General features: G+C 40.5%; 2 protein-coding genes and 2 long non-coding RNA genes across 5 annotated transcripts; 2 read left to right on the top strand and 2 right to left on the bottom strand.

Moving 5' to 3' along the window:
- The first annotated feature begins 44,389 nt into the window (after positions 1-44,389).
- LOC124277307 (phosphatidylinositol 3,4,5-trisphosphate 5-phosphatase 2A-like) lies at positions 44,390-108,438 on the top strand. The gene is given in 28 exon segments (XM_046712958.1): positions 44,390-45,276; positions 64,365-64,541; positions 66,383-66,446; positions 79,807-79,954; positions 85,158-85,299; positions 85,998-86,138; positions 90,379-90,478; positions 91,893-91,970; positions 94,347-94,484; positions 94,742-94,874; positions 95,882-96,079; positions 96,366-96,562; positions 97,118-97,235; positions 98,039-98,135; positions 98,260-98,290; positions 98,292-98,399; positions 98,732-98,831; positions 100,417-100,508; positions 100,945-101,026; positions 101,588-101,733; positions 102,733-102,790; positions 103,760-103,851; positions 104,278-104,368; positions 105,982-106,078; positions 106,342-106,403; positions 106,768-107,270; positions 107,834-107,977; positions 107,979-108,438. Coding segments are annotated over 28 exon segments (3,441 nt in total). The 5' UTR covers positions 44,390-45,250; the 3' UTR covers positions 108,057-108,438.
- Positions 108,439-110,804: 2,366 nt separating this feature from the next.
- On the top strand, positions 110,805-112,910 carry LOC124277308. Its single transcript, XR_006898792.1, has 2 exons — positions 110,805-111,590; positions 111,633-112,910. It is a non-coding gene; the product is annotated as an uncharacterized LOC124277308 (long non-coding RNA).
- A 9,290-nt stretch (positions 112,911-122,200) lies between these two features.
- Positions 122,201-122,735, bottom strand: LOC124277306. Its single transcript, XR_006898791.1, has 3 exons — positions 122,695-122,735; positions 122,418-122,585; positions 122,201-122,255 (listed from the first exon to the last, which is right to left on the bottom strand). It is a non-coding gene; the product is annotated as an uncharacterized LOC124277306 (long non-coding RNA).
- A 456-nt stretch (positions 122,736-123,191) lies between these two features.
- On the bottom strand, positions 123,192-133,321 carry LOC124277304 (mediator of RNA polymerase II transcription subunit 11-like). 2 transcript variants are annotated; one of them, XM_046712957.1, is made up of 4 exons: positions 133,214-133,321; positions 125,461-125,601; positions 123,951-124,483; positions 123,192-123,313 (listed from the first exon to the last, which is right to left on the bottom strand). In XM_046712957.1, the coding sequence occupies exons 1-3, from the start codon at positions 133,290-133,292 to the stop codon at positions 124,275-124,277; spliced, it is 429 nt and encodes a 142-aa protein (XP_046568913.1). In that variant the 5' UTR covers positions 133,293-133,321; the 3' UTR covers positions 123,192-123,313; positions 123,951-124,274. The 2 variants fall into 2 exon arrangements, with proteins under 2 accessions (XP_046568913.1, XP_046568912.1); XM_046712956.1 differs by having other exon boundaries at positions 123,222-123,280; positions 123,960-124,483.
- Positions 133,322-144,179: the final 10,858 nt, after the last annotated feature.

The raw sequence follows: 144,179 nt of genomic DNA, 5'->3' as shown, positions 1-144,179 counted from the left end.
AGACGACATGGTCCTGAGGTAATCCCCCACAGTTCCCCAGACAGGAAGCACTGTCTGTACTGGGCCTGTACTGGGCAGGTACAGTATTGCGGTGCAGTATTTACGGTAACCACCCGTATGTAGCCCGGGCATTGGTCCAGTACTGGCTCTATACTGTCGTACATTATGCCAGTACCAACGGTACAGGCCAGAACGATACCAGTACTGGCCCAGTTACGTGATGTTAGCTGGGCAGATGACATCCTTACCTTGTCAGTGTAGCAGGACATGGAGTTATCCCACTGATGGCGTCCTTACCTTGTCAGTGTAGCAGGGCATGGAGTTATCCCACTGATGACATCCTTACCTTGTCAGTGTAGCAGGGCGTGGAGTCATCCCACAGATGACGTCCTTACCTTGTCAGTGTAGCAGGACATGGAGTTATCCCACTGATGGCGTCCTTACCTTGTCAGTGTAGCAGGGCGTGGAGTCATCCCACAGATGACGTCCTTACCATGTCAGTGTAGCAGGGCGTGGAGTCATCCCACAGATGACATCCTTACCTTGTCAGTGTAGCAGGGCGTGGAGTCATCCCACAGATGACATCCTTACCTTGTCAGTGTAGCAGGGCATGGAGTCACCTCACAGATGACGTCCTTACCTTGTCAGTGTAGCAGGACATGGAGTTATCCCACAGATGACATCCTTACCTTGTCAGTGTAGCAGGGCGTGGAGTCATCCCACAGATGACGTCCTTACCTTGTCAGTGTAGCAGGACATGGAGTTATCCCACTGATGACATCCTTACCTTGTCAGTGTAGCAGGGCGTGGAGTCATCCCACAGATGACGTCCTTACCTTGTCAGTGTAGCAGGGCGTGGAGTCATCCCACAGATGACATCCTTACCTTGTCAGTGTAGCAGGGCGTGGAGTCATCCCACAGATGACATCCTTACCTTGTCAGTGTAGCAGGGCATGGAGTCACCTCACAGATGACGTCCTTACCTTGTCAGTGTAGCAGGGCATGGAGTTATCCCACAGATGACATCCTTACCTTGTCAGTGTAGCAGGGCGTGGAGTCATCCCACAGATGACATCCTTACCTTGTCAGTGTAGCAGGGCATGGAGTCACCTCACAGATGACGTCCTTACCTTGTCAGTGTAGCAGGGCATGGAGTCACCTCACAGATGACGTCCTTACCTTGTCAGTGTAGCAGGGCGTGGAGTTATCCCACAGATGACGTCCTTACCTTGTCAGCGTAGCAGGGCGTGGAGTCATCCCACAGATGACATCCTACCTTGTCAGTGTAGCAGGGCGTGGAGTCACCCAACAGATGACATCGACCCTTACCTTGTCAATATATCAGGGCATGGAGTCATTCCATAACTTACCTTGTCAGCTGGCTCACTGAATTAACCTCATTGGTGTGGCGTTCGAGTTCGGATGAGAAGGTCCGTGGTTCGAACCCTAGCACGGGAAAATGTATGGCTGCTACAAAAGGTTAAACCTACTTACCCATTTATGTGTGCGTCGGGAATTTGTTATTTCGCGTCTTTACTCGTTAATATGGGCAGAAATGTAAACTTTATAATAGCAGTTAAAAGTCATGTTACAAAGAGAGTACGAACCGCAGCACTGTATTGATTGAAGAGATATATTTAATAGGTTAACCAGTGGCCAGAGTTAATAACTTTATTTAAAGTTTTATCGCACCTTTGATATTTGTTTTTCAGCTTTACATAACTTTTGATAATGTCCCCGGACGATGCGAACACACAACCGTTATGTTTGTGTCCAACTTTGTATAACCAGGGATAATCTACTACAGGAACGTTATATAGTCTCCCTGGTATAACACTACACAACACACAATGCTCATACAAAAGGTCACGTTGACCTGTCATCCTTTCAGTCAAGTGATACCATAAAGCAATAAAGTGGTTATCAAGAAATGTAGACACATAAACCAAACAGTTCCAAAATAGAACATTCGAAATACGTATTTTACAAATAGTTTCTTTCACGCATTGAGAACTGAAATTGGCGCGCATGAGTCGCTGTCAATAATGAGAGTTCAGACAGGGCTCAATGGCAAGGTCACGTGGGCACAGCTATTACTTCCTGTTTGCCAAAGCAGAATAACACTCCAGGTTCAGCGGCAGTTGTAGCGATTTCAAACGTCAAACGAGGTATGTGTTTGTGTGTTTTTATATATTGATGGTTTCAGCAAGTGACATGATGGCACACCTTTGCCAAATGTAATAGTTTCTGTGAATATCTTGAGGAAAAAATGGCATCTGTCACAGGTTTGTGTCGCGAGCATGTTGTTGTGATCGCGAGGTGACACACGCTCTCGGTGGCTCTTAGTGGCGATGTCTTTTCCATGTGAAGGTGGATCCTATTACCTGGGTCAGAGACTCGCTATAAACACCATCTGCTGTGGTGAATTGTTTTCACTGTGGATACTTTTCTTATTCACAGGCATTATATGTACAAGGAAACTATACAATGAATTGTACCAATATATTGGTGCTGCACGCCACTAAAATACATTGACAGCACACACAGGACGAGAAAACTGGTATTCAGTGCTCACAAACTCACACTCGTTGGTGATTTTGTTGGTATAGAATATTAGTTACATGGTTGATTCAGTGTTTCATCATTATTTTTATGTTATTTTGGAATGGTTAAATTGACATTTTATGAATACGTCCATGAATAATTCAATTTTGGATAAGGGAAATGTAGTATTTTATTATTAATGTACACTTAGAGTTTTCCCATTTTGTTAAAATGTTAGACATAGGTTATAGCTTAAACAAATTCTGCAAGTGTATATTTAATAATAAGGTGTTTCAATATTGATGGTAATTCAATACTGGGAATGTAGATTTCATGTCTTTCCCGGGAAAATGTATAACTGGTGTAATGACAGTGGATATGATCCATTAGAGTGAACATTAAAAAAAATATTATTGTTAATGCTGTACTTCCTGGTTTCGATGTTGAAAGGTTGCTTGTTTCTATTCAATGGTTTCCGACCCAGTGCCCAGGAAAATGTCCCCCCTTGTCAACAACAATGAAATATTGAAGCAAATATATCTGAAACTCACCTACAACCTCAGATTTCTTCAGTTTCTTAAAAAGGAAAGATTATGCAGACCCTGACTGTTAAATGTGAAAATAAACATGACAAAGCCATAATCATTATTTAAGTTTTGTTTTTCTTATTTTAGAGACTAAAGTTAGTCTTTCCCCTCCCCTGAGTCTTCCATTACCAGATGTCAGTTTACAAGTGACACACTTTGGTGTGATGGCTGACTGACTGACTGACTTTTGGTTTTACGCCGCTTTTAGCAATATTCCAGCAACATCATGGCGGGGGACACCAGAAATGGGCTTCACACATTGTACCCATGTGGGGATTCGAACCCGGGTCCTCGGCGTGATGAGCCAACGCTTTTAACACTAGGCTACCCCACTGCCCCGTGTGATGGCCATAATTAGCATTGGCGGATCCAGAGGGGGGGGATTCAGGGGGTTCGAGACAACCCCCCCACCTCTGAAATGATTTAAGACCACATTGAAGATTTGTTTTTTTGCTTTGGCGGAGGCAATCGGGGCTTCAGGGGGTTCGAACCCCCTGAACCCCCCCCTTTCAAAATTCCTGGATCCGCCCATGATTAGGCAGTGTAGTGTTATTGATAAGTAGAAGAAAGAATGCCTGTAGCTGATCATAATACCTTGCCTACTTGTGAGGAGGATAACTTAAAGTTACCTGACATTCATTATCCGAGGGTGGGGTGGGTTAGCCTAGTGGTTAAAGCCTTTGCTCGTCACACAGAAGATCTGGGTTCGATCCCGCACATGGGTACAATGTGTGAAGCCCATTTCTAGTGTTTCTCGCTGTGATATTGTTGGAATATCGTTAAAAGCAGCGTAAAACTGAACTCACTCACTTATTCATTCATTACCTTAGATTTAAACTGACAACTTGTTTCTGAAATGAACATATTTTACAGAGAGAAAAAGTTTGTAGTAAAAAAAATAAAATATAATAAAAAGGAGCCCAGAGACTTTCTTCATATTCAGAGCTGTAGAAATCAAGACTTGCCACATTTTCTAGACTTGTGTGGACTTTCTTGGATATATTTGCTTCAGATCTGTATGACAGACTACCTTAGATCAGACTCCTCTTTGTCATGTCAGAACAATCAAACATGAAGTTTCATAAACTAACAATAAATAGGTGAATACATATGAAGAGTATGAGCTGATGTTTGAAGATATTCTATTTGATAATCCTTTTTACCATAGTTTTAAACAACCTTGTTTTATATATTGCACGAGTTTCATGTTATTCTCCAAAACATAATAATCTCTCTTGAAACATTATTTTGGGTAATTTTAGTATGATACATGTAATTCAGTTATTTCAAGGTCAGAATTATCATATTATCGGCGAAAGGAACAAATTTACTCATTTTGGTTTGAATTTCACTGATGCAGTTTTCAAACTTTGTAAGTTTTGTTTCCTATGATATGATATCATGTCCATGATAAACAGATTGTCAAACGTAAATTAGTCTCTTATGTCCTTCTGGCCAACTGAGCATGTTTAACGCTGTGTTTACCAAATGGTTATGTGAAACATGGAAACGATTCATTAATTCATGTTTGTTACTATGATGATCATTATTTTACTGCAATCTGGAAACATTGACTCTTGAGTGAGTGAGTTTGATTTTCCGCCGCTTTTTTGCAATATTCCAGCAATATCACGGCGGGGGACACCACAAATGGGCTTCACACATTGTGCCCATGTGGGGAATCGAACCCGGGTCTTCGGCGTGACGAGCGAACGCTTTTACCACTAGGCTACCCCACCGAGATGGAATTGGTCGAGGCGACTAACGATCTCCGGCTCATTCATTTCTTTGATGCATATTATCGTACCCCAATAGCGCAGATCGATCCTCATGACGTGGATCACTGGATTGCCTGGTCCAGCTTTAACCATTAGGCTACCCCACCGCCCCCACTTGAAACATTGATTTTATGTACATGTATTTATTTATTGACTTAACTCAGCAGGAGAGGATTATACAAGTTTACTTTATAAAGTCTACAGAGCAGAAACTGAAACTCAACACATTCTTGCATTATTTATTCAGATTTTATTTGAATGATAATATTGAGTGATGTATGCATAACAAATGAGGTTGTGTTGAGTTGAACTGGAATAATGTCACATTCAGCAAGATGTGTGCAATGTTACGCTGGGATGCAGGAGAAATGTGCTTATTGTAACTATGCTTGGAATTGAACCCAGATCTTCAGTGTGATGAGCAAACACTTTATCTATCGTGCTTCCTTAGGACCCAAAGCATGTGTTGAGTGAACACAATTATTTGACACAGGTCACATAAGACACATGTCAGGGGTGGAAATAACTTTAAAATTGCTAAATTACTCCGGTACAGTGGCACATGTAAAATCACTTGCCCTGATAATTTTTCCACTATACTGGCCGATTTCCTTGTTGATTTTTAAAATAAACAACATAATTAACATTGGAAAGTCAACTGGACACCGATACAGCGTGACATACAAATTTGCTAGCCCGACAGAAAAAAACACTGGACTCGGACGTCGGGCAATGGGTTATTTCCGCCCCTGCATGTACATCATTAAAGCTTATTCACATCTGGCTTTACACAGTTACCTAACTGTTTTATTGGTGACATTGCCCATGTGCCATTGACTTTACTCAGTTTTGTTTCAAACAAATGTGTCATCTAAAATAAGCTTTGTTATTTAACACCACACTCAGCAATATTCCAGCCTTATGGTCTGTATATAATCGAGTCAGGAGCAGACAATCCAGTGATCAACGGCATGAGCATTGATCTGTGAAACTGGGACATGATGACATCAGTCAACCAAGTCTCAAATACTACAAATGTCATTTATTGGTGTGCAGTAAAAATCCTATGATCCAGTTATCAAGACTCAGATCATGTCATAGTGTCCTGTGGGCTTATATTCATACGTAGTAAGACTAAATACATGTATTATACAACGTGTGGTTATGAACAGAGCTGTATCTATAGGGATTAAGTCAGAGTGATGTATATATTTAATACCCTCTCCCACATGCTTTCCAATTCATATCACATATCTGTGAGGGCAATATGCTACTTAATAACCCATTGTAGATAATAAGCAGTTCAGTGATATCAGTAATAGCCTCCACCTCCTCTGCTGGGACATGTACGACCGTCATCAGGTGTGCTAGACAGAGTGACATACGCACTTCACCCAGAGTCCATCCTGACCTTGCCTCTAGCGAAGAGATTGGACATACACCTAAAGCATTGTCAGGGACTTCTACAACACACACATTACATTTGTTTTGTTTTTCCAATGTTTACTGGCTCTGTTTGACAGAAGAGCTGTACATCATTACCTGAAGGATCTCATTGTCTCACATGCTCACAGTTTCATTATGTAGGCCGTGATTGTTGACATGGTCCACGGAATGTTTGCTCCCCCTTTACATATGACTGTAATACCAGTTTCCAGGAAATGTACAGTTTTTTTTGGAACATGTTAAAAACATACCCAGTCTTATCAGTATCTTCCTGGTTTAATTTCTCCTTCAACCTTCTTGCCATATTTAATATGAAATAAATTCAAACATTGTCAAACCAACACTGGTAGTCATTTAAAAATAAACTGTTTTGACCCCAAAAAATTTATAAGGAAGTAAATGTATAAAACTTGACCAGGCTATCTTAGGAGATGCAGAAATCCCCCCCCCAAACATACAGAACAGACACAGACAATATACTATACTGTGTCCCAAGGCTTGAGGGAAAGGTTGGCCTAGTGGTTAAAGCATTCGCTTGTCACGCTGAAGACCTGGGTTCGTTTCCCTACATCGTGAGTGAAGCAGATTTCTGGTGTTGCCCCACAGTGATGTTGCTGGAATGTTGCTAACAGCAGCTTAATACACAACTCACTCACTCTTAATTGAGGCTTGTTTGGACCCCAAGTGTTGTAGGCCAAGGTAACACCCCGCTATCTGTGATAGAGGAGTGTTGAGAGGAGTGTTGAGATAACCAAGCACAAGAAGTATTGGCTAGTCACTCCAAGTATCTCAGTGGGCTAGCACTATAAAACCAGTGATGATGACCATACACACTTCTGACTTGTTACGATGAGACATATTTCCTTCTTGTGTTCTGTTGTCTGGTGTTTTGTTTGGCAATTATTTTTTTTGTGGCATTTGCAAAAGTTTAACATTTTATTCAAGGCTAATATAATCTTCTTTAAGTTTGTTAGCTGTTAGAAGTCACTGGTGGATCATTTGTTTCTGAAACTAAACTATATTTACAATTTCTTCAACTAAGTTTACATGTAAGAAAGTACCTCTGTTCATCCAGCATTGAGTGGGTACCAGGTAGGCTGAACTGGTGACTGTTATCCTTCTTGTGCCCATGACTGACTGACTGACTGAGTTTGGTTTTAGCCGCTTTTAGCAATATTCCAGTAACATCAGGTATGGGGACACCAGAAATGGGCTTCACACATTGTGCCCATGTGGGGATTCAACCCGGTCTGACGAGCCAACGCTTTAACCATTAGGCTACCCCCAATCTTGTGCCCAAGAGGTACCTTGGGCTGGATATTTCTCAGGAAGTTGAGAAAGAACATTATGATCACAGTGATCCATTGACCAGGTTTACTAATGGTGGCAGTTCCAGCAGCATATCACCATTTAAGTACTGTGAATGATATATCCTAACATTTTTTGAAACAGTCATAAATTTGTTTTAAAAATCAGGTATAAATTCATCTTGCTTGAAAAGTTAACATAAGTGAAAATCGAATTGAAATCATGAAATTTGGAAACTGATTTTTACGATAAAACAGAAACTGTGCATGACCAGCTTCCTGTATGTGGTGTGTCTTTTATGCAGGCACTGAGTCCATAGGAACAGCCCGCAGACTAAGAAATTAACAAAACTATGTAAGGAAACTCTTATGTATGGACTAATTTCAAATCATTTGAGTCATAATTGTTCAGGTCCTGAGCCACTAACAGATGAAAAAATACATGTTACGATACATAATGTGCTCAGAAGTGTTATTGGAGCAAGTTACAAGCCTATCACTATAAACCCATAATCATATCTTACGGCTCCTTGAGCAAGTCACTTGTGTAAACTCTTCACAATGAGTTGTGGTGATTCGGATAACTTGGACCCATGCCATGTGTCAGGGTCATTTATTATGTAAGTTACCGTACACTTCGTAGACCTATATTGCAGGTGACATTCACTTGGCATTTGGCTACAACATAAAATATTATCATATGATTTCACAACTTTATCAAACAAGTGTTTTGTAGTGTTGGGAATTGGTTGAAATCTCACAATCGATGATTGCTTCATTACCAACGAACAATCATCGGAAAAAATTGGTTAGCGTCATTTTTCAGATTTTCCTATCCAGGTTGTTACTGCAGAAAAGTATAACATGTTGCAACTTGCTACATTAAAGCTATCACTAATATATCATGAACATAAACTTCCTGGAGTCTTAGAGAAATATTCAGTCATGACTTTTCAGTTAGTGAAGTGAGTTTTCTAAGAAATAAACATGTTTCCATGCACCGACAACTTCTAAGATATGTTCCATTGTCAAGTTTTTCAAAGACTAAAACAGTAGTTCCAAAATTGTTTATGTTCGATTATGAGAAAATGTGATTCGATTGCTTGGTCGTTTGGTCACTGCGACCAATCTTCGATTATTTCAATTTATCGGAAAACCACTAGTGTTTTGCCAGTTTGAATCTAACACCTGACTTGGCGGTCTAGTCTTACCATCGATGTAAACAGAGGTGGCCATAGTCTCACCCAGAAGTATGCAGCTGATATCTATGTGCTATACAAGTACATTAAAGGTTCAGTGCCGGGTCATGTTGTGCAAAATGAAGTGTTGAGTCGACAAAAACACTGTGCACGCTCAAAAGTACAATGGGGTAATTTGAGTTCTGAAGAGTCTGATGTATCCACTAAAGATATTCTATGTGACATTGTGAGCAAACTTATTGCTATGCATGATGATTTGAAAGAGCAAGTTAAGTGTGTGAATGCAAGACTTGAAAACTTCCAGGACCAATACGACAATGATATGAGAAATCTGATCAATCTTTGGGAAGTAAAAATGAAGAAGTTAAAATTGCGTTATTGAGACAGAACAGATGAAGTCACATATCGCAAAAAAACAGAGAGTGAAATCCACTCATTAAAGCGTGAGTTGAGAGAAAACAATGTGAAAACATGCTACTAAAGGACAATCTGTATGAGACAATGTCATCAATCAACAAGCTGAAGCTAATGCTATTGAAGGTAAACTCGACTGCATGAGTATCAGGAGCAAGCTTCAATACTCGGATGGACTTAAAACTTCACCCCAAGCAGACCATGCAACAACACAAAGGGTGACCACAGCCGATGTTCACGCTCCAGCTTGGGGCCAATCAAGCAGTACTAGCCAGCCAACTAATTCTAACACAGCCCCCAGGACAAGTCATCACGTGATCGCCGCCTTGCACGTGCTGACAAAGACGCCGAGATAACAGTGAACAACGGTGACCAATCCCGACTTCAGACAGCCAATGAACGTATTCGTTACATTCACCAACGAAAGTGGAAACGAAGTTTTTCTGGGGCAACACGGTCACTTAACAAAACGGTTGGTGCTTTCTTACGCCAGTGCAAATGACTCTTTGACGTTGTTAAGGATGCAATTGTTGACTTTGCTAAAGGAAAAGGAGTGGACATAGTAAAGATCTCACTGCTTAAACACTGGCAAGGATATCATCCAACGTATTACGCATCAGCATAAATGTATCAAGACAATGTGCTAAGATAATATTGAATGAAGAGACATTCTGGCCTGAGGATGTACTCTGTCGCGAAAGTGGGTGCCGGGCAATACTGGTACTCACAAGATGTTAACTCACGAAATGATAAAGAAAAGCCATGGTAGAGAGTTACCAAGCAGCATGACTAATGATTCTACTCTTGGTACTTCTATCAATGCATCTCACAACCTTTGGTAATGGAACATACGCGGTCTTGGTAACAGAGTAGATACCTTGAACCAGAAGCTCGATTCATTATGACGCCATGTTCATCTGTGAAACCTGGCTTGATGAGTGTAGTGAGAGTATGCTGTCTCAAATTGATAAACGTTTTTGGTACATCAACAAACATTCTACAAGTGCATCAACAAGTCACAGAGGGTCCGGAGGAGTTCTAATGCTTGTCAGAAAACACATGAACTATAAGATATCTGTCATTGATAAAGGTGGATATGAACGTCTACTTTGCGCTCGACTAAAAATCATGTCACAGTGAAGTATATATAATTGGTGTTCATTTACCTTCATCAAATGTTTTAGACACAACATATCTTGATGCACTTGACTCTACAATGGAACTGTATGATATCTGCTCTCAAACTGGTCAAACTATATTAATGGGAGACTTTAACACTGACTTAAGAACGCATATTGTGCCTGTGAAGAAGCGTGCTGCAAGTCTACACAGAGCCCTGACAGAGAGACAGCTATATTCTATTGTCCCCGCCGATGATGCAACAAAGTACACATTCTCTACAAAGGATGGATTAACGAGGACCCTGATTGACTATGTATTTGTCAGCAAAGATGACCTCCATTGTGTAACAGGATACCTGATCGACACTAGCGTAACCTACTCAGTGTCAGATCACCTTCCTCTCATGATATTCATGGATATACAAGGCAGCTATAAAATGTATGGTGGTCCAAAGCTTAACTGGAGAAAGGCAAGTGATATCGACTTGATGCTGTACCGGTATGAAACCGAAGAACATCTTCGTGAAACTACAGTTGCCGTGTCTTCTTACTCCTCGCCAACAGAATACATCAACGCCTACAACGACATGATAGTGCAGAGCCTCCATGAATCAGCAAACATCAGTATTCCCTGCTCAAAGTTTCGTCCCTATCTCAAGCCATACTGAGAAGAGATAACCTAAAGTCGTATCATAATGAAATGAGGTCTTGCCGGCGACAGTGGTGTGAGACTGGTAAACGCCACAGCAGAGAAGATGCATCCTACATCAGATACAAAGAAGCAAAACGTGAATTTCGGAAGCAGCATCGACGCGCTCGAAACAACGCCTATCTGAAGATAAACTCAAGGAAATAGCACAATCTGCAGAACTGGACATCAATGAATATTATAAAACTACAAAGAAACTCTCTAGAACCACGTCCCTGACGAAACAATTAGTCGTTGGTGACTGTAAATATGATACTCCAGAGGATATGTGTTCTGCCTTCAGCTCTCACTTTAGAACACTTGCAACGCCTGGGACGTCTGGAAACTTCGATGGACAGTTTGCCTCCTCGGTTTGTGATAAAGTGGCTAATATTGAAAAGTCCTACAGTGGAATAACGACAGATACGGAAAAGTCAGCTCTTGAAAAGCCATTCACGCCAGACGAGGTCTGGTCTGTTGTAAGAGCATTTAAACCAGGCAAATCGCCAGGACCAGACTGTCTTACAAATGAGCATGTTAAACGGGCAGGTCGTTCACTGTTCAAACATATTACAATCTTATTTAATGCAATTGTAAAATATGAATGTATACCAACCTCATATTACCTTGGTAAAATCCTTCCAATTCATAAGGGCCATGGCAAAAGCAAATCAGATGTTAACCATTATAGGGGAATCACGTTAACGTCTGTGCTGAGTAAATTGCTGGAGCGACTATTGTTGTGCAGAATTGAAAACTGGCTGAGTGATAAAACGAATTCCCACACCATTTGCAGTTTGATTCCGCAGAAATGCTGGAGCAGAGACAGCCTGTCTCAGTCTTAGTGAGAACATTGCATATTACAATGAACGACATTCACCCGTGTATTGTGCCTTTCTGGATAATGCTAAGGCGTTTGATAGAGTCTGGCTTGATGGCCTCTTCTGTAAACTTTACGATATGGGTATAACCGGTAAGACATGGCGACTACTACGCAATGCCTACTTATCAATGGAATCATATGTAACATTTTCCGGCTGTGAATCGGATAGCTTTCCAGTCAAGCAAGGAGTGGGCCAGGGACGTGTTCTCTCAGCCTGGCTATTTACTGTATATATAAATGACCTCATTTGTCAATTGGATAGCTCTGGGTATGGTCTTAATCTACCATGGGGTCATTATCCAGGTCAACTTTTAGCAGACGACACCACAATTACAAGTAGCTCCCCGCCTGCACTTCAAAAAGCTGTTAGACATTGCTCATCAATACGCTTGTAAATGGAGACTAGTCTACAATGTGAGTAAGAGCTCCATATTAGTGTTCTCTCGTTCGCAAGGTGATATTGTGTGTCCTAAAGTATTGGGTGGTGAAATTAAACTACCTCACAAAACATCAGTTATCTATGCGGGAGTGCTGTTCTCGTGTGGTGGTAAATCCATGGAGCGGACCCAACGTGCTTGTGAGAAGTTGAAAAAAACTCGTCAATGTAAACCATAATCACGGACTTTACTTTGGAGGCTTAAATCCGCTCGCTGCTGTAATGAGTATTTCGACGCTGTAATATTACCCTCTGCATTATATGGTTGTAATACCTGGGGTCAATTATCACCAAAAGAATATGAAATGCTGGAAATACCCCAAAGACATTTCAGCAAAAAGTTCAAGGTCTACCCAAGCAAACCCCAAATGAAGTTGTGCTGGACAGCTTAAAGCTTATCAGTATACAATCCCATATTGACTCTCAATCCCTGCTTTTTATGGGTAAACTTTGTAGAGTAAGTTGCTGCTACTATTTTAAACATGTGTTTATTGGCAGACTCGCGAATTCAAATATGAGCCTATGAGCGCAAAAAGATGTTTTATTCACCATGCTTTAATATGTTCAGACTGGTTGAAAAGTACAATCTTTTCAATGACTTTGCTGAATATGTTGTTAATGGCAATATACTCAATAAATCCAAGTGGACTGGTACTGTGTTGGAGAAAGTGCACTGCATGGATATGTCCCTCCTTACCAGCAGCATGATGAGACGAATGGACCTATCAAGATACGTCTCTATCAGATCTGTTGAACATAATAAACTGTGGATGTTATGTCAACTTTACCCATGTAAATTTAAACAGCTGTCGCGTATTGTCTCACTTGCATCAAGAAGACTTCAATCAAAAGAATGCTGTTGTGGTACAGTCGCTCATGGTATCATTAAACATGTGTTCATATCTTGCCGTATGAATATGAAAGAAAGAAATGAACTGTATGAAAGTGTCATTGACATACTCGATGTAGATTGCTTTGTCAACTTGTGGGCAAACGATGATGACGTTATGATTACATTTCTACTTGGTGGTCTTCCAGAATGTGCTGCTGACGTTGATTTTGATATCTGGTGCAAAATAATGTTCCTGGCTGCTGATTTTATTTATAAATGCCAACATCTATTTGTGTAATATCTTGTCTTTCACCTGTACATTAAACCTGTCATAACCATTTAAACTGTACCTTTGTAATCTTCAATTCTGAGGAAATAAAGACTATCTATCTATCTCCTTGCACTGTGTGTGATGTATGTCGATAATGTTAGGTAATTCAGTAATTTAAGTTCTTGTGTCTGGGTATGCAATGCAGGATTTATCTAGGATTGCCCATTGTCTAACTTTTTTAAAAAATAATTCTATTTCTTTTCACCGGTTCATGTTTTACAGCAAATGGATAGTTCATAGTTCAATACACGTAGTATCTTATCAAAATGGGTATGACAGTTCAGTAGCTGACGGTTATGGCTTTTACAGGAGATGTATTGTTCAGGTAAATAGGCAATGACATATTGACCAGTACTTAGTGAATTTGGTGCAGTCACAAGTTAAGGATGAGGTATATATGTCTATATGATATGCATTGGTTATATCTCTTTTGAGAGGACACCTTTGATATGTTCGAAATGTGGTGGTGCGTTTAGAAAGTTTGCTTTTATAAATGTTGAATTTAGTTGTATTTATGATCAGATTTACAACATCATTTCTCTTTTCATAATAGCCAAACAGGATATGTTGTTTGGTAAAATCTAGTTTTATTCCTGTTTTCTCCTCGATCCAATCTTCTAGTTCTCTCCAGATATGGCTAACTTTTGTACATTCGTAAAGAGGTGTGTTATTGATTCAATGTCAGTTTTGCATAAGTCACATTTGTTATTATTTGTATATTTCATTTTATATAGGAGGTCGTTTGTGGGTAGTATTCTGTAAATGATGTTGTGTTGAAACCGTTGTAGTTTGCTGTTTGCATGTGTGTGGAAGGGTATGTAATGTATGGTTTTCTATTCTTGTTCTGTCAGGGTACATCTGAGATTGTTCTCACATTTCGAATGTGTTTTCTGGTCTTAATGTCGAACATGTTTGTGTTTAATACGTCATAGAATATTCTGCAGCCTTTTTTCGTTTCACATACATCTTTGATAAAATATGGCGGAATTGGTGTCTGAAGGTTTGATTTGAGTTTAACGCATTTACTTTAACATAAGACTCAATTGATTTGATAATGCCATGATATTCAAGGAAGTTTGTTTTTATCTGATATTTCTTCTGAAGGGAAGAAAGGTTGAGATAGTTTCCGTCGTTTTCAATTAAGTCATTAATGTAGTGGATACTATTGTAAGAGAAGTGTTTATAGAAGAAGGTGCTTCCTCCTATTCTAATGTTCTTATTGTGCCATACGATTTGGGGAAGGATATCATGTTCGTTTTGGCATTATAACCTTTTAAAGTTTAGGTATAATAACTCCCAGCATTTCAGGACATCCCTCCAGAAGGGATTTGTTCTGCGATTTGTTAGTTTACATGTGAGGTTATCTTCGTTATTTCTGAGGTGGTCGAGAGATGATCGCGTGGTATTGAAAAGAAATAAAACAACGGTTTTGAATTGGGTCTTGAGTTCAATAGTCGCCTAATCCATAATATTTTTAGAAGATATTATCTCCCTTATGTTTGGAGCTCGTAGTCCTCCTTCATCATATGGTTTTGTAATTATTTTCTACTGATTTTATCGGGTTTGTTTTTCCATATAAAACTGAAGCAGAGTGATTCAATTTCTTTGATTAGTTTATCATTAGGATCTGGAAGCGACGAGAATAGATGGTTGAGTTTTTGGTAAGATTAAGCTTTTAATAAGGTAATTCTTCCTAATGGAGTTAGATCACGTTGTAACCATAAATTCATAATCTACTTAATGCCTTTTAGTTTGTCCTTATAATTTTTTTCGACCATTTTCACCAGGTTATGTGTAAAGGTGAGACCTAAAAGGGTGAAACTTTTCTTTTCCCAGTCTAATTTCCATTGTTTACATATTATTACATCTGAGGAGCGTTGTGAGCCTATCCAAAATAGCTGTGTTTTACTCCTGTTTATTTTAAGGCCTGAGAAAGCAGTGTACGTATCTAGTGTGTTAAGCGCACTCTGTACGCAGGCTTCATTACCATTTAGAATCAGCGTTGTATCGTCAGCGAACTGTGATATGAGGTATTCTGTGTTTCCGTTTTTTATTCCTTTGATTTTTTCATTGTTACGAAGCATTATTGCTAATATTTCTGCGCATAATACGAATAAATATGGGGATAATGGGTTTGTTGTATAATGCGGCACTCAGCAATATTCCAGCTACACGGTGCTGGTCTGTAAATAATTGCGTCAGGACCAGACAACGACATTATGAGCATCAATCTATCTGTGATGTTGCTGGAATATTTCTAAAAGCTGCGTAAAACCCAACTCACTCACTCCAGCTTTGTGATGGCGGACTGTAAATATTCTAGACCAGACGCTCTAGTGATTGACATCATGAGCATTGACTTAATCGGATGGGTTACAATGACATGCTTGTACCAAGTCACGAGTCTGACCACATGATCCTGTTAGTCTACTGTTAGAGAAGCATGGGTTTTGGAAGATCATTTCTAACCTTGATCCTCATGGGTACATGCCAGCTGTGTTTTGTATGTATAGACGATCTACACGTATACGGAGATGTACTAACATCAACCTAAATTTCAAAATGTGTGCATTCCAACATGTCCTGTTTGAAAATTTCTTTGTGACATTTTTTATCAAGACCTTTCGACTGAATATTGCTCGCTGTGAATACCCATACAAATTCCTGTGTGAAATCACACACATTATAATTTGTAATGTAAATGCTGTTTACGATAGGCACGTGAACTTTGATGTGTGTTTGTTGAACCTGAGCTGGAAGGTCTCAGAGGGATGATGAAAAAGTTATGTATGTGTTGCAGTCAAGCGGATGTCCTTGAAATTGTCATCTATGATGGATTGTGGGTGACCTTTACCCTTTGACCTCCAGCCTACAGTTATGTGAGGCCGTATGTTATTATTTTTTGCCCTACTTTCTAGAAATAGTTTTAAGTAAATTAATTGGAGTTTTCACTTCTTTGAACAATATTTTAGTTTATTTCATGGTTACTTTGTTTTAGTAGATTATAAACAATTATATTTTCCCCTTCAGTTGCACAGAACCAATCAGATTTCATCTCACTGCAGATGTTATATGACTACTCTGCTACAGTGCACTTCATGTTGTTAGTTAGTCACTCAAGCATGTATTTGTCAATGTATGGAGTTCAGGAGGCAGATTTATCTGTGTAGTCCATCTGTCCAAATAGTTTAAGGGACCTGGTTCAGTATGTACTGCCTATAGAAGTGTGTCTGTCTGTACCATCCCTATAGCGATACGACAATTATCACACAGGAAGCTATTAGATTACATTCCAAACTTTCATTGGAGCATATTGATACTGGGTTAAAATACTGTGTTGACTGTGGCATCTACACGCATTAAACCCACTCACTCACTCACTCACTTGGGGCTGTGTTATATGCTTTGCTTAATGATTCCACAAAATTCTGAGAAATTAGCCACACCCACTGCTGTTTCCTGATTGTTCCTTGTGTTGCTCTTAACGATGTCACTGATTTGAGGGGCAGTGGGGTATCCTTAAGGCTAAGTGGTTAAAGCTGCTCGTCCTGTCTGGCATTATGAAGACTCGGGTTCGGATTCCACATGGGTACAATGTGTGAAGCTCCATTTCTGGTGTCCCTCACTGGAATATTGCTAAAAGCCACTTAAAACCATACTCACTCACTCACCATATATAACAAAAATATGTCAAAGATAAACCAAATGATATACTGGTCGATGTGAAGGTATCAGATAATTGTTTCGATCAAGTTGTCACAGATGTCCAGATGTCCTGTATGTAGGCCCTGTCGTGACCAATCACCCACCATCCAACCTCATCCTTGTGTACAGTACATCCCTTCATTCATATATTATCCCTCAGAGTCTGAATACCATGTCTGAATCGGGTATCCATGTTAAATGTGACAAAGAGACCCACTGACCTAGCTTCTATAAAACTCTATATAGCTCTAAAACCAAAATGCCCATCCATCCATCCATCCATCAATCTCTTCCATCCACCCACAAACCCATCCACCCATCCATCCTTTCCATCCACCCACAAACCCATCCATCCTTCCATCCACCCACAAGCCCATCCATCCCTTCCATCCACCCACAAACCCATCCATCCTTCCATCCACCTACAAACCTGCCTCATCCTTCCATCCACTCCACAAACCCATCCATCCTTCCAATTCTATCCACTCCACAAACCCATCCATCCTTCCACCCACAAGCTCTATCCATCCTTCCATCCACCCACAAACCTGGGCCTCCATCCTTCCATCCACTCCACAAACCCATCCATCCTTCCACCCCATCCACTCCACAAACCCATCCATCCTTCCACCCTATCCACTCCACAAACCCATCCATCCTTCCAACCCTATCCACTCCACAAACCCATCCATCCTTCCATCCACCCACAAACCTGTCCATCCTTCCATCCACCCACAAACCTATCCATCCTTCCAATTCTATCCACCCATAAACCTATCCATCCTTCTAATTCCTATCCACTTACAAAACCCATCCATCCTTCCATCCACCCACAAACTCCCATCCATCCTTCCACTTCCATCCACCTACATAAACTCATCCATCCTTCCATCCACCCCATAAACCTATCCATCCATCCTTCCACCCCATCCACCCACAAACCCATCCATCCTTTCCACCCCATCCACCCATAAACCCATCCATCTCTTCCATCCACCCACAAACTCCATCCATCCTTCCACCCTATCCACCCACAAGCCTATCCATCCTTCCATCCATCCACCCACAAACCCATCCATCCTTCCATCCACCCACAAGCCCATCCATCCTTCCACCCTATCCACCCACAAACCCATCCATCCTTCCACCCTATCCACCCACAAACCCATTCATCATCCTTCCCACCCCATCCACTCCACAAACCCATCCATCCTTCCACCCCATCCACTCCACAAACCCATCCATCCTTCCATTTCTATCCACCTAGTTAAACCCCATCCATCCTTCCATCCACCCACAAACCCATCCATCCTTCCAATTTCTATCCACTCCATAAACTTCATCCATCCTTCCACTCCATCCACCCACAAACCCATCCATCCTTCCACCCCATCCACTCCACAAACCCATCCATCCTTCCATCCACCCACAAACCCATCCATCCTTCCACCCCATCCACCACAAACCCATCCATCCTTCCACTCCATCCATCCATAAAACCCATCCATCCTTCCATCCACCCACAAACCTATCCATCTCTTCCACCCCATCTTACTCCATAAACCTATCCATCTCTTCCATCCACTCTACAAACCTATCCATCCTTCCATTTCTATCCACTCCACAAAACCTATCTTATCTCTTCCAATTTCCATCCACCCACAAACCTATCCATCTTCCAATTTCTATCCACTCCACAAACCTATCCATCCTTCCAATTTCTATCCACTCCACAAACCCTATCCATCTCTTCTAATTCTATCCACTCCACAAACCCATCCATCCTTTCCATCCACCCACAAACCCATCCATCCTTCCATCCACCTCCATAAAACCTATCCATCCTTCCATCCACCTACAATTAAACCTATCCATCCTTCTCCTACCTACCTACTCTACAAACCTATCCATCCATCTCTTCCACTCCATCCACCCACAAACCTATCCATCCTTCCATCCACCATAAACTAATCTATCCTTCCATCCACCCACAAGCCTATCCATCCTTTTCCAATTCTATCCACCCACAAACCCATCCATCCTTCCATCCACCCACAAACCCATCCATCCTTCCAATTCTATCCACCCACAAACTCATCCATCCTTCCACTCCATCCACCCACAAACCCATCCATCCTTCCACCCCATCCACCCACAAACCCATCCATCCTTCCATCCACCACAAACCCCATCCATCCTTCCATCCACCCACAAACCCATCCATCTCTTCCATCCACTCCACAAGCCATCCATCCTTCCATCCCATCCACCCACAAACCCATCCATCCTTCCATCAACCCACAAGCCCATCCATCCTTCCACCCCATCCACCCACAAACCCATCCATCCTTCCATCCATCCACAAACCCATCCATCCTTCCATCCACCCACAAACCCATCCATCCTTCCACCCCATCCACCCACAAACCCCATCCATCCTTCCACCCCATCCACCCCACAAACCCATCCATCCTTCCACCCCATCCACCCACAAACTTCATCCATCCTTCCACCCCATCCACCCACAAACCCATCCATCCTTCCACCCCATCCACCCACAAACCCATCCATCCTTCCACCCCATCCACCCACAAAACCCATCCATCCTTCCACCCCATCCACCCACAAACCCATCCATCCTTCCACCCCATCCACCCACAAACCCATCCATCCATCCTTCCATCCACCCACTTCAACCCATCAATCCTTCCACCCCATCCACCCACAAACTCATCCATCCTTCCACTCCATCCACCCACAAACCCATCCATCCTTCCACCCCATCCACCCACAAACCCATCCATCCTTCCATCCATCCACAAACCTGTCCATCCTTCCATCCACCCACAAACCCATCCATCCTTCCACCCCATCCACCCACAAACCCATCCATCCTTCCACCCCATCCACACACAAACCCATCCATCCTTCCACCCCATCCCACACACAAACCCATCCATCCTTCCACCCCATCCATCCACAAACTCATCCATCCTTCCACCCCATCCACCCACAAACCCATCCATCCTTCCACCCCATCCACCCACAAACCCATCCATCCTTCCACCCCATCCACCCACAAACCCATCCATCCTTCCACCCCATCCACCCACAAACCCATCCATCCTTCCACTCCATCCATCCACAAACTCATCCATCCTTCCACCCCATCCACCCACAAACCCATCCATCCTTCCACCCCATCCACCCACAAACCCATCCATCCTTCCACCCCATCCACCCACAAACCCATCCATCCTTCCACCCCATCCACCCACAAACCCATCCATCCTTCCACCCCATCCACCCACAAACCCATCCAACCTTCCATACAGCCATTATTCAATGGTTACCCGGTAATACTTATTGATAAGGATTTATTTTAATCAACACCTCAATATTTTCCCCTGCATGCTGTCGAAACGAGCCTGGCTTGATATGTAGTGATTTTATGACTGCTAATATCACTTCACATACACAAGAAACGCTGGACCTGAAACACTGAGGCGTAAGTGACAGCCAAGCTACTTAGATTTGTACATTCTCAGATGGTGAAAAGTGTTGTGAAATCCAAGTAAATCACATTTCTGGGCCATCCTTGACAGTGGTGGAAAGTGTTACAGCACAGCTAACATGGGCATGGTTTCACTAGGTGATGTGTCATATCAGGTACATGTAGTACAATGTTATCACGATAATGTACTCCAGCCATTGTCCCTTTGTTTCAAAGGAGGAAGGAAGAGTGCTTGTTTGATCTGTTCACTATATATGCAGATGTTGTGGTTGAGGAATTTGTCCGTTTAGATGTGCTTAGACAGACAAACATATAAATGACTCCTCGTGAACCATGGTGATAGCACTTTTTCAGGGTAAAACCCAACACTCATCTAAACAATGAATTCTATTATCTCTTACGATACTCTCACACCACCCTGGATTCCATCACATTTCTGGTGTCATGTGACATACAAAATATAACGATCGTTTACCACATGTGCTGCAATACTATACAGTTATCTCTAGGAAACTTGTGATGCTCTACATATAATATGATGTTCTGTAATTTTTAAACGGTGATTATATTTGTACAATGTTCCACTGTTTACTCTATATCCAATGATTAAATTGCACAGAATATTCAGAAAGTTGACAGAAGTGTTGATTCCCTACATTCGATTCGGTAAGTACATGGTACTCGATTCCATTTTTTTTTCCTATCTGTCCCAGCCCTATTATATAATGCATATGTATGTCATTACAGTGTTACCTGTGACGGTCCGGGTTAAAATATTGATCTTCAGGAACCAATGCTTGTCGTAAGAGGCTAATTAACAGGATCGGGTGGTCAGGCTCGCTGACTTGTTTTGACACATGGCATAGATTTCCCCAATTTCGCAGATCTATGCTCATGCTGTTGATCACTGGATTGTCTGGTCCAGATTCGATTATTTACAGACCGCCATATAGCTTGAATATTGCTGAGTGTGGCGTGAAACTAAACTCACTCACTCATTACAGTGTTACAGTGGAACACTACACATCATAAGCCTAATGATTACATGGTTGGATGTATCGTACACTGTATTCTAATCATTACTGCATTGTGCTCTAGTACAGTTATTACAATACAGTTGCACTGATGTTACACTAAATACTTGATAATCATTGCAATACCTCATTATTACTGTGCTGCACAGTTGTACATTATAATCCTAGTGATTACATTTTGCATAATTCATACTCTAGTAATTACAAGTAGCAATAGTATACAGTTGTACAGTATTGCACAGTATTGCACAGTTGTACAGTTTTGCTCAGTTGTACAGTATTGCACAATATTGCACAGTTATACAGTATACCACAGTTGTACAGTATTGTACAGTATTACACAGTTGTACAGTATTGCATAGTATACCACAGTTGTACAGTATTACACAGTTATACAGTATTGTACAGTATACCACAGTTGTACAGTATTGCACAGTATTACACAGTTGTACAGTATTACACAGTTGTACAGTATTACACAGTTGTACAGTATTGCACAGTTGTACAGTATACCACAGTTGTACAGTATTGCACAGTTGTACAGTATACAGTTGTATAGTATTACACAGTTGTACACTATCTCCCTGACACATCAGTTAAATCCACTGTTATTCCTGTGCTATGTGATTGTTGTATGGTGCTGACTCTCTAGTGGGCTTCAGAACGTGATCAGTGCAGAACGAAGGCAATGTTTGTATAAAACTATTGCATTCAGCCTCTGCGTGTTGGTGTTAATCTCTGACATCCCGATTGTTGAGTCACAATGCTGGTGGAGTAAATCATATCAACTACACCAACCTGCAAGGAGGGGATCAGCTGTGGCTATCGAGAGTCATAAAGATGGCTTGTCTGACCCTCCTTCAGGGATTACCTTTAGTTTTACCCTTGCAGAAGCCTTCTCCTCCCGAGGGTATAATTTGTCATTCATCCCTGTAATAATAGTCTCCTCCTCCCTAGAGTATAACTTGTCATTCACTCCTGTAGTAGCCTTCTCCTCCCGAGGGTATAATTTGTCATTCATCCCTGTAGTAGCCTTCTCCTCCCTGAGGGGTATAATTTGTCATTCACCCCTGTAATAATAGTCTCCTCCTCCCTAGAGTATAACTTGTCATTCACTCCTGTAGTAGCCTTCTCCTCCTGAGGGTATAATTTGTCATTCATCCCTGTAGTAGCCTTCTCCTCCCTGAGGGTATAATTTGTCATTCATCCCTGTAATAATAGTCTCCTCCTCCTTAGAGTATAATTTGTCATTCACCCCTGTAGTAGCCTCTCCTCCCCTGAGGGTATAATTTGTCATTCATCCCTGTAATAATAGTCTCTCCTCCTCCTTAGAGTATAAGTTGTCATTCACCCCTGTAGTAGCCTTCTCTCCCCGAGGGTATAATTTGTCATTCATCCCTGTAATAATAGTCTCTTTCCTCCTTAGAGTATAACTTGTCATTCACCCCTGTAGTAGCCTTCTCCTCCCTGAGGGTATAATTTGTCATTCATCCCTGTAATAATAGTCTCCTCCTCCTTAGAGTATAACTTGTCATTCACCCCCTGTAGTAGCCTTCTCCTCCCCGAGGGTATAATTTGTCATTCATCCCTGTAATAATAGTCTCCCTCCTCCTTAGAGTATAACTTGTCATTCACCCCTGTAGTAGCTCCTCCTGAGGGTATAATTTGTCATTCACCCCCTGTAATAATAGTCTCCTCCTCCCTAGAGTATAACATGTCATTCACCCCTGTAGTAGCCTTCTCCTCCCGAGAGGATAATTTGTCATTCACCCCAGTAATAATAGTCTCCTCCTCCCTAGTGTATAACATGTCATTCACCCCTGTAGTAGCCTCCTCCTCCCTAGTGTATAACATGTCATTCACCCCTGTAGTAGCCTCCTCCTCCCTAGGATATAACATGTCATTCACCCCTGTAGTAGCCTTCTCCTCCCTAGTGTATAACATGTCATTCACCCCTGTAGTAGCCTCCTCCTCCCTAGTGTATAACATGTCATTCACCCCTGTAGTAGCCTTCTCCTCCCTTGTGTATAACATGTCATTCACCCCTGTAGTAGCCTCCTCCTCCCTAGTGTATAACATGTCATTCACCCCTGTAGTAGCCTCCTCCTCCCTAGTGTATAACATGTCATTCATCCCTGTAGTAGCCTCCTCCTCCCTAGTGTATAACATGTCATTCACCCTAGTAGTAGCCTCCTCCCTCCCTAGGATATAACATGTCATTCACCCCTGTACTAGCCTTCTCCTCCCTAGTGTGTAACATGTCATTCACCCCTGTAGTAGCCTCCTCCTCCTCCCTAGTGTATAACATGTCATTCACCCCCTGTAGTAGCCTTCTCCTCCCTAGTGTGTAACATGTCATTCACCCCTGTAGTAGCCTTCTCCTCCCTAGTGTGTAACATGTCATTCACCCCTGTAGTAGCCTCTCCTCCTCCCTCGTGTGTAACATGTCATTCACCCAGGTAGTAGCCTTCTCCTCCCTAGTGTGTAACATGTCATTCACCCCTGTAATAGCCTTCACCTCCCTAGTGTGTAACATGTCATTCACCCCTGTAGTAGCCTCCTCCTCCCTCCCTAGTGTGTGACATGTCATTCACCCCTGTAGTAGCCTCCTCCTCCCTAGGATATAACTTGTCATTCACCCCTGTAGTAGCCTCCTCCCTAGTGTATAACATGTCATTCACCCCTGTAGTAGCCTCCTCCTCCCTAGGATATAACTTGTCATTCACCCCTGTAGTAGACTTCTCCTCCCTAGTATATAACATGTCATTCACCCCTGTAGTAGACTTCTCCTCCCTAGTATATAACATGTCATTCACCCCCTGTAGTAGCCTTCTCCTCCCTAGTGTATAACATGTCATTCACTCCTGTAGTAGCCTTCTCCTCCTAGTGTATAACATGTCATTCACCCCTTGTAGTAACCTTCTCTCCTCCCTAGTGTATAACATGTCATTCACCCCTGTAGTAGCCTCCACCTCCCTAGTGTGTAACATGTCATTCACCCCTGTAGTAGCCTCCTCCTCCCTAGTGTATAACATGTCCTTCACCCCTGTAGTAGCCTCCCTCCTCCCTAGTGTATAACATGTCCTTCACCCCTGTAGTAGCCTCCTCCTCCCTAGTGTATAACATGTCATTCACCCCTGTAGTAGCCTTCTCCTAGTGTGTGACATGTCATTCACCCTGTAGTAGCCTCCTCCTCCCTAGTGTATAACATGTCATTCACCCCTGTAGTAGCCTCCTCCTCCCTAGTGTATAACATGTCATTCACCCCTGTAGTAGCCTTCTCCCTAGTGTGTAACTTGTCATTCACCCCCGTAGTAGCCTCCTCCTCCTCCCTAGTGTATAACATGTCATTCACCCCTGTAGTAGCCTCCTCCTCCCTAGTGTATAACATGTCATTCACCCCTGTAGTAGCCTCCTCCTCCCTAGTGTAACATGTCATTCACCCCTGTAGTAGCCTCCTCCTCCCTAGTGTATAACATGTCATTCACCCCTGTAGTAGCCTCCTCCTCCCTAGTGTATAACATGTCATTCACCCCTGTAGTAGCCTTCTCCCTCCTAGTGTGTAACATGTCATTCACCCCCATAGTAGCCTCCTCCTCCTCCCTAGTGTATAACATGTCATTCACCCCTGTAGTAGCCTCCTCCTCCCTAGGATATAACATGTCATTCACCCCTGTAGTAGCCTCCTCCTCCCTAGTGTATAACATGTCATTCACCCCTGTAGTAGCCTCCTCCTCCCTAGTGTGTAACATGTCATTCACCCCTGTAGTAGCCTTCTCCTCCCTTTGTGTATAACATGTCATTCACCCCTGTAGTAGCCTTCTCCTCCCTAGTGTGTAACATGTCATTCACCCTAGTAGTAGCCTCCTCCTCCCTAGTAGTGTGTAACATGTCATTCACCCGTGTAGTAGTAGAATTGATCTACAGTAACCCATGCTTGTCGTGAAGAGGCAACTAACCAGATCGGGTGGTCAGGCTCACTGGCTTGGTTGACACATGTCATCGGCTCCCAATTGCGCAGATCGATGCTCATGCTGTTGATCACTGGATTGTCTGGTCCAGACTCGATTATTTACAGACTGCATGCCATATAGCTGGAATATTGCTGAGTAAAACTAAACATACTCACTCACTCACCAGTAGCCTTCTCCTCCCTAGGATATAACTTGTCATTCACCCTTGTAGTAGACTTCTCCTCCCTAGGATATAACTTGTCATTCACCCTTGTAGTAGACTTCTCCTCCCTAGGGCATAACTTGTCATTCACCCTTGTAGTAGACTTCTCCTCCCTAGGGCATAACTTGTTGTTCATCCCTGCTGAAGCCTTCTCCCTCCTTACTGATTCTCCCGTCATGCCAAAGGGTTTGATTGCCCACAAGGGTACAATGTGTGAAGCCCATTTACTGTGTACCCGGAATATTGCTAAAAGCGACGTAAAACCAAACTCATTCAGTCTACTTCGTTGCAAGGCCATGTGTCATATTGGATTCAGAGTTTGGCATAGTAACAACTACATGCACCTTTTGTAAAACAATCCTGCACTCGGTGTCCTCCAGTGCAGGAAGTTATCCAGTAACTTTCTCCTACTGTATTCATGACATTGTTGTCCTTCAGCCAAACTTCACTGACTCAATCACTACCCTGATAAATGCCAATGTTATTAAGCAGAGATTGTAGTCATGCAAAATCTAAACACGCTGACCTTTATCACTTTATCAACTTGGTACAGATCCAGGTTTTGTTTTTAATGTTCTTTCAAAGTTTACTCTCAGCTATGAAATGGTTTCTGTCGGTAAGAACCACTAACTGTTAAATGCCGCCATCTTATAACTCATGGGTGATGGAGTACCTTGTTGGTTTGTCACACTTTGCTTCCACTCATGGGTTCAAGGTGGGAAGCTCATTTCAGGTGTCTTCTGTTGTGATGTTGCTGAAAATGGCATAAAACAATACTCACTCAAACTGATAGCTAAAATTTCTTCATATGGATTGGCATAGTGTACTGAATCTGCCGTTGATGTTGTAGAGTTTACCTCTGTCAGATCACCACAACAAATCCACATGTATATTTATACCCCTGTGGGGAATATCATCAGAATTAGATCCCAAGTATCCCATGCTTGTCTCCCAGTCGGGATTCTTGGCAGAATAGGTCCCCAGAGAATAGGTCCTCAATACCTCATGCTTGTCTCCTGTGGGGATTCTTGGCAGAATAGGTCCCCAGAGAATAGGTCCTCAATACCTCATGCGTGTCTCCTGTCGGGATTCTTGGCAGAATGGGTCCCCAGAGAATAGGTCCTCAATACCTCATACTTGTCTCCTGTGGGGATTCTTGTCAGAATAAGTCCCCAGAGAATAGGTCCTCAATACCTCATGCTTGTCTCCCTGTGGGGATTCTTGTCAGAATAGGGTCCCCTGTCCCTCAATACCTCATACTTGTCTCCTATGGGGGGATTCAGAATTGTCAGAATAGGTCCCCAGAGAATAGGTCCCTCAATACCTCATACTTGTCTCCTATGGGGATTCTTGTCAGAATAGGTCCCCAGAGAATAGGTCCTCAATACCTCATGCTTGTCTCCTATGGGGATTCTTGTCAGAATAGGTCCCCAGAGAATAGGAGTCCTCAATACCTCATGCTTGTCTCCTATGGGGATTCTTTGTCAGAATAGGTCCCCAGAGAATAGGGTCCTCAATACCTCATACTTGTCTCCTATGGGGATCAGAATGGTCCCCCAGAATGGGTCCTCAGAGAATGGGGATTCTTGTCAGAATAGGTCCCCAGAGAATAGGTCCTCAAATCATGCTTGTCTCCTATATGGGGATTCTTTTCAGAATACGGGTCCCCAGAGAATAGGTCCTCCCTCATGCTTGTCTCCTATGGGGATTCTTGTCAGAATAGGTCCCCAGAGAATAGGTCCTCAATACCTCATGCTTGTCTCCTATGGGGATTCTTAGGTCCCCAGAATAGGTCCCCAGAGAATAGGTCCTCAATACCTCATACTTCTCCCTATGGGGTCCCCAGAGAATAGGTCCTCAATACCTCATGCTTGTCTCCTATGGGGATTCTTGTCAGAATAGGTCCCCAGAGAATAGGTCCTCAATACCTCATGCTTGTCTCCTATGGGGATTCTTGTCAGAATAGGTCCCCAGAGAATAGGTCCTCAATACCTCATACTTGTCTCCTATGGGGATTCTTGTCAGAATAGGTCCCAAGAGAATAGAGAATAGGTCCCTCAATACCTCATGCTTGTCTCCTATGGGGATTCTTGTCAGAATAGGTCCCCAGAGAATAGGTCCTCAATACCTCATGCTTGTCTCCTGTGGGGATTCTTGGCAGAATAGGTCCCCAGAGAATAGGTCCTCAATACCTCATACTTGTCTCCTATGGGGATTCTTGTCAGAATAGGTCCCCAGAGAATAGGTCCTCAATACCTCATGCTTGTCTCCTGTGGGGATTCTTGTCAGAATAGGTCCCCAGAGAATAGGTCCTCAATACCTCATACTTGTCTCCTATGGGGATTCTTGTCAGAATAGGTCCCGAGAGAGAATATGGGATTCTTGTCAGAATAGGTCCCAATGGAGTACAATACCTCGTGCTTGTCTCCTGTGGGGATTCTTGTCAGAATAGGTCCCCAGAGAATAGGTCCTCAATACCTCATACTTGTCTCCTATGGGGATTCTTGGCAGAATAGGTCCCCAGAGAATAGGTCCTCCATACCTCATGCTTGTCTCCCATTGGGATTCTTGGCAGAATAGGTCCCCAGAGAATAGGTCCTCAATACCTCTTGCTTGTCTCCTGTGGGGATTCTTGTCAGAATAGGTCCCCAGAGAATAGGTCCTCAATACCTCATGCTTGTCTCCTATGGGGATTCTTGTCAGAATAGGTCCCAAGAGAATAGGTCCTCAATACCTCATGCTTGTCTCCTATGGGGATTCTTGTCAGAATAGGTCCCAAGAGAATAGGTCCTCAATACCTCATACTTGTCTCCTATGGGGATTCTTGGCAGAATAGGTCCTCAATACCTCATGCTTGTCTCCTATGGGGATTCTTGTCAGAATAGGTCCCCAGAGAATAGGTCCTCAATACCTCATACTTGTCTCCTATGGGGATTCTTGGAAGAATAGGTCCCCAGAGAATAGGTCCTCAATACCTCATGCTTGTCTCCTGTGGGGATTCTTGTCAGAATAGGTCCCAAGAGAATAGGTCCTCAATACCTCATACTTTTCTCCTATGGGGATTCTTGGCAGAATAGTTCCCCTGAGAATAGGTCCTCAATACCTCTTGCTTGTCTCCTATGGGGATTCTTGTCAGAATAGGTCCCCAGAGAATAGGTCCTCAATACCTCATGCTTGTCTCCTGTGGGGATTCTTGTCAGAATAGGTCCCAAGAGAATAGGTCCTCAATACCTCATGCTTGTCTCCTATGGGGATTCTTGTCAGAATAGGTCCCAAGAGAATAGGTCCTCAATACCTCATACTTGTCTCCTATGGGGATTCTTGGCAGAATAGGTCCTCAATACCTCATGCTTGTCTCCTATGGGGGATTCTTGTCAGAATAGGTCCCCAGAGAATAGGTCCTCAATACCTCATACTTGTCTCCTATGGGGATTCTTGTCAGAATAGGTCCCCAGAGAATAGGTCCTCAATACCTCATACTTGTCTCCTATGGGGATTCTTGTCAGAATAGGTCCCCAGAGAATAGGTCCTCAATACCTCATACTTGTCTCCTGTGGGGATTCTTGTCAGAATAGGTCCCCAGAGAATAGGTCCTCAATACCTCATACTTGTCTCCTATGGGGATTCTTGTCAGAATGGGTCCCCAGAGAATAGGAGTCCTCAATACCTCATACTTGTCTCCTGTGGGGATTCTTGGCAGAATAGGTCCCCAGAGAATAGGTCCTCAATACCTCATGCTTGTCTCCTGTGGGGATTCTTGGCAGAATAGGTCCCCAGAGAATAGGTCCTCAATACCTCATGCGTGTCTCCTGTCGGGATTCTTGGCAGAATGGGTCCCCAGAGAATAGGTTCTCAATACCTCATGCTTGTCTCCTGTGGGGATTCTGGGGCAGAATAGGTCACCGATGCTTCTGTTTGTACGAAATAGGGTCCCACTGTGCCATGCTGGGTGTATTTCTCAACAGTTACCTTCAGTAAGATATCAACTTGATGTATGATGACTTGAAGTATTCTGATAAACCCAGAATCTCCCAATACAATATCCCTTTTGTGGAAATGAATTCTTGAAGGCCTATTATGCGTAATCAGTTGGCATTGCTCCACATTCAGAAAATTCCAATCACAAATAAATGAGGACTAAATTGGAAAAAGCACCAGGCTTTGAAAACTCGATATAGAAATCAGTGCCAAGTACTGAAGGGATCATTATTAAATTAGATTATTTTCTCCACGAGCTGAACTCACCAGCTAATGAATACAGAACCTCTATACTGTAAGAAGAGTGGCTGTCGGTCAAACTTTTATCATGTTGTCTGGAAAATAGCATCATATTTGAAGAGATGTTGTCAGGAAACAGGATACATGATGGTGGTAAAAATTTCAGAGTTGTGTTATTCAAGTATGTTAGATTAACCTGGCCAGTTTGTCTAGAGTCAACACAAGTGCCAGATTAGGTTTCAGAGTGAGATTTGTGAAAAAATAATTAAATACATTTAATATTTGTTTTTTAATCCTTTAAAGTATCTGTGGTTGTCAAGTAGGATCATCTTTTGGTGGCAAGCAGTTTGGGGTTTTCAGTCAGTGGGGCACTGGCCAAAAGCATTTGCTAATATCATTCGAAAGACCTGGGTTTGATTCCTCTCAAGCCAAGAGCATGTTGTGTATATTCCACATGTGGTAAAGCACATTGTGATATAATTGGAATATATACTAGGCACATAAAGAAACTGTGCATACAAAAATTTAAAATCTATATTTATCAAACCTGTGTAGACACATAAGGATTTAAACTCAGAGATTAGTGACATGTATCCAATATGCATGCATGTGCCACGTTCCGTGACGTCAGTCGGTTCGTCCTTGAGACGTGCAATACGTTGTTGCACGTGCATTCCGGGAAAGAGAAACAGAGCAAATGAATGCCACACAATACTGTCACTTTGGAAAGCTCAACCTGCCCCCTTGCATCGCTCAAAAATGAAACGGCTATTGAAACGCGATAGCATGCCAAGGCTCACATCTGCACAACGCCATGAGGCCATTGGGATGGTCCGTGGGGAATGTCTCAACGACAAGTGGCTGCACATTTCCTCTGCCACCAAACACCATTTCTGCACTGGTGAGATGCTACCAAAACACAAATGACGCCATTGAACGCCACGCTCTGACGCCCACGTAACAACGCCAAGACAGGACAGATGGATAAGGGTGACCCATCTTCGCCACAGGTTTCAGACTGCAGTGATGACTGCCCGAACCATCCCAGGACTTCGGCCGTATCCACCCCAACACAGTTCGACAACGTTTACGCCATCACAGGATCAGACCACGACGCCCCGCCATATGGCCTATCCTGACACAACGTCATCGACAAGCTCACCGAATGTGGTGCGAAATCATGTCCGCAGACCCTTGTTTTGGTGGAGAAATGTTGTTTTTACAGATGAGCCCAGGTTTAACATTTCCCATAGTGATGGACGTCAACGTGCCCATAGACGCGTGGGAGAACGTTATGCACAGGCCTGTGTCTTGGAGAGGAATCGCTTTGGTGGTGGTTCCGTGATGATTTGGGGTGGAATAACAGCACGCCAAAGAACTCCTTTGGTGATTGTTCAGGGCAACTTAACTGGTGTGGGCTACAGGGATCAGATTCTTCGACCTGTGGCAATTCCTTTCTGCAACGCCATGGCCCTGGGTTAACATTCCAACAGGACAATGCCGCCCTCATACAGCAAGGGTTGCTATGGATTTCTTGCAACACCACAACGTTGACTTACTGCCTTGGCCTGCAAATTCACTGGATCTCTCCCCGACAGAGCATGTTTGGGACGAGATGGATCGACGTCTACGCTGTCTTCCTCATCCGCTAGATAACGTCCTTGACCTTGCAACAGAACTGGAGAGAATCTGGCGTGACATCCCACAAGCCTTCCTTGCACGTTTGATAGGCTCTATGCGTCGTCGATGCACTGCTGTTCTCAATGCCGATGGTGGACATACCCGTTATTGATCTTGTGACATGGTCGTTTGACCCGTGTCCCGCTTGTGGACTCGTGACGTCATTGTGATTGACTCAGTACCAAAACTCAATTATAAATGATTCTATATTTGATATTTTATTCAAGATTCTATATTGAGCAGCAGGTGTAACCAGTTTTTCTCTCGTGCAACAAGGTTTCTACCTCAGGTTGCACCAGGTGCAAGTAGGTTTCATTTCCTTAAATTGAGCCTTATACTTGCCATGAGAAAGGTATAGTATGTTTGATTTCATTTGAGACCGATAAATTGCTCACTAACCCAAAATCTAATAAATGCAACAAAACCAAATTTTACACAGTCACATTAAATCGGCAGACCAACTCTGATGATTTGTCTCATAATTTTGGACACCCGAATAAAGGGGGAACCACTTGCTGGTAGAACAGCTACCAACAAACGTGTGTAGTGAAATTTCAATTTCACATGTGCAACTCGCACAACTGTTCTGCCAGCAAGTGGCCCTCCCTCGTAAAAAATAGCGAAAAGTGACAACAAAATAATGATCGTTCGTTAAATTTATTGGTCTCAAATGAAATCAAACGGACTGTAGTGGTAAGGTAATTGTAACTCCCATATTTTAAATACTTACTAGAATGCCTTTACAACTAGCATAGTTCATGCAGGAAGACACAAATAGCTATGACCTATAAATGAACCCCCCCACCACCCCTCCCTTTTCTAATCAGCTAATGCTGGATTATTCTGGAGTCTATTTCTAGTCGTTCTAGGTCTAGACGTAATTTGTTCCACTGCGACAGTCTCTGTGTATATGGGGGGCATGATTAATGACAAGACTGATCTACAAAAGAATTGAAGATGGAAAGCAAACAAGATGGTGTTTACAGAACCTGAATCAAGTTTGCTGGGACTGTCACTTTGTTGAAACTTAGTCTCCCTTTAAATGTCTGATAATAGCTTCTGTTAGCATCAAAATCCTATTGTACAGATATATACCTCTGAGTGATGCTCTTGACAAATGCCTCCAGTAGCATCACACCATAAATAAACATCCAAGACTTGAATCCTTTGAAGTCTATGCAGGAAGCTCCTTCGGTGCTTTGTAATTGGTTCTGGAAGTAGTTTTGGCTGATGCAGTTTTACATGTCATGGATTCAATGTGAAAATGTACTGGACAGGTGACTTTTGGATTGACCTTGGAAGAAGGATGGCCTACTGGTCTCAGGGGTTATGTCCCTTTGTCGTAACAGGATGCACCATGGTTGGAAGCCCAGTTATGATCCTTGGTTTGCAATGACCCTGCTGTTGCTCATACTCAAGAAGATATGTATTCATTCAGGTATTGTATATTGATCTGCAGAGTTATGTCCCTTAGCCATTCAAGGATGCAGTAGGGTGGTGGGGTTGCCTAGTGGTTTGAGTGTTCGTTCGTCACGCCAAAGGCCTGGGTTCGATTCCCCACAAGGATACAATATGTGAAGTCCAATGTGTGAAGTCCCTCGCCATAATATTGCTGGAATATTGCTAAAAGTTGTGTAAAACCATACTCAATCATTCGCTCGCTCCCACGCTCTCTCACTCACTCACTCACTCACTCACTCACTCACTCACTCACTCACTCACTCACTCACTCACTCACTCACTCACTCACTCACTCACTCACTCACTCACTCACTCACTCACTCACTCACTCACTCACTCACTCACTCACTCACTCCAGGATGCAGTGGTGGTTTGAATGGTTGTGGTTATTGTGCTTTGAAGCCTCTGATTGACCAATTGGCCAAAAGTTCCAAATTCATGGTAGAATGTTGGCAGTCTTCCCATGTCCATCTACAAAACTGATGACACTACAATACTGTTGAAGATTGACATTTGTGAAATTGAAAATATTCGTTCCTGGAGCTTGCTTTCTACTTCATATGCATCTTGAAGCTATATTCTATTCTATGTTGTGAAATTTAGATAACTCATCACTAAACATTACCCAAATTTTTCTGAAACTAAAAAAACCCCATGATTAATTCTTTGTCAGCAATAACAAGTCGTGGTGTTTTCAGGGAAAATAATATGTTTCATTTAAAAGCAGTCTATTTCATTTTGTTTTGTGGTAAAAATTGTTGTGCTGTTTAAGTAAGGTTTGTAGTAAATTATAAACGGTTCAAGAAAACAACCGACTTAGCTTAATGAACAAGTTATGAAGTTATTGTATAAAATCAAGGTAAATTTTAATGTCTTTGGAGAGAGTTGGTAGGTAAAGGCACAGATGGTTTTCCCATTGCACAGCGGTAAGTGAACATACTAATACTGGCTTAGATTGAAGTTTACCTTTGTTACCATGGTTACTCACGCCCATCCTGTGGTTGAAATGTTTCAAGATCCAAATCTCCAGAAAAACGTGCAGATTTTCATGTAGAGTAAATTCGTAATCATCAAAGATGTACCAGATGATGTTTTCTCAGTGCTGTAGTTGCAGGCAGAACCAAAGTACCTGCATAAAGAAATTAACTTCGAAGTGTGTGAATTTTTATTCTGTTTAGTCTTAACAAAATGCTAAAATGGTCTTGCATAAATTGTTCTTTGGATTACCATAACAATGCATTTGGCTTAAATGTTTCTCATTTCAATAAGATATCATTATGTTCTGGTTTGTTCTTTCATGCATCTGTCATCAGTATTCAAGCTTCTTGTTTCTACATATCTGAGTCTGGACAAGAGTGAGTGAGTTTGGTTTTACGTCCCTTTGAACAATATTCCAGCAATATCATGGCATGGGACACTAGAAATGGGCTCACACATTGTACTCATACATGTGGTGAATCGAACCTGAATCTTCAGCGTGTTGAGCGTGTTAGGCTACCCCACCGCCCCGAGTCTGGACCAGACAATCTAATGATTGACATCCTGAGCATTCCAATTATGATATGATCACATGCATCTACCGAGTCAGCGAATCTGATCATCCAATCCATCTGGTTGATATTTACAACACCTACAGGTTGCTTGGGACCTCCATCCTTATCTGGAATTCCCAGAGATGTCCATATGAATCTGTTTAATTTACAAGTATTAAATGTTTGTGTTCATTGTAATTCCTGCATTCCGATTGGCTGAACTGGTGTTGTTGCATTTATTTCCCGATGAATATAAAAAATTAAGCCACACCCATCAAAGCTGACTACGTTCACCTCCAGGTTTTGCAGTGAATCCGTTTCTGTTTACCCGTATCGTGTGTAGGACATTTTGGCGATATTCATACGTATTCCCATTGGCTCAAACCACCTTATGATATCAGAAACCTGCAAGTAATATGACCATACATCTTCAGGGCCTGCAGGCTCACTCACATGTTGTTTTATGCTCGTCTGGTGTACAGAAATTACATGTGTCCGGGTTCTTTTCCTGCGTAGCATTTTTCAGCTGTGTCGACCGTTCTTCGGAAACCAAGATTTGAATTTGGCTGTTGCTGACCATCCTATTTAAAAGAGCTGCCTATTCCTGACATTGTTTGTTACAGGCTGACTGTTGTAGTTCTTCTCGCCTCTTACTGTGATTAACCAATCCTGTGAGAGGGATTTACTTTGAGTCCTGTATTTGAGGGTCCTTGGGACTCATACTCTTCATTTTCAGGGGTCCTGGACTACAAAATGGGGATCCCAGACACTTAAATATTATTATCAATACTATGTTGTAATGTTGTTGTAATTCAGTTAATGTTGTACTGTGTATCATGATCAGCACATTGTTACAGTAATTAAACTGCAAATGACACCATAACCCAGCTAGTAGCAAACTCACTGATAACCTAATGTTACTTGATTGGAATTTTACAAAAAGTATTTGGACTTTTCCTGCGTCCCTGTGGACGTGCTAATAAATTTTGTTGCATCCATTGTCAATTTTTATGGGTATAGGACGCAGGAATTTGCTTTCTGTAAATCCCTGCTGTGGACGCGCTAATAAATTTTGTTGCATCCATTGTCAATTTTTATGGGTATAGGACGCATGAATTCGCGTCCTGTAAATCCCTGCTGTGAAACTTTGTTTGATGCTGCTTCATGTTGATTGGCTATTGAGTGTGTGTGCGTGTCAAGTTATGTGGAACAATTATAAAATGTCCTGATACACGTCACGACACAATATGCAGAGTTTTACATCAGTTTTTAAATCATACCTCAATGAACCCCCCAGAATACACAGGTCATCCTTAAATGAATAATTGAATGCAAATATGGAATACACTAGCTATCTGGCAATTTAGCATGAATTAAGTTCAACCTTGAGTAACCTCTTCATGCTACACAATACACTAACCCCCACAAATGTCGATATTCATATATCAAGCTTAAACCCACTTCATCCAACACCAATTAATTATTTGCTTGAATATAGCATGACATATCACCCTACTCTCATTAAATAAATGTCAACCTTTGTAATTTCAGAAGTTGATTTCATCTCTGATTTGATTAATCTTCAAGGTTCCAATGAACAGTTTCTGTTTGTTCTATTTATAGGCAAACCAATGTCAGTAAGTGCGTCAATATGAGTTGTACTGATTTGCTGGATTTAAATAACTGTGCTGTGTGTTTGAGGAAGTGGGAAACAGTGTTGTATATATGTTTGTATCACCTGACACACCTGAGGCTACCTGCATTAATTTAGCTGATGATTTACCTGTGTTGGGTCATCATTACCTGGCAGCGTGCCACAAGGCCAGGTGTTTTCTTATTACTCATGGTTATGGAAGCTATGACCCGTTTAGTGTGTAATCACATTCTTGGTTGTCTTGGTGGCCCAGCTGGTATGACCTGGGTTTAATTCCTAGACAGGAGCAGTTTGTATTGGTGTGAATGCCCAGAACTGATGGTCTGGGTTGAATTCCCCAGACAGGAGCAGTTTGTATCTGTTGTGAATGCCCAGAACTGATGGTCTAGGTTGAATTCCCCAGGCAGGAGCAGTTTGTATCTGCTGTGAATGCCGGGAACTGATGGGTTGAATTCCTGATTCACCCCCAACATGGTTCACGACTTGGTTTGTTGGCACCAAACCTCTGATATTTGATTTTCGTAAAGAGATAAGCCTCTAAGACGTTCATGTTCCAGGAATTCTCTCTGAGCCATAACGAAATATTATTTAAAATGGCAATAAACCAAACTCATTCTATTGGATTAATCTAGGATTCAAATGTGAAAATATATTTATTGTGAATAAAAATAATAAGTTGGGAAAAACTAATATATCGAGAATAAAAATATTGAGTTGGGAAAAAATAGTATATTGGGAATAAAAATATCAATTTGGGAAAAAAATATTATGTTAATTATGAGCATTTTAAAAGTTCCTGTTTTTTAATATCAGAATTATTTTAACGTATGTTTTAACATTGCATTTATTGCAATAATCTTATGGATTAAATCATCTTGATCTGTAGTGGTTCTCTCGTCAGTACGGTACAGGTCACTTCTACTTAGCCTTCAAGTTACATAGAACTATGTCATTATAATGTAGTAATTTGTTATTCCTATTTGTGACTTTTGAATAGCATTTGCTTCAGATCTGATGATGACCATCAGCTTTAGAGCAGGTCTAGATAAATCTCTGTACTGACAAGGTGAGATGAGGTGAAATGGGTTTTTTCGTCGTATTTAAGAATATTTCGCTCATATACTGAGCATCATTGAAAACACACCACCTGTGTTAGTTTGGATTTCCAAGAGCATAAATGAGCAATCGGTGTAAATTTTACATACTTTTGTAGTCCAGTGATTGGTAAAGAAAAGAAACAAGAACCAATCCAGCCAAACAGTGAAGTTTTGATTCAGCTGACCATGAAAGAAATATGGAGTCAAATTGGAAAGTCAGTAACGTGTATGACCACCGTTAGCAGCAACACAAGCTGTGCAACATCTCCTCATTGAACTGATAAGTCTCTGAATAATGTTTTGAGGCAATGCATTCCACTCTTGTTGCAAGGCATTCTCAAGTTCCCCAAGGTTGTTGATCTGTGGGCGACGTGAGAGGTGTTGGCCGATGTTATCCCACAAGTGTTCAATGGGAGACAAATCTGGTGACAATGCAGGCCATGGAAGTAGAGGAATGTTGTTGTTTGCCAGAAACTGTGTTGCAACACGTGCAGTGTGCGCTCGAGCATTGCCCTGCTGGAATGTGTGCAGATCTTGATGTTGGTTAAAGAAGGGAACGACGTTGTTCTGAAGAATGGTGTCATGGTCGTAAAGGGCATTCACTCTGCCACGACAAACTACCAGGTTTTGTGATGATAACTGATCCCCCCCACCCCACACACCATAACGCTGCCTCCACCCCATCGACCTGTTTGCACAACACAGTCCTGATGGTAACGTTCTCCCTGTCGACGCCATACCCGTAGACGCCGGTCACATTTTCGCAAGTGAAAACGTGACTCGTCGGAGAACACAACACCATGCCAACGTCGAAACAACCACAAACGATGCTGTTCAGCCCATCGTCGGCGTTCACAGCGATGTCTATCAGTCAGGATGGGTCCAACATAAGGGCCTTGACACCGTAATCCTGCCGCACGGTGATGGTGTCGGACGGTCGAAGCACTGATCAAACAACGTCGGCCTTGGACAGCGTTGGCGGTTCTGGCAGCCAGCAACGTACGATCCCGAATATGGAGCCGAACGATGTCTCTTTCTTGGTGAGGGGTGTAACACGTGCCTGGCAATTCGTCTGGCAATAATCCTGCTTGATGTGCCAACCTCCAACCTGCAACATGCCCAACGCCCGTTCTCGTTCCTCTGGTGACAATCTTGGCATTGCAAAATAAATGCCGGGCAGGCAATCCGTTCTTTACTGTACGACATTATTTATTGTCTTTTTGTGTTATTAACAACATTTCCAACGTTCATTTTCACTCTCAAAACAATCCTATTACCATATTTCAAAATTTACAGGTGGTGCGTTTTCAATGATGTTTAGTATATGACGATGTGCATGCGTGTGTATGTCTGGCTGCTTGTACTAGCCCAGACTTAAGTGGGTTTTATAGTACTAGCTCATTGAGATACTATGCCGCATTTAAGCATGAATACCCCACTCAGACACAGTATACTGACTCTGAGCCGACCAGTCCTTGTTGTGCCCATTAATGCCGAGAGCCAGGCAGGGACCAACAAGTACCATATTTTAACGTCTTTTGGTATGACGCAGCCGGGGATTGACCTGCAACCTTCCGCTCCCCAGGCGGACGCTCTAACCACTACACCACGGAGACGGCCTGTACTTACAAACACCCAGCTCTGGTACTTGTGACTTGGTAGCCGGTAGAGGACCCATCGTTCAGTCAAGCTGGTTGCAAATCAGACTTGACGTTAGCTGTCAGTAAAGCACTTCAATCGTTGTTTACCTACTGATCTGTGCTGAGAATGTCTTCTACCCCACTTCTAGTGTCATGTTAGTGTGAAAACACTTCTACACTTGTTGCCATGTTGACATTATGCAAATACATTGCCATTCATTCATTCATCCGCCATGTTTATGTTTCCTTAAACCATAAATAATGTAGGCCACGCCTATTTGCAGTTTTTTGAGTGCTTGATAACAGAGTGGGTGGGTTTATGTTGCAATATTCGGCTGAATAATGACACTGATTTCATAGTGTTCTCTGCAGCTGTTTGTTTTATGGAGATTTTCGTCTATAGATGCAAAATCTTTCAAATCCTAAATTCAATTCTAACATGAATGATAGGTTATGATTCCAGACTTGAATAGTTATAAAAAAATGTAATAGTTTTGTCCCCGAAATATCCTACAAATAGAGAACACATTAAAAACTTATTATATATGGAAATTTGATCATCTTATGCCAATTAAAATAGTCAAATTTCCATGTAACATAACCCAAATTATCTAATTTCAGGTTAACCTGATAACTTTCAGCCTAAACATACTCGTTCATGCACGTTGTTGAACCTCAAAACAAATATGGGCATGAGATATCGGGTGCAATGCAAGTGTACTGATGAGTTGTGGTGTTGTAGCCATGAGAAGAACATCCTTCTTTGTGCAGGGAATTATTTCTCCATTCCAACATGATGAATAATTGCCATCATTTACTGCAACTTTGTTTGGTAATCAGTATCTCCGTCACCTGTACATTCTACCTGCTATGTTAACACTTCTTACACTGGCTAGCCACGGGGCAGGAGGGTCATGTCAGTGCAAGACGGAGTAATGAGATTAGTTGTGAAGTAAACATGACAGCCAGACTCACTCACTAATTGATTGACATTGACCCCATCCCTAACTTGGAGCCGACCATATTTGACCTTTATGAAGGAGGTCAATCAGAGCCAGGCCTCAGCCATTTCCCCAGCCATTTCCCCAGCTATTTCCCCAGTCAGGATCCTTGTTACATTGTTATTGTAAGCTGTTATCATAGTTACAGAAACTTGCATTGTGATGGGATGGAGAGTAGAGTCAAGATGATGATGATGATGATAATGATGATGATGGTGGTGGTGAAAATGATATTTGTGATTATGAGTGAGTGAGTTTGGTTTTACGCCCGCTTTTAGCAATATTCCAGCAATATCACGGCGGGGGACACCAGAAATGGGCTTCACTTATGGTACCCATGTGGGGAATCGAACACGGGTCTTCGGCGAGACGAGCGAACGCTTTAGCCACTAGGCTACCCCACCGCCCCCGTGATTATGATGTTGATGGTAATGATAATGATCGTGATGGTGATAATGATGAAGGTGATGATGATGGTGAAAATGATGTTTTTGATGATGATTTTGGTGATGTTTAAAATGATGTTGATTGTAGTGGTGATGTTGGTGATGTGATGGTGATGTTGAAAATGATGTTGATTGTAATGGTGATGTTGGTGATAAATGGATAATGATCAGTCTATGATGATGATGATGACAAGAATTAAGATAAAAGTGAAAAAAGTTACATCTTACCCCACTGTCCCACCCACAAAGCTGGGTAATGATGAGTCCATGATCAATGATGATGATGAAGATGATGATGATAATGCTTATAGTAAATTATTCAAGTTGATTCTGGCTGAGTGGCCAAATGCTTTCCAGCACAATACAAGCTGCGTGTATTTTACTCTGTATTATAAAGGAAGTGTAATTGTATTATAAAGGAAGTGTAATTACCGGAAATGAGATTAAAACTTAAAACTATCAGCAGCAACCACTTGTGGTTGATAATGGCTTCCAGACGCATACAGAAGTTTAGCAGCTCTGTACATCGGGTTCTTATAAAAACAAGATTGGCACAATGTGTCATAATTAAAGCCCCACCTGTGAAATCGGCACCAGAGTGGTCACTCTGAGTCCTGTATCCATGGCAACATATTTTTGTAGCATCTCTCATTATGTAATATTGTGTTGTAGTCTTCACCCTTAATATGCCAATTTACCCTGTACTCTTGTAAAATGATTTACACTGTGCCAGTAACATAAGGTGAAAATGTTTAAACTGCCATCTATCTTACTGCATGAACAAGCAATGATAAATAACATCTTTACTGAACCAGTGTTTGCTGCCAGAACACCTAGACAATTCTCAGGTGTGGGTGAACTTTCTTCCTCGTGATGCTGAAACGGAAACGTTTCTACTTCAGCTGGAGACTGTCATAAGTCAGACCCATCAATGTCTTCATTCTGTTGTTGCGTCTTGTAAAATGCTGGAGAAATTATCCACCACAACTAGATTATACCTTCCCAACATGAGGTTCACTATTTGGAGCTTTGTAATATATATGTATGTGAAGAAATGATTGATCTCTGTACCGCCTGTTCCAGTTTTGTTGGGGATGCATGCAGCATGTCTATTAGTTTTGCTGTCCCGCGGAAATGGCGGTAAATCATATTCATTCAGGGAGAAAATGACTGCATACATATGAAAGCATTTTGGGGAAAAATAATGGTCTAGACGATATGGCATATGAGTATTGGAGAGAGCGAAGCCTAGAAGGTATTTTAGTCCAGTTTCGATCAAAATCTAGATTACAAAATCATTCCTAATCAGGAAATCCATCCATAATGACACTTAGTTGCATAGTGAGAGATTTACTATTACCAAGCACTTGACTTGAGACGTTTGGTGATGGGGCCAGACTAGATTGAGGACTAAGGAGAACTCTTCACTGATTGGTTGTTCTGCCTTTATGACCACGCCAAGAGTTGGGATGTTTAAAGCTTGGCAACAATATTTTATTGTTGAAATAATTTAATGCTGATAATTTCCCTGTAATTAGTGTGTTATTTAAGTGTATTGTAAGGAATGTATTCTCATATATTCTATTCATAACATACAATATACAATGTGTATTTTCACTAACACTACCCCATACTGACTTAAACACTCCTCACTCCCACCATAACTCCACCCCACCACATCCCTTTACCCACTTTCGCTACTACCAAATCACTCACTCTACCACTAATTCACTCACTCACCCTGCCACCCACTGTAATGTAACTTGTTCATACTACCACCAACACACTCACTCACTCACTCACCCGGACACTCACTTGCTCATTCCTTTGCCAACTCACTCATTTATTCTTCCAAACACTCACCCACACTGCCACCCATTGACCCTGCCATCCATTGTCATACTCATTCACTCACTCACTGAGGCAACCACGCACAACCACCCTGGCACCAACATACTCACTCACTCAACCAACTTCTCACTCACTCTCCATCACTCACTCACTTGAGATAGACATAAGAATCATACCTGTTATAAATGCAATCTGTCAGTTTTTTTCCTGACCAATAGGTCATGGTGACCTTTGATGGGATTCCTGATGAAAGGTCCTTCCCTGTCCAACATTGACTGTATGGATAATATGAATACTTGCCGTGTTTATTCACACCATGTATTCTCTACTGAAATAACATATTTTCATTAACAATGCCTGGCACTATAAAAGCCGTCCACAGAATTACAAGCATATCAATATTTAGTCACACACAAGGCCTCTCCTCTACACCCTCATCCACAAAAGTGCTGACTAGCCAGAAAGAATAGGAATTTGTTTCCTTGTAACCATGGAAACCAGAAATGGCTTTGGCTTCAAAAAGTAAGTTTTTATATGTGATTACAGTTGAAGAAATACACGATAACCCATTCACATTCAGATTTTTTCAGAATTTCAAAAGGTTTCTGATTTAACCTAATGGAAGAACTACACGGAATAGTATGATGATAATCTGTATGGGGGACATGCGTGGCAACGAGGTCAGTGTGACCTCACTAATGGATCCATTATTAGACTCCTCTGTAATTTGGGTTGTCTGAAATGCAACACAGCCTGAAATCATGACCTGTTTCACATATATGCACTCCCTTATACGGTACACTGGCACGTGGGATGTATTTACTTTGTAGCTATAATGTCGGTAGTTATGATGGTTAATACCACATTCAAGTGTCAGGATGATATGAGATATTATGAATTATTAGAAGTATAATTTAGAAATTGTTCTAAAATTGGTTTAAAATCAAAACCATTTTCTAAAGAGGAGCTAAATGCTGACATAGACTGTAAGGTACTGGTTGCACCTTCTTTATTCATATCTGATAATACACATATCCCAGAAATAATGATTCAAGACAATTATATTGTTAATATTAATCAAAATGTCTGAAAAGATATAACTCTACCTACTTTTAACCCTTTCACAGTTGTGCCAATTACAAAATTTATTAAAATAACCTACATGTGTGGCAAAACTTTTTTATTAAATAGAATTACAAAATTACAAATACAAGATATATATTAAGAATCATTTGTAATGAAGAAGTTAAGGATAATCTATATTTGTTTAGGTGATCTTTGTAATTTTACTTGATTAATTTTATTTTTTTAATTTCTGAAGTGTTTATACTCCATTCTTAGTAGCATATATTTCACCCACTGTATGCAGCAAGTGTTAGTACAAGCTGCCAGTTCATGTTAGCACTACAACTAAAGTAACGACACTGAGACTTGTGTTTCACTTGCCACAGGACCAAGAAAGAGATATAGAGAAGACACAGCTCCTATAGTTTTTATTATTACTTATAATTCATTTAAAAAAATATTATTTTAACCAAATTTGAATTAACAAATGAGAACTTATTATAATCAAATTTTGAATGAGGTAAGAGTTGTTTACTAAGAGTGTTTCAAGGCCACGGTGAAAGCCTTGGTCAAGCACTGTCATCCCTGATACTGATGATGTCAACGAGGAAGGATGCCCTGCACAATTTCCGTACCGAAACACCGTTACACTGATGTACATCAGCGATGCTTTGTTGACGCTATGTGTATTTATACCTTTACCTAGCTCCTCATGTCGGCCAATTCTATAATATCCCCCAACTGTACTAACGTCTGCTGATGTGGTGAATACGGAGCTTTCCGGTATGAACTGTCTGTATGCCGTCTGTCTGTGGGATTGACAAAACCAATGGATTTTATGAGAGTGATCGGAAAGATTTAGATTTAATAAGGTATACATGCGTTCTGCTCTGAAATATGAATAGGAACTGATAATGTTTTTGTATCATGGAAACTGTGTGACTGAGAGGGTTGTGTTTGTGGAGGGTCGAGGGGAAGTAGAAACTACTGAATGTGAAACTGTGTGGAATCTGATGATAATTACTGTGATGATAATACAATGCTAATCCAATCCATGTGATAAGGAAAAGGAAAGCAGGAATCTTGAGTCCTGTGTAACATGCTAGAAGAACGTGCAGTTGTAAACAGACAGATGGTGTCTCAAACAAGACTGTTTATTATGGAAGCAAAATATGAATGAATTAACTCAAATAAAAAAACCACTGCCACACATAACACTTTGACACTTGTCAGAGTCTGAATTGGAAATAATTCCTGTTTGAGGCTGAAGTGTAGATGTGTACCAGGAGGTGTATTCCGAACAGACGTCCCATAAGGAAGTAAAATAAAGCAGATAAACAACATGGAAGAAGCACAAGAGTTTGACTAACGTTGAACTGGGAAGCTTTTCCTCATTATGCTCTGAGTATGGTGTGGATGGAAGAGTAAAGCCAACTTGGATGCACCGAGCGATGTGGTCATTCTCGTGGTGATGTAGACAGGCTTAGAGCACAATCAATGTAACTGCTGCACCAAGCTCTACTGTTACGTGAGACCATTGTATGGGTACTATAGATTCCCCGTTTCTCTACAGCCAGATGATAAACTAAACTCACTGGATTCCACCAGACATGTCGGCCATTTCATGGATGCCGAGGTGAGTAGATTCTGGAGTAGTGTGTGGTCAGTTGGATACCTTGTGTTCAAGCACCGATAATTCTCTACTCCAGACAGCTGATAGAGGTGGAGGTTCAAGGTCAGACAGATCCCAGAATCCCTTGGGTCCTGACGATCTTTTTGTACAAAATAATTTGTAGATGATAAATGTATTACGCCATTTGTTTGACTGGATGAGTATTATGGATGTATTTGAAAGTATAAACTGAGTCATTTGAAAGTCATTTGAAATATTGTCAGTTGATAGTATATCCAGGGCTAAGTCAGCTAGGTATTTCAGAGTGACTATATATATATGAACTGTCTCACATACTAGAAAGGCCTTGTGATGTGCAGTGTGGCCTTTTAAGTCCTTACATTTAAAAGGAAAGGTCTTTAAATGTTACAAGAGGCAATGTCTGGGGGTTCAGTGTCGTTAAACATTCACTGTGTGTAAAGATATGACATTACAATATGTTATTTCTGTAATAAAACATAAGATCAAACTGCAAAGATATTATTCATAATTTTGTTGTTTTCTTGCATCAAAAACTATTTTGAACAAAACAACCCCAGAGACATCCAGTAAACAGGAAAATACAAGTCTGACGTTCATTAAAATCCTAGTTTATATTTATATATATATTGGGATAATGTTTTGGATGTACATTCTGACAATGAAGTATAGTAAGAGCGTTCTAATTGCCAATTCAAAACTTATTTGTGTGTTGATTTGTGTCTTTGAAAAACATGTAATGATTGCCGTGAAAAGGTGGCTCACGTTTCCCATCACCTCCCAGTGGTTAACATATACTTCTCAAAACAATTTAAGGAACACCTGTTCTTGGTATTATAATAATAATAATAATAATAGGCCATTTATATAGAGCCTTTCCACGTCACAGGGATATGCTCAAAGCGCTTCCTGAGCTCAAGTTAAAACTATATACAGTTGGCAGGTACGGATGATTGGAAGTCACTTGTAGCGAAGAAATAGATGAGTCTTTAGTCGTGTTTTGAATGTACTTAGGGAAGGAGATGATTTTAACTCGATAGGGAGAGAGTTCCACAGAGAAGCTGCTGCATATGAAAAGGTCCTTGAGCCAAATGATTTGAGACTGTAGCTCGGGACAGCAAGTAACAGTTGTTGTGATGGCGCAGGGTTCTTTCTGGAGAGTAATGTGTCAGAAGGTCTTGAAGGTAGGAAGGTCCTGAGTTGTAGAAAGACTGGTAGGTGAGGCAGAGAATCTTGAAATCAATCCTTTCGCGAATCTGAGCCAGTGTAGAGAGTTTAGGATGGGAGAGATGTGACAGCGAGGACTGGTGAGAGTGATGATGCGTGCAGCTTTGTTCTGGATTTTCTGAAGGCGATGGAGTTGAGAGGAAGAGATGCCAAACAGTAAACTGTTGCAGTAATCCAGGCGGGATAAAATCAGTGTCCGCACAAGGGTGGCAGTGGCTTCTTTTGTTAGGACTTTCTGCGGATGCTGCCGATGTTCTTCAGATGGTAGTGGCAGGTCTTTACTAGATGATTTATTTGCTTGTCCATGCTGAGGTTTGAGTCCAAAAGAACGCCAAGGTTTTTCACAAGAGGAGAAAAAGGAATCGAAGATTGCCCAATGGAGATATCTTTGATGATAAGGTTTCGTTGTCTTGAGATTGTGGAGATGACCATTGTTTCTGTTTTATAGTCGTTAAGTTTCAGCTTGTTAGCAGACATCCAGGATCTTGTGCTCGAGAGGCATGCTTCAAGGTTGGACTTGCACTCTAACTGACTTTGTTCTGACGACTTAAAACTGTCAAACAATTGGCTGTCGTCAACCAGATTTACATATGGTCTGAGCAAGTAGTCATGTTTGTCATGGTGAGGGCTTGCATTTTATTTCGCTTCCTTTTACAGATCTGTTTCTATTTACAGATCCAAAAATAACGAATTTAGATAAATTTACAAAAATCAGAATTGAAAAGTCAGGGAGAGAAAATATGATGAAATGTTTTAATCCTGCGGACCGTAAAGATAGTTTGACAATATGAATAATCTGAGGGATTTATATCACTAAAACAGATTCTCTTTATATTTTTATTTTTATAAGGACACAGTAGGCCCAGATTTTCTTTGTCACCTTCTCATCCAAATCAAATTTCATGATAATTAAAATGTGTGAGTTTAGTTTTACTCCGCTTTTAGCAATATTCCAGCAGCATCACACTGGGGACACCAGAAATGGGCTTTAGACATTGTACCCATGTGGGGAATCGAACCCGGGTCTTTGGTGTGACGATTGAATGCTTTAACCACTAGGCTACCCCAATGCCCCTGATGATTAAAAGAATCATGTATGCAGAGATGCCAACCCCTACGATTTTATCATAGTCGCTACAAACTTTAGCCTCAAACTATGCCAATACGATAGCACCAGACATTTGAAGAATATTCATTAAAATTTGGATATACAAAACATATATTTTCGTCAATTAAATACTTTTTTGCCAAAAAGAGACAAGAGGAAATGTAATGATGATATTGGAAAACTGCTGTTTGAGGTATCTGAAATTAAAGCTTCACTCTTGATTAGTGTCATATTATCTTTCTCATAATACATCATTATTTTAAGTATTTTGTAGACTACTAATTTTATGGTCAAACTACTAATTTTGATCCATGAAACTACTGTTTGCAAATCCCTACACTGGCATTGGCATTCTGGTGTACGATCCATCCTACATAAACAAATCTCTGCTGATGAACAAATGTTTGACAAACAAAATGTATTAACCCCCTCCCCAAAAAAAAAAAAAATTAAAAAAAAAAAAAAAAAAAATAGAATAATTTAAAATAAATAAATAAATAAATATAAAAAATTAAAAAGAAGAAGAAGAAAAAAAAAATCAAAAATAAATAAAAATAAATACAAAATAAATCAATAACAAAAAAATAAAAGAAGACAGCGATGAGAAAGGTCTGGCAATGTAGAATAAATGTTCCGTATGTATATATATTTCAAAACCAGGTCCTTCCAGATTATACAGGTTTTAGACTGACAGGGGTCTGTTGTACGAAGAGTTATGGTTGTAATGATTGTGCTGAGACGATAAAGTGGCCTTGTCTCCAGTGATACACAGATAATTGAGTTCAACAGGATTTCCCTGTAATGTTGTTGAATGCTAGGTCTTGTTACATTGTTCTGCAGTGGATATGTGACATTATTCCAGAAAAAGCTCAGTGTGGAGTGCAAGGGAGACCCCACTTTACATTTTGAATTCAATTTAACGAGGTAGTTTTTGAGCAGGTGTTCATACAGCTGCTGCCATGATCTTCAAATGTGTGAAACTCTCCAGAGTTTCAAGGCATCAACGTTGAAAGGTTGTTAAGTGCAGTGTCTTTTAGTGCTTCACTGTTATCGGTGCCATGTTGGTTTGATGTTGTGATGTGAGAGTTACATGTATAGTTTGCACATGCTGTAGCCTGTAGTTTGCACATGCTGTAGCCTGTAGTAAGAACTCTTTCATAGAGTGGGGCAGTGGGGTAGCCTAGTGGTTAAAGGGTTCACTCATCATGCCGAAGTCCTGGGTTCGATTCTCCACATGGGTACAATGTGTGAAGCCCATTTCTGGTGTCCCTTGCCGTGATATTGCTGGAATATTGCCAAAAGTGGCGTAAAACTAAACTCACTCACTCACTCGTGAAGGTCCGGGTTAGAATGAACCTTCAGTAACCCATGCTTGTCGTAAGAGGCGACTTACGGGATCGGGTAGTCAGGCTCGCTGGCTCGGTTGTGTAGATCGATGCTCATGGTTCAGACTCGATTATTTACAGACTGCCGCCATATAGCTGGAATATTGGTGAGTGCTGCGTAAGACTAAACTCACTCACTCACCTGTGAAGGTCCGGGTTAGAATGAACCTTCAGTAACCCATGCTTGTCGTAAGAGGCGACTAATGGGATCGGGTGGTCAGGCTTGCTGGCTCGGTTGTGTTGATCGATGCTCATGGTCCAGACTCGATTATTTACAGACTGCCGCCATATAGCTGGAATATTGCTGAGTGCGGCGTAAGACTAAACTCACTCACTCACCCGTGAAGGTCCGGGTTAGAATGAACCTTCAGTAACCCATGCTTGTCGTAAGAGGCGACTAACGGGATCGGGTGGTCAGGCTCGCTGGCTCGGTTGTGTAGATCAATGCTCATGGTCCAGACTCGATTATTTACAGACTGCCGCCATATAGCTGGAATATTGCTGAGTGTGGCGTAAGACTAAACTCACTCACTCACTCATGTCAGTATTGATTCAATACTTGGGCACATGATACATGTGATATTTATTTCCTTCATTCAATGGATGAACTTTGTAAGAATCAATATACCTCCCAAGTGGAAGTCAATGCAGAACTTTGTATTTGTCAAACACAATTAATGCAAATCCCTACCTCTACACAAGTCTGATTTCAGTTGGAGCCTGTTCTCTATACAAGGCTGTCTATCAATGAGATGGACATGTTGTAATGATGTAATATTTGGAAACAAATGTCAGCAAGAGGGTTCTGCTTTGGTTAGGGAAGCTTTACCCCATAAAGGGTGGTTGGAATGTTTCAGCAATATTCCAGACACATGGACAGTGGTCAGGCTGAATTTTCAACTAAATATCTTGAATTTTCAACTTAATATCTTGAATTTTCAACTTCATATCTTGAATTTTCAACTTAATATCTTGAATTTTCAACTAAATATCTTGAATTTTCAATTTAATATCTTGAATTTTCAACTTAATATCTTGAATTTTCAACTAAATTTTCAACTTAATATCTTGAATTTTCAACTAAATATCTTGAATTTTCAACTTAATATCTTGAATTTTTCAACTTAATATCTTGAATTTTCAACTTAATATCTTGAATTTTCAACTAAATATCTTGAATTTTCAACTTATTATCTTAAATTTTCAACTTAATATCTTGAATTTTCAACTAAATATCTTGAATTTTCAACTTAATATCTTGAATTTTCAACTTAATATCTTGAATGTTCAACTTAATATCTTGAATTTTTCAACTTAATATCTTGAATTTTCAACTAAATATCTTGATTTTTCAACTTAATATCTTGAATTTTCAACTAAATATCTTGAATTTTCAACTTAATATCTTGAATTTTCAACTAAATATCTTGAATTTTCAACTTAATATCTTGAATTTTTCAACTTAATATCTTGAATTTTCAACTTAATATCTTGAATTTTCAACTAAATATCTTGAATTTTCAACTTATTATCTTAAATTTTCAACTTAATATCTTGAATTTTCAACTTAATATCTTGAATTTTCAACTAAATATCTTGAATTTTCAACTTAATATCTTGAATGTTCAAGATAATAAAAAAATATCAGTGGCCCTAATGGGCTTCCGTAGCTTGTCCTACTTTCATGGTGATCTTTAGCAAAAATCATTTGTAAGCCCGGACTTTCTTTTATAATGGTTGCTACGTCCCTGTCAGTGTAAATAATCCCATCTGAACCAGACAATCCCGTGATTGATATTGTGACAGAGATCCACTATAACATGTTATTCATTTATACCTTGCATCTGAGCCTGACAACGTAGTTGATAAAACAGTCTCCTATAAACAACAACGGTTGTGGGGGACCATTTCTAACCTTGAATCTCAACTTGATGTTTGATTTCTAACATTCGTGTCTTAGCAATATATTTTTGCATCTGTGTTATTGACCAAGTTAACAATATTTCTGACAAGAAAGTAAGATTGTTTATGGATAACAACTTCTTTTATTATATATGATGCGACGTTATCCATAAACAATCTTACCTTCTTATTAGTCACCAACTTCTAAATGCCAATCAAACAGAATATGTCTGACATTCAGATCTTAACAAGGTGTCTGTTATCCATATTTTAACACGATGTTTCGGCATCATAATGAATCAAGTTGACAGACTTGCAATTTACACTCATGGCTGTTCTACTGGGAAACTCTATCGATCCGCCTCCGCTAATGGGCAGATGTGTCTTGTTCATCTAAGGTAGCACAATTGGTTTTACAGAATGGGTCCCTTACTGATGCATGCATGAACTAATGTGTCTGAGTTTGAATCCCATATCCACTTTGATATCAATATAAGGTCCATCGGCACCATACATGTGGTAACTGGTGTCACCATGATGACATTCGTCTCAGAACAGCACCTGTTTGGATCTTCTTCACTTCAAGCTGATTCTGTCATATTACTGAAGCTCTGTTGGTTAAACCAAATCCACTCGTTTGTCAGCTGTCGAGAGCTTCTCCTGACCATAGGCAATGATAGCCTCTTATATACACCACTGTAGCTTGTTATACTCTACAATCATTCACCTGACTGTAGCAGAATTAAGTCTTCGATAAGGACTCATCTTGAAATAATCTGCAATGATCCACCCCCACACAAAGAGAGGACTTTATCACCAACCTGAATCCACAAGAAGACATCCGTGTTGTGCTTCCTGACACAAATGGAATAAGCTAGTGTCAAGTGGAAGCCCACTGAAGCTGGTTTAAGGCCACCCCAGCTGTATATATACCTGCTTATATCACCTACAGTGTAGTGGTGGATATTGGGATTTATTCCCTGCACTGCTATAAATCAAGGAGCATAAGTCTTCATCCATTAGTCTGGGCTGTCTGGAAGGTGGAAGCCAGACACTTCAGGTGGTCTCACTCTATAAAACACAATCAATATTGCCTCACATCCATGGTGACTCGTTGGTGGTGTAGAGGAGGAATCGGTACTGGCTCTGTTGGCAACACTGCACCTGGGCATTGTGAGGTGGGCATTATTACATTGTATTGCCTGTTACATGACATTATTACATTGTATTGCCTGTTACATGACATTATTATCTTGTTACTACCTAATGCCGCTATAACATTAATAGCTCTTGTTATGTGATATTATTATCTTGTTATTGCCTATTACACGACTTTATTACATTAATAGTCAATCTTACATGGCATTATAATGTCATCATTTTTCTCTGTAACATGGCAATATGTCCACTTTCATGACAGTTTGGCTATACATATTATGACATCATAATGGCATTGTTATTCTTTGTTACATGCCATAACAATGTTATTACCTGCTACATGACATTGGTACAACATTATTACCTGCTACATGACATTGGTACAACATTATTACCTGCTACATGACATTGGTACAACATTATTACCTGCTACATGACATTGGTACAATGTTATTACCTGCTACATGACATTGGTACAACATTATTACCTACCACATGACATTGGTACAACATTATTACCTGCTACATGACATTGGTACAACATTATTACCTGCTACATGACATTGGTACAATGTTATTACCTGCTACATGACATTGGTACATTATTACCTGCTACATGACATTGGTACAACGTTATTGTCTGCTACATGGCATTGGTATGTTATTACCTGCTACATGACATTGGTACAATGTTATTACCTGCTACCTGACATTGGTACAATGTTATTACCTGCTACATGACATTGGTACAATGTTATTACCTGCTACATGACATTGGTACAATGTTATTGGTTGTTACATGACATTATTACAACATTATTACCTGCTACATGGGTACAATATGTGAAGCCCATTTCTGGTGTCCTCTGCTGTGATATTGCTGAAATATTGCTAAAAGTGGCGTAAAACCATACTCAGTCAGTATTACCTGCTACATGACATTGTTACAGTGTTATTACCTGCTACATGACATTGTTACAGTGTTATTGCTTGTTACATGACATTATTACCACGTTATTACCTGCTACATGACATTGTTACTGTGTTATTGCTTGTTACATGACATTATTACCACATTATTACCTCCTACATGACATTATTAAAATGTTATTTGCCTACTGTATTGTTTGTGAGTTGTATGACTTAACTTCATAGTTAAATGGCATTGTTATTTGGTTATTTAGATGTTGACCTGGGTTCTTTCTTTTGTTTGGTCCAGGAGACTTACAGCACTTGGCCCAATAGAAATGTCAGTTAGTGATAAAAAATTATCGAAAGAAACAACAATGATGGAGGGGAAAATATCAGCGCCTTGAGCATGCACTAGTTGCCTGGATATGTGCGCTATATAAATATCCTATAATAAATAAATAAAAATATGCCTTGTTGGTGTATATTTTATTTAACTTTTCATATCATGTGCATTTCTTACTCATGATTGCTTGCAATTGAAGACATACTAGAAATGTCTCCACTGTACCTGCTTCACCCCAATCTATTGCATGTAGATGGAAGCGGGAGTCTCTCCCACATGTGTCCTAAAATCATGCTGAGAGGCTGTCAGTTAAAAATAGATATGGAATTTCCCATCTGTAACTGCAAGTGCTACTTCTAGAAGATCGGGAAACTTTTGACTTAACTGCGTGATGAACATTTTCAATGATTGCGTACAGCAATTAATTATTTAAGAGGTAGCAAGTTCTGAAATAGCAGCATTCATTCTTTAACATGCAACACATTTTCTGCATCCCAGCGGACACACACTATTTCTTTAGCGCCCCTTGTTCATTGTTTATTGCTGGCCTTAGAAGTGATATAAGCAACAATATTACATTGTTATTCCCCATTACATGGCAGTATTACATTGTTATTCCCCATTACATGGCAGTATTACATTGTTGTTCCCCATTACATGGCAGTATTACCCATTATTTCCCATTACATGACAATATTACATTGTTATTTCCCATTACATGGCAGTATTACATTGTTATTCCCCATTACATGGCAGTATTACCCATTACATGACATTACCCATTATTTCCCATTACATGACAATATTACATTGTTATTTCCCATTACATGGTAGTATTACATTGTTATTCCCCATTACATGGCAGTATTACATTATTATTTCCCATTACATGACAATATTACATTGTTATTTCCCATTACATGACAATATTACATTATTTCCCATTACATCACAGTATTACATTGTTATTCTTCATTACCACATAGTATTACATTTTGTTCCCCATTACATGACAACACATTGTTATTCCCCATTACATTACAGCATTACGTTGTTATTCCCCATTACATGGCAGTATTACATTGTTATTCCCCATTGCATGGCAATGTTATATTGTTATCCCCATTACTTGATGATATTACATGGTTATTCTCCATTACTTGATGATATTACATTGTTATTCCCCATTACTTGATGGTATTACATTGTTATTCCCCATTATATGACAGTATTTAATTGTTATTCCCAATTACAGGACAATATTACATTGTTATTCCCCATTACTTGTCGATTTTACATTTTTTTTATTCCCATTACATGACAGTATTACATTGTTGTTGCCCAATACATGTCAATATTACATTGTTGATCCACATTACATAACAGTATTACATTGTTATTCCACATTACATGTCAATATTCTTAATTCCCCGTTACATGACAATATTACATTGTTATTCCCCATGACATGACATTATCTTACCTTCATGTGAATTACTTTAATTTCATTGTCAATGACGCTTTAACAAGTTTCCATGTCACCCCTCCCAGGAGGGTGACAACTGGAAATAATATTACCCGCTGCCACGGTAACCGCCAAACTCTCCACCGAGATGCTGTTGCTAACAATCGTTGATGTCATAATATGACGCATTCAGTGTCCGGAGTTTGAAAACCGTTCGATTAGCTGTTTTTGAGTTCACTATGTACACATTTATTTTACCGACTTTCGCTGCTTTATTTAAAATATTTTATACATTAAGTCGTTTGCACACTCAACTTAAACATAATTAACAATATTTATAGCAGTGTTAAGTTTGTCAGAATATGTTTCACTGATTTAAAAGTCCAGCCGAGAGGCAGACGCCATTTAAGTTGTTTACATGTCATATAGTCGGTAGCGATCTTTAAAATAAAATAAAGTGATATTTTGTACATTTAACATGGCAGTAAGATAAATACCTTGTATACCGATTCGTGTGACACTGCTACAAAGAGGCGTACATCAGATCCTATTACCCTCGAGAGAAGCATACAACGTATAATATTACATTGTTGATGTAATTTCCCATTCCATGACAATATTACATTGTTATTCTCCATTCCATGACAATATTACATTGTTATTCCCCATTCCATGACAATATTACATTGTTATTCCCCATTCCATGACAATATTACATTGTTATTACCATTACATGTCAATATTACATTGTTATTCCCCATTCCATGACAATATTAAATTGTTATTACCATTACATGTCAATATTACATTGTTATTCCCCATTCCATGACAATATTACATAGTTATTCCCCATTCCATGACAATATTACATTGTTATTACCATTACATGTCAATATTACATTGTTATTCCCCATTCCATGACAATATTACATTGTTATTCCCCATTACATGACAGCATGCTTATTCACAGGGTACCAGTTCAGAATGATTGTATTGGCTTTATGCTTGTCCATATGGTGCCTATTTGCATCCTCTGCTTCACTGATTGCTTTTCTGAAAATACCAAAAAACATTTTAACATTAAATCTATATAATGCACTTATGCAGATTTGAATTCAGGTTATATTGTGCGGAATATATACCTTTTGTAGCCTAGTCATGAATAATTCAAGCTGAATGCACCATCATGTTGTTATGAAGCATCCTGTGTTGAAGATGATGTGATATTTACGCCGAAGCAGTGTTGTGCCATCCAGGAAGATATGTGTCATATTTACCTACTTCAGATCTATTGATATTAAGTGGGAACATGGCTCAGGCTGCCACTATGCTTGAGTGCTCTGTCAACAATCTGTACACAGCGTCCACTCGGGCTTGAAGAGGCAGCTTGATTTGGTAATCTTTCCTTGGAAATGCTGAAGTTTGAACCAGCATTGACATAATCTTCAACATACTGTGAAATGTTTAAAAATGGCTGCTTGAGTATCAATAATCGATATGTTCTGATTATTTTTGTCTTGGTAATTATGGAAATTGGGTGGGATTCAATATTTATATAGTCTATTTAGATGTATCAATGGTGGTATTCTGACAATGCATTCAGCTAAGAATATGTAAATGCTTTTATGGGTACCGTTAAGTCTTACTGTTACCTTAGAGCGGTGTGGCCATTGTCATGAAAAGTGTGACCATTATCCTAAAAATGTGACCAGTCTTGAAAAATGTTACCACCGCCTTGAAAAGTGTGACCAATTATCTTGAAAAGTGACCTTTGTCATGGGACCATTGTCTTGAAAAAGTGACCTTTGTCATGAGACCATTGTCTTGAAAAGTGTTACCACTGCCTTGAAAAGTGTGACCAATTATCTTGAAAAGTGACCTTTGTCATGGGACCATTGTCTTGAAAAGTGACCTTTGTCATGAGACCATTGTCTTGAAAAGTGTGACCTTTGTCATGGGACCATTGTCTTGAAAAGTGACCTTTGTCATGGGACCATTGTCTTGAAAAGTGTGACCTTTGTCATGGGACCATTGTCTTGAAAAGTGTGACCTTTGTCATGGGACCATTGTCTTGAAAAGTGACCTTTGTCATGGGACCATTGTCTTGAAAAGTGTGACCTTTGTCATGGGACCATTGTCTTGAAAAGTGTGACCTTTGTCATGGGACCATTGTCTTGAAAAGTGACCTTTGTCATGGGACCATTGTCTTGAAAAGTGTGACCTTTGTCATGGGACCATTGTCTTGAAAAGTGTGACCGTACATTTCTTCAACCACAACATACAGGTCATTCAGAAGTGAGTTTTATTTTGTATAGCTCATTTCCAAAATGGGCATAACGCCTGGAATTTTTAGTGGTCAATGTCCTTTCGCTGTGATCTAACAGTCCGAGCCTTAACTGAAAAAGTGGAAGTATAATTTTTTTTCATGTTAATATTGATAAGGTTTTTTCTTTCTGGTTGAGAAAGGCTCTTGAAAGTTTTGTACAAGTCATACCCAAAGATGGTAGAGTGGAAGCCGTGGTGGCTGAGTGGGTTAGATTGTAGTCTATTAGTGTTCAGGGGCATGAGAGTATGGGTTTGAATCCTGGATGGGAATCAACTCCCAAAAGTACTAGAATCTGTACTTTACTGAGAAACTTTCATCCCAAATATAACATTGTTGTCTGAGATGTTCAGTGTTACGCAGCAGTTGCTGAGTCAGTGGAACATTTGGCTGGGATCAGCTAAATTACTAAGAAAACTCTCTGAGAAATGACAGAAACTTGCAAATGGATTCACACATGGTGCTTTGATTACAGACATTTCTTGCTGCTGCTCTCTCCCCTTTCCCTGTCATCATGTTAGCTGATCACAGAACCCAGCGAGGCACATTCAAACTTTTGAAAACATTTCAAGCTGTGAAAAAATATTAAGCTGTACTCTCTCTAGGTGGGAGTCGTGTTTTGCTTCTGTTTTTCTTCGGTCTGCCGTCCGTCAGTGAAGATAAGGAATGTGAGATTTATTGTGTGGGGTCAGTGCAGAAGGCCTGGAATAGCATCAGCAACATCAGGTGACAGAAAGACTGCTGTCGTTTGTGGTGACTGAAATATTTAAAGCACGTATCTAAAGCATTTTCTGTCCACGTGCATATGGTATCCCGTTCGTTATACGTCTGTGTCATCATCATCTTTTCCTGGACTTTGTGTGGGCATTCCTGATCTGTAGACGTCCCTACCCTACAGTGGGATGTTACGGATGACACTTGGCTCCCAGAATTCTACGTTGGTTGTAAGAGCGACTTGCTGGATCAGGTGGTCTGGGTGACCTGGAGGTCGTATGTCATCATACCCCAACATAGGTTGTTGCTCATTATATCGATCACTGGATTGTCAGGTGCAGACTGATTTATTTACAGGCTGTCATTAAATAGAGATATTGCTACAGCTTCAGAAAGCAAACACACTCCGCCATTTCTTAAGGGAGGGACTTTGGATAAGCAAAGGATGCTGGGAACTTGTTCTGACCCAGACTTCCCACAGGGAGACTAACATCTAGTCTCTAAAATAAATATGTTACAGGGAAAATGTTCCTAAATATATTTATAAACTATAATAAACAGGAGCCCTGGGACTTAGTTCCTGATATTGTGGTAATCAAGAATTGCCACATATTCTAGACTTGCATGGTATGTATTGCATATATTTGTTTCGGGGTCTGTATGACAGAGTACCCCAAAGGAGGATCGGGTGGTCAGGCTTGCTGGCTTGGTTCACATATGTCATCGGTTCCCAATTGCGCAGATCTATGCTCATGCTGTTGATCACTGGATTGTCTGGTCCAGACTCGATTATTTACGGACCGCCGCCATATAGCTGGAATATTGCTGTCATATACTCACTCACTCACTCACTCACCCAAAGAGGGAGGAGGAGCATAGGCTTGAGGACACGGACAACTCCTAACCTACTCTTTCCATGGAGGTGGGAAGCACATGAGTGTTAGGTGTAGGGCAAAGGATGGCTTGTTGCACCAGGCCTTGAAAAGTTTGGTCGTATATCTTGTAAAGTGATTATACTGTAATCTACCAGTCACAGCTTCCCTGACAACTACCTTTACAGCTGATGGTTTCATGGCTGAGGACTGAACCAAAATACTTCCCGTCAACCATAATCTTCTGTTACCCATGAAGGTCCGGGTTAGAATGAACCTTCAGTAACCCATGCTTGTCGTAAGAGGCGACTAACAGGATCGGGTGGTCAGGCTCGCGGACTTCGTTGACACATGGCATCGGTTCCCAATTGCGCATATCGATGCTCATGCTGTTGATCACTGGATTGTCTGGCCAGACTTGATTATTTACGAACTGCCGCCATATGGCTGGAATATTGCTGAGTGTGATGTAAAACTAACCTCACTCACTCGCCATTCCTCTGTTCATGTGTTGATGACAGAATTAAACTGATGAACTTAACCCAGTCTCCATTTCATGTCTTAGCTATAGAACTAAAGGAATTCTTATATATTCATGACTGAGAGTTAAACAACAATGAATAGAAATGTGCGTTTTCTGAAGGAAGAAATGAAAATATCTGAAATTCAGATAAATTCAGAGGTAAAAACCCTCCAAATCTGAATGAGATAAAAAATGTAAATTTCTCTGAGATCTTTCACACATGAATAAGAATTACGTTACTTTTACTCTGACTGGCTCTTCCAACTGGGAATGGAAGAACATTTCAAAATCATTGTCTTCAGTTTAATTCAAACCCCCAAACAGGATATCCATGACTCGACTATGAGTTGGTTGTGATCGTTTTTCAGATTTATATCTCCGTCTGTTATACAAGTGTATTATTCACCAGTTATAGGAGAGAGATTGGCCATTATTGCTCCCTCAGTGACTACACAGACCCAAGAAATAATTCATGGCAAGGATCTATTTAATCTGCGCTGGGTCGAGAGCCGTGACAATTTTATTTGTATTCCTGACTAATAAGATCCCCCGAAGGGCTGTTTGCCAGTGAGCAGGAGTTTCCTATTTTGATGTGCATCACGCACTTCCTACCATTTAGGTTAACGATGTGATGTTACTTTCACGATAGACACTTCATTTGGTTTATCTGAAATCTTAGAAGAACTTCCTTATGCTCTTGACTTGATAGCTTGTGTTTTTTGTGTGAGAGAGTGAGTGTGTGTGTGAGAGAGAAAGGAGAGAGAAAGAGAATGGAGAGAGAGAGGGAGAAAAGAGAGAGAGAGGTGAGAGAAAGGGTGAAAGGAGAGAGAGAAAGAGAGAGAGAGGTGAGAGAGAAAGGGAGAAAGAGGGTGTGTGTGTGACGGTTTGTTAGATGGGAGAGAGAGCAATAAGTATATCTATTGGCACACACACTACACAAACTTTCATGTCAAGAGAAGGTGAACGTTTTCACGATAGCTTGTATGTAGCACTACTGTGATTGTTGTATTACCCTCGATAGTCACCCACTCCATTAAATACACACATATACACAAATACAACTCTTACTCACTCACTCACTCAAATAAGTTGTTTCAGTGAGGGATAGTTATTGTAACCAGATTCTTTGATTGATTGAGCAGTGACAATGGAGCGTTTCCCCTAAGATGGCAGATTATATCATTTAAACGTTAGTACACGGATCCCAGCATGAAGTTGTTCTGCTGCACAGGAAAGGTCACCACTAGGGGGAGCTTGTCACGTCACCCTGCCATTTAAACACAGATAATGCTTTACAACTCTCATTATCGCCTCCGATGTGATTTGCCCTTCATCATGTCCAGCACTACCACGGTATTTAACATTTTTGCTTACAGGCATCAGTTTAAGATTAGAAAAAATAAATTTGAGAAAATTGTTTTCAAGCAGATTTATTTCTTCGTTTTAAAATTTTGTAAAATTGTTGGTGGTGATACAAATACTTTGACTGTTTTTCTGTTATATTTCTTTTTCTTTTATGCTGTTTCTTTTGTAAATTTTTATTCTGTAAGGGATTCATAGATGTGTAAATTTATTAAAGAAATATCATGACTCAAAATACTTTTATATTGTTAGTATCATGTCAGTAATGATCAATGTTTGTATCACATTATCCCAAGCTGGGAATCAAACCCAGGCAAGGAAACACCTGAACTACTCGGCCATCCCATCACTGGTCATTCATTGTCACTGTGAGTTGATGCCCTATATATTCCATCAGTATCATGGCAGGGGGCACCAGAAATGGCCTTCACACTTTGTACCCATATGGGAATTGAACCCATGCCTGTGTGATGAAGAAAGGCTTTAACCACGGAACTACCCATGAGCCATTACCAGATAGCTACTTCAAACAACGATGAAAAGTAGCGACATTTCAGTTAGTTATCACCTTCGAAATGAACCCCACTCTCAATCTGTCCCTCGTTTCTTGATCTCTATCCAAAATTTGTCTTCAAAGAAATAAACATCATTAACATGACAAGTTTATACACTTGTCCAAAAACGAATCAACTATTCCCTAGGCTGTAAAACATAATAGCGCCTAATCAGGTCCCCGTGGCGGCGGATAGACGAGATGAAAGCAGGGAGACCATGATGATCCGATTCATCATTGAAGGCGTGAATCGCTACACATCCCTTTTACCTGCATATTTCAGTTCGCTTTCTGAAAGCTGTTAAAACGTCATGAAGGCCTACAGGCGTATCCATTAAAGGGTTGAAAGGATTAGGTATTGATTAGCTGTTGTGGTGGACGGCGATGACTGCATCGCGCTGCAGTGATACGTCTGTAGTTCAGGTTTCATAGTGGTGTGGTGGATAGAGAACATCACTCACTCACTCGTGGAGATCTGGGTTAAAATTGGTCTACAGCTCGGTGGTTTGATTCCCGGCAGATTTAGTGAGTGAGTGAGTGAGTTTAGTTTTACGCCGCACTCAGCAATATTCCAGCTATATGGCGGCGGTCTGTAAATAATTGAATCTGGACCAGACAATCCAGTGACCAACAGCATGAGCATCGATCTGTGCAATTGGGATCCGATGACATGTGTCAACCAAGTCCGCGAGCCTGACCACCCGATCCTGTTAGTCGCCCGGCAGATTTAGACCAACATGTAACGAAAGATGGTACTTATTGTTACCGTGCCTGCCACTGGGCACAGGGGAATAAAACAAGGACTGGTTGGCATGGAGACAGTAATGGAACTCACTTTCCTCAGAGCAAGAGGTACCATTGTGATTCTAAAGCTTGAAATATAACATTTTATAGGATTACTCGTTCTTAGTAAGCACTGATTCTTGTAATTTTAGGCCAATTCTCATTACTTATGACTGTTTTTACATGAAACATAATCTTTTTAATTTCCATCTCGGAAGTTTTACTGACAATTGCGAAAGACCTCTGAACTGGTCAAGGTATGTCATTAAGGCAGACTAAAAGAAGTTATATCAAACATTGGACTGGGACTCAGTACACTGTGTCCATGTTGGGTAGACAGGTAAACACCCGTGAAGGTCCGGGTTAGAAGGAACCTTCAGTAACCCATGCGTGTCGTAAGAGGCAACTAACGGGATCTTGTGGTCAGGCTCGTGGTCAGAACCATGTCATCGGTTCCCAATGGCGCAGATGCTGCTCATGCTGTTGATCACTGAATTGTCTAGTCCAGACTCGATTATTTACAGACCGCCGTCATATAGCTGGAATATTGCTGAGTACGGCGTAAAACTAAACTCACTCACTCTCTCACTGAGACATGCGAACCTTACATTATATCTCCGGCTATAAGATGCAGAGTAGATAAGGCTAGTATAATCAGCCTAACACAAACAAATACACAGTCATGCGTATAGCTACATGATGTAGTGTTCAACTACATTTCATCCAGGTTAAGATGTTTTGTCCCTCAACGCCAACTCCAGGCAGGGTAACAAGAAGTACCATCTTCTAACACCCTTATTATGACGCAGACAGCAGTTGAAGAATATTGACAATTATTATGGATATACAACTTCTTTTATTCTGTGGAGGCGACGTTTCGACATAGATTCTAATGTCGTTGTCAAGCAAGTGATGTCTATGTCCATAATAATTGTCATTATTCTTCATCAACTCAACTTCTAAAATGCCATCAAAGTAGACAGCAGTTCTTTTTCTCTCTGGGAAGATGCTATGTCAACTGGATCACAGAGGTGGTTGTGAATGATTGAAATTAGAACCTTCAAGGCTTAAAGTGTTTCAATGAAACTTTCATAGACCTTAAAAAACCCCAACTCAACAGCCAGTGGCCAATCTGACTGTACCATGTGCAGTTGATCTTCCTCCAAGAGGTGCCATGCTAGTGGATAAAACGATTGATTCATTGGCTTATTTGTTCAACATTCATGTCTGTACATGTTCTTTAGTGTATTTATTTTCAGAATTTTTGTTTTGTCTTTGATTGTGTTATCCGTTGATTGAGGTTGTGAGCAGGACAGATGATAAGGAAAAGGATCAGATCAATACAGATCATTAATAAACATGTTTCTTTGTAGGCTCTAAAGAGTGCTGAATCTGCATTTCTTAGATGTTGAGGGGCGGTGGGGTAGCCTAGTGGTTAAAGCGTCGGCTCGTCACGCCGAAGACCCGGGTTCGAATCCCCACATGGGTACATTGTGTGAAGCCCATTTCTGGTGTCCCCCGCCGTGATGTTGCTGGAATATTGCTAAAAGCGGCGTAAAACCAAACTCAGTCAGTCAGTCTTAGATGTTGAACAACATAATGGGTCTATAAATGTGTGCTTTTGTGCTGTAGATGCTAGGAAGGTGAACACTTTCACCACACTTTTGTAACACTGTTGCAACAATTATACAGCTCCTGTAACCATGTGGAGATGTATGCAACCATTGTTATACTGCTGTGATTATTATAATATATAATCAATAGTCACCCACTTCATAAAATACCCACAAATATATCTCTCTGATGCTGAAAATGGCATTAAACCCCTCATTCACCCTAAACAAGTTAGAGTTGCATTGTTGCTTAAAGTGGTCTCAAACCCAACTCACTCGCTCACTCACCTACGCACTCACTCAGAGAGAGTATAGTAGCAAGCAGAGCTTTGACCTTGATTTTACCTAATTGTACATTATTTCAGAACAACAATGATTTAGGGGGCTGTGGGGTAGCCTAGTGGTTAAAGCATTCGCTTGTCACGCCGAAGACTTGGGTTCGATTCCCCACATGGATACAATGTGTGAAGCCTATTTCTGGTGTCCCCCGCCGTGATGTTGCTGGAATATTGCTAAAAGTGGCGTAAAACCCAACTCACTCACTCACTTTTCTCTATATTTGAACGTCCATGGTAATGTGGTTGTCACATTGGTAGTTTCAGTGACAGATGGTTATTGTAACCAGGGCCCTTATTCTTGAAACGTTCGTAGCCCTAAGAATTCTTGACTCGTAGCCAATGTGCTAAGAATGGGCTTAAGAAGTTCGTAGGGCTACGAACCTTTTCGAGAATAAGGGCCCAGAAACTTTGATAAATGTATGTGTTTGATGCATATGTCCTTGGTGAAGGGGGTAATGTCCAGACAGTTGTATGTGATATCTCTGTCTCCAGGACCTATGGGAAGATAATACAACGTCGGATCCCGAAGAAGATGTCGGCCGCATCATGCTTCCACAAAGGGATTTCCCGCCTCCACGCTGAGGAGCTGTTGATGAGGGCTCGGGACGACGGCTCCTTCTTGCTGCGAGACAGTGAATCTCTAGCTGGGGCCTATGTGCTGTGCTTGCTGTAAGTATACCTGTATTTAGGCTAAATCTCTAGCTGGGGCCTATGTGCTGTGCTTGCTGTAAGTATACCTGTATTTAGGCTAAATCTCTAGCTGGGGCCTATGTGCTGTGCTTGCTGTAAGTATACCTGTATTTAGGCTAAATCTCTAGCTGGGGCCTATGTGCTGTGCTTGCTGTAAGTATACCTGTATTTAGGCTAAATCTCTAGCTGGGGTCTATGTGCTGTGCTTGCTGTAAGTATACCTGTATTTAGGCTAAATCTCTAGCTGGGGCCTATGTGCTGTGCTTGCTGTAAGTATACCTGCATTTAGGCTAAATCTCTAGCTGGGGCCTATGTGCTGTGCTTGCTGTAAGTATACCTGTATTTAGGCTCACCTGACCTTCGTCTAAGATGTATGATGTACAAGAATTTAATTTTTGCATCCAAATGTGCTTCCATAGGTGATATCGCTTGTTTTAGATCAAGCAATATCTGTTATGGAAGATTCATGAAAATTTGTTGTGATCTTTAGCAAAAAGCTGTATCCAAAATCTCTGACTAAACCAATCTTATGTTTGAAATATAATTTCTCTATAATTTTGCGTAAGTAGGTATAGTTGTGTGACTTGTTAAAATGAGAGGTGAGAATTGTTGGCTGAGTATCTGCTGCAACTACAGTAGAATTAAGCCAACATAATGGTTCAGCCTGGGAGATATCGCTACAATGAGATCACAGTGTTATTGTGATGTCATAATCACATGATATCACTAATCCCTTTGTCCCCTCTGTTAAGTTGTACTCTATACATCAAGACACAGGTCATTACCGGTGGCAAACTGAAAATGTCAAGAGACTTGATAAATAAAAACGACAAGCCTTTATTTTCCCTTTCATTGATATTATGATGTATTTGTTATTCTGGTATCCAAGATGCGTGTGTGAGATTTTCTATATTCCATGGCAATCTTGAAAGAAAGAAGTTAATCATGTTCCAAGTTTGTTTTAAGATCCAGTTTTTGTACCGGGCTCAAACTCTGAATGTAACGACTGTAAGAAAACCAAACATGCTGATGGCACCAAGTGATGATGGCCAATCACATGATAAACACTATGATATCATGGTTCTAAACGATATTGCAAAGACTTTTTTCTTTGGCCTAGAAACTTTTTTTGAAAACACTCTGTAGGTGTTTGTGCAAAGTAGATTTAAAGAGTCTCTTTCTTTATAAGACATGTGAGCCACAGAGCCTATTTTTTAAGTAATTTCATATAGGTTTTTGATGGTGAGTGGTTTGGTTTTGTTTAAATGTAAGGAGGTGGGACAACATCCTGGTGTGTTTCCCTGTCTACTTAGAGGGCAGAGTTTCACATGGTCGGACTGTGATATCAGGTTACCTGCTGCTGGGATGTGATTTGTAGTTATGAAAGAGTGAGTGATTAGGTTTACACCACTTTTAGCAATAATCCAGCAATATCACATTCGGGGACTCCAGAAATGGGCAACACATATTATACCCATGTGGGGAATCAAACCCAGGCCTTCGGTGTGACGAGCAAACGCTAGTGATGAAAGATGATACAACAGGATGGAAATGCAGCTTCTGTGTTTTTAGGATAGAATTAGAGTTTCACAGGAAGCAAGTGAAAAGAGGCAGTTGGTTTGATCTTTATATTGTAATATATTCTACCCAGAGAGTATAAGGTACTCACCAACCCCTTTCATACTCGTTCCTTCTGGGAACAAAACCGTGTGTCATAAACAGCAATATCTACATGAAACACTAAAATAAACATCAATGTTGTGTCTCAAATTGACAAGAATGTACAATGACAGTAATTGTGATACTGTATGTCCTTTCAGATACCAGTCTCGAGTACACCAGTACAGGATCTTGCCCGACAAGGATGGACGGCTGTTTGTTCAGGTATATGATCATTACGTACTGGGACTGGGGACTTGAGGGGGAAGAGAGAGGAGAAAGGCTGTATCCAAATTGTGTAGATCGTGCTGTCGATCACTGGATTGTCTGGTCTTATCACTAGATTGTCTGGTCTTGATTATTTAATGCCAGCTGCAATACTGCTGAGTGCGGCGTTAAATAACAAACAAACCTACCAAACTAACTGCGCACGCCATGACACTATTGTTTCCACACAATATGAGCAGTGATCGTGACCTCTGTCGGAAATTCAGGAAGTAGATTGTGTGGCAGACAAGGGCATTGTTGTGACATGCTGTTTTTGTCAGTACAGGGGGCCAGGTTATCATGTCTACAGGTGAAAAATGTCATGTTATTTTCCAGATATGCTCATGTGAATGTTTTCTGCAAACACTGTTCATGCTGGTGTTATGAAAGTTTGGGTTGGTATGTAAAGCTAGTAGGGCTGATGGTCTTATTTACTGTGTGTCCTTCCCCCTTTTATATAGTGGGTGGTGGGGTAGCCTAATGGTTGAAGCGTTTGCTTGTCACTCTAAAGGCCTGGGTTAAAATGTGTGAAGCCCATTTCTGGTGTCCCCTGTTGTGATATTGCCGGAATATTGCTAAAAGCGGCGTAAAACTATACTCACTCACTCACTTTTACATTATTACTGAAGCAGCATTATTGTTAGCTTGACTAATAGAACAACCTGCAGCACTGGCAAGGACATATTGTCACCTTCTTCACTGGAGGGGCACAGAGGGTATTACTTGACCTAGAAATGGTCATCAGTGCTTGGAATGGTGCTTTGAATAATGCTTTCAATCGTCTGTGCTTGGATTAGTGTGTTGGCCAGTGCTTGGATTAGTACATTGGTCAGTGCTTGGGTTATTGTGTTAGTCAGTGCTTGGATTAGTGCATTGGTCAGTGCTTGGATTAGTACATTGGTCAGTGCTTGTATTAGTACATTGGTCAGTGCTTGGATTACTGCTTGGATTAGTGTGTTGGCCAGTGCTTGGATTAGTACATTGGTCAGTGCTTGGGTTATTGTGTTAGTCAGTGCTTGGATTAGTACATTGGCCAGTGCTTGGATTAGTGCAGTGGTCAGTGCTTGGGTTATTGTGTTAGTCAGTGCTTGGATTAGTGCATTGGTCAGTGCTTGGATTAGTACATTGGTCAGTGCTTGGATTAGTGTGTTGGTCAGTGCTTGGATTAGTGTGTTGGTCAGTGCTTGGATTAGTGTGTTGGTCAGTGCTTGGATTAGTACATTGGTCAGTGCTTGGATTAGTGCTTGGATTAGTACATTGGTCAGTGCTTGGATTGATATATATGAGTCACAATGGTAGCATACCGTATTTCCAGTGTTAGACACTGACCCCTGATTATTGCAAGGACATGTGTGCTTTGTCCCATAAAAAAGCCAGGTCTCTGATAGAGGGAAAGTCTGTCATTTCATCAAGGTAATTATCCATTGTTTAGTAACATTAATATGACATGCAGGAATATTTCAAGGTCTATGACAAAATCTTGCTAGTTTCTGCTGTTTGTGATTAATAATGTCTTTCTCCTACAATATTACACATGAAGATCCGGGTTAGAATTGGTCTTCAGGAACCCATGCTTGTAAGAGGCGACTAATGGGATCGGTTGGTCAGGCTTGCTCACTTTGTTGACACGTGTCACCATATCCCATTTGCGTAGATTGATGCTCATGCTGTTTGTTGATCACTGGATTGCCTGGTCCAGACTCGTTTATTTACAGACTGCCGCCATAAAGCTGGAATACTGCTGAGTGCGGCATTAAAAGAAAAACGAACCAATCAAATCGTACAAATATACTGTTGGTATGACTGTAGATTGTGGGATTCGTTGCACATTATCACTGTGCCAGCATTGAACAGACTGCAATCTGAGTCAGTGGGTAGCTGAAATTAATAGACGCCCATGGTCTAATGGAGGAAATAAGGTACCTGATCTTAGAATTTGGAATTTGAGGCATCCTGAAAACAAATGCATCTGCAGCGTGTGGAACTTTGAAGTGTTTGAGATGCTGCTGAGAGAGAGATAGTACTATCTGTGTTGGTTCTGTAGGCTGCAATAACATGTAACTCCCGCTGGGCTGGGCCAGGGTAGGTGTCAGGTGATCATTCTAGGCCCAAGATGAGGAATGATTTTGGTTAAAGTTACACAGTTTTTGAAGGGCAAAGGTTCTTTATTTTAGTTGTAAAAAATCTATTTCTGTTTCAGATGTATCTAAGATTTGAAAGTGGAATTTAGATGATATATATATATATATATATATATATATATATATATATATATATATATACTTGCTGCTCACTCATATGTCCACGTGTTTGCCAGTTCACTCACTCACTCTCACTCACTCACACACTCCACTTAATTGCTAACTCACACATTGACTTGCTCAGTCTTCAAAGACAATGCAATATGCTGTGAAGAGTTTCCTCCCTTGCTGCACCACGATCCTATCATAGTGGGTTTGATTCCTAAATTTGCCATAAAACTATACCCCTGCATGCAGGGTCAGTCAAAATGATAATCACCTAAGACCTGACTCACCTTGCTATGATATGACTGAAATACATGTAGACACACCACAACACTTTGCTGTATGTGTTCAATATTTATTTATTAAGAAACCAACAAAGAGAATCTATCCTACAATCTGCAAATCCTCGTGCTCATAAGCACAGTCCAATACTCTCATGTAAAGAACAGTGAAATAAAACCCCAAACACCTGAGTCTGACTGACATACCTGTATTATGGACAGAGATCAATCACCTGTCAATTGTTGCTATTGACAACAGATTGTACATATTTGGCTGCATGCAACACCTGCTCTCTAATATGTAACCTGGTTCACCTGTTATATCCTACAGACGATGTATTCCATGTAATACAGCCTGTTTGACATGGTGCTACAGGGCATGCGATATGACCCATATCTTCATCAACCCAAATTATGTACGTTTGGTTTTATGTTAGTTCCTTGTAATTAATACACAGTATTTTTAACTGGAATTCAGAAAATCTATTTTCGGAACATTTATTTCTGTGCTGGATTATTCCCTTGAAATATGAATTAAAGTATAACAATATTTTGAAATATGCTTACAGTTTGAAATGTTTATTTTCTGTATTTCTTTGAAATCTGAAGTGGGTAGAGAGGTCTGTAGGACTGGGGAAGGAAACAATGATGTATGTCGAGGTTAGTCACCTACTGCATTAGCAGATACTTTAATCTACTTTCCAAACTGTGTCATAACACTACAGGACTCTGTAGCAATTAGAAAATGGTCAGAACAATCAGGACACTATTACACTTGGAACAATCAGATCACTGTAACACTTGGAACAATCAGGACACTATAACACTTAGAACAATCAAGCCACTAACACTTGGAACAATCAGGACACTGTAACACTTAGAACAATCAAGCCACTAACACTTGGAACAATCAGGACACTGTAACACTCAGAACAATCAAGCCACTAACACTTAGAACAATCAGGACACTATAACACTTGGAACAATCAGATCACTGTAACACTTGGAACAATCAGGACACTGTAACACTTAGAACAATCAAGCCACTAACACTTAGAACAATCAGGACACTGTAACACTTGGAACAATCAGATCACTGTAACACTTGGAACAATCAGGACACTGTAACACTTAGAACAATCAAGCCACTAACACTTAGAACAATCAGAACACTGTAACACTTAGAACAATCAGATGACTATAGTGGATATATAGTCAGAGCACTGTAACACTTAGAACAATCAGATGACTATAGTGGATAGTCAGAACACTGTAACACTTTGAACAATCAGATGACTATAGTGCTGAAGATAGAACAATGTAACACTTAGAACAATCAGGACACTATAACACTTAGAACAATCAGATGACTATAGTGGATAGTCAGAACACTGTAACGCTTAGAACAATCAGATGACTATAGTGGATATATAGTCAGGACACTGTAACACTTAGAACAATCAGATGACTATAGTGGATATATAGTCAGAACACTGTAACACTTAGAACAATCAGATGACTATAGTGGATAGTCAGAACACTGTAACACTTAGAACAATCAGATGACTATAGTGGATAGTCAGAACTCTGTAACACTTAGAACAATCAGATGACTATAGTGGATAGTCAGAACACTGTAACACTTTGAACAATCAGATGACTATAGTGCTGAAGATAGAACAATGTAACACTTAGAACAATCAGGACACTATAACACTTAGAACAATCAGATGACTATAGTGGATATATAGTCAGAACACTGTAACACTTAGAACAATCAGATGACTATAGTGGATATATAGTCAGAACACTGTAACACTTAGAACAATCAGATGACTATAGTGGATAGTCAGAACACTGTAACACTTAGAACAATCAGATGACTATAGTGGATAGTCAGAACACTGTAACACTTTGAACATTCAGATGACTATAGTGCTGAAGATAGAACAATGTAACACTTAGAACAATCAAGCCACTAACACTTAGAACAATCAGATGACTATAGTGGATAGTCAGAACACTGTAACACTTAGAACAATCAGATGACTATAGTGGATAGTCAGAACACTGTAACACTTAGAACAATCAGATGACTATAGTGGATAGTCAGAACACTGTAACACTTAGAACAATCAGATGACTATAGTGGATAGTCAGAACACTGTAACACTTAGAACAATCAGATGACTATAGTGGATAGTCAGAACACTGTAACACTTAGAACAATCAGATGACTATAGTGGATAGTCAGAACACTGTAACACTTAGAACAATCAGATGACTATAGTGGATAGTCAGAACACTGTAACACTTGGTACAATCAGGACACTAACACTTAGAACAATCAGATGACTATAGTGGATAGTCAGAACACTGTAACACTTAGAACAATCAGATGACTATAGTGGATAGTCAGAACACTGTAACCCTTAGAACAATCGAGCCACTAACACTTAGAACAATCAGATGACTATAGTGGATAGTCAGAACACTGTAACACTTTGAACAATCAGATGATTTTAGTGCTGAAGATAGAACAATGTAACACTTGGAACAATCAGGACACTGTATCACTGAGAAGAATTAGAACACTGTAGGAATGTGATCAGATCAGATCAGATCAGTTGCACTCTGGGCATGCTGTGGAGGAGATAAATGAGACTGATAGTGTTACAGCCATGCCACCCAGCTATCTGTCCTGTGTGTAGTACGGTATCCCAATCATCCCTGTCTATAGAGAGAATGTCTGTACGCTACACAGTTCCACAGTTTGACACAGCAGCTCTCATTGGATACTGGGATGAGCCAATCAGCACCTCCCATCTCCTCCTCATCTTCTTGTACATGTGGAATAGTCATCAGTTTGTAGAACTGTGCTGGCTTGCAAAAACTATCATGACCCTTAGTGTTTTATTTCTTAATTATAGGGGAATGCAACTATTTCCAGCCGATGAAGGTTGCACCTACTTGTTTTCAACAGTTTGGTACATGTTTGGTGATGTCAATGATTTGACAGTTTGTCACACGATTGATGGATCTGTGTTTTGACAGATTGGTACATGTTTGGTAAATATCAATGTTTTGAAAGTTTGATACGTGTTAGCTGAATCCTAATGTTTTGACATTTTGATAAGTGTTTAGTAAAGCTAATTATTTTGACGTTTTGGTACATGTTTAGTAAATTTTGACAGGTACATTTGATCCTAAGAAAATCAACTGTTGGAAGGAGTGATATTGTTGATGCACATCACACAAGTGTACGCTCAACGGGATGATGCTGCAGTTGTACGTTAATTATGATAAAATGATGAAGTGGTAACAGATTATTACTGACTCAACTATTGTATGACATGGTGCTCTGGTTAGAAATAGGTTGGATTCACTCATATTGAACTGAGGCAGTCATTGAAGTGCAGTCTGTTCCCAGAAGGTTTTTGACTATTCTTAGACACACAAAGACGTGTTCCTTTATTCTTAGACACACAAAGACGTGTTCCTTTCTGCCACTATGAGTGGCTTTGGGGTGTATGCTTTCATCTCGTTTCACTTGTCTTTCAAATAGAGATTATTTGCTAACGGTGCTTCTAAATATATCAAGTATTCAAATAAACAATATTTTCTATCTAATATTCAAGATTCTGAAACAAATAAGGGTTATAATTTCTCTCACAATGTTGGAATTAGAATAAATAAATTGTGAGATATGTACAAAAGCAGTCCATGGTGGCCGTAAGATATGACAGTTGATATTGTAATCAGGGTGCCGTTGTTAAACACAACCTTAGCGCTAAGGCTACCTTAAGTCAGTGTTAAAGTATGGGAGTTACGGTCACCTTAGCACTAAGGCTACCTTAAGTCAGTGTTAAAGTATGGGAGTTACGGTCACCTTAGCACTAAGGCTACCTTAAGTCAGTGTTAAAGTATGGGAGTTACGGTCACCTTAGCACTAAGGCTACCTTAAGTCAGCGTTAAAGTATGGGAGTTACGGTCACCTTAGCACTAAGGCTACCTTAAGTCAGTGTTAAAGTATGGGAGTTACGGTCACCTTAGCTAAGGCTACCTTAAGTCAGCGTTAAAGTATGGGAGTTACGGTCACCTTAGCGCTAAGGCTACCTTAGGTCAGTGTTAAAGAGTGGGAGTTACGGTCACCTTAGCAGCTAAGGCTACCTTAAGTCAGTGTTAAAGTATGGGAGTTACGGTCACCTTAGCCAAGGCTACCTTAAGTGAGTTAAAGTAAAGTATGGGAGTTACGGTCACCTTAGCGCTAAGGCTACCTTACGCCAGTGTTAAAGTATGGGAGTTACGGTCACCTTAGCGCTAAGGCAACCTTAGGTCAGTGTTAAAGTATGGGAGTTACGGTCACCTTAGCGCTAAGGCTACCTTAAGTGAGCGTTAAAGTATGGGAGTACAGTCACCTTAGCGCTAAGGCTACCTTACGTCAGTGTTAAAGTATGGGAGTTACGGTCACCTTAGCACTAAGGCTACCTTAAGTCAGTGTTAAAGTATGGGAGTTACGGTCACCTTAGCACTAAGGCTACCTTAAGTCAGCGTTAAAGTATGGGAGTTACGGTCACCTTAGCACTAAGGCTACCTTAAGTCAGTGTTAAAGTATGGGAGTTACGGTCACCTTAGCACTAAGGCTACCTTAAGTCAGCGTTAAAGTATGGGAGTTACGGTCACCTTAGCACTAAGGCTACCTTAAGTCAGTGTTAAAGTATGGGAGTTACGGTCACCTTAGCGCTAAGGCTACCTTAAGTCAGCGTTAAAGAATGGGAGTTACGGTCACCTTAGCGCTAAGGCTACCTTAGGTCAGTGTTAAAGAGTGGGAGTTACGGTCATCTTAGCACTAAGGCTACCTTAAGTCAGAGTTAAAGTATGGGAGTTACGGTCACCTTAGCACTAAGGCTACCTTAAGTCAGTGTTAAAGTATGGGAGTTACGGTCACCTTAGCGCTAAGGCTACCTTAGGTCAGTGTTAAAGAGTGGGAGTTACGGTCACCTTAGCGCTAAGGCTACCTTAAGTCAGTGTTAAAGTATGGGAGTTACGGTCACCTTAGCACTAAGGCTACCTTAAGTCAGAGTTAAAGTATGGGAGTTACGGTCACCTTAGCACTAAGGCTACCTTAAGTCAGTGTTAAAGTATGGGAGTTACGGTCACCTTAGCACTAAGGCTACCTTAAGTCAGTGTTAAAGTGTGGGAGTTACGGTCACCTTAGCACTAAGGCTACCTTAAGTCAGTGTTAAAGTATGGGAGTTACGGTCACCTTAGCACTAAGGCTACCTTAAGTCAGTGTTAAAGTATGGGAGTTACGGTCACCTTAGCGCTAAGATCGCTTTGTACAACGGCACCGAGATATTGTTACTTGGTTGATAGCATATCATTGTATTCAGATGTACGTCATTGTCGAGAGGATCAATCCCCATTAACTGTCATGGCTTAATGAATTACTATTTGATAATTTGTCTTGTATTACTAAACCAACCGCCATAGAGCTGGAATATTGCTGAGTGCGGCGTAAAACTGAACTCACTCACTCACTCACTAAACCAACTTCAAAATGCTTTTGAAGAATTACAATTAAGAATTATGTGGAAAGGTGCTATGTGGACACATCACATTTGAGGTATTTTGGCCCTCTTTGTACTCAATAAGGTTTGCAGATTTCTTTAAATTGTCATAACCTTTCAGTTAAAACCAAGAAGAAAGTTTGTGTGCTATATTTGACAGCAGGCCGTGTCTGTTGGTACTTAGTCTTCTGGAGTACTGTGATCAAGGAGAGACTTTCATCCTGGCTTATTCATGTCACATGATACCTTAGGTCTGGAAACCAAGTGTTAACACTTGATGATGACCTTTAGGAGAGCACAAGCAGGATAGGGTGTGGCTTGTGTGGGATATAATGATTTTAAGACGAGCTATGTAATGAGTGACCTTCACCAGACAATAGCGTGACCTTCACCAGACAATAGCGTGACCTTCACCCGACAATAGCGTGACCTACACCCGACAATAGCGTGACCTACACACACAATGTAAACACATACTATGAAGCATTTTGTCTGTTTGCCACATATACTGATGAACTGTTCCATTCCTCAAACACACACTGTATAAAATGTTCATTTCATGAACATGGATCAACTTCCTTGTGCTTATGAAAAAGAATACGTGGGAGATAATATCATCAGCAACATGTTTTTCCGCAATGTGCATTGTGTACATACTGTGCCCTATCTAGTTAGTGACTTGCAATCTGTGTTACTTCATGTGCACGCATATAAAAATTGACGAGGAAGTAGTTTCTATTTTGATTGAAAAAAGTGATCATTAAAAAACACTTTTTATTTTTTGACCACTGTAACTACCAACAATAAAATAGGCACTGCTGTTTAATACAAAGGCAGTTGTCAAGAATGTCTTTTCGTCAATATCTTAGTGTGCATCTGACATTTCAGGTGTGTTATTCACAGTAAAACTTATTAATGTGCAAAACATTTATAGTAACATGCTGGTGACTGAAGAATGTTTCATTCTCTTTTCAGCTCAGCATGCTAAATAATGTGTACAGTAGTTTGCTGGTATAGGCCCATTGGCCTGTCTGATTCATGTAATAACAGTTTGGGAGTGAGGGATTCCATCTCAGTCATAAAAAAAATTGAGAGCCAAGATATTTGCCCAGTTAGCAACTACAACCAATCATATTCACACATGGTCTTTTGTTCTTTTGCTCTTGTTACCATAGTGATTGGAGATGCAGTGGTACTGACACTCCCCCTAACAGATTCAGCAGTGGTTCTGAAAGTGGCATGAAACCCAACTCCCTCACTCACTCTCAACAGGTGTGCGAAATAGTTTCCAAATTTTGCTAGCCAGACCGGCTAGCTGTGCCTGAAAGTTACTAACCCACAAAGTTATTCACTGGCCCAAAATTTGAATGTAGACATGGCTTCATCATTAAGCTGCTAATACAATGAGCATTCATATAAGGCCATAATCTTGCATGATTTAAAAGTGTATTATAACTTAACAAGTCGGAGAGAGTGATATACATGTATTTACAAAATGACCCCATGAAAAGTCACTAGCCATTCGGGCAAGTGACTGTTGAGATTTACTGGCCCGACTGGATTTTTACTAGCCATGGGCTAGCAGGCCAGTGGCTATTTCAAACACTGGTTGCATTATTGCTGAAGGTTGGCCGAAACGCAATTCACTGTTAATGTATTCGTGTTGCTGACCTCGGCAGCCAACGCAACTCACTGTTAATGTATTCGTGTTGCTGACATTGGCAGCCAACGCAACTCACTCTGTTAATATATTCGCGTTGCTGACATTGGCAGCCAGTGCAACTCACTGTTAATAATTTCGCGTTGCTGACATTGGCAGCCAGCGCAACTCACTGTTAATATATCCGCGTTGCTGACATTGGCAGCCAGTGCAACTCACTGTTAATATATTCGCGTTGCTGACATTGGCAGCCAGCGCAACTCACTGTTAATATATTCGCGTTGCTGACATTGGCAGCCAGCGCAACTCACTGTTAATATAATCGCGTTGCTGACATTGGCATCCAACGGAACTCACTGTTAATATGTTTGTGTTGCTGACATTGGCAGCCAGCGCAACTCACTGTTAATATATTTCTGTTGCTGACCTTGGCATCCAACTCAACGCAACTCAAAGTTAATATATTTCTGTTGCTGACATTGGCAGCCAGTGCAACTCACTGTTAATATATTCGCGTTGCTGACATTGGCAGCCAGCGCAACTCACTGTTAATATAATCGCGTTGCTGACATTGGCAGCCAGCGCAACTCACTGTTAATATAATCGCGTTGCTGACATTGGCAGCCAGCGCAAGTCACTGTTAATATATTCGCGTTGCTGACATTGGCAGCCAGCGCAACTCACTGTTAATATAATCGCGTTGCTGACATTGGCATCCAACGGAACTCACTGTTAATATATTTGTGTTGCTGACATTGGCAGCCAGCGCAACTCACTGTTAATATATTTCTGTTGCTGACCTTGACATCAAACTCAACGCAACTCACTGCTAATATATTTGTGTTGCTGACATTGGCAGCCAGTGCAACTCACTGTTAATATATTCGCGTTGCTGACATTGGCAGCCAGCGCAACTCACTGTTAATATAATCGCGTTGCTGACATTGGCATCCAACGGAACTCACTGTTAATATATTTGTGTTGCTGACATTGGCAGCCAGCGCAACTCACTGTTAATATATTTGTGTTGCTGACATTGGCAGCCAGCGCAACTCACTGTTAATATATTTGTGTTGCTGACATTGGCAGCCAGCGCAACTCACTGTTAATATATTCGCGTTGCTGACATTGGCAGCCAGTGCAACTCACTGTTAATAATTTCGTGTTGCTGACATTGGCAGCCAGCGCAACTCACTCTGTTAATATATTTGTGTTGCTGACATTGGCAGCCAGCGCAACTCACTCTGTTAATATATTCGCGTTGCTGACATTGGCAGCCAGTGCAACTCACTGTTAATAATTTCGCGTTGCTGACATTGGCAGCCAGCGCAACTCACTGTTAATATATCCGCGTTGCTGACATTGGCAGCCAGTGCAACTCACTGTTAATATATTCGCGTTGCTGACATTGGCAGCCAGCGCAACTCACTGTTAATATGTTTGTGTTGCTGACATTTGCAGCCAGCGCAACTCACTGTTAATATATTTCTGTTGCTGACCTTGGCATCCAACTCAACGCAACTCACTGTTAATATATTTGTGTTGCTGACATTGGCAGCCAGCGCAACTCACTGTTAATATATTCACGTTGCTGACATTGGCAGCCAGCGCAACTCACTGTTAATATAATCGCGTTGCTGACATTGGCAGCCAGCGCAACTCACTGTTAATATAATCGCGTTGCTGACATTGGCAGCCAGCGCAAGTCACTGTTAATATAATCGCGTTGCTGACATTGGCATCCAACGGAACTCAAAGTTAATATATTTGTGTTGCTGACATTGGCAGCCAGCGCAACTCACTGTAAATATATTTCTGTTGCTGACCTTGGCATCCAACTCAACGCAACTGTGACTGTTAATATATTTGTGTTGCTGACATTGGCAGCCAACGCAACTCACTGTTAATATATTCGCGTTGCTGACATTGGCAGCCAGCGCAACTCACTGTTAATATAATCGCATTGCTGACATTGGCATCCAACGGTACTCACTGTTAATATATTTGTGTTGCTGACATTGGCAGCCAGCGCAACTCACTGTTAATATATTTGTGTTGCTGACATTGGCAGCCAGCGCAACTCACTGTTAATATATTTGTGCTGCTGACATTGGCAGCCAGCGCAACTCACTGTTAATATATTCGCGTTGCTGACATTGGCAGCCAGTGCAACTCACTGTTAATAATTTCGTGTTGCTGACATTGGCAGCCAGCGCAACTCACTGTTAATATATCCGCGTTGCTGACATTGGCAGCCAGTGCAACTCACTGTTAATATATTCACGTTGCTGACATTGGCAGCCAGCGCAACTCACTGTTAATATGTTTGTGTTGCTGACATTGGCAGCCAGCGCAACTCACTGTTAATATATTTCTGTTGCTGACCTTGGCATCCAACTCAACGCAACTCGCTGTTAATATATTCGCGTTGCTGACATTGGCAGCCAGCGCAACTCACTGTTAATATAATCGCGTTGCTGACATTGGCAGCCAGCGCAACTCACTGTTAATATAATCGCGTTGCTGACATTGGCAGCCAGCGCAACTCACTGTTAATATATTCGCGTTGCTGACATTGGCAGCCAGCGCAACTCACTGTTGATATAATCGCGTTGCTGACATTGGCATCCAACGGAACTCACTGTTAATATATTTGTGTTGCTGACATTGGCAGCCAGCGCAACTCACTGTAAATATATTTCTGTTGCTGACCTTGGCATCCAACTCAACGCAACTGTGACTGTTAATATATTTGTGTTGCTGACATTGGCAGCCAGCGCAACTCACTGTTAATATATTTGTGTTGCTGACCTTGGCAGCCAGCGCAACTCACTGTTAATATATTTGTGTTGCTGACATTGGCAGCCAGCGCAACTCACTGTTAATATATTTGTGTTGCTGACATTGGCAGCCAACGCAACTCACTGTTAATATATTTGTGTTGCTGACATTGGCAGCCAGCGCAACTCACTGTTAATATATTTGTGTTGCTGACATTGGCAGCCAGCTAACTCACTGTTAATATATTTGTGTTGCTGACATTGGCAGCCAACGCAACTCACTGTTAATATATTTGTGTTGCTGACATTGGCAGCCAGCGCAACTCACTGTTAATATATTTGTGTTGCTGACATTGGCAGCCAGCGCAACTCACTGTTAATATATTTGTGTTGCTGACATTGGCAGCCAGCTTAAACTCACTGTTAATATATTTGTGTTGCTGACATTGGCAGCCAACGGAACTCACTGTTAATATATTTGCGTTGCTGACATTGGCAGCCAGCGCAACTCACTGTTAATATATTTGTGTTGCTGACATTGGCAGCCAGCGCAACTCACTGTTAATATATTTGTGTTGCTGACATTGGCAGCCAACGGAACTCACTGTTAATATATTTGCGTTGCTGACATTGGCAGCCAGCGCAACTCACTGTTAATATATTTGTGTTGCTGACATTGGCAGCCAGCGCAACTCAACTGACCTCTCTGATCTGTTGTATTGAAGGAGGGTAAGTGATGTTAAATCCTATTTTACGATGTGTGATATTTTCCAACTTCCAGTCTGAAGGCAGCGTGGAAGCTGTGCGTTTCAACGACATTGAGGATCTGATCCAGGGCTACATGGTCAGGGGGGATCAGAATGGTCTGGTGTGTGCCCTACGGAAGCCGGTACCAACAGATCGGCCTGAGACTGGAGAACCAGAGTCAGGTATGTAGTCAGTCCTTGTACAAGCTCTGGTCTTGTAAGGTCATATCATGGAGTCATATCATGGGGACATATCATGGGGTCGTCGCATGGGGACATATCATGGGGTCATCGCATGGGGACATATCATGGGGTCATATCATTAAGACATATTATGGGGTCATCTCATGGGGACATGGGGTCATCGCGTGGGGACATATATTGGGGTCAAATCATGGGGACACATCATGGAGTCATATCATGGGGACATCTCATGGGGTCATCACATGGGGTCATCTCTTTGGGTGAAACAAGCAATTACTTAATTGTCTGGGATGTAACAGCTTCCTGATATAACAAATTGCCTGGGATAAAATGACCAATGTATGATATAACAAATTGTGTGGGATATAACAACTATCTATGATATAACAAATTGTGTGGATATAACAACTATCTATGATATAACAAATTGTGTGGATATAACAACTATCTATGATATAACAAATTGTGTGGGATATAACAACTATCTATGATATAACAAATTGTGTGGGATATAACAACTATCTATGATGTAACAAATTGTCTGGATATAACAACTAGCTATGAATATAGCAAATTGCCTGGGATATAACAACTATCTATGATATAACAAATTGTCTGGATATAACAACTATCTATGATATAACAAATTGCCTGGGATATAACAACTATCTATGATATAACAAATTGTGTGGGATATAACAACTATCTTTGATATAACAAATTGTCTGGATATAACAACTATCTTTGATATAACAAATTGCCTGGGATATAACAACTATCTATGATATAACAAATTGTCTGGATATAATAACTATCTATGATATAACAAATTGTGTGGGATATAACAACAGTCTATGATATAACAAATTGTGTGGGATATAACAACTATCTATGATGTAACAAATTGCCTGGGATATAACAACTATCTATGATATAACAAATTGCCTGGGATATAACAACTATCTATGATATTACAAATTGCCTGGGATATAACAACTGTCTATGATGTATCGAATTGCCTGGAATATAACAACTGTCTATGATGTATCGAATTGCCTGGGATATAACAACTATCTATGATGTAACAAATTGCCTGGGATATAACAACTATCTATGATATTACAAATTGCCTGGGGTATAACAACTATCTATGATATTACAAATTGCCTGGGATATAACAACTATCTATGATATTACAAATTGCCTGGGATATAACAACTATATAGATGTATCGAATTGCCTGGGATATAACAACTATCTATGATATAACAAATTGCCTGGGGTATAACAACTATCTATGATGTATCGAATTGCCTGGGGTATAACAACTATCTATGATGTATCGAATTGCCTGGGGTATAACAACTATCTATGATGTATCGAATTGCCTGGGATATAACAACTATCTATGATATAACAAATTGCCTGGGGTATAACAACTATCTATGATGTATCGAATTGCCTGGGGTATAACAACTATCTATGATGTATCGAATTGCCTGGGGTATAACAACTATCTATGATGTATCGAATTGCCTGGGATATAACAACTATCTATGATGTATCGAATTGCCTGGGATATATCACTATGTATGATATTACAAATTGCCTGGGATATAACAACTATCTATGATATAACAAATTGCCTGGGGTATAACAACTATCTATGATGTATCGAATTGCCTGGAATATAACAACTATCTATGATATTACAAATTGCCTGGGATATAACAACTATCTATGATATTACAAATTGCCTGGGGTATAAGAACTATCTATGATATAACAAATTGCCTGGGATATAACAACTATCTATGATGTATAGAATTGCCTGGAATATAACAACTATCTATGATATTAGAAATTGCCTGGGGTATAACAACTATCTATGATGTATCGAATTGCCTGGGATATAACAACTATCTATGATATAACAAATTGTCTGGATATAACAACTATCTATGATATAAGAAATTGCCTGGGATACAACAACTGTCTATGATATAACAAATTGCCTGGGATATAACAACTGTCTATGATATAACAAATTGCCTGGGGTATAACAACTATCTATGATATAACAAATTGCCTGGGATATAACAACTATCTATGATATAACAAATTGCTTGGGGTATAACAACTATCTATGATATAACAAATTGCCTGGGATATAACAACTGTCTATGATATTACAAATTGCCTGGGGTATAACAACTATCTATGATATAACAAATTGCCTGGGATATAACAACTATCTATGATATAACAAATTGCCTGGGATATAACAACTGTCTATGATGTATCGTATTGCCTGGAATATAACAACTGTCTATGCTATAACAAATTGTCTGGGATATAACAACTATGATATTACAAATTGTCTGGGATATAACAACTATCTATGATATTACAAATTGCCTGGGATATAACAACTGTCTATGATATAACAAATTGTCTGGGATATAACAACTGTCTATGATATAACAAATTGTCTGGGATATAACAACTATCTATGCTATAACAAATAGTCTGGATATAACAACTATCTATGATATAACAAATAGTCTGGATATAACAACTATCTATGATATAACATATTGTCTGGGATATAACAACATATCATTGGGTTTGAAGCTGACCTTATAGCCCGTGATCTTGAGTTGTCCATATCTGAACACATCAATAAAAGTGGTAGTCAAATCAACAGGAGAAAACTGTCACAGACAACTGGCTTGTCTGATTCGTCTGTACTGACAGACAAGCTGACATTACCATGACTGTTCCATGGACTAGTGGTCTACAGACTAGAGACACATCCAGGCTCGAATCTCCCTCCCAGGACCAAACATACAGCTGCCATTCTGGCTTGGTGATATTTGTTCACCAGTCGTACATGCAGGCTGAATTTGTTCTCAAACTTTTTACACTGAAATATTTATGAGGTCTGCCAACTTTTAGCGGAGTGGATGTTGCTTTATGAATAATTAAACTTCTTTTGCTGCAACATCAGCGTGTATTTAATGTGCTGTTTGGTGATTGATCTGGCGTTTTGTTACCTCAGAAGGTTAATATTCTTGACATTATGTATTACATCATTTCCATAAAATCTTCTTTCAAAGTTGGCATTTGTTGGATCTATTTTTGAAATGGAAATGTTTTTTGACAGAATAATTTGCATCAGCTATGAATTAGTCAGTCAGGGGCACCTGATTGCTAAGTAGGCGGATGAGAGATTTCTCGTGTATATTTAATGCTGATACTTGCAATTGTTCCCTTGTTTTAAGGATTGTTGTCTAATGTCACCAAGTTATGACAATATTGTCTAATGTCACCAAGTTATGATGATGCTGTCTAATGTCACCAATTGCAAGTTATGAAACTGTCTAATGTCACCAAGTTATGATACTGACTAATGTCACCAATGTATGATACTGTCTAATGTCACCAAGTTATGATACTGTCTAATGTCACCAAGTTATGACAATATTGTCTAATGTCACCAAGTTATGATGATGCTGTCTAATGTCACCAATTGCAAGTTATGAAACTGTCTAATGTCACCAAGTTATGATGCTGTCTAATGTCACCAAGTTATGATACGATACTGTCTAATGTCACCAAGTTATGATAATGTCTAATGTCACCAAGTTATGACAATATTGTCTAATGTCACCAAGTTATGACAATATTGTCTAATGTCACCAAGTTATGATGATGCTGTCTAATGTCACCAAGTTATGATGATGCTGTTTAATGTCACCAGGTTATGATGGTACTGTCTAATGTCACCAAGTTAGGATGGTACTGTCTAATGTCACCAAGTCATGATAATGTCTAATGTAACCAAGTTATGATGGTATTTTGTAATGTCACCAAGTTATGATGGTATTTTGTAATGTCACCAAGTTATGATATTGTCTAATGTCACCAAGTTATGATATGTTATTACTGTCTGGTATATAACATGTTATGCTATTGCTGTCTGGTATATAACATGTTATGTTATTACTGTCGATATAACATGTTATGATATTGCTGTCTGGTATATAACATGTTGTGTTATTACTGTCTGGCATATAACATGTCATGCTATTGTAGTCTGGTATATAACATTGTGCTATTGTCTGGTATATAACATGTTATATTATTAGTCTGGTATATAACATGTTATGTTATTACTGTCTGGTATATAACTTTTTGCTATTACTATCTGGTATATAACATGTTATGTTATTACTGTCTGATATATATCATGTTATGCTATTACTGTTTGATATATAACATTTTGCTATTACTATCTGGTATATAACAATGTTATGTTATTACTGTCTGGTATATAACAATGTTATGCTATTACTGTCTGGTATATAACATGTTATGCTATTACTGTCTGGTATATAACATGTTATGCTATTACTGTATGGTATATAACATGTTATGCTATTACTATCTGGTATATAACAATGTTATGCTATTACTGTCTGGTATATAACAATGTTATGCTATTACTGTCTGGTATATAACATATGCTATTACTGTCTGGTATATAACAATGTTATGTTATTACTGTCTGGTATATAATATGTTATGTTATTACTGTCTGACATGTAACATGTTATGTTATTACTGTCAGGTATATAACATGTTATATTATTACTGTCTGGTATATAACATGCTATGTTATTACTGTCTGGCATATAACATGTCATGTTATTACTGTCAGGTATATAACATGTTATGTTATTGCTGTCTGATATATATCATGTTATGCTATTGCTGTCTTGTATGTAACATGTTAGGCTATAACTGTCTGGCATATAACATGTTATGTTATTACTGTCAGGTATAAAACATGTTATGCTATTACTGTCTGGTATATAACATGTTATGCTATTACTGTCAGGTATAAAACATGTTATGCTATTACTGTCAGGTATATAACATGTTATGCTATTACTGTCAGGTATATCACATGTTATGTTATTACTGTCTGGTATATAACATGTTATTCTATTACTGTCTGGTATATAACACCAGAAATGGGCTTCACACATTGTGCCCATGTGGGGTCTGGTTTGTAACATGTTAATCCGTGTGAAACACGTTATGCTTGTGACTCGGACTAGCTTGTCTGACACTGAGTAGCCCAGTTGACTAACCAGGATGATGTTTATGTTTCCAGATGAAGAAGAGATACTTGATGGCTTCTGTGTTCCGTCCGCTCCGTATCTCCCAGAGGAGGTCGCTAGCAGCAGCGACAGACATGTCACAAAAACTTTCAAATATGGCTTCCTCAGCAACTTCGCAAGACTGGATCTTTCCTGGTAATGTCCGTGTGGGTTAGAGTTTGGGTTCTAATCCCGAATGGGACTCAACCCAAAAAAGTACTTGTTCTTTACTAAGAAAGTGTTGTCCCAAATATTTCATTTGTTACTAGACAAACATAGTTGAGTCACGGATATGCTCCATCTTGGGTTGTATGTCTAAATTTAAAAGTTTGCCTTCTTCACTCATTTTCCCTCATTGATCATGCTGATGTATTTCGCTTTGTCAGAAGTCACTTGCAAGTGTACAAAAGACTAAGAAGCTTTGATAACTAGAATCACCAGCATTATCTTAACATGTTATCTGAAACATCTGATACCTAGAATCAGCAACATTGTCTTCCCATGTTGATTGAAACTTATGATAACTAGAATCAGCAACATTGTCTTCCCATGCAGATTGATACCTGTGATTTCTAGAGACAGTAACATTGTCACCCCATGTTTATTGATACTTCTGATTTCTAGAGGCAATATCATTGTCACCCCATGTTTATTGATACCTGTAATTTCTAGAGACAGTAACATTGTCACCCCATGTTTATTGATACCTGTGATTTCTAGAATCAGCAACATTGTCACCCCATGTTTATTGATACCTCTAATTTCTAGAGACAGTATCATTGTCACCCCATGTTTATTGATACCTGTGATAACTAGCTCTGCTCAGCAACACATGCCATTGTTTGTGTTGACAGCTGTGATGGAGAGTTTGTCGATGGCATCAAGAAGTACATTGACAGTGGAATGGAGAAGGACTCCTCTCTCTACCGAGCTGGGGACGACATGATGCCTGAGTTCCAACAGCTTTTGGAGATTGCTGGCAAAGGTCTACAAAGGTCAGTCATTGTCTAGATTGCAGGCAAAGGTCTACAGAGATCAGTCATTGTCTAGATTGCTGGCAAAGGTCTACAGAGGTCAGTCATTGTCTAGATTGCAGGCAAAGGTCTACAGAGGTCAGTCATTGTCTAGATTGCAGGCAAAGGTCTACAGAGGTCAGTCATTGTCTAGATTGCTGGCAAAGGTCTACAGAGGTCAGTCATTGTCTAGATTGCAGGCAAAGGTCTACAGAGGTCAGTCATTGTCTGGATTGCTGGCAAAGGTCTACAGAGGTCAGTCATTGTCTAGATTGCTGGCAAAGGGCTACAGAGGTCAGTCATTGTCTAGATTGCTGGCAAAGGGCTACAGAGGTCAGTCATTGTCTATATTTGCTGGCAAAGGGCTACAGAGGTCAGTCATTGTCTAGATTGCAGGCAAAGGTCTACAGAGGTCAGTCATTGTCTAGATTGCTGGCAAAGGTCTACAGAGGTCAGTCATTGTCTAGATTGCTGGCAAAGGGCTACAGAGATCAGTCATTGTCTAGATTGCTGGCAAAGGGCTACAGAGGTCAGTCATTGTCTAGATTGCTGGCAAAGGGCTACAGAGGTCAGTCATTGTCTAGATTGCTGGCAAAGGTCTACAGAGGTCAGTCATTGTCTACATTGCTGGCATAGGTCTACAGAGGTCAGTCATTGTCTAGATTGCTGGCAAAGGTCTACAGAGGTCAGTCATTGTCTAGATTGCTGGCAAAGGTCTACAGAGGTCAGTCATTGTCTAGATTGCTGGCAAAGGTCTACAGAGGTCAGTCATTGTCTGTTGTAGAGGTTAGTCATTGTCTGTTCTGAAGGTCAGTCATTGTCTGTTCTGAAGGTCAGTCATTGTCTGTTCTGAAGGTCAGTTATTGTCTGTTGAAGAGGTCAGTCATTGTCTGTTCTAGAGGTCCGTCATTGTCTGTTGTGTAAGTTAGTCATTGTCTGTTCTGAAGGTCAGTCATTGTCTGTCGTAGAAGTCAGTCATTGTCTGTTCTTTAGGTCAGTCATTGTCTGTTCTTTAGGTCAGTCATTGTCTGTTCTGAAGTTCAGTCATTGTCTGTTCTAGAGGTCAGTCATTGTCTGTTCTGAAGGTTGGTCATTGTCTGTTCTGAAGGTCGGTCATTATCTGTTCTGAAGGTCAGTCATTGTCTGTTCTGAAGGTCGGTCATTGTCTGTTCTGAAGGTCGGTCATTGTCTGTTCTAGAGGTCAGTCATTGTCTGTTGTAGAGGACGGTCATTGTCTGTTGTAGAGGTATCAGCGATTGGCTGTTAGGAGGTCAGCAGTCATTGTCCATTACAGAGGTCAGTTATTGTATATGACAGAGGTCAATAACTGTAGATCGGTCGGTCATTGTCTGTTCTGAAGGTATGTCATTGTCTGTTCTGAAGGTCAGTCATTGTCTGTTCTGAAGGTCAGTAATTGTCGTCATTGTCTGTTCTGAAGGTCAGCCATTGTCTGTTCTGAAGGTTGATCATTGTCTGTTCTGAAGGTCGGTCATTGTCTGTTCTGAAGGTCGGTCATTGTCTGTTCTGAAAGTCGGTCATTGTCTGTCGGTCATTGTCTGTTCTGAAGGTCGGTCATTGTCTGTTCTGAAGGTCGGTCATTGTCTGTTCTGAAGGTCAGTCATTGTCTGTTCTGAAGGTCAGTCATTGTCTGTTCTGAAGGTCGGTCATTGTCTGTTCTGAAGGTCGGTCATTGTCTGTTCTGAAGGTCAGTCATTGTCTGTTCTGAAGGTCAGTCATTGTCTGTTCTGAAGGTCGGTCATTGTCTGTTCTGAAGGTCAGTCATTGTCTGTTCTGAAGGTCAGTCATTGTCTGTTCTGAAGGTCAGTCATTGTTGTCATTGTCTGTTCTGAAGGTCAGTCATTGTCTGTTCTGAAGGTTGATCATTGTCTGTTCTGAAGGTCGGTCATTGTCTGTTCTGAAGGTCAGTCATTGTCTGTTCTGAAGGTCGGTCATTGTCTGTTCTGAAGGTCAGTCATTGTCGTCATTGTCTGTTCTGAAGGTCGGTCATTGTCTGTTCTGAAGGTCAGTCATTGTCTGTTCTGAAGGTCGGTCATTGTCTGTTCTGAAGGTCGGTCATTGTCTGTTCTGAAGGTCAGTCATTGTCGTCATTGTCTGTTCTGAAGGTCGGTCATTGTCTGTTCTGAAGGTCAGTCATTGTCTGTTCTGAAGGTCGGTCATTGTCATCATTGTCTGTTCTGAAGGTTGGTCATTGTCTGTTCTGAAGGTCAGTCATTGTCTGTTCTGAAGGTCGGTCATTGTCTGTTCTGAAGGTCGGTCATTGTCTGTTCTGAAGGTCAGTCATTGTCTGTTCTGAAGGTCGGTCATTGTCTGTTCTGAAGGTCGGTCATTGTCTGTTCTGAAGGTCAGTCATTGTCTGTTCTGAAGGTCGGTCATTATCTCATTGTCTGTTCTGAAGGTTGGTCATTGTCTGTTCTGAAGGTCGGTCATTGTCTGTTCTGAAGGTCGGTCATTGTCTGTTCTGAAGGTCGGTCATTGTCTGTTCTGAAGGTCAGTCATTGTCTGTTCTGAAGGTCGGTCATTGTCTGTTCTGAAGGTCGGTCATTGTCTGTTCTGAAGGTCAGTCATTGTCATTGTCTGTTCTGAAGGTTGGTCATTGTCTGTTCTGAAGGTCAGTCATTGTCTGTTCTGAATATCGGTCATTGTCTGTTCTGAAGGTCGGTCATTGTCTGTTCTGAAGGTCGGTCATTGTCTGTTCTGAAGGTCAGTCATTGTCTGTTCTGAAGGTCGGTCATTGTCTGGTCTGAAGGTCAGTCATTGTCTGTTCTGAAGGTCAGTCATTGTCATTGTCTGTTCTGAAGGTTGGTCATTGTCTGTTCTGAAGGTCAGTCATTGTCTGTTCTGAAGATCGGTCATTGTCTGTTCTGAAGGTCGGTCATTGTCTGTTCTGAAGGTCGGTCATTGTCTGTTCTGAAGGTTGGTCATTGTCTGTTCTGAAGGTCAGTCATTGTCATCATTGTCTGTTCTGAAGGTCTGTCATTGTCTGTTCTGAAGGTCAGTCATTGTCGTCATTGTCTGTTCTGAAGGTCGGTCATTGTCTGTTCTGAAGGTCAGTCATTGTCTGTTCTGAAGGTCGGTCATTGTCTGTTCTGAAGGTCGGTCATTGTCTGTTCTGAAGGTCAGTCATTGTCTGTTCTGAAGGTCGGTCATTGTCTGTTCTGAAGGTCGGTCATTGTCTGTTCTGAAGGTCGGTCATTGTCTGTTCTAGAGGTCAGTCATTGTCTGTTGTAGAGGACTTGTCATTGTCTGTTGTAGAGGTATCAGCGATTGGCTGTTAGGAGGTCAGCAGTCATCGTCCATTACAGAGGTCAGTTATTGTATATGACAGAGGTCAATAACTGTAGATCGGTCGGTCATTGTCTGTTCTGAAGGTCTGTCATTGTCTGTTCTGAAGGTCAGTCATTGTCTGTTCTGAAGGTCGGTCATTGTCTGTTCTAGAGGTCAGTCATTGTCTGTTGTAGAGGACGGTCATTGTCTGTTGTAGAGGTATCAGCGATTGGCTGTTAGGAGGTCAGCAGTCATTGTCCATTACAGAGGTCAGTTATTGTATATGACAGAGGTCAATAACTGTAGATTCCTGATGGTGTGAGACAACATTATTGATTATATTTCAATGCTCAGTGACTTGAGGGCGGTGGGGTAGCCTAGTGGTTAAAGCGTTCGCTTCCCCACCCGGGTTCGATTCCCCACATGGGTACAATGTGTGCAGCCCATTTCTGGTGTTCCCCGGACGTGATATTGCTGGAATATTGCTAAAAGTGGCGTAAAACCATACTCACTCACTCACTCACTCACTCGGTGACTTGCATGTTAATATCATACACCATTAGCTTGGATCACTGCTCACACTATCAACCACTGGATAGCCAGGTCCAGACTCGAGGCTGCTATCATATAGCTGGAGTATTGCTGAAACCAGCTTTCAGCCACCAACAGACACAGGCTTGTCTTTCTTCATGTGATATAGATATTGTCTGGGCATTTCATCCACCTGTTTGTCTGCATGTATAGTCTTCATGTCCGTGCAGGTTATGATCTTATCCAAGCTGATTTGATGAGATTATACGTTTGAGAAATATGTCTCTTGAACATTTTATCTGATTCAAAATTACTAAACTGACAGTTCCCAGACATGTATATTTGAACAAATGTGTAATGTTGCATTTTAAGCCAGTGTAATCTGACCAGTCTGTATATTTCCCAGGGAGATGGATGCCTTCCTGCTGAAGCTGTCACTGTGTAAGGATCTGCTGACTCAAGATGAGGATGATCGTTCTCGAAACTCGGGATTAACCTTGAATGGGGTGAGTTACCTCCCTTTAAGTCTTGGAAATCCCAGTCTGTATCCCAGTGGTTACCACCAGTTACGACTACCTGCCACCAGTGTGCAAATGTCTAGGAATCGTGGAAATGTTCCCTGTAATTCAAATGTACTGGCATCTATATTTTTATGTACGTCTGTGGCCATGTCATCCAAGTGAATGGGGAAGAGTTTACAAAATTCCAACTGACATACAAACAAAATATTTTGGTGGGTAAAGAATATTTCTTGTTTGTCAAGATGCTGGTCAGCCACATGTATGTATAACTTTTGCTTAGCACACTGGCTAACTATTCTGTACAGGGCCCTGTTCTCAAAGCGACCGTAACTTACAACAGTCTTAAGTCTATGTTAAAGTATGGGAGTTACGATCATCTTAGCGTTACAATTGTTTTGTGGAACTGGGCCCTGAATTGTATCTGGGATCCTTTATATGTAACCAGCATTGTTTATGAAAAACTTAGTGTCAGTTTCCACAGAGAGTAGAGTGATCTCCCTTGAATACTCAAGCTACACACCTGATGTTTTTATGTGTGGTATAGAACACATTGGAGGAATTTTAAAACCAGAATCTTGGTGATAACAATAATAGTGAACAATATACAAGCATTTGTCGTTTGATTTTACATCATTCTGCACATCTGCTGGTGTATGTTGTGTTGAAATGCAAAGTAAATCCCCAGTGAGGGACATACAGTGTCACTGGAAGTTCTAAATGTGAAGTCAAGGGTCAATTATACAAAGGCATAAAATACCCAAAGATATTATAACATCACGCTTTATGAGATTTAACCCCTCTGGTTTTATATTTTGTTTGTTTATTTGTTGTTTAGTGACGAACTCCGCAATATTCCAGCGATGTGGCGGCAGTCTGTAAATAATCCAGAGGTTCATAACTGATAAGGGGCGGTGGAGTAGCCTAGTGGCTAAAGTGTTCGCTTGTCACACCGAAGGCCTTGGTGCAATTCCCCACATGGGTACAATGTTTGATGTCCCCCGCCGTGATATTGCTGGAATACTGCTGAAAGCGGCATAAAACTAAACTCACCTCCACCCACCATAAATAATATGAGTGCCTACCATTGTTGCCATTATTTTCCGTCCTGACCGAAGATCCCTCCAAATGTTTTATGTGTTTATCTGTTAGGCAATGTCAGTATTCTGACATGAGAAATGTGTCATGAAATTAAAGTATGCTTGTAGCATTTACTTCAATAAAGAAACAGAAGAGTTATTTCCCTTGAGGGGTGATCTAACATGAGGCTAAAACTATATATGACACCCCCATCACTTTACACCAAATTTGAGAATTTATTGTGGCAGATCCAGAATCAAATTAGCAGATAAGTTTACCAGACAAGACATCTTTACGCAAATGTGTAATCTTCCTTCTTCAGGTCGCCATGACGTACATCACCTTCCTGGCAGACAAGCTCCAGAACTGTCACGGACAAGTCCTCAAACTGGAAGAGAAGGTAAGACATCCTGGCTTAGAATACACTACCTCCATGTCCTAGTGGATACAGTGGTTGCTTCATTCCGACTCACCCTGCTGCTGGGATGGTAGACCTGCCAGAAAGACTTCCACTCGTATCCCCCTTCTAGTCAAATCATATCACCTGAATATATATGTATGGATCTTTTTCCTCATCGTTAACATTTAGAGGGGATACGGGTGGAAGTCTTACAGACCTGTCTAGTAGTTTAAGTATTGTAGCATGGCGGCACAGGCAAAGTGTTTGAATCACATATGGGTTTGTACCAGCCATACAGGATATGAGTGCTGTGATGGGATTTGAACCATTGACCTCATCAGATGCCTCGTCCACGCGACCACAGAGGTGTTAGCAAGATGATGAAATATACATGTTATCTGTGGATGGGTCCATACTCAGTACAATATGCTACAATACATGAAGCCCATTCTTATCATTTTGCTGAAATATTAGAAGCAGGAATTGCAGAAGGGGAAACCCATCACAATATTATGGCATTGAAGGATTTTGTGCAAAATTTGGGAACATATTTAATATTTGGGATTACACTTTCTAAGTAAGGTACAAATACTAGTACCTTGTTGGGTTGACTAAAGTTGCTGTGGTTGAGCGGGTTAGGTGGCTGACTTTGTGTGCTGGCGATTAGGTGCCTGACTCTGAGGGTATGGGTTCGAATCCCGGATGGAACTCAACCCAACAAAAGCACTAGAATGTGTACTTTACTAAGAAAGTGTAATCCCAAATATAACATGTGTTACATTTGACCACTTTCCAAATGGCCTTGTGTATTCAAAATTTGGTTAGTACAAAATGTAAATACTTTGCGGGATTTTTAAAATGACCTCAAAGTTGGTTTGGATTGTTAGGATATAAAAACAGAAAATTCACATAGATCCTTATAAATATCATACACGTGAAATCTGAAAGCAGCGTTTTATTGTTATTTTTTTAACAAAGTCATCTTTAGTGTCAGCAGTTTTAAAACGTTGTTAAGCTGGTTCTATTTTTTATATATTTGTTGAATTTTAAGGTCTGTGGATTTGTAAAGAAAACAACAAAATGTTATGCAAGTCATCTTCTTGATTCTTTATCCTAAAGCGGCAGGTGGCTGGGGGGAAGTGGTTACAATACATGGTGTATCCCCTGAAGTGCTTGTATGTAAAATATGATGTTAACATTGTTTTACAGTTTGTACTTCTATGTAAAACAGGGGATTATCTCTCATAATCCCCTAAAACATGTACTCTCAGGTGTAACATTGTCTTGTTGTAACAAAGGCAGGTGGCCGTGTACATTATCTGAACTCACAGCAGGGTGAGTGAGTGGGGAATAACGAACATTTAACGAATGTGTCCACTAAGACAATTGAGACAGGCCAATATTTGTCTCCTGCACAATGGTGGGTGACACTGTTAGGTTGAACAATGGTGTATTGTGACAGCTTGAACCACAACAACAGGTCATCCACAGCACAAGCTGACCAATCTCAGACTCAAAACTGACATGGGTGTGTGAAGGGTAGTAGTCAGGTCTAGCAGCTCTAGCAATGCCTCTTGAATGTTTTGCATCAAGGACAAAAATATTCCCTTCAAGAAAGGGTGGAAAGTTGAAATTTGTAAGTTGGTTCTGTGAAATTGTATTGCAGAAAATTATTCCTTAGGGACCGTTCATAATTTATGGCTATGGGGGCAGTTGATGATGATTTTTATGGAGAATCATGTACAATGTGAATGACCCCTCTACAATTTATGTTCAAAATAAGTGATCCCCCACCCATGTCATGTACAAATTCAATTACCCCCCCCCTCCTCCCTTCCCATAATTTATAAGCATAATTTTAAACATATTTTTATTTACTAAATTGCTGAAACCCCCACCCCCACCCCAGTACATGTGTGCAAAATGGATTACCTCCCTAGCTCCCCAGAACAAAATGGGTGACCCCCCCTAGCCATAAATTATGAATGGTCCCTTAGATTTATTACAGTTCATTTGGCAGTGTCTGCTTTTGCTCTTGCAGCACAAATAACATTTAATTTTAATTAATGTTTGTTGAAATAAGGTGTGTTAGAGGAACTGGTCTGATTTGAATAGTACATCCTTCTATCCTTCTCATGGGATATTGTTTGGATGGGGAAATATCTTGTATGGCTATTGCATCTGTTGGGTAGCTCAGTGGTTGAAGTGTTTGATAGTCACACCAAAGACCTGGGTTCTATTCCCTACATGGATACAATGTGTGAAACCCATTATGGTTTCTCTGTCAGGATTTTGCTGAAATACTACTAAAAGTGGCGGAAAATAATACTGTTTCACTCTCTAGTACCTGCCATGATCTGCTGTTTTGTGTTTCAGGCCCACGAGGTGGTGAAGCAGCTCCCCGACAGCAGCTACGACTACCTGGACCCTGACGAGATGAGGGAGCTCACTGGGGCGTTGCAGCAGATGCCGTCGCCCATGTCCTCCCTCTCTATACCACTGTCATCCTTTGAGGTGAGTCCTCCCTCTCTATACCACAATTGTCCTTTGAGGTGAGTCCTCCCTCTCTATACCACAATTGTCCTTTGAGGTGAGTCCTCCCTCTCTATACCACAATTGTCCTTTGAAGTAAGTCCTTAATGACTTAATATTTGGGTCCTGATACGATTCTTTATATGCTGGCATGGTTTAACTGGAATATCCATGCGTTGAACCTTGAACAACACCAAAGAAAATTACATCCTATTTTAATTATATGTCTTTTTTTCCAGGTACGGTCGTCCAAGGCGGGAAAATTCACCAGCAAGGTGACGTTGAACGTGGACATTCGGCAAGGCCGGTTCTATGCTGTGAAACCCTCAAAAGACTTCCTGGATTCAAGCAACACCTTCACACATGACAGAAGTAATAAATTCAAATATTATTATCAACTGTCCGTAGCTTGTCAAAATGCACCCAACCGTTCACTGGGGTAGGGGGCCAGTGTTTTTTTCAGTAGTTCTAGCATAGATTTGTCTGGCCAATATATACGGCAAACTCTCTATCAGACAAAGTTCACTCTGAGAAATTATGTCCCTCATGTTTTAATTATTTCTTTATTATTATGTATCTGTTGTACTTTAAACCAAAGGAGGCTGGTGGGGTAGCCTAGTGGTTAAGGCGTTCGCTCGTCACGCCGAAGACCCGGGTTCGATTCCCCACATGGGTACAATGTGCCCATTTCTGGTGTTCCCCGCCGTGATATTGCTGGAATATATTGCTAAAAGCGGCGTAAAACCAAACTCACTCACTCACTCACTTACTTAAACCAAAGGATTTTATTCATACGACTTACTGGTCACTGTGAAGCTGTGAATGAGAAATGTATGATATGAGCGGCTAGTAGGAGTGGCCATTATCAATAGAGCTGTGACGATTTATCGTAGTATCGATAATCGTGATACTTTAACTGACGATAAATATATTGATACGTTTTTTCGTATCGTGATATGTATCGTTGACCTTAAAATTGTTAATTTTCACTAGATATTGATGGTTATGTCAAAATTTCTTGCGATTAAAATATGATTTTTGTAAGGAAAATAACTAAAGAAAGCATATTGTGATATGCATCGAATCGAATTGTATCATTCCAAGATATCGCGATACGTATCGTATCGTGAAATTTCTGTATCGTCACACCTCTAATTATCAACATGGTGAATGAAGGCTGGGAACTTTTAAAATGACAAGTGTTGAGACTCCACATAGTGAATTGTGGCACCGTAGACCAAAATACCAGACAAAATAAAAATGCTTTACAAAAATATAACCAAAAAGAGAGGTCAATTATTTTGGAAACATTATTTTATTTTGGTAAGAGTTTAGATATATTACTTATCGTACTTAATTTGTATGTTTTTTCTTTCCAGTTCTTCAGCTTGTGAAAAGCACGTCAGACAATAGTCGTCTGGATGTGATCATCGAGGGCAAGAAGAAGACGTCCTACATGTTCGAGAACGCTCATGCCAGAGAGAACTTCTGCCTCCAGATCCGACACATGAAGAGCTTACATTCCAAGGAAGAGAAGGTGGACCAAATTTCAGTGTTCATTGGGACGTGGAATATGGGTAGGTGGATGTGCAATATTAGTTTGGTGGTGTAGATTATTTGTAGGTGGACATTAAATATGGTATATTTGTGTACTTGGATGTGGAATATGAGTAGGTAGATATCGAATTGATGGGGGGATATTGGATTTCATCACGGGTAGTTGAAGCACAGACTTCACTCACCATTAATCCATGTGAACGGATCTGATAAAGTGAGTGTTCTGGATTCAGGCATTCTGGTAGCCATGGTAACACCACTAGCATACCACATCCAATTTATCTGAATCACCACGTTGTCTTCCAGGGAAGTCGGCGCCCGACCACACACTGAAGCACTGGCTGAAGTGTAACGGGGAAGGCAAGTCTCTGGATCGCACACTGTCACGCATTCCACACGACATCTACGTGATTGGCACACAGGAGAGTGCTCTCAACGACAAGGACTGGGTCAACACACTGAAGGCGTCGCTGAAGGCCACGCTGATGGTCGACGTGGAGATGGTACGAACCTTTCTAATAACCATTTTGATTGTCACTAGTTTTGGTGCTGTTGATTTAGAGCCTGAACGCCCATTGAGATGTGTGAACTGAGAACCATTCAGAACTATTGAGGAAATAAATCTCAACTATGACATGTTTATAGTTGTAGAAATCTCATGAATCTGTTGATCTGGAAATAGTATCAACCTGCCCCATTGCATAATAAGCCCTAAGCGTTACCTTGTTGTAAGGGAGACTAGGTGAGATTGGGTAGACAAGCATGGTGACATTGTCATCGTACACTGATGGTGTGAGACAAGAGACTATGTTAGTCATCGCTCCATCCATCCATCCATCCATTCCATTCCCCCCCCCCAATTCAAAATCAAATGTGTTGTAGCTATTGGATGCCGATTGTGTGTTTAATCTTCGGTTGATGCTCTATTATTTACTTCCTACTTGTGCAATATACTAGCCTTGCATGAAATGTGTAGCATGTCTTTCAGCTTCATTTTGGTCCTTTGGAATTATGGACCTTTTTAAATAGTTACATGCAACTTTAATCCTTTGTTTCAGCTGGAGATGTGCAACTTGTGGGGCATCCGAGTGGTCGTCCTGATCAACCCACAACACCGGCACTGCATCTCCCACGTACAGAAGTCCTCCGTCAAGACAGGCATCGCTAATGCTCTTGGTATGTTGCTATGGAAACCTGTCACCTGTTGTTAGGACACTAGGACCCAATGCAGCATCAGTTCCAAGGTCATATCTTGACCTTGAGGTCTTCATATGGTCTTTGTACCCAGGGTCTCATTAAGCTTTAACTTTTAACATTAGTGGTAACATCTTGACCATGCTTCTCTTTAAACAATGTTGGTAATTTGGGGGTTATAGTTCAAGATTTCAATCAAAAGACCCGTGTCCAACAGACAAATAGATTTCTCTAAGGCTCCTTCATAAAAACTCTATGTTTGTGTGACATGCATTGTTTTAAAGAATCCTTTAATCTAATATCTACTTTTATTTACTTCACAATCTCTCATGGTATAACCAAATACAAACTTTATATATTTTGAGAATGGACACAAAATGTGAGTTGCGTGTCACACAGAAGAATATGGCTGAACTGATTACGACAAGCCGTGTCATTTTAGTTTTGTTGTTTCGGGTTTATATCTTTGATATGAAAAGACACTCAGGTGAGATTCTCTATGACTAATACTAAATTTATAACCCGAACATTAAACTTGTTTATGATGAATTTCAACTACATACTAGTTAGCAGGACTTTCATGAACATGAGGGCAGTGGGGTAGCCCAGTGGTTGAAGCGATCGCTTACCACGCTGAAGACCCGGGTACAATGTGTGAGGTCCATTTCTGGTGTCCTCTGCTTGATATTGTGGGAATACTGCTAAAAGTGACATAAAACCCAACTCACCCACTCAATTTATTCACATTTTGCATATCAAAATAAATGTTTACTTTCTGTTGCTAGGCAACAAGGGAGCTTCAGCTGTTTCATTCCAGTTCAACGGTACTAGTATCTGTTTCATCAACGCACATCTGACTTCAGGGGACGAGAGGTTGCACAGGTAGGTTGCTCTTGGGAAGCTTTATTTTACTGGCAAAGATAAAATCATTTTAGAATATCAAGAAAGTTGTAAACTGATGGTTTTGACCTTTGACTTTCACTGTGATTTATTTACGACATTTCAGGAGAAACCAGAACTACAGAGACATCCTGAAGGGGGTTGTCACTCGGGCCAAAGAGTTTCGAAGGATTTGACGTGTCGCACAAATTCCATCACGTTTTCTTCTTCGGAGATCTCAACTACAGAATTGTAGAGAAAGTAGATGTAAGTGGTTAGTGTTCGCTCTGTGAGAACTAATCGAGTTCGAGGTAACATGATTTGAGTTGTCCTATATAACTCTCGAGATTCTGCCGCCCTTTAATCACCTATTGGTATCTCAAGGTCATGATCATGTTTTGTGTAATATTCCCCAGGGAGTTGAGAATGAAAGTCACATGCACACTGATCCATGGACAGGTGTATGATCTGCATGTGAACTGTTTTAAATTGACAATGTGTTATACATATTCATCATTTAATAAAGACACACACTTGCCCACTGCACATGCTAAGGGGAGGTAACTCAAATACACATCTTCTGCTGTGTTTGTTGAAAGGTTGTGCTGAAGAGAGCAGAAGACCGAGATATTCCATTCCTTTTGGACAGAGACCAACTGAGGAAGACACAGTTTGATAAAGATGCATTCTTCAACTTCAGTGAGTAGTCACCTTGTCTGATTCATCTTTTGAACCCGTGAAGATACGGGTTAGAATTGGTCTTCAGCAACCGATGCTTGTGATAGGAGGTGTCAAACGGGATCGGGTGGTCAGGCTCGCTGACTTGGTTGACATATGTCATCATATCCCAACTGTGTAGATCGATGCTCATCCTGTTAATCACTGGATTGTCTGGTCCAGACTCGATTATTTACAGATCGACGCCATATAGATGGAGTATTTAAATAATTTTTCCAGAAACTGCTCTACCAGTGCGTTTGAAAATTCACCCAAAACAAAAGGGATCAATTTAAGTAAGTAGAACTTTACAGGTGCAACATAAAACTGCAAAATACAACCCAATATTTAAACCAACTTGAACCCACATCTTACTGTTCAAAGAACACAGACTTCAGCTGGAAAACATAATGATGAGGAGCTGGCTTCAGGCAGTGACTCTGATGACTTCACAGACAGTGACTCTGATGACCACAGACAGTGATTGGATGACTTCACAGACAGTGACTCTGATACAAACAGTGACTCTGATGACCACAGACAGTGATTGGATGACTTCACAGACAGCGACTCTGATACAGACAGTGACTCTGATGACCACAGACAGTGATTGGATGACTTCACAGACAGTGACTCTGATGACTTGTCAGACAGTGACTCTGATGACTTCACAGACAGTGACTCTGATGACCACAGACAGTGTTTGGATGACTTCACAGACAGTGACTCTGATGACTTCACAGACAGTGACTCTGATGACTTCACAAACAGTGACTGATGACTTCACAGACAGTGACTCTGATGACTTCACAGACAGTGACTCGGATGACTTCACAGACAGTGACTGATGACTTCACAGGCAGTGACTCTGATGACTTCACAGACAGTGACTCTGATGACTTCACAGACTCTGATGACTTCACAGACAGTGACTGATGACTTTACAGACAGTAACTCTGATGACTTCACAGACAGTGACACAGACAGTGACTTGATTGGATGACTTCACAGACAGTGATTGGATGACTTCACAGACAGTGATTGGATGACTTCACAGACAGTGATTGGATGACTTCACAGACAGTGACTCTGATGACTTCACAGACAGTGACTCTGATGACTTCACAGACTCTGATGACTTCATCAGACAGTGACTGATGACTTTACAGACAGTAACTCTGATGACTTCACAGACAGTGACTCGGATGACTTCACAGACAGTGATTGGATGACTTCACAGACAGTGACTCTGATGACTTCACAGACAGTGATTGGATGACTTCACAGACAGTGATTGGATGACTTCACAGACAGTGACTCTGATGACTTCACAGACAGTGACTCGGATGACGGCAACTGTTCATGTCAAGAGATTATGTGAAATAAGACAACATGATTTTATCAACCCTTCTTAGAGGGTATATGTGATTTGTTTAATCTTAAAATGATTATGATTATGAAACTTGTAGGCTTATATTTTCAACTCGTTCCACAGTATTACCTGTCTAAAGAGTAATTACTGTAATTTCATTCACAAATGGTTATAGAACTTTGTGGTTACCTTTAGATGAGAGCGAGATCAACTTCATGCCGACCTACCGTCTGTACCGAGGGAAGCCGGGCTACAAGTACGACTGGAAGAAGGTCAAGAAAACAGGGGTGAGTCTGTAGCAGGGTGTATAAAACATGGCAGGGTCACATGGCCATCACCTGCAGCTTCCTTTGCTTCAAAATCTTAAGCGAAGTTCAAACCTGACTGCGGCGGTGGGGTAGCCTAGTGGTTAAAGCGTTCGCTTGTCACACCGAAGACCTGGGTGTGATTCCTCACATGGGTACAATATGTGAAGCCCATTTCTGGTGTTCCCCGCTGTGATATTGCTGGAATATTGATAAAAGAGATGTAAAACTAAACTCACTCATTCACTCAACCCTGTCTGTCCTGTAGGTATTTTTTTCAGTAACATTGTCGGAAAATTTGAACCAATTTCAAGATTCACAAATCATGTCGACTTACTCATGTCCATATTAACAGCATTCAGATTCATATTTCTCTGCAGTGGATATGTTATTGATGGGTGGACTTATGTCATTTCAGGAAAGGATCAACGTGCCATCTTGGTGTGACAGAGTACTGTGGCATTCCTACCCAGGGACCTTCATCGAGAACAACGCATATGGTGGGTTGCATTCTGTTGAAGTATCGACCACCTGCTGTAGTGAATGGAGTGTTTCTCTGGATAGGGGATAGTGTGTATCCCGTGATAGTGGATAGTGTGTATCCCATGATAGTGGATAGTGTGTATCCCGTGATAGTGGATAGTGTGTATCCCATGATAGTGGATGGTCACTGGCCATGCCTAAGTATGAACATTGAGTGATCTGGTATAAACAGTCTATGAAATAAGCCAAAACCCAAGCCAGACGTCAGGGCTGGTAACTTCAAAATGTTACCAGTCCAAAATGGATTTAACCAGACCAGACACCAAGATATGACTCCGATGTATATAACATCTAAATTTTTACCAGACCATCGGGCTGGCTAGCTGTAAATCTAGACCGTCCGTCTGAAATCTAACCCGTCTCGGGGGGTCGGGCTGGTCTTATACACTGGTATAAAGTGTCGCCTTTTATCAGACCCCCAAAACAGGTGACTTGGGACCAACAGTTGAATTGTGTTGTCTGAGGAGCTGGCTTGTCTTTTTCTCACCTAGTGTCATTTGAAACTGTTACCATTTCAGGAAGTGTGGAGAATCTGCTGAACAGTGATCACCGACCTGTGTTTGCGTCCTTCACGGTTGGGATAGCGTCGCAGTTCGTACACAGTCAGGCCATGCTCACCGAGAACTCCAGCATCAGAATCCTCTTCAACAGAATAGAGGCTCAGGTGGGTATGATACAATATGGGGATGGAGTGAAAGCTATCCGAGGTTTCAAAATCAGAATTGCAAGCAAGTTAGTTTGTCACACATACTTGACCAAACAAATGATCTTGCCAATATGGTTTTGAAAGGGGAAAAGGTTATTTTTGTTTTGTAAATATATGTGGTCTGTTGAGAATGTCCATTTTTGTTTCAAGTAAAACAAGGTTACTCCCTTCATTCATATTAAATGCTGCAGATCTCCCTGCAGAGTTATGTCCCTTAGCCTGAACAGGAACCAGTAGTCTTTACCAAAGTGGTAATCATATAAGATTAAGCTGACATGTTGTGATATACCTGAAATATTGTTCAGCATGGAGTTATACCTAACACAGAGTGTTTTCGTCCCTGATGAAGTTTCAGTTCAAACTTTAGTTCAGTTTGTGAATTGGTTTTGATTGTTAATTGTCACCAAGTATGCTGAATAGTGTAAAACATTATGAATAAGCAGTTGCACGAGCATCAGTACACAATTGTGGTTCAAGTGTTGCATCTTCTGCAACACTTCATGAAGCTAAGATGCCTTGATACAGCTCACATACTGTTAGACTGTCATTCAGTGCAACACAGAATGTTCTCATCTGGAGCCCAGTGGTGAAGGTTCTACCAACTTCTCCATTCATCGGAGTTCAACTTATATCCAACTTATATCAATTCTTTTGATTGTTAAGGGGCGGAGGGGTAGCCTAGTGGTTAAAGCATTCGCTGGTCACATCGAAGACCCGGGTTCGATTCCCCACATGGGTACAAGGTGTGAAGTCCACTTCTGGTGTCCCTCGCCGTGATATTGCTGGAATATTGCTAAAAGCGGCGTAAAACCATACTCACTCACTCACTTTGATTGTTAATCTTCTCCAAGTATGCTGAAACATGTTTTGTAAAACAAATGATGTATTAACAAATATACCCGTGTTGACAGGTTCAGTTTAAGGTGATTATTAACAATACATGTTGCTGTGTTTCAGGTGAGGACGTGTGTGCGACAACATTTCATCTTGGAGTTCTATTCCAGTTGTTTGTCCGGTAAGTCCTTTTAGAGGGTCGTGCATATTATAGCAGGAGCTCCCCTCAGCATTATGGTGGGGAATGACTGTATATTGTATCAGGAGCACTCAGTCAGCCACTTTACTACCAGCACACAAAGTCAGCAATCTAACCCACTTGGCCACCTTGTCCTTCACTAACATGAAATCAGGTAGTCCAGGGCCCCGTTCCTCAAAGCGATCGTAGCGCTACGACAGTCGTAAGTATATGTTAAAGTATGGGAGTTACAATCATCTTAGCGCTACGACTGTCGCAAGCCTATGTTAAAGTATGGGAGTTACAATCATCTCAGCGCTACGACTGTCGCAAGCCTATGTTAAAGTATGGGAGTTACAATCATCTTAGCGCTACGACTGTCGCAAGACTATGTTAAAGTATGGGAGTTACAATCATCTTAGCGCACGACTGTCACAAGACTATGTTAAAGTATGGGACTTACAATCATCTTAGCGCTACGACTGTCGCAAGCCTATGTTAAAGTATGGGAGTTACAATCATCTTAGAGCTACGACTGTCGCAAGCCTATGTTAAAGTATGGGAGTTACGATCACCTTAGAGCTACGACTGTCGCAAGCCTATGTTAAAGTATGGGAGTTACAATCATCTTAGCGCTACGACTGTCGCAAGCCTATGTTAAAGTATGGGAGTTACGATCACCTTAGCGCTACGATCGTTTTGTGGAACGGGGCCCAGGGGCTCCTTTCACAAAGCAACCTTTACTAAGGTTCACCTTAACTCCCATTCTTTAACATTGCACTAAGGTTACCTTAGTGACTTACGATCACCTTAGTGCTTTGTGAAAGGAGGCCCAGATCAGGTATTTAATCATGTGGGTAAGAACGCTGACTTTAAAGATGTATGAGATTCAGCAAGTGTATGACTATAGTGGTCTGTGTGTCTCAGACAACAATGGGGCCCTGATCATGAACACCATGCTCTGTGTTTCAGACATCATCTGCTGCGAATCCAATGTGAAGTTTATCGAGAGCAAGAGCAGCTTCTACTGCTGTCCAGAATGGCATGCTGACCAACTACCCATGGTACGTTTTACATCCTTCTTTACCTTGAACTAAAACCTGCCAATGTATTCAAGCACAAGAAGCTGGCATAGTGATATTTAGGATTCAAACCCAATCACTGGATTCTGGCATGACCAGGGGTTAGCCTGTGACAGGGGTTAGCCACCCATGCCTCTCATAAAATCAAATAACTACATGAGATTAAATCTAAGCTTTTACCTTGTTGGTTGTGTCTTATTACTGAGTGTTTGTGTCATGATACTAGATTATGAACACTTTTTAGGAATAACAACTTTCTTATGTTTTATCATGACATTTCAGAGCTACTTCTTCCTCTTCCATTAGGTGAATATATTTTTGTTCATCGAACTTCTAAATACTATTCTAAGACCTAGTTAATTAAACAGCATACGAAACTAAACAAACCGAAACCAATGATTGTTGCAGTTGCGGCCAATGTTTGGAGACCGGGACTATCTGGAGGAGCAGCACATCCTGATAGCTGTCCGTGGATGTGATGACGATGATGAGTCTTATGGTAAGTAGCATCTGTCTGGCACTTGTGTGACAAAATGTCTGGCGATGTGATGACGACGATCTGTCTTATGGTAAGTAGCATCTGTTTGGAACTTGTGTGACAACATGTCTGGCGATGTGATGACGACAATCTGTCTTATGGTAAGTAGCATCTGTCTGGAACTTGTGTGACAACATGTCTGGCGATGTGATGACGACAATCTGTCTTATGGTAAGTAGCATCTGTCTGGAACTTTTGTGACAACATGTCTGGAGTCCAAGATATTTTTTATGGATTAAACTTCTTTTTTAATTTCTCTCACTAACGTTTCGAGACCATTCCAGGCCCCTTATCAGGTGAACTGGCAGTTAGGACTATGACGTCGTCACTATGACGTCATTACTGAGTTATGACGTCACAATGCAAGTGACATCACAGTACACTAGGGAGAGTACTGTATAAGTGAGTTAGTTACATAATGATGAAATTCATGCTAAATAATAGAGTTGAAAGTTGAATTGTCAATACACAACAACTGCTAATTACACAAAGGTTACTTGATAGCATTATGTAACTAACTCACTTATACAGTACTCTCCCTAGTGTACTGTGATGTCACTTGCATTGTGACGTCATAACTCAGTAATGACGTCATAGTGACGACGTCATAGTCCTAACTGCCAGTTCACCTGATGAAGGGACCTGGAATGGTCTCGAAACGTTGTGAGAGAAATTAAAAAAGAAGTTTAATCCATAAAAAATATCTTGGACTTCAATGTACAACTTCTAAATGCCACTGAAAGACATAACATGTCTGGAGATGTGATGATGACGATCTGTCTTATGGTAAGTAGCATCTGTCTGGAACTTGTGTGACAACATGTCTGGCGATGTGATGATGACGATCTGCCTTATGGTAAGTAGCATCTGGAACTTGTATGACAACATGTCTGGCGATGTGATGGCGATGATTTGTCTTAGGGTAGGTAGCATCTGTCTAGGATCTATATCATACAGAGATTTATCTTGTCCTTCTGTGAAGCGAATATTCAGTCAGCAAGTATAAAAAATTCCAATATAGAATGATATCATGATGATGATGAGTCTTGTGGTAAATAGCATCTATCTGAAAACTGTGATAAGATGTTCATAGTATCATGATGATGATGAGTCTTGTGGCATGTAGCATCTATCTGAAAAATGTGATAACATGTTAGGAGTATTATGACAATGAACCCAGTAAAGATCTGGGTTGGAATTGATCTTCAGTAACCCATGCTTGTTGTAAGAGGCGACTAACGTGGTCAGCTCGCTGACTTGGTTGACACATGTCATCGGTTCCCAATTGCGCAGATCGATGCCCATGCTGTTGTTCACTGGATTGTCTGGTCCAGACTCGATTATTTACAGACTGCCGCCATATAGCTGGAATATTGCTGAGTGCGGCGTAAAACTCAACTCACTCACTAACTCACTCATGATGATGATAAGTCTTGTGGTAAGCAGCATCTATCTGAAACATGTCACAACACGTCCACTTACTGTGTATATTCTAGGTTTCAAGTGTGTGCGTGGCACTGTGGTTCACACATTCAATTAAGATAGCAGGCATATATTGTTGTGTATGTTTACAGGTGAGTGTGTGGTTTCTCTGAAGGATCAGTTCTCACCAGACTTCCAGTGTTTCGAGTGTGTACTCACACACAATGGAGAGGAGACGGGGAAACTCAGGTGACTATGCCACTGTGAAAACATCTAGTACCACATATTCAGTGAAGTACTTGTATAGTCTTGGTGATATATATCTCTGATAATGTCCTTGTTTCTCCTCCAGGGGTGAGATATGTCTGATAATGTCCTTGCATCTTCCCAAGGGGTGAGATATTTCTGATAATGTCCTTGTTTTTCCTCCAGGGGTGAGATATGTCTGATAATGTCCTACTTTTTCCCCCAGGGGTGAGATATGTCTGATAATGTCCTTGTTTCTCCTCCAGGGGTGAGATGCGTGTGTCTATGGGAGGCAAGTACAGAGTCGGCAAGTCCAGGAAGACATATGGTAAAGAAACGCTTTTATTTTGGGTTTATAGAGTTGACAAAACCACTGTAATTTCCATATATTTCTTTATAAAGAAACCAAAGCCTTAAAAAATATATATATATGACTTAAAATCTGTGTCCCGATTGGTAAAACAGTTAGGATTTAAACATACAATGTTGTCTGTCTGCAGTGAGATTACTTGCAGATTTAGCAGCACCTAATAAACTTTGGACTAACACTTGAAGATAGGACTCATTGGTACTATTCTGTCTACCGACACCTTCCTAAAGGACACACATTGTCACATTATTTTGCAACATGTTATGATTGTAACACCATTATGTTCAGATATGTTTCTGCTAAAACTTGGTTGCTATTTCAGAAATCGTTGCCTTGGATACGGAATACCAAGATCCTGAAGACATTCATCCCTCCACTCCACGACAAGGAGGACACCAACCTGTTGCCATGTCATCATCTGTTGGAATCCAGTTGCCTAGCAACGGACATTCGTCACCTGCTCGTCAGACAAGATACAGCAGTGACGAGGTGTTGCTTCGTCTGGGCCAAGAGAGTTCGAGCCCGGAACTAGGGTGGCCCTTGAACCCTAGCAATGGCCGACAGGCCGCATCTCCAAGACGTAAACCAATCATGGGCCAGTCAGTGCTTCAAGCGTCTGCCTCTCAAAGACAGGTCATGCCTGTTGTGTCGACATCACAACTTCCTGCCAACATACGTCCAAGTGAATCTGTCCCATCATGCCTCAGTGGTGTGGGAACTGCACCGCCAGTGACGATGCCTCGACCTGCCGAGTTGGGTCGGAAACATGACGTCAAGATGGACACTCCACCGCCACCTCTCCCAAAGAAACAACGACCAACATCGGTATGTCTAAACAACAAATTGTTGAAACTACTTTTTAAAATTTTATTCTTGTTTTCCTATGGACAGAAATGGTGGTTCTGTCAAGTGAAATGACATGGTGTATTACCAAGTGTTGTTAATCTGCTACTAATATATAATTGGTTGTAGTAATATTTTGCTTGATAATGGTGTAACAATCTACATCAAATGCACCCGTGAAGATCCGCGTTTTAAGCTCCAGCAACCCAAGCTTGTCGTAAGAGGCGACTAACGGGATCAGGTGGTCAGACTCGCTGACTTGGTTGGCACATGTCATCGGTTCCCAGTTGCGTAGATCGATGCTCATGCTGTTGATCACTGGATTATTTGGTCCAGACTAGATTATTTAGACCACCGCCATATGGCTGGAATATTGCTGAGTGTTGCTAAACAACAAACAAATAAACAAACAAACAAACTAACATTCATCAAAACGTTGCTCTATGCAATAAACAGGAAGTTGTAGTCCTTAAGATCGTGTGCGTTGTTATTTACTCACAAGCTAATCAAACAACATTATACGTAATCGTTCCTACTGTTTCCAGAGCGACAAGAACTATGACGGACTTGCCAAGCCTACCTCAGTGCAAGAATGGCTGACAGGGCTTGGTCTCGAGGAATACATTGTGTTGTTTCTAAAGTCTGGCTGGGACTCGATCTCCAGACTCCCCAATCTCACAGCCCCGGGATCTTTTACGCATGGGCATTCAAAATCCCGCGCACTGGAACAGAATGATCACAAGCATTCAGGAGATAAACTTCACATAGCAGCAGGTGTTGTTGCAAATTTGCTACCCATGAAATAAATTACCCCCCCCACCCCCCTGACATATCCAAGGTTTGAGACTGTCATTCCACAGTACATCATCATGAGTGAACGCTGCTAATGCCATTTACTGTGCTAATGCCATTTACCACGAGTGTTTTATGGAGATATCGAGGAACATTTATATTTTAAAAAAGAAACCATATATTTTCCCCAGTATATATTTCCTTTGTCCATTTGGTATGAAAATAAAGAAATAAAATTTTTTGAATATATTTCTAATAAAAATGAAAATAAAAGTTCTAAAATTAATGTTAAGAAAGAAATGTTCAATAAAAGCATATTCTCATTTAAACTCATAAAAGAAAACTTATGCTAATATTTCCATAAAAAAAAAACAAAAGAACAAATTTGGACAAGCCTGATATGTTTTGACAGTACTGGCTATAGAATGCTTTGTTTAGATGAAACACAGTTCAGTGATGCCTTGAAATGGGTTTTCATGATAAAATATTTGTAGGTAACATTTTGTACAGCTCTTTTGTATATAATTTGAATGGCTGATGTTCAAATTCCAGTTGATTTAATATATTTTGTCTCCGTGTTTTCTGTGTCTATATATGTATGTTGACTTTGTAATCAAGAAAGATTAATCTACTTCACTGAATCTCATAAAGTTGAAATAGCCATAATCCGAGGAATTGTGTTCAATCTGGCGATGCCCGGACAGCTATACAGTATTTTGTGTTGCTGTCAGCTGCATTTTGTATAAGTGAGAATGTTGCGATGTTGTTGTCACATATTGTCCAGTGCTGGCGAATTCTTAAAGAAAGTGCTACGATCGTTATTTGTCTGTGGAAATATGGAAGTCATTGCACTTCAGAGTGTCGCGGATTGAATCTGTCACCCACACATCTGTCAGCATGGATAATCTGTTTTGCTACCATTTTGTAGTCGCTATGTATATTGTTGCTTGTCAAAGTATGAGATATTCTGCTGAGATGACTGAAAACATTACCATTTTTAGTTGCCTTACTCTGACATTCTCATTATTCGTGGTTTCCAAACATTTCTTACAACAATAAGCCACAACAACCAATTATCTTTGATAAAAAGCTCAAAAACTTGCAGTTTGGTTGAAGTGATGAACAAACTCAAGAAAAAACTACCGGTAATCCCAGTGGCCAAATGTCTTTGATGTGAAAATATTTGTTAATGTAATGAAAAGATAAACAATTGAGCAGAATATTAAAACTTTGATTTGAATTACTGGTATGTCTAGTGTTCAAGCATGTCCAGTTATAATGTTATGATGTCCAGGTGCTCATGCTCATGATGTTGATCACTGGATTGTCTGGTCCAGACCCCATTATATACAGACTGCCGTCATACAGCTGGAATATTGCTGATTGTGGCATTAAACAATCAAGCATGGTACATTTCATTTCGGTGCTAGGTGATTTCTTGGCAATCTCATGAAAGAAAAAAACAAATTAAAATGAAAAAACAAAAATCACATTATCAATTGCAGAAGTTGGTAGATGTAGCTCTATCTGGATTAGGGTCGGTGGGGTAGCCTAATGGTTAAGCGTTGGCTCGTCACGCCGAAGACCTGGGTTCGAATCCCCACATGGGTAACATGTGTGAAGCCCATTTCTGGTGTCCCCCGCCGTGATGTTGCTGGAATATTGCTAAAAGCGGTGTAAAACCAAACTCAGTCAGTCAGTCTATCTGGATTCACATGCTCTGTAGCTCACCCTTTCGTTGTAGAAATATTTGAAGTGACAAAGGTTGTGAGAATCATTTGGTGCTTGCCATCTCTTCAGACAGTTTACTTGTCTCTTCACAACTACTGTGTGATCCTTGTGTTACTGAAACACGTTATCTCTTGATATTACTGTGTTGGCAAATATGAGCAACAATCAGTTGTAAAACGTGAAGTTATCAACTCAGAAAAAATTGCATGTTCACGTGCCTACAAATAGAATAAATTTCTAAGTGCCTGATACCTTTTTGGTGTTTTCTTATTTCAAGATTTCTTGTCATCAAAATTGTACAGCACTTTGACTTCTAAACTTTAACAGATCAGAGCATATGGAATGATAATGAATTGATCAAAACATCTGTTTATAAAGTATTGAGAATGGGAATGTGTGGTTTATATGCCGTTATTAACTGACATGTCATTGATGTTTGCTTGTGGAAATTGGTTTTGTGAGCAAAATATTGTTGTCCAACTATTTGTCAACGCTTGTATTGTTGATTGCGTTGACCTTAATTACAGTCTTTACATGGAACGAAAAAGCAATATATCATATAACTTTATCAAATTCAGAAAATGTTTATGTGGATTGATCGATGTTATTATAAGAGATATGTTATTGTTAAGTCACTGGAATCACCTGTGTCACACATGCTCTGTCAGCTGCCCCGTGTATACTACTGCCAGGAAGATTTGATCAAGGATCAAATTTGAAATCTGTAGGATGCACATGACGATCTCAGCATTTCTGCAAAATCAGTCCTCGGAGGCTTGAAACGCAGTTAATAAATTCATTCCTGTCAGTGCAAGGCAGTAGCTGGATAGTGATGGTGCAGCAGGTAGGGTGTTCCACTGTGCTCAGTATCCGTGAAGGTCCGGGTTAGAATGAGCCTTCGGTACCCAATGCTTGTCGTAAGAGACGACTAACAGGATCGGGTGTCAGGCTCGCTGACTTGGTTGACACATGTCATCGGTTCCCAATTGCGCAGATCGATGCTCATGCTTTTGATCACTGGATTGTCTGGTCCAGACTCGATTATTTACAGACCGTCGTCTTATAGATGGAATATTGCTGAGTGTGGCATAAAACTAAACTCACTCACTCACTCTGCTCAGTTCAGACCTGGTGCAGGCAAACCAATGGTGAAGAGAGTGAATAGCAGCCCAATTTATCCGTGAATACAGTCGACAGTAACCATGTCATGTGTGACTGCCAGCACCACAATGGACAGTGGCGCCAACCATTCTCCAAGTTAGCACCATGGTTACTGTAGTACACAGTTTTCCTGAAGTCCTGAACTAGGTGACCCAGGGCAGCTGACATCATTGTGATACTGTGTTGCCTTAGACCAAGGTTGTGAGGGTAACTGTCCCATTGTATATCTGTAGAGAAGTGTCATTGTATCATTCAGACCATGTGTCATTGTATCATTCAGACCATGTGTCATTGTATCATTTAGACAATGTGTAAAATCATTACAATGTGTCATTGTATCATGGCAAACAGTGTATCATTGTATTATGACAAACAATTTGTCAGTGTATCATGACAGTGTCATTGTATTATGACAAACAATGTGTCATTGTATCATGACAATGTGTCATTGTATTATGACAAACAATGTGAAACTGTGTCTCAAAACTATAAATGCAACATGGTCTGAATGTAACATTGTGATCTTCAGGAGAGAGAGTTTATATGCATATAGAATATTTTGAAGTGTCTTGGTGTGTTACTCTATACACAGTTTATGTACATGGAGGGAGTTGTCAGGTTACTCTATACACAGTTTATGTACATGGAGAGAGTTGTCAGGACATTCCTACAGGAAGCTGCACAATCAGCATCCTGCCAGACCGGTTTATTGCCAGGTTGGACGAGAACTATCTGTTGTACAAATGAGTATTTTTGTTACAATGCCAAGCTTCAAGTATTGTATCGTATCACATAGTTTATCTCACCACATATCCTTGATCCTAGGCTTCACTACATGTATTTGTTTTCATTACCATGTACCGGGGTATGTATACAAACTTTTGCCATCTGCAGTTTTGTGTCTCAGTAGTTTTTTACTGAAGATAAAAAAAACATATTTGTATTCAATGATCAGCATTTAGTCTGTATTGAAATCTTTCTTGTAATCTCTTCAAGAAGTTATTACCTTATAAAGTTTATATTTAGACAGTTTTATGTTTAAATGTCTCAAATCTAAATAATGTCTTTAATGTCTAAAAGTTTATAAATTAAGAGGAAGTGTAATCAGTGAAATGGCTGAAAGTCAATGAGATAATCTGTAGTTATCTCCACTAAAGTTAGGGCAGTGGGTAGTGTGCTCCATGTTCAGACTGAAGTACTGGGTTTGACTCCCCACAATCTGCTTAAATTGTTTGTGTATGACCATAGTCATGATGCTTATAAATTAAAACACTCTCACATCTAGACACCAGATAGCCCTGTTGTTGAAGTGTTTGCTTGTCTTGCATTGGTCTAGGTTCGATTTCCAAAGAATACAACATGTGAAGCTCATATCCCTTTTTGTGATATTGCTGGAATATTGCTCAGAACCAGCGTACTCCCTCACTCACTGAATCTTTATACCATAATGTGAATTATATCCCAAAAGGAAGAAACTTTAAGTTTGGGATACTACAGCAAACTTTCATTGTGATACACACTAAACACGATTTGTAAGAAATATGTATGATTTTTATTTCTGTATTTTTTAAAAATTTGTACAGTGTCATATTAGTACCCAAATTTGTGGTAATATTTCTGGTTGGTCATGTATACCTTGACACAATGAACTAACTACAGACATTTGACTTTTTGTTGTTTTGTAACCGAGACATGATCATCAAATGGTTCATGCAGATTAACAGAAACTTTCTTGGTCTTTTCATTGTATGAGTACAGAAGGGATTGTCCATATAAATACACATTCTTCCTGTGTTTCTATGTGAAGTACTAGCTAAGGTATTCAGGGTAGTGTTGTGCTGTAGAAATCTAATCAGATGTACAGAGAATCACACTCTCGTGTCTTGATATCAAATATATTGTCACAAGTTGACAAAAATCAAAAACTTTCACGTCAAATTGTTTTTTGAGGTTACGGCCTATCGATATATCAAGTCTGATCATATACACAGAGAATCCTAGCTGAGTGTCTTTGATAACTAATATATCATCACGAGTTGATAACTAATATATCGTCACAAGTTGATAAAAGATGAAAACTTTGAGGATCCACAAGGTGATTTGACATTTTTGGACATGTTGATTTAGTTGGTATCAAAAGGCATGAGGGTAATACTCTATTTTGCATCCAAAATTGATGTTCTAGAAAAATTTGTCTCAGTAGCAAGCAGTATCAGTATAACTGACCAGCCTCAGTAACAGTGATGTCATTTGATTGTGATGTCATGGAAGCCAGCAATGAGGGACTCTGCACAATGGTGTTTCCATGGCGTTACTGCTTGATCTCACCCAGGTTATAGTTCTAGATGATACTTGGATATTTATTATAGTGCAAAATATATTTTATGGTAACTGCAAAGCCATCAATTCTGTTTGTGTCGTTATTTCTGACAACTCTGTTTCTGTTCTGCTTGCTGTTATCATAAAGCTTGAGACCAGTATTATATATTTTGTGCATGTTTGTTGTACTATATTACAGATTAAATTCACCTCAAGTAATCAAAACTTCTAGTGTCAATTGATTTTGATGCACTTATGTTTTTGCATAATAATTTGTATTTTATCAGGTACATGAGCATATTCTATAGTGTTTGTGTCAGTGTAAAACCAAACCATCACCTTGAAATATGCTGATTATGTCAGATGACGATTCCTGAAGTCAGGGAATGTTCCTGAGCCAACAGCTCTAGCTTTGAAATATGCTGTACAGTGACATAGACTTGCTAGTCCTCTTGTAAATTTACTAAATTAAGGAGTAAAACATTCCCTCTGGATTATGGTTGCCTAATTCTGAATTTAAAATTGCTCAATTTCTCAGAATATGAACTTTACAAATATACTTTGGGACAATATAATATTTAGTCAAAGTTACTTACATTTGTATTAAGATAAATGTCTGCCCATCTGTTGACAGTGAATATCCAGAGATGTTATAAACAGTTGTTGTTGTTTTTCAAAATCAAAATGTAAAATAAAATGCCTCCACTGCACAAACTTAGATATTTGGATAAGAATCGTATGATCAATATGTTGTAGACTTAGACGTGTTCAAGCCTTACACATTCCTTTTGTTGTTTGGTCGGGTCATGTGACTTTGTCCAGGCTTGTCGTTGTTTCCCAAAGTGCGTCTTGTTACTCGCTATATTAATCTCTGGATCGTCTGGCCCTGGGTCTGTTGTTTACAGTCTGCTTTCACGTAGCTTGAATACTGAAGAGTGTGGCATTAATAACAAATAAACAATCCTTCATGTGAGGCTGAAATGCACTGTTGAAACTTACAGCAAAGATACTCGCACAAATGCATAAATAGTAATGAAATCATCAAATATTACATTTTAATGATTAAGTTTATACGATTTTTCTGTAAGATTATTAGTAAAGAAATAAATCTTTTTGGCAAATGTTTCCCCTAAATGTTTTATGTTAAAGACATGTTTGTAAGGATTAACAATGTCTAAAACAAGCATGAAGTTCTGCGGTTTGTTACAGTGTTATTGTAGACTGTCTGTATGATAAATATTGGGCATCAGCTTATCCTGGGCTTGTTACCAGGGCAACAAAGTTCCTGTTGTACTCATGTTTGTATCCAGATATCATTACAGCTTTAATGACGTCTAAAATGAAAGTTATTTCCTGGTTATATAGACGTATGATCAAATATATGGCAGTATATATATCATGTTATGTCTTGGAAACCTTAAAAAAGATACTGTTTTCCTTCTAGTTCAAACAACGAATAATTGTCTTTGTATTTCTAACTGTAATGAATATACTACTCATTGTATGACTGGGATGTCACTTACTATTTACATGAATACATTATAAAGAACCATTTATATAATTTCTCTTAAGTGTTCTTATTTTGAATGAGTATTTTTGATAAAACATGTTTCTTAACAGTGAGTTTACTCATTTCAGAATAAACAAACCAACCAAAAGTTGGTCAAAATAGGAACAGTATAACCAAGTGATTGTTTCATATCTTTTAGATTTTTTACCTGCCCAAGTTTGACCAGCTCACTTTAAGAAGAAACATTTCTCAACCAATGTCAATATCGTTTTTGAAAAGATTCTCAACATAGTTATCTGGATAGACCTGAATAGGTGGTATAACATGGAGCAGCGTCACAGTACAGCATCATGGCTGTGTATACTACTCAAAATGAGTTAAGGAACACAGATTAACTGTAGTTATATCAAAGAATCAATCATAATGTTGAAATGTGGTGTATATAACAGTTATAACATACTTTTCACATGGTTGATAACTACATTCATTCTGATATAGTATAACATGATTTTCAGTTGTCCCCCTTTAAGACGAGTGGTGCACAGATATGCTTGGAGATAGTGTACCTGAGTGATGACATGCCGCTTTACATGTGTATGTAATGTTCCTTACAAACACCAACGAACAGTTTACCCCAGTTCTTCACATTCCCATGTGGTCGTCCATGATATAATATACAAATTCAGGGCCTGTAAGACTAACAGAGAGGCCCTGATGATGGATATTTATGGCGGAAGACCATCGCACAGAATCATAGCTCAACATGTCAGTATCCACGGAATTATTTTTATCTCAAGTCCATATTTGTACATTTATGAAATGTTTTATATAGTAATTGAGTAATAGAATGATTCAGTATTATTTGTGTTTGTTGGGTTTCTTATGTACGACACGCTGCTCTAAGCGATATGTCAGCTATAGGAGTGGTCTGTAACTAATGGAGTCTGGACCAGACAATCCAGTGATCAACATCATGAGCATTGTTCTACACAGGTGGATATGACTGCATGTGTCAACCAACTCAGTGAGTGTGACCACCCAACCTCTTCGACAAGCATGGGTTTCTGAGGACCAATTCTAACGAGATCTTCACGTGTCTTTACCTGAGCAAGAGTGAGTGAGTGAGTGAGTGAGTTTGGCTCAGCAGTGTTACAGCTACATCACATCATGTCAACAGTATGAGTGAGTGAGTTTAGTTTTACGCTGCTTTTAGCAATATCCAGCAATATCACCACAGGGGACACCAGAAATGGGCTTCACAAATTGTACCCATGTGGGGAATCAAACCCGGGTCTTCGGCTTTACGAGGGAATGCTTTGACCACTAGACTACCGCACCGCCCCACAGCAGTATGAGAGTAAAGCTGAAAGTGTTGCAGGTCGAAAGATAATCACCACTTTAGTAAACTCCAGAAGCATGGCTGGGCAATGACAAGCCCAGCCCAAGAACAAGGGTTTTGAAACTGAGTGACAATTCTAGATTCCTGGCAGAACCTCAGGGTCTCAGCATTGGGAAACAAATTGAAATGCTTCAGACCCCTTTGGCCATTTGTACCATGTGAGAATGAGTCACAGTAAGCAATGCTTGTCAGATTTGACAAGAACGTGTCACATGCCCTGGATGATGTGCGATAATGAGGTTCACTATACATAGAGTTACAGCTGAATATTTGCTTACTGTGCCGTGAAAACAAACAGAAAGCTGCATTCTAATCCATCTCAAGATTCAAGTGTAGAAATGATCCAGTGGAGATTGTCTGTGTACTATGGTTTTATGCTTTATTTAGTGTCTTGTTAGTTGTTTAACCTGGCACTCGGCAATATTAAAGCTATTTGATGACAGTCAATAACAATTGCGTATAGACCAGAAAATCCAGTGATTGACATCATGACTATGGATCTACGCAACTGGGATATGAAGCCATGCATCAACCAGGTCAGCGAGCCTGACCACCCGATCCTGCTATTTGCCTCTTATGACAACCATGGGTTGCTGGAGCCCAGATCTATCCCTGGATCTTCACATGTCGCTTCTTTTAGCACTATTTAAACCATATAAAAACACAACATCAAAAGTCATCTTCACACATTGTACCCACATGGGGAATCCAACCCAGGAATTAATCATCACAGCAAACACTTTACCCATCAAATGAGAGATTTTCCCTTATTGTTCAGGATGGTGGGTTAGCCTTGCCGGTACTTAAAGGGTTAACTTGTCATGCTGTGAAGGATCACGGGGGTAACAGCAGATGTTGAATCCCAGTCAACACTAACATAACTGTGTCAATGACGACAAACCAAAAACCATTCATAAAGTATTGCATGGAATCCTCAAGAGACATTTCCAATTGAAAGCTTGTGTCATCATCACTCGTATCTAAATCTACAACCACTGGCTGGATTATTGTTCTCTGGAGGCCATCTTTCTGCCAATATTGTCCCCCATTGTCTTAACATGCCCAACACTTCCTGCATGTAACTTGTGATTTTTTTCGTCGGCCTATCTTTCGATATCTTCAAATAAAACAATGAATTATTGACTATTTGTTAAAGTGTCCCCAAGTAAGTTCAACTGGGTTAAAATCCGAGAGATGGAGCTCAGTAGGCACGTTAATACCAGGTTTATTCATATATCTGCAAGTGTTTTCTTTAATTTTGTAGATGGTTTAGATTCATTTGATCTGTGCAACTGACAAATAAGGTCTTCGAGGTTATGTTTGCTTCTGTCATCCAGTTGGATCCAGTTGCCATGTGTCGAGACGGGGCTTGAAACAGGTTTACTTTCATCATCAACAGTTGTTATCAGGTCAATCCAAAACATCCTTCCTCAAATGTGGGTTTACCTGTAGTGTCCATTTAGTGGAACAATTCATTGATATTAATGGGATGTCTTGAAGATTTTAGTTTGAAAACATTGTATACATTTTGGTTGATGTCTCACATCCTACATACAAACTTGCACACTCTAACATGCCCGGACACTGATGTCTCACATCCTACATACAAACTTGCACACTCTAACATGCACGGACACTGATGTCTCACATCCTACATATAAACTTGCACACTCTAACATGCCCGGACACTGATGTCTCACATCCTACATACAAACTTGCACACTCTAACATGCACGGACACTGATGTCTCACATCCTGACACTGATGTCTCACATCCTACATACAAACTTGCACACTCTAACATGCCCGGACACTGATGTCTCACATCCTACATACAAACTTGCACACTCTAACATGCCCGGACACTGATGTCTCACATCCTACATACAAACTTGCACACTCTAACATGCACGGACACTGATGTCTCACATCCTACATACAAACTTGCACACTCTAACATGTACGGACACTGATGTCTCACATCCTACATACAAACTTGCACACTCTAACATGCACGGACACTGATCCGCAAGCTAGGCAGGACCCAAGGTTGTGCACGCAGGCTAGTTTGACATGTACATGTTTTCTGTCAGTGCTGACCTTCATGCTGAAATGGATACCTAGTCAATTAATTATTTACAATTTTACAATTTCGATAAACACATTACCATCGCTTACAATCAGCCCCATCGTCATAAAAAATAAATGAAGACAAATGACATCCTGCTTTTGAAAATATAACTCATTTATTTCATATATAAACAACCAACTAACGAAACAAAACAAGTCATGACAAGTAACACTTGATGAGCAAGTACAGGGATGGAGAACATGCTCTCACCACACCCTGCTGGAACAGATGGCCAAACTGCATTGTTCAGCTCAATGAATTTTGGAGGCCATTGTCTGGTTGCCCAGAATTAATGGTTTCCTTGCGAAAATTCATTAACTGATAAACTGACAGCATGATGGGCTCCTGTCTACTGGACTGAGTAGCTATTGTACATGTTTATACATCCCTGGGCTGTTGGCTGAAGTGCGAAAGGTTGCGGTGCTATACAATAGGGGTGAAACGGTATACCGTGGTATTAGTAGAACCACAGTATTTTACCATCAGTTTGGTATACTGATATAATGTAATCCAAAAATTCAGTATTTTGGGCTTTAGTACCATCGTTTTATTAACCTTCTTAAACCCTTTCTATAATGTCTAGAAATCGAATCATTTTGTAAAACTCTATGCATTTCTTTGTTAGATGGACTCTATTTTCCCAGGAGTAAGTTCTCACATACCGAACTGAAACGGGCCGAAACGAAAAAACCTTGTACTGCTATCTGTGCCGTGAAAAGAGCGTACCGTTTCACCCCCACAAATCAACCATGGTACCAGCTCAGAATATTGCTGAGTGCAGTGTTTTTACCTCACTCACACAGAAAATAGTGTGTCGACTTGTCTGAAGTTCCTTGTATTTTATCAATAATTTGGTTGGTCAATTTTTCACATTAACTTCTACCGCCATCATATATATGATACTTGGCCAAAGTGACAAGCCCAGAGTAGGATTTCTCTGACCTTCTGTCTTCATTGTCCATGATAATAAATATAATTTCCTCTACTGCCAAGTCCTCTGTGAAATGTATCCCCCAGGAAATAATCACACATAGACCAATCATAGAACACCATAGAACAATCAGTATGCTGCAACAGAGGCCCACATATTTCTATTATAATGCAACATTATCGCATACATAGAGCAGTTTGGCCTTCATCGCCTGCATGTTCTGAGCACCGATCAATGCTGCCAGGAGTAAAATGTTCTTTAATTCAGCAGTCAGCAATATTCTGGTAAATAATTCAGTCTGAACCACATGAATTTCATACGGCTTCCATGAGACTTTTGGAAGTCGTTCTGAATTGAATTATTCAACACTACACTGGTTTTTCCAGCTTCATGCTTTCTGATACATATCTGAATATTTGGCCTCGTTGAGTCAGATCAGTTTCCAATTCAACAAACAAAATCAAGTTAACAATTGTTTGTAAATAACTTCAACGAATGTCATATACGTGTATACCACTAAAACAGCTAGACCACCCAATTCTTTCCTATTGCTAGAGTTATGGCTGATTAAATATAATAATACGATCCTTCACTTTATTTTAGTGGTATATTTAAAAAAAAAGAACCATATGATACAACCCGTATGTTTTTCATCTGACAGTTATAATTGTAGATCATATATAACGTATCTGACAGTTATAATTGTAGATCATATAAAACGTATATGAAAATATGTATCTCAAAATATTTCAACAATATTTACACAAATTCTAGATTGCCTTCTTTGATTGGCATTCCAGAAGTTGAGGAGATGAAGCATGAGGACAATTTTTATGGATGTTCAATGAGGCGATGTTTCAACAAAGATACTAATGTCGTCACTTGCTTGACAACGACTTAGAATCTGTCGAAATGTTGCCTATACAGAATGAAGAAGTTGTACATCCATAGAAATTGCCCTCATTGTTCAAATTCTAGATTGGGAGTTCTAGATGTCACAGGCAGTCGACGGCAAGACACAGCAGAACATTAGGTGTGAGTGGGTGAATATTGCTTAATGCCACATTAGCTATTTTGAAGCTATTCATGGGGGGACAACAGACGGAAATAGGTATAATACAGCAATAGAACGTCTGTCATACATCATTTTTTTGCTACAGCATGAAAAAGGACCACTCTGTTTCAGGGAAATCACAAAAATATCTCAAACTGGAATGTTTTACCTTCTGACCTGAAGTTAAGGGGAAAAAATCTGAATGCCCCTAAAAAACATTCCAGAGTGGCGTTAGCACCAAATGATATGGAAATATTTTACTTAAAATTCATGGCAATAACATCATCAGACTGACTAAGTCTCTGAAAATATAGCGTTTTGAATGAAACAAGAACTACATGTCAGTAGAAAAGAAGCCCCAATGAGACTGTCAGAAAAACTAGAATATCATCTCAACATTTCTCCAAGAAGCCTTATGGTATGGTGGATAGAGCGTCTGCCCAGAGAGGTGAAGGTCAGTAGTTTAACACCCTGCCTTCCATCTTGCCGAAACACATTAAACCATACACTGCGTCTGGTATCTATGTTTATCTGATGGATGGTGTCTCAGTGGGCTAATACTGCTAAACTGTCAATAGTTCCAACAAAACAAGAACGAGCAAACATGACTGTACAGATGGGAGCAGAAAATCAAGTTAACAAACTGGCAATGACTAGTCTGGGGCTGTGTCAGCGTGTCTGTCGCCATCAGGTTCTGGACTGTGGCTACCTACATCAGAGAAAGGCTACATTTCCATGAAGAGCAGGTCACTAAATAATGAATGCACCCGCTGTTTGTTGAGAATAACAAAAAGCTCCACAACAGCCAGTGACGTGACCATGATTATCCATGAAAGTGCCTGAATCCTGATCATCCATGTTGATACAGCCAGGTCCGAGTATACATCACATGTGTCTTACTAGTGTTGTATCTTTGTATCTTACTCTCTGTTCGTTCACAATATTTTATGACTGTCCCCGAAAGTCTTCCTCCCTGAGTGACAAGCCTTACCACACAGAGAGCACATTATCGTCATGAATGATTAACACAGTATCATGTTTCAGAAATTTCTCCAAGATTAGCATGATTTTTTAATCTCACATGACTTCAAGAAGTAAAGTGACTGCTGTGTGTAATGGACATCCATGGCAACTTGACTGATCTTGAGCCAGAACAACGATGTACTTGTTCAGTAGGGCTGAGCAATATAACTGGTTTACCGGTTCAGACATGAAAACGATACGTACTGCGATACGCTGATCGAAAACCGGTATTTTGACTTGCATTCGGAAAACTTCATAACACTGGGAAATCTACGGAAATTTCCTTGATTCGTTGGGGCCAGATATTATTTCCATATTTATTTTGTCATGATTAAAGTTTTTATTAAAGCATAAGCAAGCATAGTGATTTTGTCGTGTTGTTTTGTTTTATAAATCAAGCATTAACTCGATTATAAGTATTTTTTTTGTTTAAAAATACTTCTTGCAATATATTGCAATACATATCGCAATATATGCTTTCACATTGCAGTATATCGCAATATGAACATTCTCTGCAATACTGAACCCTATTGTTGAGTGTGAGATTGATTCATGTCAATATTATTCCAGAATGATAGCTTCTTCTTGGAGGAAGTCCTAAAGTGTTGCAGGTTGTGGGCTTATGCCATTACCCTGCAACAGCTCCCCTAACACCTAGGGCACCCTATCCCACTAACACACACCCCCTACACATACACCTACACCACCCCAAACATACTACCCCTCTGACAGCGCCCCCTTCCAGCACCTAGGAAACCCTAGCCCACTGACACCCAACCACCACCCCAACCCACTTACAGCTTCCAAAATGCGACATGCCCACCCTAGCCCACCCCAACCCACTTACAGCTTGCGAGACATGCAACCTAGGACACCCTAGCCCACTGACACCCCCTACCTACAGCACCTCAGACACCTAGGACACCCTAGCCCACTGACACCCCCTACCTACAGCACCTCAGACAGCCCAGGGACACCCCTAGCCCACTGGACACCCCTACCTACAGCACTCTACAGCCACAGACACCCTAGCCCAGACACCTAACCTACAGCACCTCAGACACCTACCTATGCACACCCTAGCCCACTGACACCCCTACCTACAGCACCCCCACACCCTAGCCCACTGACACCCCTACCTACAGCACCTCAGAAACCTATACACCCTAGCCCACTGACACCCCCTACCTACAGCACCTATACACCCTAGCCCACTGGACACCCCACCTACAGCACCTCAGACACCCTAGCCCACTGACACCTACCTACAGCACCCCTCACACCCTAGCCCACTGACACCCCCCCTACCTACAGCACCTCAGACACCCTAGCCCACTGACAGCAACCTCCAGCACCTCACACCCTAGCCCACTGACACCCCCAACCTACAGCACCTCAGACACCCCAGCCCACTGACTTCTACCCCCTACCTACAGCACACACACCCTAGCCCACTGACACCCCCTACCTACAGCACCCTCACACCCTAGCCCACTGACACCCCCTACCTACAGCACCCCCACACCCTAGCTCCACTGACACCCCCTACCTACAGCACCCCCACACCCTAGCCCACTGACACCCCAACCTACAGCACCTCAGACACCCTAGCCCACTGGACACCCCCCACCTACAGCACCCCACCTCACACCCTAGCCCACTGACACCCCTACCTACAGCACCCTCACACCCTAGCCCACTGACACCCCCAACCTACAGCACCTCAGACACCCTAGCCCACTGGACACCCCCAACCTACAGCACCTCAGACACCCTAGCCCACTGACTACCCCCTACCTACAGCACCTATACACACCCCTAGCTCACCTACAGACATACATCCCTAGACCTACAGCACCTCAGACACCCTAGCCCACTGACACCCCCTACCTGCACAGCAGCCCCACACCCTAGTCCAACTGACACCCCAACCTACAGCACCTCAGACACCCTAGCTCCACTGACACCCCCTACCTACAGCACCCTCACACCCTATACACTTGACACCCCCCACCTACAGCACCCCACACCCTAGCCCACTGACACCCCCCACCTACAGCACCTCAGACACCCTAGCCCACTGACACCCCCTACCTACAGCACCTCAGACACCCTAGCCCAGACATCACCGACACAGCACCTCAGCCCACTCCTAGCCCACACCCCCCAGCATACCTACTAGACATCACCAACTCCTACAGCACCTCACCTATACACCCTAGCCCACTGGAGCACCCCCTACCTACACCCACCCCTAGCCCACTGACACCCCCACCCCTGCTACACGCCACCCCAGCCCACTGACACCCCCTACCTACCTACACACTGGCCAGACACCTTTAACACCCTAGCCCACTGACACTCCCAACCTACAGCACCCCAGACACCTTTAACACCCTAGCTACTGACACCCCCTACCTACAGCACCCAGACACCTTTAACACCCTAGCCACGGACACCCCCTACCTACAGCACCCCAGACACCTTTAACACCCTAGCCACTGACACCCCCTACCTACAGCACCCGACACCTTTAACACCCTAGCCACTGACACCCCCTACCTACAGCACCCTAGACACCTTTAACGCCCTAACCACGGACACCCCCTACCTACAGCACCTCCCACACCCTAGTCCAGCTGACACCCCTACCTACAGCACCCTAGACACCTTAGCCACTAACAGCCCATACTTACAGCACCTTATACACCCAAGACATCCTAGCCCACTGCGACACCTACATCCAGACACCTAGAACACCCTAGCCCATTGAGACACCCCACCTGCAACACCCCAGACACCTATGACACCTTTCTGCAGAGGTGGGTGAGGGAGATGAAGCAATCCTTAGAGAGGTCACAGAGAGATTTCATCACTGTCATCATACAGTCTTTGAAATTTTCTCTTTACCATTGGCGATAGATGCAGTCATCATTTATGCTGTTCTGGCAAGGAATATGTCTGTGCCACTGGCACTTGACCTTGAATTTGCATTTGACCTTGCACCTGACCTTGGTGTTTTTTTCGTCTGCTCTATGCGAATGTTATCAAGCTTCTCCAGTAGCTTGCGGACATGTTGCATTCGGTGGATTGCCATGTGGAGATCTTTCTGGGGACCATATGCCGAACCCTCGTGGGCGTTGGCTGCAAATCAGAGGTGAAATATAATATCAAGGATATATATATATGATCCAAACAAACTACTTTGTTTCAGTATGGATAGAATACATAATCTTAAGCAAAATAATAATGCTGAAGGGAAAAGTGAAAAGAACCAGCCGAGAGAAGATAATTGTCTCCATGGGAGAGAGCAAGAGAGGAAAGGACATACAGAAAGAAGGGCCTCAATGGAGTAAAAAGAAATGGCCTCCATGGGGAAAACCTGGCCTTCACGCAGAAAAAAAAAATGGTCTGTGGAAATAGGAGAATATGGCCTCCACACAGCAAGTCGAAAAGGCATCTTTAGAGGGAAAAAATGGGCACCATGGACAAAATAGAAATAGCCTCACTTGTATAAACAGGTGAGGTGAGGTGAGGTGAGGTGAGGTGAGGTGAGGTGAGGTGAGGTGAAATTGGGTTGAATGTTGTGCTCGAGAATATTTCGCTCATATGACGACGTGCATGCGTGTGTATGTGTGGCTGCTTGTACTAGCCCAGACTGAAGCTGGTTGTGCTAGCCCACTGAGATACCATGCCGCAGTGAAGCATGAATACCCCACTCAGACACATTATACTGACTCCAAGCCGACCAGTCCTTGTTGTACCCATTAATGCCGAGCGCCAGGCAGGGACCAACAAGTACCATATTTTAACGTCTTTTGGTATGCCGCGGTCGGGGATTGAACCCGCGACCTTCTGCTCTCCGGGTGGACCCTCTAACCACTACACCACAGAGTTGTATAAACAGAATTAACCACATTTGAGAACAGACAATAACAACATTTAACACTCTGTACATTAAGATACCCAACACAAGGCAATTGTGCATACATTAATTTGAAGTCTCTTTGCCCATAAAGGATGTCCTCTCAAAAACATTACAGTTCACAATAACTTCAGACCAAAGTCTTGCAATTTCTGGGAACAGGTAACCCATGGTTACAGAAAACTCAGTGAATTACCATTGGAGTACTGTGTGAGATAGTTGAGCTGTAGCGTCATTCCATTGTCTATTCCCTGCAGAGTCTTCAGGAAGTTGGTGGTGTGGCTTGTGACGCTGTTAGGAACTGGCTTGTCCTTGGCAAGTTCTTGTAGAGCTAAACCTGCACAATATACAGTAATACAGACCATAGAATGTCTTAAATCATCCACTGTATATCCAAGACTCACATTCTGGTAAACCTACACTAATCCCTGGATCCAATCCTATAGTCTTGTGATAAATAATCCCTCCAACCCTTGATTTTCATTTGAAATTTTACTGACCAATAAATCATTGACATAAAGAAAGGATAAGGGAGGTAACTCACATTACCTAAAACCAAAATTACCACCAGTTTTAATGGACATGAAAACATCCCTTCCACCAGAAGAGTTTTGAAGGGTTTCTTTTGCCAGTTAGTTTCTCAAAATGGAATTAGACAGTAACTTAATCATAATCAGTACTAGTCAGTCTGGTTTGTTACTTGATTGGGTTGTCGGACCTTGTACCACGGTCAATGGAACTGGCACATGGAAATCAAGGGAGGTAATTTGAGATAACCGCTAGCACAGATCCAGGTGTCACTGCAGGTATTGAAGTAGTCTGTCGTGACAGACCCTGAAGCAAATATATCCAAGAAAGCCCACACAAGTCTAGAAAATGTGGCAAGTCTAGATTTCCTCAGCTTCTGAAAATGAAGAAAGTCTCAGGGCTCCTTTTCATTATATTTTATATTGAGAATGGCCTCATATGAAACACTGTTATGCAAGGAATCATATCTCTATTCTATTGGGGTGATGGAGTAGTTTTGTGGTTAATAAATTAAGCTCGTCACACTGAAGACCAGGGTTCGATTCCCCACATGGGTACAATATGTGAACCCCATTTCTGGTGTCCCCTGCCATGATATTGCTGGAATATTGCTAAAGCAGCGTAAAACCATGCTCACTCACTCACTCACTCAGTGACTTGCATGTTAGTGTCATACACCATTAGCTTAGGTCATTGGTCACACTATCAACCACTGGGTAGCCAGGTCCAGACTCGAGGCTGCCATCATGTAGCTAGTGAAACCAGCTCTAGCTTTCAGCCAAACACAAAGCTATACAAGCATACAATATTTCACAGTGAGAAAATATATATACAAACATTCAAGTATAATACCAGTGTAGGAAAGATGTAGAAAATATAGCCTGTCCACAGGACTGGCAGGTCAATTTTTACCAGTCCTGCCAAAATCTAGCCTGTCCTCCAAATATAAATAAAACACCTTCGGCAGTAAATATTCAAAAGGTTATAATCATTATAAATATGTCAGTGGTTTACTAAAATTGACCCGACATGAGGACGGACTAGATAATTTTTTAACCCGTCCTTCACAAAATTCACCCGTCTCGGACGTTGGGACGGGCTATTTTCCTACACTGATAATACCATTTTCTGTCTTATTGTACACATTGCTCAATCTACATTAGTTATGATTTAACTGCTGAATGTTCTGGTGGATATTTTCTTTCTTCCCCTTGTATATGAAATGTTTCCCTGCATGAGAAGCCATGCATTTACATGTAACAGATCACAATAACGTACATCAGCAAACTCTCCTCATTACTGTTATAAAGTATAATCACTCTTCTACTCAACACATTGAGTATGTGTCAACTGCATAAAATAAACAAGGATGGGACTGAAGTAAAGTATAAATATTGACATAAGCTTGCAAAATATTGGCTAACTTATAGTAACTAGAGTCAAACTTGAAATTACCATGGACACATATTTATTATCTAAGCCTGTAAAAATTCTGATATTTGCACAAAATTTACAAACAAATGTCATTAAAAATAGTAAATGAGATATTAAAGTTATAACACACATATAATGAATCAAGTTGATCTGTGACTCACTGATAACAAAACCAGTAAACATGATGTGGCATCATTGTATTGAATATTTCTATATCTAAGAATATCATAAAAATTTCACAATTCGTCTGTCAAGGGCACTTGGTTTGGAATCCTACATAAATTCAGCTGAAATAACAATTGTCAAATGTTCACGTATGTTTGGAATGTATATCAGTCATGCAATAGTGGTTATTTGCATGAATTTCAGTTGACAAATTTCGGTCAAATCAAGAGGTCCTAGTTAATTAACAGAATAATATCTTCACTTTTGAAACTTGCAATAATATTGGATTCAGACCACAGTTATCTGTGTTTTTCTCATAACAGGGCCTGTAAGTAGGTCACGGCACTTCACGAGACAATACCTTGTTTAGGACTTCGGTGACAAACGATTTGCGGCAATGGCGATAGCACTGTTACAAGTGACATGCCCCGGATAATCATACTCGACACACTCTTGTGTGGCTCATAAAACGGTGACGTGTAACAGACTACAAAATCACTTGTATAGGTTGCATGAATAAAGTTTTACATCTATTTCATTTCTTTTTTTTGTATTAAAAGGCTGGTATACTTTAATCCTGGCACGTACAGTAAGCCAGGAGTTGGCACGTGTGCAGATCAGTGAACCATATATAGCAATGTAAAGTTCTGTGGAACCTCACAAAAATATTTTTTTGGACCAAAGGAGATGGGTGAGGTGAGGTGAAATTGGGTTTACTTATTTTCGCGTGCAACATTGATTTATGTTAATAGCTCTTAATAGGGGTCTCTCACAAATGCTTTCTGTAATATGAGCTTGATTATTACAACTAAGGCTGCTCAATATAACCGGTTTACCGGTATTTACCGGTTCAGACGTGAAAACGATACATACTGCGATACGCTGATCAAAACCGGTATTTTGACTTGCATTCGGAAAACTTTGTAACACTCGGAAATCTTCGGATATTTCCTTGTTTCGTTTGTGCCAAATATTATTCACATTTACATTTTATCATGATTAAAACTTGTTATTAAAGCTTAATCAAGCATAGTGATTTTGTTGTGTTTTTGCTCTATAAATCAATTATAAGTAGTTTTTTGTTTAAAAATACTCCATGCAATATATTGCAATACATATCGCAATACATGCTTTCGCATCGCAATATATGGCAATATGAAAATTCTCTGCAATACCCACCCCTAATTACAACCCCATTTTGCATTTGTTTATTGTGTAGCATGTTCAGTTAAACATAACATCCACATGCTTATTTATCAATAATATATTGATGTCAGCATTGCAAGGATTGTTTACATTTTAGAACTATAGTCTATATCATACTTGGTCTCACATGTTATGTATTTCTTTCAGTTGGAACAGTTGCACATCTTTAAGAGGAGAAAGGAGGAATAGATTTCTGTATCACCACAATTACCATTGACATCGAGAACAATACAAACTGAACCACATTCAGATTTCTTTCAACATCTGGTGATCAAGCAATACATTGCCAATGAAGAAACAGCAAGTGTTATACTGACTGACTGACTGAGTTTGGTTTTACGCTACTTTTAGCAATATTTCAGAAACATCACGGCAGGGGACACCAGAAATGGGCTTCACACATTGTGCCCATGTGGAGATTCAAACCCGGGTCTTCGGCATGACAAGACAACGCTTTAACCATTAGGCTACCCCACCGCCCCAGCAAGTGTTATAAAACATACTTAAGCCCTATACATCTTTGGACACTTGCTTGAACAGTAAATGCTTATCATCAGCAGGGTGTTGTGGAACTTCTTGGGACATCTTGGGACTCTCCGATAATTCAGTGAGAATTTAGATGAGTGACCATGAAAATATTCCAGTTCATTGTGTTTCAGTATTTTTTCAGGCTGAATTAAATTTCTGAATAGTTCTAGAAAACGTGTTTATTGTTTTTTAAGTGTGGATAAAGCAAACACAAAATAAATGGTTTGGAAGATTTCTGATTTTAGTTGTGATATTTATTTTTAGTGTATATATCAAAGGTTTCCAAGTGAATGAGTGAGTGAGTTGGGTTTTACGCCACTTTTCGCAATATTCCAGCAACATAATGACGTGAACACCAGAAATGGGCTTCACACATTGCACCCATGTGGGGATTCGAACCCGGGGCTTCAGTGTGACAAGTGAATGATTTAAACACTAGGCTACCCCACTGCACAAGTCTTCATGAAAAAACATGCTTACCAATGAAAGTTAAACTTAATAATTGGCATAGGCATGTATTTCTACATGAAATTAGTTTTTTATTGAAATATTGAATTCTTTGAATTTGCTGTAAGATTTCACATGCAATTACACTTGTTCATAGCACATTAATCAGTACACATTATTGCTTTCCATTATCTTAAAACATATTGGTCCAGCTCTATAGTTGAAAATATAGAATGTCAGTTACCAAACTTTGCCTTTTTCGCAGAATATTTGGAATATATAAGTGAAAAACACTATACATGTATAAACATTTGATGACAAGTAATCATACTCATGTTGCTGTCAGTCAGAATCTGTAGAATCTACAGTCATGACAGTATTTATACACATTTAGTTTTTTCCGAAGTATTGCTATCTTTTGCAATACAGGAAATATCTTTGAGTGATTACTTCATATTTTAGTGTATTTGGTCTTGCATTTTGGCAGCTTGTGACTTAAAGGTGTTGTGTGCTAACACTTGCTTACTGCACAGAACCTAAACCCTGCATAACCAAGAAGCAAAGAACATTCATGAACTGTACATCACAGTACATGGTTCACTGAACAACTATATACAAGACAAGAAGTACAAAGAGTAAAAGTAATATTGTGAAACAACCAGTGTTTAGTTACCACTGGACTATAATACTGCTTACATAAATTGATAAATAACTGTTTCATGATGAATATTCATATGGGTGAGGCTTTTGACATTTTTGTTCTGAATACCTGACAGTGTTCATTGGTTTCTGACATTGACTTTTTGGGTGAATAAAAAAGTCACCATAAATGGGAAAGTTTCACATATTTTTACTGTTTTATTATATTATAAGAACTGCTATTTATTCAGGATAAATTAGTTTGGGGGTCTATATGTTTACAGCTCGACAAAGAAAAACAATTGGACATGCACTGTCATACCCGTCATCTATCCAAACTAAAGTTTACAATACATTTTCTGTGAACTTTTCAATGCAACAAACAATTGTTTTCTTGTATTTGAGTCATTCTGTCACCTGAACTTGCATACAGTCATCCTTTAGATTTGGAAGAGAGTAAAATTATGTACCAAGCCTACCAAAAGTGTATATTTACAAACTATTTATGTAAATAACCCAAGTATTTATGCACATGCATTCTACATTGTATAAAGCCAATTGTCTCCATCAATTATATTTATTAAATAGTTGCTAACAAATATAAATATTAATATGTATAAAATAGTTTTAAATTTTGAATAGTTACTGAAAATATCGTTGCAGCATAATACTGTATGTAGAAAATAAATAACAAATTAAACAAACATATGCTAATTTGAATGCTTTTATTACATGCTTTAATTGAAAATGGAAATGACAGAGTCAACATGGTCAATGTGGCCAAAATGAAAAGAAGATCAACTTGATAAAGTTGGTAACATATGCAGTGTATTGATTAATTGTTTTATGAATTCAATAAATACAATTTACTCAGATGCATTTCACGTTAACCATATCACTAATTTTCCCCAAATATATTTTTGACAACTCTGTCTGGTGTACTGAAAAGAAACCGGTTTGGCGATAGAACTGCACTGGTTATCAAAATACATTATAGGTAAAGAAAAGTACTCATACTTTTTTTTGAATTGTCTCATAGTTGTCAGTAACGTCTAGTAAAGTAATATTTGGCGGCCGTGCAGTTTGGAAGCAGAACTGGTTTATGAGAATTCGAGAAATCTGGTAACGGAAGTAGCACAGAGTTACGGGCCCTCTGGGAAAGTACTGCTCTAGTGTCAAGTGTCATAAAGAGAGAGACACAGAGAGAGAGAGAGAGAGAGAGAGACAGAGAGAGAGAGAGAGAGAGAGAGAGAGAGAGACAGAGAGAGAGAGAGAGAGAGAGAGAGAGACAGAGACAGAGACAGAGAGAGAGAGAGAGAGAGACAGAGAGAGAGAGACAGAGAGAGAGACAGACAGACAGAGAGAGAGAGAGAGAGAGAGAGAGAGAGAGAGACAGAGAGAGAGAGAGAGAGAGAGAGAGAGACAGAGACAGAGAGAGAGAGACAGAGAGAGAGAGACAGAGAGAGACAGAGACAGAGAGAGAGAGAGAGACCTGGCTGTCCCTTTCTCTGCACTCCTCCCTTGTAACAAATAGTGAAGTGTGTCAAAATTTTAATGATAGTTTCTTAAAGAACTTTTTTGGTGGAGTCCGGAAAATTTTTAAATATAAGAAAGCTGTTGGGTATTAGTAAATGATAAACATGTGTACTATTTATATTTATGTGGCAATTTTGTACAATGATAAAATTTGCAATTCATCGGTCCGTTTCTGACTCAAACGGACTGTAGGCTACGCCCACTGAAGCATTAAGAAACAATTATACAACAAGGTATTACTTTGCGGATTCCAATTTCATTATATATTTTCCTCTCAGTACAAATCCTTCAACAGTGCATCTCTGCAATAACTGACTGTTTACTTATCATGTAGAGGTATACAAATACTTTTCAGTGAGTGAGTGAGTGAGTAGTTGGGTTTTACACCACTTTTAGCAATGTTCCAGCAATATCATGGCGGAGGATACCAGAAATGGGCTTCACACATTATGCCCATGCGGAGAATTGAACCCGGGCCTTCGGTGTGATGAGTGAACACTTTTACCACGAGGCTACCCCACCGTCCCACTTTTCATTGAAACTATGGCTGTGAAATAATATCTGTGATCTAAAGGCATGTGTCGTCGTCAGTGCAGAAATAAGATTTATTGAGGTATTGACACTGTAGATAACAAAGCTGGGCATGAACTGTGGTGTGAGGCCTATCTGAAGTAAATTTAGTGTGGCGTATTTAAAACAGTACAATGCCGCCGGTAATTCCACACATCTAAGCACATCGATCGCAACACGGCAACTAATGTCTCTTATTTTTTTGTGGTTTACGTGACTAAACATGCTGGCTTGCTGTCCGGTAATTCTGCGCAGCAACTGATGCGCATAACATCCAGCTGGAGATCCGAAGTATGGAAGCTTATTTGGGACAGATTATTTTCAAAAATCACTTCATCAATGTAAGGAAGAGTGTTTCATATTAAATCCAATTATGAATAATGAAGAAAAAGGTTTAAAAGTCTGAAGAAAACGAATTTTCATAAAACTGTCAATTTATCTGTCAATTACTGTTATTTACTTACCTTTAGTGATTAAAAACCAGTCCCTTGTAGAAATGTCCCGATTTCAAGCGTAAGTGTGGTAGCAGACGATGTTTACCTTTGATACGGAAGTACGCTATTGCCGGAAGCGCGGAATTACCGGACTCGCTTGTATTCACTCGTTTTAACATTTTATTTTTGAAAGAATAGCTTTTCTCCTTTTCACTGTGACTGACAGACAATCATGCCACTAAACATGCTGAACCCTGAGACAGAAAGGAACTGTTGTTTCTTCACTGAAAACTGCTTCCAAATAATATTAAGCGACATTACAAACTTTCCTCTGTGAACTTTTTATGGAGGCATAGTTTGGTTGCTGGGTGACTTCCAAATGTGACTTCATGTAATTGTAAAAGTAATTTCAACACTCTTAACTCATAGGATACAAACAGACAATATCCTTGTTCTACAAACCGGCATTTTGTATACAGAAACCGATGTCATGCTCTATTTTCTCCAGCTGCATGAGACGGTCACGAGGTCCTGTCGCCATACTTCTTCCTTGTTTGCCAGAAATGAAAACGTTGTCGTAAAGCCGGATGTACAGTGTGAGCAGGGCATTTCAGAATCCTTGTTCCGACCCAATACGAACTCTGTATCTGGGGCCCATGCATACAACAACATTTTTAGTGGCGTTTTACACCATTATTTATGTTGCTTTATTGTTTGAGAGTTTGTTATACTTTTAAAGTTTTAATAACTTTCAATTGACCATTGTTGGCTCACGAATCCGGCGACTACATTTACGCAAAGTAGGAACCAAAAAAGAACCCCAACAACAATAAAATAAGATGTCAAAATAGAGTATGTGTTTCAAATGAAGCCGACAGGAGTAAATAAAAGGATAATGTCACCTAAAATATAATTTTCACTTTTATTTTGTCGGAGGCTATAGTACCAATTACAAAACTAGTTTCCACATTCTAACCCAGATCTGAATTTACACGGGTATAACTTTACACAGAACAAAAAAAAATCTTTGAAACACAGAAATAAGAGAGGAAAACCTGACCTGAAGCTTCTTTGCACTTTGCATTTCTACGTAATTTAGCCAAATCTCAGTTGATATATGTTGTAAATGAACATATATGTGGAGATCTTTGTAGGATTCTTGTAATGTAGTTATAAAAGTTTCATATTTTGTAGATGGGCAACTATGGCACATCGCGACATTAGCTATCACTAATTTCCATTTAGGTGAGTGAGTGAGTTTAGTTTAGCATTCACCAATATTCCAGCCATATGGCGATGGTCTGTAAATACTCGAGTCTTGACCAGACAATCCAGTGATCAACAGCATGAGCATCGACCTACGATGACGTGTGTCGACCAAGTCAGCGAGCCTGACTAGCCGATCCCGTTTCGCCGATGCTTGCGTTCCAGGTGGACAGATTCGGCCGGGACAGTGTTATGATGTGGGGAGCGATCACCTGCCGTAGGAGAAGTGATTTGGTGATGATCCAGGGCAACCTGACAGCTCAGGTACTGTGACGAAATCCTACGCCCACACCTCCTTCCAATCATTGATCGCCAGAGGGAGTTGTTTCAACAGGACAATGCCAGGCCCCACACAGCACGTCACACTAGAGACTTCCTCCAGAACCACAACATCAATGTGCTCCCCTGGCCCTCAAGATCACCGGACTTAAACCCGATCGAACATCTGTGGGATGCCCTGGACAGACGGGTGCGACGCCGTAACCCTCAGCCCCAGACACTTCAGCAACTCGCACAGGCACTACAGGCAGAGTGGGCTGCGATTGGGCAACACGAGATTCTGAGACTTATTCGTTCGATGCCGAGGCGATGCATTGCAGTTCTGGATGCCCACGGTGGTCACACGAGGTATTGACTTCAGCGCCACCACACGTCTCTATGTGACACTCAAACTGACTTTCCTCGAGTTGGTGCCAAAGACGGATACGTCTGCATTCCCAGTGTGCAATTTCGCTATATTTCATTGACTCATAAAGCCTACAAGATGTTTCAAAATAAACATAAAAATACAGTTGAAATTCCTATATGCGTTTCATTTTGGGGAGAGTATAGATTCCAATCGCTATTATTGGTTTGTATTACAAGGGGGTAAGCGCAGTAGTTGGAACACTGAAACAAATGCACGTGCGGTACGTGATGAGCGTTAACTTAGACCAACCTTACTTGTTCTCGGTGTTTCATTTAATGTACATACACCCTTGTAATACAAACCAATAATGACGATTTTAAACTATGATCGTTTGGTAAACAACTTCTATCCTAGGTTTAATAAAATTCTGATATTTAAATGTTCAGTTGGCAAGTAAAATTATGAGGATTCGCAATCTTAATTTCACTTTATTCGATTTACCTTCTTGTTTAAAGTGAAATTCATCTGTACGTTTTCACTGCAAACAGACTATAACTCTATTATAGATTTCTCATCCCGGGTAAAAAACCTTGGTGTCTTTTTTGACTCCGAGTTGTCCATGGATTATCAAGTTGACAATCTGTGCAAGACCTGTTTTTATCATCTCAGATGTATCAGTCAAATTCGTCATCTGATATCACTTGATGCAGCCAAGACGTTAGTACAGTGTTTGTTACTCTCGAGGTTGGACTATGCGAACAGTTTTCTTCTAGGCATCAGCAAAGAATCACTGAGGAGACTTAAAAAAGTCCAAAATGTAGCGGCAAGAATCGTTACACGTGCCCAAAGTACTCTCACATAACGCCGATACTGAAGTCATTACCCTGGCTTCCGGTTGAGGCGAGGATAGTGTTTAAAGTACTCTGTTTCACATTCAAGAGTCTAAAAGGCATGTCACCAGAATATCTAAGTGAACTGCTACCCCCCTACACACCATCCAGACAACTGCGATCTGAAAGCAGATTCTTTTTGAAAACTCCTTCTTATAGACTGTTTTCTTATGTAAAGCGTTCTTTCAGTGTTTGTGCTCCATCGCTGTGGAATGAACTGCCCCTCGCCTTAAAACTGTCCCCATCTTTTGCTGCGTTCAAATCACATCTTAAAACGCATCTCTTTTCACTGCACTATTAACTCTATTCAAACATTATTATTATTTTGTAGCGCTTTGAGCACCCACATAGTGGTTGGATTTAGCACTATATAAATTTCAAGTATTATTATGTTCTACAGATTACAGATAATATGCAGCAGAGAGGGTTCGGGTGATCCTGGCACAGTCAGGCTGGTAAGGCTCATCATCAGCTCAGGGCCCTTACCCCTCTACACGCAGCCCAGACAGCGAATGGAATTTCTCCCAGGAAACACTGCCTAGCCGAACCCACCAAGAACTTTCCGGAGAATATGTAGACTCCCCAACACTGCAGCCTTCTGCATTACCCAGATTGTCAGAAGGGCTGTGCTCCCGGTGGAGAACCCGGGAACTCTTCCGATCTGCTCCAATAGATCAGGAGGTACCAAAACAAAGGGCACCGAGAACAATGGGGAGCCTGACGACAGTGTACTTGGGATGCAAGCGAGACATTTCAAAGGCGAGGTCTCCATATTTATCATGCTTTTCCTGAATCTTGCCAATCACATTGCTGTAAAAAGGGATTCTTCTGAGGCTGTATATGGGCCTATTCCAGAGAAGTTTGAAAGCATCATTTTCCATGACATGTTTAGGGTCGTACCATGGATGGACCTCGGCGTCAAAGACACAGACATGGCGGAGCCATCATGTCGTTTAAGAAATGCTGTTTGTGCCAAAGAAGGGCATCCACTGACAAGGTGTTGGACAGTCTCTGTAAATTCATTACATAGTCAACATTTCATGTTAATATTCTCTTTAAGAATCACATTTAGGCGATTACGAGTGGGAAGTGACTGGTCCCGGGCAGCAAAAAAGGAAGCCCTCAGTTTCACATTTAAGACCAGCCGACTTCATCCAGGCGAAGGAGTCGGTAGGATTGCTATTCTGTTCCACACACTGCATGTACACATGATGCAATGGCTTCTCAGAAAGCTTCTCCACAAATGACTGACTCTGGGCAGACTTGGTGAAGGACTTCACCTGGTTTACTCCCATCGCTGTACCGTCCAGCATTACATTGCCATCAGCGAAATCAACCTCAAATTTCAGATTCTGTCCAACAACCCTGGCACGCTTAAAATAGCTATGGAATTCCTTGCTTTCATCATGAGTCTTGACATGCATCACCAGAGCATCATCCGCTAAATAAATATGTGCAAAAGTACACAAAAGAATTCTATCATGAAGAGCCTCCACATTAATCAAACCCCGACCTCCAGAATTGATTGGCATATATAAACGATTGAGAGAGGAACGAGGCTGGTGGGCTCTGTTATCAGACATGATCCTTTTGGTCAGGCGGTCAAGACTCTGGATGTCTTGTTTTGTCCAATCAACTACTCCAAAGGAATACTGCAGAGGACTGGCACAGCAAAAATATTGGTGGCTTTGATCTTGATTCGAGCATTTAGCTCTGAGCTCCAGATTTTTCTTTAGGCGAGAACTGTACTCGACCCGAAGTTTTTCTTGAATTTGGGCACTCTTGTCTCGAACTTGCATTCCAAGATAGGTGTAGGCCTGATCTTCCACAAGATGCTCAATAACTTCTCTCCCCTGTAACTTGACCGATCCAACATTAACTATCTTGACACGTTTCAAATGAAGAGTATTACATTTGTCGAGTCCAAACGTCATGACAATATCATTAGAAAAGGACTCGACAAGGAGAACCTGTTCTTTCAAATTGGTATCTCCATTGGCAAGAAGCTCGATGTTATCCATGTAAAGGAGATGAGTAAGCGGTGTTGGGGATCTGTGCTGAGGAGGTCCGGGATGGTAACATTCCTCCCTATTGAGCAGAAAGCTCAAAGGATTTAGAGACAGACAAAAAGGCAAAGGACTGAAGGAATCCCCCTGAAATATTCCCCTTCTGATTGGAATCGATTCCGAAGTCTGCACCTGCCTTTGCGAGTACATCTCAAGTTGAGTCGACCAGCAACTCATTAAAAGACTTGAGGAAATCAGTTAGTCGCTTCGGGAGGTCAATACAACGAAGAGACTTCAGAATCCATTCGTGAGGGACAGAGTCGTATGCTTTCTTGTAGTCAATCCAGCACATGGAGAGGTTGCGGTGGTATGTTTTAGCCTCTTCCAAAATCATTTTCTGTACAAGAAGTTGATCCTTGCACCCCACTCATCCCTTTCTTTCCCCCTTCTGCTCTCTGTAAATTATGTCATTAGAAGAGCAGTAAGATGACATAAGGTTTGTCAAACACCCTGTGAATATTTTGTATTGTACATTCAAACATGTGATGGGGCGGAAGTTTTTGGGATCAGTCAAGTCTCCTTTCTTGGGGAGAAGTATTGTGCGGCCATTGCAGAACCATGGAGGAACATCACCTGTGTCCACAAGAGAGTTGAAACAGTGTAGTAATTGTGTTTGGACATAGGGGGGGCAGTTTCCAATACCGGTTTCGTATTCCATCAGGCCCTGGAGCTGTATTAGATTTGGACTTTTTGATCACACTTTTCAGGCAATCTGGTGAGATATAACAGACAAACGACCTCATTAATTTTTCATACATTGCGTGATCGTAATCACTGACCCATGGTGCCTCTAGGTTACAGTCGCTGGGTACAGACCACAACTGCCTCCAGAACCTTTCATTGGCATCCACTGGAGGCCGTTTATCATGCTCACCATCACGCTTTGATTTGAGTTGCCTGTAGAAGTGCTTTTCATTATTTCTGAAAAGTTTATTCTGTTTGATTAATTTATTTTTCTTTTCCCATTTTTTCTTTCAGTCCAAACCTTTATTTTTGCCTTAAGGGAATCGACAAATTTGAGAAGTATCTTTTCTTTTGTTGTCTTACACTGTAATTCTAATTTTCTCCAAATTGACTTTTGTCGTTTTTAATAATTAGACATGGGATTCCCCGATGATCTTAATTTAAGGCACAGCTCTATCCAGGAAATATTTCTTCTAGTTTCACGAAGTTTTACTAGAAACCGGTTTTTCTTTGGTGTCTTGTTCTTATTATTGGGTGTTTTTTCCTTGGAAACTGAGTGAAGTTCATCCAAAGTTCGAGCGGCAACATTGACATAGCAATTTACTTCATGTTATAATATCATCATCTAACCATGCAGCTCGTTCCAACATCTAGATCAGACTTTAGACCTTATCGCAACCCCCAAACATATTTAGACCCTATGTTTAAACGCGTAAAATGTGTGGGATAAGGAACATTGTAAGGCTTGTGTTTAGGATCTGAACACATGCTTCTTACAGCGAAAAAATATTGTGTCAGGCGAAGGATTGTCCGAAATGTTTTGAGCTGCAGCCAAAAAAAACAAGTCGTGACGTCACTATATGACGTCAAGTTTACGTCATCCTTGTTCTGACGTCAACTCTCTGTTCGCTTTAGCTTTACATCGATGAGTAGTCTTGCATTCTTGCAGTAGTCAGCCTTTGGTGTCTGGATGTCACATTCTATTTATTTTGATATGTTTTTGGTAGATTGTTGTTGTTTTTTTTCTTTCTTTTTTTTCATTTTAAATTTGTACACAAAATTCCCGAAAGTACATGGAATGGTTTAATTGAAAATATTTTCCCTTCTGGAAAGTGTCCTGGAACCTGCCCTTTGCCGTTTTCACAAGCAACATTTACTCACAATTGATTCGAAGGCCAAATAACGATCGTCACCAGCCATGCCTGCGGCTTCCTCGTTCCTTAGTATTATCCTTACAGTGTTCCCAACGACACTTTTAGGTCACAAATTCACCCCACGAATTTTCGTCGATTTCAAGTACATTTTCATGTGTAATACTTGTGAATTCGACGTCTGACGCCTGACGTCGACTGTCGTTTTCAGTTTGCTCGTTCGGCTCATTCCGACACCAATCGGTATCTTGTAGAATACGAAATGGTACGATTGTGCCAAATGGCATCGTGATCACCCGTAGATGGAAGCCAGTAGGGGTATACAGTGATAGAAATTGGAATGTGAGTGAGTGTGAGTGAGTTTAGTTTTACGCCGCACTCAGCAATATTCCAGCTATATGGCGGCGGTCTGTAAATAATCGAGTCTGGACCAGACAATCCAGGGATCAACAGCATGAACATCGATCTACGCAATTGGGATACGATGACATGTGTCAACCCAGTCAGCGAGCCTGACCACCCAATCCCGTTAGTCGCCTCTTACGACAAGCATTGGTTACTGAAGATCAATTCTAACCCGGACCTTCACCAGGCGATTGGGTGTTCTATTATTGTACATCCCAATTTCTATCACTGTATACCCTTTACTGGCTTCCATCTATGGTCATTCACTCTATGTAAACATGTTGTACAAACATTATGTATACCCTATTTTAACTTAATTCTCTCAATAATCTATTGTAAAAACAACTCTGTGGCTTCATGTACATACTACTTATTAGTATTAGTATACCTGTGTAACTATTGACTGTCATTGACTGATGAAGGGGCAAGCATTAGCCCAGAAGCGTTGTGTGTAAATAATAAAGAAGTTGCACATCCATATCAAGTGTCTTGTATTACCCTACCAACTTCTAAATGCCTATTAAACGTCTAGACGAATATTATCGCCAATGTTTCTGTTTGCCATAAAGCATAAAGATGTAGCATTAGGTAACCTCCTACCTGAAAGTTAGCCTAAACCTGACAGAGATTCCTCTAATTCTGTTGAAGGTGTTATTACTCATAGTAAGGACAAAGTACTGTCGTCTTTGAAGAGGTCTAAAAACAATAAAACTCCTGGCTCAGATGGATTTTCTATATAAATATTTAGAGTGATCTTGGTGATTTTCTATTGAGAAATGATGGCTTCAACTTAGGAAAATGATCTCTTACACAGAGACAAGGTATGATAACTTGTATTAAAAATCTGAAAAGCAAAAAATATTTATTAAAAATTTGAGACCCATAACATCTGTGAACACATCCTACATCGTATGTCTTCAGTTATAGCAGAAAGGCTAAAGAAAGCGTTGCCTTCTTTGGTTTGATTAAATTTTACATTTATTTTGATTGCTATATTTATATATGCTTGTTGAGTCATCTAATATAATTTCGAGTGCTTCAGTCCAGTGACAAATTTGACTCGTAGGCAACCTACCCTTTAGTTCTGAGAAGGACATACTTGGGCACAAAACTCTCAGCGGTTCTATACGGCCGATCACAAAACGATTGGTTATAGATACACAGTGACAGCGAGAGGCATCATATGCCACAGTTAAGTGTTAGCTGAAGGAACTTTAACATAGGAGAGACTGTTAGGGAGATAGTCCCCTATGTGGTGAACCCATAAGGGCCATGATGAGACTGACTGAGTTTGGTTTTACGCCGCTTTTAGCAATATTCCAGCTACATCACGGCGGGGACACCAGAAATGGGCTTCACACAGTACCCATGTGGAGATTCGACCCGGGTCTTCGGCGTGACGAGCCAACGCTTTAACCACTAGACTACCCCACCGCACCACAAGGGCCATGAAGAAGACATTGAAGACTTCCACAACATGGAACTGGACATTATTTACACTCCATGGGGTAGGGGAGGCCACACGCTTCTCATGTGGCTCAAACGAAACAATCCTTAATCAGCATCTATATATGTTAAAGGTTAATGATCGATGGGTTCCATGGCTGCTGTCGGCTGAAATGAATGTTGTGCGGTCACCAAATGTGATGTTTTGTTAACCAGTCGCAATCAAGAACAGTTTCATTTGAGGCAAGCGACCTGGTCCCATCTCTGTGACACTGAGCGCCAACAAGAAGCCATGCAGTGGAGACACTTCCGGTCTACTGGGCCAACAAGTTAGAAACCACAGTTTTACCTGGAATTCCTTGCTCTCAGAGTCTATCACAGTTCGGCACGATGTGACTATTCGTTGTCTAATCGTTGACTGTTCGTTGAGGGGCGGTGGGGTAGCCAAGTGGTTAACGCGTTCGCTCGTCATGCCGAAGACCCGGGTTCGATTTCCAGGAATATTGCTAAACGTGGCATAAAGCCATACTCACTTCTCTAATGACACAACAAGAAATTATAAATTCAGAAATATTCAGGGTCGATATTTTCGAAACGAAACGCCCCATAATCATTGTAAACCTATAGTTAGGAAACCCTAATCTGTCAACGCACATTTTCAAACCTATCGTAGCCGTCAGAATGTTTGTTTTTGTCTTTAAAAAACTAATTGCCCTTTCTTTGTCTCTGTCTCGTTTTCTGCGCAAAATGTTTTTCCACAGATGCCATGAACATGGAGTAATTGCAACTCCTTATTTTGTAAGCTATTCGTGTACATAGCATTATTTCAAAATACCTACCGACTACGGTTGAGAAAAATGTAATTCAGTAAGAATTTAGGAACCAAACACCTTATGCTTGTCGCAAGAGGCGACTGAATTGATCAGGGGGTCAGACTCGTTATATATTGGTTGACCATCACCGGTCATCATATCTGGATCGATACTTATGTCAATCACTGGATCATTTGGTCCAAGAGAGAATGAAATAAATGATAGATTTATGATGGATTTGTATTGCGTTTTTTTCCATAGTTAGATAGTATGCTCAAATCAACTTTATCTTTACACGTCCAGGTCTTAAAGGTCACATGCAACCAAAAAATCAAACATAATTAAAACACAATTATCACTTGTTCATGACATATAATATACATTGCTGATTATGAAAACACATATAAACAAAATTATAAGCGTACAATCGCAAATCAAAAGTGCAATATTTTGTACTTGGGTTTACTTCCCAAGAAACGAAGCAGCCGAGATACCGAACCCAGTCAGAGCGGGTGGGTGTGCACTCAAGTGTAACGGCTGGTTCATTTGCAGATGCCTTCACGGCTCATTGTGTGTGTATATATAGAGATGTTGGGTTTTGTAAATACATGCTCATTTTTTGTGTATAACATTTTGCAATCAACAGACATCATAACATGTCATGTGTATAAGTATCACACCTGCCTGTCTGTGTAATTACATAATGTGACAGAGACCGAACTCGGGCCATAAATCAATGCATTTTGTATCCCTGCTTTTAAGTATCGAACTGAGAAAGTGACTCGGTAAGAAGAACGTGTGATGAAATAGACAAATGAAATTATATAAACAGTTAAATCAGTAATCTACTGTCATAACATATGAAAAGCTCGCGCCTGTGAAATATCAACAAAACATAAGAAAAATAGCTCACACCAAAGCCTTCACCGAGTACTCACCGGACAACCCACTTCCAAGCTGCGCGAACCTATTTCACTGGGCATGTGTTATGAGCGCAGCCCAGCTGTTGAAACCACTTTTCCCCCAAGCGCTGGGGAAAAATTAGTGAATCGTTTGAACTCCGATAAGCGCGGTTTTTTTCATCGCGTTATTTTCAACTTTATAAGTTGAATTTGCATTTTGATGATTTGTTTCGGTAAGTCCATACCGAAAGGTATCAGACATACACTAGACGCCAAAAGAAACGTTACCCTCCTACCTTTATGAATTACTGAAAAACTATCAAAGATATGTTAGAAGGTTTTAGTTTACAAGAAAGCTTAACAACACAGCTTTATGCAAATCACGAAAAAAAATTCTCAAATGCATTCATATTTAGGTGAAATGCATCTTTTTCAGAAGAGTTAAATTGTCCTATATTCGTCCATGCCGAAATAAACCAATAATAGTGATTTTGATGTCCAAAAGAAAGGTTGAAATAAAATTCTGCTTTGGGACAATGATAAACCATTTAAAGTCACCATTTTTCAACTACTATAACAAGAAACAACTGTTGTAGAGTGTGTAAAATTGTAAAATAATCATTCCTATGATTTCAGTCTTTTAAAACATTTTCTGCTGATTTGCATTAGTGAAAACAAGTAAAACGTGTCTTTGATATTGTGAAAAAATGTTTAGGAACATCTAAAATTATCTTTGTTAATATTTTTGCTTGCAAAGTAACACTTTTCCATTTTCTGTTTACACATAGCAATATCAATCGCCAAAACGCAGCAATATTCAAGCAGTATTTACATCCATTTCACATGTGGAATGATTCTATAGGGTATAAAGAGAGCCTAGAATACATGATCTGATACACAAGTACGAGAAATATGCCACGATTAACAGCTGAAGGGAGAGAAAGAACCATTGGGATGGTGCAGATGGGGTCGACATACAATGCTGTTGCCAACGCCCTCGGATGCCACCGTATCACGGTTATAAGACTTATTTAGGGCTTCAGACAGACTGGGGTCACCGTAGACAGACCAAGAAGTGGACGTCCACGCATCACAACGCCAGCTGAAGATAGGTACCTCCGTCATTAAGGAAGGAGGGTAACGTTTCTTTTGGCGTTTAGTGACTACCGACTCGGTCG

The sequence above is a fragment of the Haliotis rubra genome, unplaced genomic scaffold (assembly GCF_003918875.1).
Source record: "Haliotis rubra isolate DU_JTF1 unplaced genomic scaffold, ASM391887v1 Scf22, whole genome shotgun sequence".
NCBI classification, from domain to species: domain Eukaryota; kingdom Metazoa; phylum Mollusca; class Gastropoda; order Lepetellida; family Haliotidae; genus Haliotis; species Haliotis rubra.
The sequence above is the reverse complement of the archived record's forward strand: the minus strand, read 5'-3'. Positions and strand labels throughout refer to the sequence as shown.

Coding starts and splice junctions, on each gene's coding strand:
- LOC124277304 (XM_046712957.1), bottom strand. CDS start 133,292: ATGGCGACAGGACCTCGTGACCGTCTCATGCAGCTGGAGAAAATAGAG. Junction 125,602..133,213: donor TTTCTGTATACAAAATGCCG/GTTTGTAGAACA, acceptor TATATTGTGCAG/GTTTAGCTCTACAAGAACTT. Junction 124,484..125,460: donor TCTCACACAGTACTCCAATG/GTAATTCACTGA, acceptor TCTGATTTGCAG/CCAACGCCCACGAGGGTTCG.